The sequence below is a fragment of the Argopecten irradians genome, chromosome 13 (assembly GCF_041381155.1).
Source record: "Argopecten irradians isolate NY chromosome 13, Ai_NY, whole genome shotgun sequence".
In the NCBI taxonomy this organism is placed as follows: Eukaryota; Metazoa; Mollusca; class Bivalvia; order Pectinida; family Pectinidae; genus Argopecten; species Argopecten irradians.
Window position 1 is genome coordinate 10,664,527 of NC_091146.1, and position 114,164 is coordinate 10,778,690.

Below are 114,164 nucleotides of genomic sequence, written 5' to 3' on the forward strand. Positions count from 1 at the left end.
ATCAATACAGCCATCATTTCTGAGAACATCGGCAGGTATATATATATGTTGTCGAATCCGGGAGATTTTCTTAGTTTTGCCCTGTATATGGCCGTTTTTACTTCGTCCCGCGTTATAATGGCGTTGAGTGTGGAAATGTCAGGGGGCTGACCCGGGCCGACGTTTAAAACACATGTACAACACTCTACCCCTCTCCTTCCCCACTCCCCCTCTCGATTTACCTGCTGTCATTTATACCATTTGTTATTTGACAGCGGCATTTTTTGATTTTGTGTCAAATTGTATCACACCTGGTCAAGTGCAGTCACCCATGAACAAAGGCTCACTGATAACCTCAGACGCGCACGGCCCCTCACATGTTTGTTTAGGCTACGATACGCGTACGTGACCCCGTGCACGTACATGTACCAAAGCATACCACAAAAACAACAATGTTGTGTTATTCTAGTCATTACAGAAAACCAACTCGATGGTGATTTTATTCCTCATGTGTATTGTTACATCAACATACCAATAAAATACATGATCAATTATATCAATGGCGAATACGTGTAAATACAGATATACAGTTGAATGTATCAACTGTCAGTTCGTGTTGGACGATTATGTGTGTGTATATATATATAAGTCAATTATGATTTGATATCTATTGACTTCGGTACGTTCTTAATTTTACATAAAATATGTATTAAAAAAAGAATTCGTTTTAAATACTGTATTAAGCGATGGTTGAGATATTATTAATTGTGTGTATCACTAGAAAATGTGATCCAATGCTAACAGTGTTGAGTTGGATATCAACATACCAACAAAATGCATGATCAATTATATCAATGGCGAATACGTGTAAATACAGATATACAGTTGAATGTATCAACTGTCAGTTCGTGTTGGACGATTATGTATATATATATATATAAGTCAATTATGATTTGATATCTGTTGACTTCGGTACGTTCTTAATTTTACATAAATATGTAAAAAAAAGTATTCTTTTTAAATACTGTATTAAGCGTTGGTTGAGATATTATTAATTGTGTGTATCACTAGAAAATGTGATCCAATATTGTGTGTATCACTAGAAAATGTGATCCAATGCTAACAGTGATGAGTCGGATATTTTTTTATAATGTATGCACCAGTGAGTTATATATATATTATGACCAGCAGTACGGCGTCCTGTGGCATGAGTTCACACCTGTCTGTAATCCTTCAGTCCACTTTATCGAGCCTCGTGGGTGTTACAAGTGTATATTGTACCTGTCCCCCTGTAGCACATACACGTGTGTATATAGCTAGTACTATATAAGACCTTGCAGAAAGGTATACAAATGATCCTTACTATCAAACAATGTGTGTAGGTTACATGTATCAAATGTAATTAATGTCTAGATACAAAAGATTTTTTTTAAAATTTATTTGTGTATGTTTTCTACCTTATCTAGTTTCTGCTCCTGCTTAGCGTTCAGCATACAGGGAGTGGGACGACTGGTTCGCCTGTTGTCAGTATAATGTGACCGGGTGGGGTGTGTTGCTTGGTGTCTTCGGCGGCATGCTTCAGTGATATAGCACTATAAAATGGGCAACAGTTCCACTATACAAGAAGACACAACACGAACATACCGCAGTCTCCCAGTACACTCACCTCGCACAACATACACGCAACACACCGCATACATGGGAGGCCGTCCTTACATATATGTACATGACCATAGCTGTTAATAGGACGTTAATAAATCAAACAAACAAACAAAAAAGAAGTACAACACGTAAATTTATCGGCCTACACCGTCATTTGACTCCACTTTTATTTTAGCCAACACATGCGCAGTCAACCATTCCTAATCAAATATCAATGAATAACATCCGGTAAACGAATTGGAACGCAAACGCACGCAAACGAACGAAAGCCCAAACGAATCAAAACGCAAACGAACGCAAACAAAATCGAAACAAAACGCAAACGAATCTAAAACGCGTTTGAGGGAATGTTAGACGCATTACGTACTGTAGATATATATAGTAATCGGATATTCAAATATCTAAAGGCTCCCGAATTGTCAAATTCCAGTGATAAATATATGGCGTTTTAAGTGTTAAATGAGAACATTAAGGAACAATGTACTTCCAAAGCTTTATTTTAGTGTAGTATGTATGTCAGATACAATATGTACAGGATAGAAATGGTGTTAGAAAGGAAATTACAAATATAAATTGGAAACAATAAATGTCATGAAGAATGTCCTATAAGGCTATATCTAAAAACCATACTGAATATTTCATAATAGTAATGAAATAAACAAAATACTATATTGTTCACACAATTTGATTGAAGTACAGATCCTGATTAATGAGAGAATCTGAAACCTCCCATTAGGGGTCACGTCCAGATGACCTCTGGAAATAGCACTACCAGAATCTTAACTGGGGACGAAATAGTTTGAAAAAGCTGTCCGAATTATTTTCGTGTACGTAGTCATCTCGCAAAAAGCACAACAAAACTTGGTTATCAATTGACGTAGCAATGTGTAGAAAATGTATTTGATGTGAAGTTCACGTGGTCAAAGTTCACCCGAACATGACCTTTTATGGGATACTGTCAGATCCTCTTTTGGACGGAGTGGTTATAAGGATACGTATTTAATCTCATTGAAAGGTCTTCTTATTATAATCCAACTGGCAAAATTAGGAAAGTTTCTTTCACAGAATTATCTTGGTTCTGTAATATGCAATATATATCTTCAACTGCTGCGAAAGATAGCTATAGCTATTGAAATTGGCTATGTTACTAACTTCTAAATGGAGATGGAAGAATCGTGGAGCGTCTTTGGTTTGTGGTTCGGTACATTTCTTAAAGACAGAACACTGAGCGAATATTTCGAATGTTATCTATATCTTAATATTGTTCTAAATGGTATACTCCTATCAGGGAAGTTGTAATCTATCATTCAGTATAAGGTTTCAGTTCGTCAATGATTTCTGTAAGAGAGGAAACTACTATAAAGCGCTATATCATCATTACATCAGCTAGAACTACATATGACGCTACTTATTGTCGTGTAAGTAGCCACCTCGCTCGATGATCGCAACAACGCTAAAGTTTTTTTTGTGTCGAAATGTTGTAGTCAATCGTTGTAGCTAGGTCACGGAAGTAAGTTTGATCTTAAGTATAGGTGGTATAAAGGTTACTAGACTTGCCACCAGTCTCTAGAATATCAAAGAAACACTTAAATTTGGCTTGATTATTTATGTCTTTCCTACGGATCTGATTCTAAGTTTTAAACTAGTGCGAGATAATCTAGTAAAGAACTCTCTACTGAGAAAGTCTTATCAGCAACTAAGGGTCTGGTGGCCAGTCTAATAGTTTACTAGAAAGTAAAACTGTACGGGCTATACTCAGATCTGCCAAAAGACAATTATAACTTTAGTGTCAATGATTTATGTTACGAATGGGAAACCTTCCTAACTGACTTTATTCTTCCTAATGCCTCACTTGGCACCGCCTCACTTTTGGCCTTGAGTTGAGTGTTCGCCCCTGTGATGAAGGCTCTGGGTTCTGTCCCCTGGCCGAGACACACCAAAGTCTATAAAAGTGGTAGTTTCTGCTCCTGCTTAGCGCTCAGCATACAGGGAGTGGGACGACTGGTTCGCCCGTTGTCAGTATAATGTGACCGGGTGGGGTGTGTTGCTTGGTGTCTTCGGCAGCATGCTTCAGTGGTATAGCACTATAAAAAGGGCAACAGTTCCACTACATGAATATACCGCAGTTTCCCAAAACACGCACCTCGCACAACATACACGCAACACACAGCATACATGGGAGACCGTCCTTACATGACCCTGGCTGTTAATAGGACGTTAATTAATCAAACAAACAAACAAACGAATGGGAAATGGGAAAACACATCAATTTTCAACAGCGTTTTGTTCTTCACACTCCTATCAGAGAATAGCAGCATGACTTCATTCGATTATCAATAACGTCGACGTTGAAAATTTGTGATGTGATATTGAGAATAAAAGAAGTTCGTGACAAAGTTTGATGTATCAAGTACATATATACAACTGTCTTAGAGTGGACTAAATCGATATAATGTGGTAGAAAACCGTATAACCAATCATTTGTCCTACGATCCACCAAATAGATATAGGGTCCTAAATGAGTGTTTATTTCATATAAGGCTTTATGAGACGATTTTCATCGAATGAAATCTGACATGATATCACAACGCATTTCCAGCCAATAAAAAGTTATCTAGGTCACATTACATTTACACATATGCAAAAGTATTACACGGGCACAATCAATTAATATCAGGCGTATTATGTGATAATTACTGATCCATATCTCATATGTGACTCATAATCCACTATGTTATCTCCTAAGAATCCTTTATTCCACCGTGTCCATATATATTCGGTAATTCGATGTATACCTTGTCCCATTTACGGCCAGTGATCGGTGGACCTAGGAGAAAAAGCATAATTTTTAGACTGGTTGATAATGTGTTCTGTTCTATTAATAGCTAGATCACTAAAACCTCTAACGGATGTGGTATGTTTTGTATGGTGGTTGTGTTGGTAGGGGCACTACGATGTGTTCATAACGAATGTCCTTGTATTTTGTTTGGGTGTAACAACTGATAGTGAATTTAGGTTTTTTTGTCTACAAAACTAATTAACTCTGGACGAAACGCCTGTTTGGCAGCATATAACGATTTGGGTCACTTAAAAACGGAGATACGAGATAAATGCCATTAGGGATTGCCTCCCCTGTTTGTAATATTGGTGTGGATGTCTTTATGATATAGTACATTAGTTTTGTGTCTGTGTAATAGAGGCGCTATGTCAATGAAGGTTGCCGACAAAGACAGAACAGAAAGATCACAACTCATTAATTGATATTGACCACAGATCTATCAGTGATTAGCTTTATCATAAAAATCATACAATTTACCTTCATATGTTCATGTTTATATTTCATGCTTTTGTTAATTCCACGCGAAGCAGATCAAGTCTAAAATTATTGTTGATAATAAAAACATACAACTATGATCGATATGACATGAATGAGACAGGGAGAGTTAGTCTGACCGGAGAATGCGCGTACAAATCTTCTACCTCGATAAAACTTACCGCATTTGACATGCATAACCATTATTCTCAGTACAGTTGGCAGCAACATGATCTAAATAATCCCCTCTCAATAGTCGTTCCCTGGTATAATTTAAACCCATACAGGGTTCAGTATCGTTGTTCGCCGTCAGATCCAAGAATGGCACGAGTCGTTGGTCTATTTGTGTAAGATTCAATCCTGTCCAGACCTTCCCCTCAGGGTAGCGATAACCGGCTGTAACAACAAGCACTATAGTAGCATCATATTATAACGCCAACATGTTTCTGACTGCTTCATTGGTTGGTTTACTTTATTATATTAACGTTCTATTAACAGCCATTCATATGATTGAAAAAAATAATCCTTAATACAACTAGAATACCTTATAATTTTCACTATTCATAAATGTATCGATGAGTTACCCGATTTAGGATGTTGCAGTTACCATAACCACGGCAAAAATTGTCATTTTTAGTTACTCTCATCATACGCAATTTTACACGCTTGATTCCGAAGTCTGTGTATGACTTGCACTTCAAATATTGTTAGAAGACAACATCTACGGTTGTTATGTCCGTGAACAGACCGTACGATTTTCACGTATTTTTGTTTGTTTGTTTGATTAATTAAAGTCCTATTAACAGCTATGGTCATGTAAGGACGGCCTCCCATGCATGCGGTGTGTTGCGTGTATGTTGTGGGAGGTGCGTGTTTTGGGAGACTGCGGTATATTTATGTTGTGTCTTCTTGTATAGTGGAACTGTTGCCCTTTTTATAGTGCTATATCACTGAAGCATGCCGCCGAAGACACCAAGCAACACACTCCACCTGGTCACATTAACGTATTTTGTACCGTCGACATGTTGGATATGGGTAAATGCAGTTACCCTTATTCAGTTCCCCCTGTGAGGCAATCTGATTAAAATACAGATCCTTATAACCACTATAGGTTCAATAGAGGATCTGACAACATGCTATAAGGGGTCACGTTCGGATGACCTTTATACCACGTGTACTTCAGATCAAATGCATTTTCTACACATTGACAACTCCATTTCGTCCCAGTAATATATACATTTATTTTTGTTGTGATCTTTTGGCGAGATGACTTTATACACCAAAATAATTCTGAAAGTTTTTTTTCAAACTATTTAGTCCCCAGTCAAGATTCTGGCAGCTGCAATTTGATTGGCCATTTCCAAAAGTCTTCAGATCGTGATCCCTAATGGGATGTTGTCAGATCCTCTTATCAATGTGGTGATAATAAGGATCTGTAATTTAAGCAGATTTGTGTCAGCCTTGCCTGATATAGAGTGAACAGGTCAGGACTGGCGGCATGTGTTTGGAGAGACTGCGGTATTTTCGTTTTGTGTCGTCCTGCATAATGGAACTCTTGCCCTTTTTATAGTGCTATATCCCTGAAGTATAACGCCGAAAATAGCAAGCAAGATATCATTACCGGTCACATCATGCAAATATTTAATTACATCAGACGAACGGTCTGATAGATACTCAGCGAATATCGACAGTCGGCCATGATACCTACTATGTATAACGGAGCAAACTTACTTAATTCCAACAACCTGATATAGATGATATATGTGTGATCTGAGTAGTCGTATCTATTTGTAATCTGGATAAGGTCAGCACCAAGGTCTGCACATGCTTCCTACAAAAGAAATCGATATATACTGTTCACATTTACAGGCGTTCGTCAGGTATGTCTATCGACCTAAATTGGAGATACGTACAGTTCAATTTGTTTCGAAATTAGAAATGTCCTTAAAATGTTTTATTATTTAAACATCTTATAAACAGCCAAGGTCATGTAAGGATGACCTCCCATGTATGCAGTGTGAAACGTGTGTGAAGTGCGCGAGGTGCGTATTATAGGAGACAGCGGTATGTTCATGTTGTGTCTTGTATAGTGTAACTCTTACCCTTTTCATAAGCTATATCATTGAAGCATGCTAACACCAAGGAACACACCCCATCAGGTCACAGTATACTTAGAAAGAACTATTGAAATGGTATGTAAGGCATTAGCATAGTACATGCTGCCCCTATTGCATGATCGTGAAAGGCGACTAAATTTAGGATATTTTCTCTTCTTCCTAACTGACTTTATCTTTCCTAATGCCTCTCTTGGCAACGGCTCACTTTTGGCCTTGAGTTGAGCGTTCGTCCCCTATGAGAAAGGCTGTAGGTTCTGTCCCCTGGCCGAGACACACCAAAGTCTATAAAGTGGTAGGTAGGTTCAGCTCCTGCTTAGCGCTCCGCATATCGCAGTCCCCCAAAACACACACCAGATCACATACATGGTAGGCCGTCCTTACATGACCACATATCTGTTTATAGGACGTTAATTAATCAAACAAACAAAATCTTAGCGCTCAGCATACAGGGAGTGGGACGACTGGTTCGCCCGTTGTCAGCATAATGTGTCGGGATGGGGTGTGTTGCTTGGTGTCTTCGGTGGCATGCTTAAGTGTTATAGCACTATAAAAAGGGCAATAGTTCCACTATACAAGAAGACAAAACATGAACTGCCCCACTCCCTGTATGCTGAGCGCTAAGCAGGAGCAGAAACTACTTATGAAGCAGAAGTTTTACAAGATAATTCTGCCTATGTGACCTTGAATGAAGGTCAAGGTCATTTATGTAAACAAACTTCGTAGCCATTCATCCCAACATGTCAGATTCAATATCAGATCACTAGGCCTCTTGGTTATTAAGAATTCATCTAAATATTTTAGCCTTTTTTGCCCCAGTGACCTTGGGAAAAAAACCTTCAGACAGGTGAGCTAATGATTATCAAATACACAGTACCTTTGCTTCTTCCCAGGTCTTCTGGTCCAATGATACAGTAAAACAAATATCATTTATTCGTCCCCAATTTTGTGGGCATCTCGTGGTGAGGTAACCTACAATGAACAAATGTTCTTATGAAAATAACCTTACACAAGTCTCCTTGTTTCGATACAAATAATCATACCACAGTCTCATTGTTATCAAACAAGTTATCATACCACAGTTTCCTTTTTGCCATCCAAATAACCATACCAGTCTCCTTGTTACTCTACAAATAGCCATACCAGAGTCCCTTTGTTACCATGCAAATAACCATATAACAGTCTCCTTGTTACCATACATTGTCAAATAACCATGCCAGTTTTTTGTTACCCTACACATAACCATACCAGTCTCTTTGTTATCGTACAAATAATCATAACACAATCCCCTTGTTACCATTCAAATAACCATATCACATTCTCCTTGTTACCATACAAATAACCACACCATTGTCCTTGTTACCATAAAAATAACCGTGACATTCTCCTTGTTATTCAACAAATAACTCTACCACATTATTCTTGTTAACATACAAAAATAACCATACCAGTCTCCTTTTTACCATTCAAATAACCATATCACAGTCTCCTTGTTACCATACAAATATTCATACCACAGTCTCCCTGTTACCATACAAATACTGCCCTGCAGGTAGGGCGTTAGAATTGTACTTGCTGCCCCTATTGCATGATCGTAAAAGGCGACTAAATTTAGGATCTTATCTTTTCTATTCTTCCTAACCGACTTTATCCTTCCCAATGCCTCCCTTGGCACCGCCTCACTTTTGGCCTTTAGTTGAGCGTTCGCCCCTGTGAGGAAGGCTCTGGGTTCTGTCCCCTGGCCGAGACACACCAAAGTCTATAAAAGTGGTAGTTTCTGCTCCTGCTTAGCGCTCAGCAAAAAGGGAGTGGGACGACTGGTTCGCCCGTTGTCAGTATAATGTGACCGGGTGGGGTGTGTTGCTTGGTGTCTTCGGTGGCATGCTCCAGTGATATAGCACTATAAAAAGGGCAAAAGTTCCACTATACAAGAAGACACAACATGAATCCCGAAACACGCACCTCGCACAACATACACGCAACACATCGCGTACATGGGAGGCCGTCCTTACATGACCATAGCTGTTAATAGGTTTGTTTGTTTGTTTGTTTGTTTAATTAACGTCCTATTAACAGCTTTGGTCATGTAAGGACGGCCTCCCATGTATGCTGTGTTTTGCGTGTATGTTGTGCGAGGTGTGTGTTTTCGAAGACTGCGGTAAATTCTTGTTATATCTTGTATAGTGGAACTATTGCCCTTTTTATAGTGCTATATCACTGAAGTAGCCGCCGAAGAAACCAAGCAACACACCCCACCCGGCCACATTATACTGATAACGGACGAACCAGTCGTCCCACTCCCCGTTTGCTGAGCGCTAAGCAGGAGCAGACACTACCACTTTTATAGACTTTGGTGTGTCTCGGCCAGGGGACAGAACCCAGAGCCTTCCTCACAGGGGCGAACGCTCAACGCAAGGCCAAAAGTGAGGCGGTGCCAAGGAAGGCATTAGGAAAGATACAATCAGTTAAGAAGAAAAGATAAGATCCTAAATTTAGTTGCCTTTTACGATCATGCAATAGGGGCAGCAGGTACAATTCTAACGCCCTACCTGCAGGGACGTTAATTAATCAAACAAACAAACCATACAAGTAACCATATCACAGTCTCCTTGTTACCATACAAATTACCATACAAATAACCATACCGGTCTCCTCCTTTGTTTGTTTGTTTAAATAATTAAAGTTCTATTAACAGCTATGGTCATATAAGGACGGCCTCCCATTTATGCGGTGTGTTGCGTGTATGTTGTGCGAGGTGTGTGTTTTGGAAGACTGCGGTATATTCATGTTGTGTCTTCTTGTATAGTGGAACTGTTGCCCTTTTTATAGTGCTATATCACCGAAGCATGCCGCCGAAGACACCAAGCAACACACTCCACTCTGTCAAATTATACTGACAACGGGCGAACCAGTCGTCCCACTCCTTGTTTGCTGAGCACTAAGCAGGTTTGTTTGTTTGTTTGATTAATTAACGTCCTATTAACAGCTATGGTCATGTAAGGACGGCCTCCCATGAATGTGGTGTGTTGCGTGTATGATGTGTGCGAGGTGCGTGTCTTGGGAGACTGTGGTATATTCATGTTTTGTCTTTTTGTATAGTGGAACTATTGCCCTTTTTATAGTGCTATATCACTGAAGCATGCCGCCGAAGACACCAAGCAACACACCTCACCCGGTCACATTATACTGACAACGGGCGAACCAGTCGTCCCACTCCCTTTTTGCTGAGCGCTAAGCAGGAGCAGAAACTACCACTTTTATAGACTTTGGTGTGTCTCGGCCAGGGGACAGCCATACCACATTCTCCTTGTTACCTTACAAATAACCATATCACAGTTTCGTTGTCAACATACAAATAACCACACCAGTCTCCTTGTTACCATACAAATAACCATACCACATTCTCTTTTTTACCATACAAATAACCATATCACAGTTTCGTTGTAAACATACAAATAACCACACCAGTCTCCTTGTTACCTTACAAATAACCATACCACAGTATCCATGTTACCATCAAAATAAAACAAACAAAGAACATAAAAATAACCATACAGTCTCATTTTTACCATATAAATATGCTGCAGTCTACCTGTTACCGTAAAAATCCTAACTACAGATAACTCGATATGTAGGTAAGGAGTGAATACCCCTTAAGGCAGATACGTAATAACTAGATACTAAAACTTTAACGTCATATAACTCGATTGTTTGTAAGAAATGAAAATCCTTAACTCAGACGAGACGAGAGGAACATGGCGGATATCGGTAACACTCTATGCCCTGTAACCTAGTGATGGCAAGTGAAATGTTAATATTACCATGCTTAACACAATGGTACGTTGTTCCAGCCTGGATACACATCTCTTCTATACCACACGTGTGTCCTTGACATACACCGCCAATGCCCTACAAAAGAATTATAAAATCAATTATATTTTACATAATACTTCAAAATAAAATTTCTACTCTATTTTGTCTTTTAGATGATAAACAGGGCCATCAACACTTTTGGCGAGTAGGGAACTTCATTATCAAGCCGCAAACCAGCCGCCTTTCCCACCACCATATGTGTAGATTATTGTGTATCTCTGTCGGTATGCTTCCCTGACTATATCACGGAAAAAAAGTTCTAGAACAATTACAAGGAGACACAACACGAATATATCGCAGCCTCCAAAAAATAAAGAAATTAATTATAACACACCTCAACAGAATTAACACCTGGAGAAATCCTAAAATAACCCTCGCTGTTGATATCTAATAACCCAAACGAGAACCAAGAGTCTCTCCCCTGAAATTTTGTGATTGTTACTATCACTTGTTAGGTCACCTGAGTCGAAGTCTCTAGTGACCTATTCTAATCGCCTTTTGTCCGTCGTATGTCCGTAAACAATTTACAGTTTAGCTCGCCTATTCGAAGAATAGGGGGAAGGGGGAGCTAATGTTGTCACCCCGGCGTCGGCGTCAGCGTTGGCGTCCCATTTCACGTTAAAGTTTTTGAGCAAGTTTCTGTTTCGTCAATTGTTTAAGCTCAAGTCATCATAAATGTTTATGATTTTATTTTCCTAATGTGTATGGATGCTGAACGTGATAATACAACCAATTTGGGGCCCTTTAGGGGGTTTTGAGTCTGTTAATTTGTCATATTTCCATGTTAAAGTTTTTGAGCAAGTTTCTAATTTGTCGATTGTTTAAGCATAAGTCATCATAAATGTTTATGATTTTATTTTCCTAATGTGTATGGATGCTGAACGTGATAATACAACCAATTTGGGGCCTTTTAGGGTGTTTTTGAGTCTGTTAATTTGTCATATTTCCATGTTTAAATAGTAAATACTTGAACATCAACTTCTTCTGAATAGGCGAGCTTTGCTGTTCTCCAACAGCTCTTGTTGACTTCTTCTCCAAATCTGCTGAAGCAATTTCAATGAAATTTTGCACAAACCTTCTAAGGCATAAGGCCAATCAAAATTGTGAATTATATGGTCCCCACCCCTCAGGGGGCTGTGGGAGGGGGTAAAATTGAGTAAAATTTCAAAAATCTTCTCAACTCACAGATGTGGTAGAATCAAATACTCTTCATAGATAGAAAGGTCTTAAGGTCCTTTACAATAATTGAGAATTATATGACCCTGGGGTCTCTAGATTCCCCCTGGGGAGGGGGTTAAGTTTACTATAGTTTATAAAGGGAAAACACATTTTTGCGCATTATTTGGTCATTTGTAATAGGAAATGAGTCAAATGTTGTCAGAATTATCGGTACGAGATGGCAATTTAATCCTATTAACCAATTTTCTATGACTTACCCCCAGGGGCCTTAGGGGCGGGGTCAAAAGGGGTCAAATAGGCTAAAACTTCAAATATCTTTTTCTGAAATTCTGGAAATGGTAGAATCAAATACTTTTCATTAATAGAAAGGTCTTAGATCCTTTACAAAAATTGTGAATTATATGACCCTGGGGTCTCACGTTTCCCCCAGGGGAGGGGGTCAAGTTTACTATAGTTTATATAGGGAAAACACATTAATGAGCATGTTTTGCTCAATTTTCATTGGAAACGAGTCAAACTTGGTTAGAATTATTAGCCTGAGATAGCATTTTAATATCATATCCACATTGGTCCTGGCCGACCCCCTGGAAGCAGAGTGGCGGGGCTAAAAAAGGGGTCAAATAGCTAAAACTTCAAAAATCTTCTAAAATTCTGGATATAGTAAAATCAAATAATTAGCCCACCATCGTCAGATGGTGGGCTATTCAAATCGCCTTTCGTCTGTGGTCCGTCGTCCGTCCGTTAACAATTCTTGTTACCGCTATTTCTCAGAAAGTGCTAAAGGGATCTTTTTCGAATTTCATATGTAGATTCCTCTAGGACCCTAGTTGTGCATATTGCATTTTGGGACCGATAAGTCAACAAGATGGCCGACAGGCGGCGATCTTGGATTTTGGTAGTTAAAGTTTGTTACCGCTATTTCTCAAAAACTGCTGAAGGGATCTTTCTCAAATTTCGTATACAGGTTTCCCTAGGACCCTAGTGGTGCATATTGCATTTTGGGACCGATCGGTCAACAAGATTGCCGACAGGTGGCCATCTTGGATTTTGATAGTTAACGTTTGTTACCGCAATTACTCAAAAAGAACTGAAGGGATCTTTCTCAAATTTAATATATAGGGTCCCCTTGGGCCCTAGTTGTGCATATTGGATTTTGGGACCGATCGATCAAGAAGATGGCCGACAGGCGGTCATCTTGGATTTTGATAGTCAAAGTTTGTAACCGCTATTTCTCAAAAAGTACTGAAGGGATCTTTCTCAAATTTCATATGTAGATTCCCATAGGACCCCAGTTGTGCAAATTGCAATTTGGGACCGATTCGTTAACAAGATGGCCGACAGGCGGCCATCTTTGATTTTGATAGTTTAAGTTTATTACCGCTATTTCTGAGAAAGCACTGAAGGGATCTTTCTCAAATTTCATATGAAGGTTCCCCTAGAAACCTAGTTGTGCATATTGCATTCTGGGACGGATCGGTCAACAAGATGGTCGACAGGTGGCCATCTTTGATTTTGATAGTGAAAGTTTGTTACCGCTATTTCTGAGAAAGCACTGAAGGGATCCGTCTCAAATTTCGTAAGTAGGTCCCCCTAGGTCCCTGGTTGTGCATATTGCATTTTGGGACCAATCGGTCAACAAGATGGCCGCCTGGCAGCCATCTTGGATTTTGATAGTTAAAGTTTGTTATTGCTATTTCTAAAAAAAGTACTGAAGGGATCTCTTTCAAATTTTATATGTAGGTTCCCCTGGGGCCCTTGTTGTGCATATTGCATTTGGTAACTGATAAGTCAACAAGATGACTGCACGGCCGTTATCTTGGATTTCATTTTTGAAGGTTGTTACCACTATTTCTTAGAAAGTACTTTAGTGATTTGTCTCAAATTTTATATGTAGTTTGTTTGAAAAAGTTTGAAAAGCAGGGAAAAGATCCCTCTTTCCATTGTCAGACATAGATCATTCTTTGGTGGGCGCCAAGATCCCTCTGGGATCTCTTGTTATAGATGGAAAGGTATGACCCTGGGGTTTCACGTTACCCTCTGGGGAGGGGTCAAGTTTACTTTAGTTTATATAGGAAAAACATATTTGTGAACAATATTTGCCCAATTTTCGTAGGAAATTAGTCAAACTTGAATTATTAGCCTAATATATAGCATTTTTACATCCAAACGTCCTCGATGACGCCCTGGAGGACCAGAGGTTTAGGAGCAAACAGGGTCATAATGATTAAAATTTCAAAAAATACCTCTAAGTTCACAGGTTTCATGGAAGCAAATACTCTTCATAGTCTAAAAAGTCAAATTTATAAATCACTGACCAACTTCAAGGCCCAGCATATAGTGTTTATATGTCTTTAATTTGTTTCATTATATATTCTAACTCAGGTGACCGTTAAGGCCCATGGGCCTCTTGTTATTAAAGTAGTATATTTACCTCTGGTATAGCGCTTCTCCTGGTGGCTCTAAGATTTTCCCAATCTATGCTCCACACCCTCTGTCTTTCGTCATCGTCCGAGTTCATTTCACATTTATTATTGTTAATATCAAACTGGGCGTGTCGACATAATTTGAAGGTCACACAAATCTCTAGACATTGGTAGTACGTAGATGTTGGGATTATCAGAACTTCTTGTTTGATAAGCGGCTTGATGAAAGGGATGCGTAGTTCTACAACTGACTCCACGAACAAAATCAATGTCACAAACAATAGCAAAAAACACAATTTCACTTCAAACACCGATGACATCATGTTTGTATCGCTATCTGTGAGGTCAAATAATTCATAACATGTTTAGAATTCCTGCGGAATTTGGTTTTGAAAACGTAGGAATACATGCCTGATGCAGTAGGAACTGCAAGTCAATCGATATTTCTTACACATAATGGTAATATTGTAATGATAACGGCTTTTGTATTTGTTCAGATAACCAAAAATTTAAATTCACCAACAATTTACAATTACATGTTTTTGCAGCAGCGAAAAACAGAGATTGTGGTTAGTGATACATCCGAATCAAGTATAAAATACTACAAGTCGTCATAGAAACAGGTTGGAAACAAACATCAGTTGTATGTATTCGGTCGTGGTGCAAATGGCATTATTCAAATGGTATCTTAAATATTCAAGAAGGATGCTTTCTTTGTAAATCGGAACAATGCACAATATATGTACCCAATTAAAAGTTGTCATAGCAACAACATATAACAAAACAAAACTTGTGATTGTATGTGGTGTAAATGGCATTACGCAAGTGTTACCTTAATAAAAAGTTTCTTTGTAAAGCAGTATTTCAATACATAATATATTAAATCAATTTTCAAAAAGTATGATTAGTCTGTATACGTCATAGAGCACACACAAACGTCCAATTTGGCGATGAGTTCCATTAGATGGCTTTGCATTAAAGTGCTATTTTCAGTAAGTTAATTTAAACTATAATTGAAAATTTTCATTATTAATAATTACATTTTAACAATGATTTCCTTTTGATGGCGACTGGGGCCGATTTGGTAAAAATTTAAATACAATTAGAACTCATTAAATTAACATCACAACATTTAACGTGTAATAATTTCATGTACATTTGATGTGTATAAAGTTGTTTTAATTATCTATAGAATATACACTTTTAGTTGATATGTGTATCACCTCAATTTATTTGGTAACAATGTAAATACAATTAGAAATCATTAAATTGACAAGACGTCATTTTTCATGTACAATTTGTGTTAATAAAGTTACATTTATTATCCATAGAATATACACTTTCATTTGCTATATTTATCACCTCAATTGATCAATTAATAATTTAACATTATGTCAGTTACATATGCTATAATTAATGATTCTATTTCTGCATGCTTGCGATAGTATATCATAACATAATAAGCAATACTGTAACTGTGACCGTTTCAGATGTAAACAACAGTTGGGTAGTTGATCGGTTCGATATTCGATGGAGTGAACATTTGTAAAGTATGATAAGTATCTTTTGTTTCCCTAGTCGAATTACCGTAGTATTATGGTTCAAACAGAAATGTAGAATGTCTTTTTTAAGGTAGCTCCATACTTTTGGGAAAACCCATCCCATTTTTTTTCTAACAGGTCTTATTATCTTGCATTTTCATGTAGATTTCAAATCTGTAAAGAAAAACTACTTTTTTTTAGATATTTGAGCTTGAAATATGCTACCCGTGCAAATTTGTTGGCCGAAAAAAAAATATAAAAAAATATGTATTATTAAGGTGAATGTAGTCTCGATCCAGTTGATTTTTTATCCTATATTTCTAACGATAGAACAATATATATTTGTACAAAAGTCTTGTATTTTTACAAATGCTAACTAATTTTCGTTATTTCCCGAAACCGTTTCTATACGTAATTATCATGTTTTGCCTTATTTTTGCCACTTGAAAATCAATGAATAGCCCAAAAAGGAAAGGAAAACCGAAGTCAATTACACAACACAATATTTGCATATTATATGCCCAAGGTAATAAAACATGGGGTCCTCGATCAATTTTTCATAATTTGAGTAACTCCCAACCTAATCCCATTTCAACCAGTGCTAAGATAGGTCATAGTTGACTATTTTTTGAAAATCCGCAAAACAACATTCCAAATCAGTTCATATGTTTTAGGTCATCTGATTCGTAGGACCTATAGTCTTCATGTTTCGTCTGTCGTCGTCAGCCGTGCGCTCTGCGTTAACTTTTTCACATTTTAAATTTTTTTCGCAAGTTCTACCAGTGCGATTAAGCTTAAACTTACATGAAATAATCCTGACATAGTCCCGACCAGGTGTTGTTATTTTTAGCTCACGTAGCCCGAATGGCCAGTGAACTTATGTCATGGGGCGGCGGCGTCCGTCCGTCCGTCCGTCCGTCAACATTTCCTTTAAAACGCTACTAGTCCTAAGTTCTGCATGGATTATAATTAAATTTGGCCAGAAGCACCATTGGGGGAAGGGGAACAGAACTTTTAAAAATTTTGATTCTGACAACCAACCCCACCCCACCTCTCCAGGGGCAGGAGGGGCCGGGTCAAATAGGAGAAATAGAGGTAAATCCTTCAAATCGCTACTTTTCATAGATTTCTACATGAATTGTAACCAAATATGGCCAGAAACATCCTTTGGGGAATGGGAAGAGAGTTTGTATAAATTTTGGCTCTGATCCCATGGGGGCAGGAGGGGCGCGGCCCAATAGGGGAAATGAGAGGTAAATGATTTAAAATGCTACTAGTCTAAACGTTTTCATGTATTGTAAACAAATTTGGCCAGAAACATCCTTAGGGGAAAGGGAATAAAATTTGTATAAATATTGGCTCTGACCTCCTTGGAGAAGGAGAGGCGGGTCACAATAGGGGAAATAGAGGTAAATCTTTTAAATCGGTACTATTCATAGAGTTCTACATGAATTGTAACCAAATATGGCCAGAAAAATCCTTTGGGGAAGGAGAACAGATTTTTTTTAAATTTTTTGCTCTGACCCCCTGGGGGCATGAGAGGCGGGCCCAATAGGGGAAATAGAGGTAAATCCTATAAATCCCTGGTAGTCCTAGTGTTCTGCATAGATTGAAACCAAATTTGGTCAAAAACATTCTTTGGGGAAGGGGAACAGAGTTTGTATAAATTTTGGCTTTGACATCCTGGGGGGCAGGAGGGGCGTCGCCCAATAGGGGAATTAGAGGAATATTCTATAAATTGCTATTAGTCCTAAAGTTCTGCATGGATTAAATCCAAATTTTGCCAGAAACTTTCTTTGGGGAAGAGGGACAGACTTCGTATAAATATTGGCGCTGACCCCCGGGGGGCATGAGGGGCGTTGCCCGAAAGGAGAAATAGACGTTAATCTTTTAAATCACTACCAGCCATACATTTCTGTATGGAATGTAAACCAATTTTACCAGGAACATCCTTTAAATCACTGCCAGCCATACATTTCTGCATGGAATGTAAACCAATTTTACCAGGAACATCCTCGGGGGAAAGGGAACAGATATTGTATTAATTTTGGCTCTGACCCCACCAGGGGATAGGAGGGGCTTGACCCAATAGGGGAAATAGAGGTAAATCCTATAAATCACTACTTGTCATAGAGTTCCGCATAAATCGAACCCAAATTTGCCAAAAAACATCCTTAGGCGAACGGGAACAGAGTTTGTATAAATTTTGGCGCTAACACCCCGGGGGCAGGAGGGGTGGTGACCAATAGGGGAAGTAGAGGTAAATATTTAATTTTCTTTCAGGAAAGAACAATGAACCTGTATTCAGAACATTACTTGACATTACAAACCAGGTGAGCGATACATTGTATCATTGTAACGACAAGTGTCGAGATATCTGGGGGAAAATGGCGAGGTGAAAAATACCCCAAGTGCCGAAGTCTCGAACTATTGTTCAAGCCCTTTCTGCTCTTATTTAAGGCTCCAATTACTTCGTAAAGTTGATGTATTCTAAACTTATGTTTTTTTGATCGGGGTTTACTTTTACGCCTTATATATATGAAATGACGCACCGGAATTTTTTTTCTTCATGGCATATTATTTTTTATGATTTATTAATGATTTTATTTAAGGTCTGCTTCCACATTACACTGCCTCATAAATAGTTTCTTTGTAAAGCAGTATTACATTGCACAATAATATGAAATCAATTATTAAATGGTAAATTTGGCGTTAAAAGCACAGAAAACACGTGCAATTTGATGATGGGTTCTATCAATTCACTTTGTCTTTGAAGATCTATTTTCAGTAATGGAATATTAACTGTTATTGAAAATTTTCATTATTAATAACTACTTTTTGATTTCCGTTCAATGGAACCTTGCGACGATTTGCAATGATATCAAAGAAGTACTAAAGGGCCATTGATCCTGGCTGTTTAATACGACGTCACAATAATCAAACAAACAAATTTGGAAACAATGTAAATGCAATTAGAACTCATTAAATTAACATCACATCATTTCACGTGTAATGATTCATGTATACTTGATGTTTATAAAGTTGTATTAATTATCAATAGAATATACACTTTTAGTTGCTACATGTGTATGTATCACCTCAACTGATGAAATAAATTAAATAATGTAGTGTATTGTCACTCACACATTCTATGATTCTATTTCTACTGTGTCATGGTAGTATCTCGTAAAATATAAGCAATATTGTAATTATGACCATTTCAGATGTAAACAACAGTGAGAAAGTTAAATTGTTTTACTATTCGATGCAGTGAAACTTTTTGAAGTATGATCAGCATGGTTTTTTCTTATCGAATAGTCATATAATTATACAATTGTTTCAAACAAATATTATGTAGAATGTCCAGGGTTCTATATCATAGCAGTAATAGGGACAGCAAAAAAACTACTGTGTTAACAAAACCTTCAACTTTACAAATTTCAACTCAGACACACTTTCTCAGTAAGGAGAAGCAATTGGTTAATTAATTATTGAAATATTTCATTGCACCCTAGTGAAACTGTTTATACGTGTTTCTATAGACATATCTTTCAGAATTCTTTATCATCAAAGCACAGGTTTTTGAGAAATTTTTACCAGAACATTAGAGAAATTAACAAGAGTTTGCTTGGGTGAAATGTCTGTTACAGTGATATTGTTTGCAGACTACCATATGTTTCTGGATGAAATAATAACAGTATCACCCTATTTCATATCTTATTTGATAAATAAGGGTAACGATTATTTGCAGTCAAGTTCAATCTTTGAATTTATTTTCGAAAATGTGTATACTTTGAACCTAAAATTAACTCGAAATTGCAAATTATTAAAATTATATCATATGTTTCTAAAACATTGACGTGTTTCAATTTTCATAAAATGTGAAAAATTAAGTTGGAAATAAAATCAAACATACAAGCACTCAAGTTGAATGTTATGTTTTTAATGTAAAATTGAAAAATCAAAATTCAAGAAAACCGTTTACCTTAAGGAAACTGTTCAAAACTTTATTGAAAAAGTAACGAACATTTCATGTAAAGTCGATATGTTAAGGTCATAACAATGATGCAAATAATATCGCACGGGCGAAACGAAAATACAATGTACTAAAAATACTTCAGCCACATGTTGCCATCAAGTGTATCGAGTTCCATCACAGTTGAATTAACAAAATTGTATTCAGTATATTAACTTCATACTCGTTTGAATGTAACTTCGTATTGAAGTTGGTAGACCACTAAGGATATATATTGCATCTATTCTTAAGGCGATCTCAAAACGTAACGCAACCCAAGAACATGAACTAACTCAGAAAATAGAAGTTTATTACTCAGTAATATTTCCAACCTCATCTTTGTTTTCATAGAAATGTACGTTACTTCGGAAACTTACCTAACTAGAAGTACTTTTATATATCCCGGCGCCGTTCAATTTATATATTTGTAAGTAAAATCAACTATTGCAAGAAAAATAAACACAGTGTGTATGTTCCTGAATTATTTGACCGTTTTTATCGAGTCAAGGAATTTTCCTGTAACGAACATTTCTAAAACAAAATGATTTGCCTGACTTCATTAGAAACTATCAAGTTTTGCCAAGTCCCCATTAGATAGGACAAACAACCTCCCAGACTTGCCCGAGGGTTTAGGTACTTCTGTTTTGAAGCCAATATCACCTCTCCCGCACCAAAGGAGGTCGTCACGTTAAGGCCAGTGGAACATATCTTTTTTCCTCTCCATGAAAGAAAAATGATACGCAAATTGCTCATCCTCGGGGTCGTGATCAACAATTTGCCCGACATATAACTTTCCGTCATACAGAGTTGCCACAAAATCATCGGTGTTGATCTGGTCCTCGCCGTTGGTGGTTGTTCACGCGATTAATGGATGAATCAGTGGTATTGGCAGTTGCATCAATTTTCATACTAGTTTCCATCGGATTTCCATCAGGTTTGTCACATTTTCGCAATGTCGCATTCGCTGTTGATTCAATCCTCCACGAGGAGCAAAGATTCCACTCCAGGCATTCATCACAATATCAGCTTACATCTCTGATACATACGACATTAGAGCCGAGTCCTACTACGGTATGAACCTTCATAGTGCCTTTAATAGGTTTTGAACATGAATTCTTCAGCTCGTCGCCCGTTTGTTCACATGTACCCTTTGAGACGAATGAAAACTTAACATTATGCATTGTACAAGTTTCAGACTTTGTCCATGCATAAAAATCATTTGCATCCTGAATCACTGCTCTTCCCGACTTCATTGCTAGATCAGCCATTTTTTGGTAGTACCACTCAAGCCATCACATGGCCCTTTCCCATGGCCGGCCTCGAAGAAGTTCCACCTGGCCTTGATCCCGAAAATATCTTCATGATTTGCAATCATGTTGAATATTGTTTTATTTCGGTATTGGCTGGTTGGACTGTCTGTCCAATAATGGATCATTTTGACATCAGGGTCAATATCTTTTACTGTCTCCACAATATCTTTCACAAATGTAACAACGGTAGTTGCATTGTGAGAAATTTCGTCGGAGACCAGAACCAAACTTTGATGTTTGATGTCGTCCCTTCAGATTTCCTGGTATAAACCACTGTCGGATGGAGAATAACCGACGTCTGGTTCCAGTACGCTGACTGAATTTCCTCTACCGACTTACTTTTGTAGTTCTCTGCAAAATCCATGTATACAACAGCATGATTTACTGGGAGTTTATCTTTGAGTAACCGAATTTGTTCATACTGTGTTCTCATTCTTGACACGTGGTCATTGAAATCAGATGTCTGACGTCGAAGATGATTGACGAAATCAGTTTTGGAAGCAGTAACATGGACAACCCGCATTATCATTTTATATTCCCCTTTCCCTCTACTACACGCCTCCACTCTTCATATTTCATCTCTTGATCTATCATCTACTCGTCTATTCTGTCTGACTGGATCCTTTATGAACATCTCCGGATTGACAGGGACATCAGTATCTATACGTCGTATAGCTTTCAAGATTAGTGTCATATTATGATGCTTTGTTCAGAGGCAGCTACTGCGAGAAATAAAAGACGTTGGTAGAATGTACTTTGGCCTTATTCTGCAAAATGATGCCAAGGACAACTTTACCGCAGGGTTTTCACTGAGGAATTTGTAGTGAAGGTTTGAGAGGTAATCAGTTAGCGTTCTCTTTTGTGTTGTTGTCTCCGCTATTTTGATTTTGTCAGCTTTGCCTGGAAGGCTCCTGCTATTCCTGCTATAATCATCACGTTCAAGAAAAGCAATGACATCGTTTGTATACCGTCTGACTTCTCGTACTCTTTTCATCTTATCGATATCTATGGACTTTCCACTAACTTTCCCAATTCGGTTTCTGCACACACCGGTAGTTTTACTAACGATACTAGCACACCTTTATTTCTTGATAACTTTACCAGCTATGACCGTACGTAACATCCTTTGTTGAAACATATTTATACGTACTTATTGAAATGTACGTTACCAATGACTGAAACATACGTTACTTATTTTAAGAAGCTTATTACTTATATCAATAAAGCATTAGCATAGAAAAAGTAAATGAAATTAATTACACGAACTTGTCAGTATGGGAACATCTCGAAACCTCGGGATTTGTATTCATTCTATAACGTCAAAATTTGTGAGATATAAAAGTGGTATAGCATTAGAAAACAAATACGTTGGATGTCAAGTTCAAACAAACATATGTACATAGCAAACTGATAAATTCGATATATATATATACTAAATTTGTTTTTAAGTTTAATGATGAGAGAAATGTTCTACATCATACACAAACTTGTCTACATTTTAAAGAAATCACTTCTAAATCATCCCAATGAATAATAAAATGTTCGTTACCCAAAATCACGAACATTTCGCTTCAATGACACTAACATCAACGGGCGGTATGTTATAAGACATCACATATGTTTGTATATTATTATAAATTGGACAATTTTTAATCTTATTGACATACATATGTTAATAATATGAATAATGACAACCTTACATAAGTAAATTAAGATATACTTACAATGGTGATGAGGTTTATCCTTAGATAACTTCTGAACTTTGATATACTTCTAAACAAGGTACTTGAAAAAATGGCGGGTGGCAACTTAGACACGTGGTTTATCATCAAATGGAGTCAGCATCGCTTACCGCGTAGTGTCGTACGATATCCGAGATTTGGTAACGAACATTGCAGTAACGTACATGTCACTTTTTTAGATATATGGTTATTTGTAGAACTTTTACGTAGAAATTTTAATTGAATTTCTATTAAAGTTGAAGTGTGGAACACGCATGAACAAACAATCGTGACTAAATTTAAAGTACACAATGGAGTTGCGAGAAAAACGGTAACGAACATTTCAAGTCTTATCTCTACGCTCGATATATCCGATTTCGTCATATTCCTACAACATTATATTCTGTACTTTGAATATCAGTTTACATTTATCTCGCAGAATATATACTCTCAATGCATGATATACATATTTAGTGGTTTTAAATTGGTTTTGTATATCTTTTTATGGATATTTGTGTTTTTGTAACGTACATTTTTTATACTCTGGCGACACATGTCAAAAGCGTATAATAAATATGTACATAACTGATCTGTCACAAATATGACAAAATACGAAAGTCGTTTACCTCGTATCAACAAAAACAGAAATAAGAGTTTGTAATTTTATTCCTCATGAAATATACAGTACTCTACTTTTCACTGATGAAAAAAGCGACAGTATCGAACATTTCAAAATTGATTTATTAGATTGTGTTAAATATTCGTAAACGGCACCAAGGTTGGTCTCGCAAAGAAAACTGATTAATCTAAATGAGGACACATATTTTTTATCCTCGAAAGAGTTTTGAATCTGGCACATATTAATAAATTATGCGACGACATGGCATGCAGATGGCATTCTAAACGAAAGCAAGCAAGTTGCTTGTTGTTAACATGATTTCGCTAAAAACGAGACGCTTTTTAATGATCAATAAAAGATGCATTCACTAAACCGAATGAGTATGTACATGTACTCCTTTTCACTACCGTGGGGAATATATAAGCGACATCATTCTTGTGATTGTGACGTCACTATTTGGCAGGATTGACTGACGTTTCATTCACCCCTACAAAAAGTGACGTCACTAGAATGTTCGGGATCTAAGCATCAATTTAGAATTGGAAATCAAAATAAACCTATTAAACATGTATTTGCTGTAATCGTAGTATTTTCCCGTCGCAACTATTACAAGAAATTCTTATTATCTGGTATCGAGTTATATGCCTGATTTATGTCGATATTTGTGTTGAAAATTCATTGTTTATTGATATTGTTCCGCTTCTTTGGTTGAGTCGAAGGGCGTCAGCATGCTTGTTTTAACGGGAATAAACACGGTATTGATAAAAAAAAACTTCCAAGTGAATTTTTGCAACGGGGGAACAGGGACAAATTAGATTTTCTCCAAAAGTAAGTTTCAATATATTAATTTTGATTGAACACTAAAAACATCATTCTGTTTTCATAACTGTTGAAATCATAAAGATACCTCTAACAATATTTTTATTTTTAGGTCACCTGAGACGACCAGTAGTCGTTTCGTCTAGGTTATCTCAAGTTTTATTCGAAATGAACATTATTGATATATGATCAAGCTGAGAAAAAACATCTTTTAGAAATATTTGAAAGCTGTCATTGTTATAAGCTCACCTGGTCCGAAGGACCAAGGTGAGCTTATGCCATACCGTGGCGTCCGGCGTCCGTCGTCCGTCCGTCCGTCCGTCCGTCAACAATCGACTTCTTCTCCATAACCGCTGGTCGGATTTCAACAAAATTTGACTGGTAGCATCCTTATGGGCTACTAACTAAAAATTGTACAAATGATGGGGCTGACCCCCCAGGGGCCTGAGGGGCGGGGCCAAAAGGGGTCAATTTGGCTATTTCCATATAAACGACTTCTTCTCTGAAACCAAGCACGGTATAGCACCCATAATACAATGGTAGTATCCTTATAGTGTGGGGATTCAAAATTGTGCAAATGATAGGGCTGACCCCCCCCCCCCCCGGGGGCTTGAGGGGCGGGGTCAATAGTGGTCAATTTCAATATATAAACGACTTCTTCTCTGCAACTAAGAATGGAAGAGCACTTATATAGGGATTGGATTGCGATTTTATGTTAACCATGCTTGTATGGAGCAATTCCTCTAAGAATATATTCTATGGGGCGCGTTAGCGCCCCATATTGAATATATTCTTAGAGGAATTGCTCCATACAAGCATGGTTAACATAAAAGCGAAATCCAATCCCTATATTTACACTCACATGACTTTTTTCATTTATATTTTATGCAATAAAATCGTCATTTGAATGTGACGTAATTATTCAATAAAAGTCGGTCAAAAGTGGGAGGAGCTTACTCAATTGAACAGCGAATGATGACTCTTCACGTAAGGTAGAATTATTCATCCGCGACGACAAAAAGTTCAATATTTTATTGTAAAATAAACCAAAGAACAAAGACAAGAGGATATGTTTATAACTGACCTCTATCAGAGGATCTTACGCCCGTCCACCTCAAAGACTCGATCGTAGGACGAACATAGGCACAGAGGTAATGTTTTCATTTGACACTCATCATTTTTAACAAAAATGAAAGCACGTCGCCCCGGTCGGGATATTTTTTCCGTTTCTTTATAAAATTGTTAATTTAAAAATTGTTTGAATCATATATAAATATAAAACATGTATTATTTTGTTTACATTCTTCCAAATCCTATGAAAAAACAACAATATATACGTAAACCTGCTTGCAGGTCAAAAAGTGGTCAATTTCAATATATAAACGACTTCTTCTCTGCAACTAAGAATGGAAGAGCACTTATAATGCAATGGTAGCATCCTTATAGGGTTGGGATTTGAAATTGTACAAATGATAGGGCTGACCCCCGGGGCCTTAGACGGCAATAGATGCGAGGTCAAAAGGTCAATTAGGCTACTATTTTCATATAAATTACTTTGTCTCTGAACCTATGTATTGGATAGCATATTTGTATGGTATCAATAGCATCATTGTATGGTTGTGATTCAAAATTAAACTTTGGGAGTCAATTTTGCTTATTTTTCTAATTGTCAGAGTCTTGTGATAATTACTAACAAAAAACCAGGTGAGCGATACAGGCCCTCTGGGCCTCTTGTATTTCATAACAAACTGCAGCTATAACATTCAACAATCGGAACTTTATATACGACCATCCTGAATACCTCATTTACCCAGTTGTTGTTGGGTTTTTTTTCGTTTTTTTACTCAGATAAATGGCTCAACACTTAATATCGATAATTTACTTATTCATTTTTTAAATGCTAGATTTTGTTAATTCCTTTAATTTTACAGATATTCTAGAGTGAGAATGATAGTTTTTGTTATTGTACCTATTAGTAACTGAAAAAAATAGCTTGGTGGATTATTGAAAAGTACAAGAAAAAAACAATGTTTACTCTCGAAAACTTCATCAATGAATGAAGTTAAATGAATAAGAGTAAAACCAGCCATATCATCATCGTAATTTTAAAATTTATATTTTTTATTTTCATTGACACAAAAATAAATTCGTGTTCCTCCCGGAGTTACCTCTCTTTACTCACAGATTGCATCTCATAATGAAACCATACAATCAGGCTAAAGCAGTCTATTTTTTGTGTTTAAAAATATAGTGTCTTTTGATAACACGTGTTCGTGCAGACCGTATCGCAACTCGGGATATAAATATAATTAAATTATACCATCATACATGTACAAGAGCGTACACAACTGGTAATCCTGACTTTGGTGAGTATTTGCTATGTTTGATTTGTATTTCAATAAATAAAGGGAAGAACTTATTGAGATTAATTTTATAAGGACCTACTGTCATCATACATGGTAGGTCTATAGAAGAAAGAAAAATCGCTGAGGGGCCATCTCAAAAATAAACTTGTTTACATCCGCTCGATGCGCGTTTTGATTTGAGTCTAGTTCATCTTGAACATTAGAAAGTCTTTGCCATATATACCGAACATATATCTTAGAATAATTTTCCAGTTAGCCTCACTCTCATCAATAAGCCTTGTAACCAACATAATTCTCAATACATTACTATGCCACTCAATGTCACGCATTTTCAGACCTCCTTGGGTTAAATTCTTATTAAAACTGTTCTTTTAATTTTTTCTCTTTTCCTATCCCATATGAAATCATACAGAAGTGACTGAATACTTTTCCCTATTTGTTAATTTATATGAGATATAAGGAATGATTAGAGCTTTAATTATTTGTATTCTCCCAAATATGGTTAGTTTCCCTTTCTTCCAATTTAATCCTTCACAGAAGTTTTTTTTATTATTACCAAAATATATGCCCAAGCACTTTATGGGTTCACCTGAGAAATTAATCCCCTCATACATCTTCTCTCTATTGTTCCAGGTACCTAACCATAGACCTTAAGTTTCTTTTTATTAAGCATTAGTCCTGAATAACGTTTTTATATTCTGATATTAAAATTTAAGGCCGGATTTATTTAAGATTTGATTTTAGAAATAGTGTTGATTCGTCTGCGAACTGGGATATGAGCGTATGTTTCACATTATTTTTAAATTTTATTGGAATTTCTTTAATATTTTTGTTTGATCTTAATCTAGCTGCCATTATTTCTACCGCTATCACAAACATCAAAGCAGACTACGGATAACCTTGACGTATATCTCGACTAATTTTAGATTCATTTGATAACCACCTATTATTTAAAATCACACCGGATATGTTTTATGAAAGGAAAAAATTACCGAACTTTTCCGAAGCCTTTAGTATAAATGACCATTCGAGGGACTCAAATGCCTTTGAAAAATCAATAAATGAAAGTGTTCCGTTAGGATTTGCTCTATTTTGTATTCTGTGATATCCTGTATTTGCCTGATGTTAAAGCCTATATATGAATATATTTATTTGTAATGATCAGTATGAATAATATCTGGTAAAACAGATGTTAGTTTTTGGGCTAGTACTCCTGCAGAAATTTTATAATCACTATTTATAATTGTGATTGGTCTCCATTTTTTTAATAGTAATTATGTCATCGTTATCTTTAATTTGTGTACAAATTTGCTTTGTAATTGGTCATTTGGTTTCTAACCCCAGGAAGAATTTAGATTTGTTTCCCCTTTTTCTATCCAGTTTGCTTTTGACTGGGATTGTGCACCTTTAGCCTTATACTTATAGGCTGATTCTATACTATTTTGCAGATCAACTTGATTGGATTTTTATCTAAATCATCTTATAAAGCTTGTAGTTTCTGTGTCATTTTTACTACTTGTTTTTTGTAAGTTTTGCTTGGTTTTTTTTTACATAATTTCATGCAATCTGATTGAAATACAGATCCTTATAACCACTCTGTTCAATCTAACGTAGTGATAATAAGAATCTGTATTGAATGTGATGGTATGTTCCTGGATTTCAACTTTGCATGTGTCCCAACTAAGTCGTTTCTCTATGTTGTGTTGTTGACATTGGTGTTATGTTGTTTTATCTTATTCTGATAGTTTACATTGCTATGGACACCATTATTTATTTTTGCAAACCCCGCCGCCTTTTGAGGAATGGTTGTTCTTCATTTTTAAGGAAATCGCTTGATGTGATGTTGATTTTATTAATGCACGTCTAATATCACGACTAATAAAAGACTATTTGCAGATGATACCTCTCTTTGTAAGGTCACAGACATCTCTCCCTTAGATACAGCAAATAGTTTATCTGAGGACCTTGGAAATATAGATAAATGATCTAAAAAATGGGATATTAAATTCAACCCAGATAAAACAGAATCGCCTACTTTCAGTCGCAAAAGAAATATTATATGTCCAGATGTCTTCCAAAATGAGGTTATCAAAAATTTCAAAAACCACAAACATCTAGGCTTATTTCTTTATGGGGATGGTAAATGGCACCACCATATTCACTTCATCTATAAAAAAGCTTGTTTTTAAAAACTGTTAAATATAAATCGAGTCGAAAATATTTAACTAATATTTATGTTTCATATATTAGACCAATATTATAATATGGTGATATCTTGTTTGATACTTTTTACACAACAGGAAACATTACTTCTTGAATCTATTCAATTAAAGGCTGCCCGAATTAGCACCGGACTGCGTAAGGGAACATCTCATTATAAACTTTACTCAGAACTTGGCTGGGATACACTTGCCACAAGGCGAAAAAAACATGGACTTGTCCTTCTTTATAAAATTTTATCAGGAACTACTCCCTCCTATCTAAACGAATTAATTTAACAATACCTTAATAATGAAAACCGATATTTGTTAAGAAATGAAAGATTATTTGCAATTCCTTATAGTAGATCTACCTTTTATGCTAATAGTTTTATTCTAAAAAACTCTGAAAGAATATAATAACTTGCACTTGGATTTGATTTAACCAATATCACCTCTATTAACCTAAAAAAATTATAAACCAGAATATTAGTGATATCACACCCACAGATAATTCTAAATACAATTTTTTTTTTAATTCAGGCAAAAAGAAAGATAATATTCTGATATGTCAATTACGGAACTCCTGTAGTAATTTAAACTTTGATCTTTATAATGATCACTTAGCAGAGTCACCATTGTGCGAGTGTGGTAATGCATATGAAACCACTGAACATTACTTCTCCTGTAGTAAATACAATGAACAGCGCAGAACTCTCCAAAATAAGTTAAATAAATTTTACTCATAACCACTTTGACCTTCAAATACTTTTGTCTGGCTGTAATGATTGTAATAATGAAACAAACTTGAATATCTTTCAGTGTACACTAGATTTTGTAAGGGCTACTAATAGATTTCATAACATATAACCACCATCATAATTGTTTTACTTATTGATTCTTCCTTTTGTACTTCTAACTGTATGATTCATCAATTACTTTGAAGAATTGATTAGCTAATCGTGGTTAAAGATATCATACCTTAATCAAAAAATAGAGTTCTGAAAAACACTTCTATAATAGCATCTGTTCCGATGGGCATTTATCATTTATCATTTATTAGTTGTAAATTTTACGTATTATTATATAAATTGACATACTATTTAAAATATATGATTAATACATTTATCTTAGCTACATATCTGTTTAGGTAATTGTTAAAATTAATGCATGTGTCATGACAAGTATAAATTTAGACCAAACTTTATCTCAATATTCTGCAATATTTTATCTTTTAAATCATAAACATGAATACAGCAGCCATGGTAAAATTTCTGAATCCCATTGGTGGATGACCATTGACTTATTAGCCACATGGACTTTCTGGTCTGTATCTGGTGGGTGAAGGTAATTTCCTCATGACTGCTGCATTCTCATTTCTTCATTATTATACTTTTTGAAAAACAAAATATATTGTCATGACTTCTGAAACATATACTTTTAAATGCTTTCAAATACTCTTTCATGTCATTTGTATATATACATTTTGTTACCAGGGAGATAACTTACATAGGCACTGCCTGTTGTTCGATCCTATTTCAACTTGTTTGAAATAAAATTTTGTTGAAATTGAAATAGGTCTATGCGACTGGCTTCACTCTTGATTATTTCTGAGTCAGGTGTAGTGTTCTTTGCTTTGATTTTTAACCCTCCATATGCCTTTTAATTTATTTGCTTTTATGAGAGAATTTAAATTATTAACTTTATTTCTCTTTGTTTTTTTTTTAATTCTGCATTTTCTGTCGATCAGTTTGAGTGTATCGTTAAAATCTCCTAACACTATTAACATACCTTTCACATCGTTATTTACATAGTGTATAATTATTTTTAAAAAGGCGTTTTATGTTATTATTTGCAGCATAAATATTTCCTACGCCACAAGACTTTATTGATTTCTATATATATCTATAAGTCAAAATCCAATCTAATTAAAATACAGATCCTTATAACCATTCCGTCATATGAAGGATCTGGCAATATCCCATACTGGGTCACTTCCAGATGACCTTTATACCACATGGTCTTCATATAAGATACATTTTTTACACCTTGTCACATCAATTGAAAACTATATTTCGTCCAAGTATACATATACAATTAGCTTTATTGTGCTCTTTAGGCAAGTTGACTACGTAAACCAAAATAATTCTGACAGTTTTTTCAAACTATTTCGTCCCTGAAATTCATTGTCAAAATTTTGCAAGTAGCAATTGGCTATTTCCAAAGGTCACCTGAACATGACCCCTAATGGGATTTTCTCAGATCCTCTTATCAAACGTCGTGATAATATGGATCTGTATTTTAATCAGATTGAGTAACAAGAGGCCCATGGGCCTTAACGGTCATCTGACTCATGGCACAAAACAAAGTCACAGTATAAAGTATTGGTTAACAATTAATATAAACAATACAAGGAACTCCTTAGTTGAATATTTAAGTTTCTGAAATAGGTAAATGCCATTTGTTGAAAAAACTTGATAGCCCTTCATCCATATATGGTTGTAACCCATTCAAGGATTAATATAAGGAGGAGTCAGATTTTAAAGTCAAATTTCAACAAAGCTCCCATTTTAGACCTCCGCCTTACTATCCCAATGGATCTTAGCTCGGTCCTTTATAAAATATGATTGTCCTCACCTAAAGTCCCTCCTTCTGAATCAATTAAAACCCCTATAGACCAATTTTCATTGAAATCGAAGACCGAAACCTAAAACAGGAAATGGACCAGCTAAAATTAAGAAATTTTGCCCTTTTGGGGCCCCACCCCTCAGACCCTAGGGGTCGGACCAGGCTCATTTATATAAAATATAATTGTCCTTCCTCAATGATATCTTACCAAATATGGATGAAATCCATCCAAGGATTAAGGAGGAGTAGGATTTTAAAGCTAAAATTAAGCAAATTTGCCCTTTCGGGGCATCATCCTTCAGCCCCTAGGGGTCGCACCAGGCTCATTTATATAAAATATAATTGTCCTTCCTCAATGATATTTTACACCAAATATAAATGAAATAAATCCAAGGATAAAGGAGGAGTAGGATTTTAAAGCTAAAATTAACACTTTTGGGGGCCCATCCTTCGGGCCCATGCGGGTCGGTTTGTTTGTTTGTTTGTTTGATTTATTAACGTCCTATTAACAGCTATGGTCATGTAAGGACGGCCTCCCATGTATGCGGTGTGTTGCGTGTATGTTGTGCGAGGTGAGTGTACTGGGAGACTGCGGTATGTTCGTGTTGTGTCTTCTTGTATAGTGGAACTGTTGCCCTTTTTATAGTGCTATATCACTGAAGCATGCCGCCGAAGACACCAAGCAACACACCCCACCCGGTCACATTATACTGACAACGGGCGAACCAGTCGTCACACTCCCTGTATGCTGAACGCTAAGCAGGAGCAGGAACTACCACTTTTATAGACTTTGGAGTGTCTCGACCAGCGGACAGAACCCAGAGCCTTCCTCACAGGGGCGAACGCTCAACTCAAGGCCAAAAGTGAGGCGGTGCCAAGAGAGGCATTAGGAAAGATAAAGTCAGTTGGGAAGAAGAGAAAAGATAATATCCTAAATTTAGTCGCCTTTTACGATCATGCAATAGGGGCAGCAGGTACTATGCGGGTCTGACCATGCTCATTTTTAGCCCACCATCTAGCCCACTATCATCAGATGGTGGGCTTTGATGATGGTGGGCTTTTCATCATCAGATGGTGGGCTATTCAAATCGCCCTGCGTCCGTGGTCCGTCAACAATGCTTGTTATCACTATTTCTTAAAAACTGCTGCAAGGATTTTGTTCAAACTTCACATGGAGGGTCCCCTTGGTCCATATTTGTGCCATACAGATTTTGAGTTGAAGTTTGTTATCAATATTTCTTGAGAACTACTAAAGGGATTTTGTTCAAACTTCACATGGAGGTTACCCTTGGTCCCTTTTTGTGCCATACAGATTTTGAGGCTGATAGGAAAAACAAGATGGCCGCCAGGCGGCCATCTTGGATTTTGATAATTAAGGTTTGATATCCCTATTTCTCAAAAAGTGCTGAAGGGTTCTTTCTCAAATTTAATATGTAGGTTCCCCTAGGGCCCTTGTTGTGCATATTGCATTTTTGGACCAATCAGTGAACAAGATGGCCGCCAGGCAGCCATCTTGGATTTTGAAAGTTAAAGTTTGTTATAGATATTTCTCAGATAGTACTGAAGGGATCTGTCTCAAATTTCATATGTAGGTTCCCCTAGGGACCTAGTTGTGCATATTGCATTTTGGGACCGATCGGTCAACAAGATGGCCACCAGGAAGCCATCTTGGATTTTGTTATTCAAAGTTTGTTATCGCTATTTCTCAGAAAGTACTGAAGGGAATTGTCTCAAAATTCATATGTAGGTTCCCCTAGGGCCCTACTTGGGCATACTTTGATTTGGGACCGATCGGTCAACAAGATTGCTGCCAGGCAGCCATCTTGGATTTTTATATTCAAAGTTTGTTATCGCTATTTCTCAGAAAGTATTGAATGGATCTTTCTCAAATTTCACATGTAGGTTCCCCTAGGGTCCTAGTTGTGCATATTGTGATTTGGGACCGATTGATCAACAAGATGGCCGCCAAGGAGTCATCTTGGATTTTGATAGTTGAAGTTTGTTACCGCTATTTCTCAAAAGGAACTGAAGCGATCTGTCTCAAATTTTATATGTAGTATGTTTGAAAAAGTTTAAAAGTAGAGAAAAGATCCATCTTTCCTTTGTCAGATATAGATCATTCTTTGGTGGGCGCCAAGATCCCTCTGGGATCTCTTGTTATAAAATATGTTTGTCCTTCCCTAATGATGTTTCACACCAAATATGGATGAAATCAACCCAAGGATGAAGGAGGAGTAGGATATTAAAGCTTAAAATAAGAAAATTTGCCCTTTTGGGGCCCCATCCCTCAGCCTCTAGGGGTCGGCCAGGCTTATTTATATAAAATATGATTGTCCTTCCTAAATGATGTTTCACACCAAATATGGATGAAATCAACACAAGGATGAAGGAGGAGTACGTTTTTAAAGCTTAAAATAAGAAAATTTGCCCTTTTGGGGCCCCATCCCTCAGCCTCTAGGGGTCGGACCAGGCTCATTTATGTAAAATATGATTGTCCTTCCTAAATGATGTTTCACACCAAATATGGATGAAATCAACCCAAGGATGAAGGAGGAGTAGGATATTAAAGCTTAAAATAAGAAAATTTGCCCTTTTGGGGCCCCATCCCTCAGCCTCTAGGGGTCGGACCAGGCTCATTTATGTAAAATATGATTGTCCTTCCTAAATGATGTTTCACACCAAATATGGATGAAATCAACCCAAGGATGAAGGAGGAGTAGGATATTAAAGGTTAAAATAAGAGATTTTGCCCTTTTGGGGCCCCACCCTTCAGCCCCTAGGGGTCGAACCAAGCTCATTTATATAAAATATGATTGTCCTTCCCCAATGATGTTTCACACCAAATATGGATGAAATCTGCTTAGCGATTAAGGAGGAATAGCGTTTTAAAGGGAAAAGTTTACACACGGCGGACGACGACGGACGAATCACGATGACTACAGGTCATCCCATCTTGACCCTTTGGGTAATATGACCTAAAAAATCTACCCTCCTCTCTACTTTCTTTTGTTGTAATAATCCTATATCATTTTTGATAAATATTAATACCCTGCTGTTTTTAGTTCCGTACCCATGTAGTATTGTTCAAGCTCAATCTGCTCTATTTAAGGCTCCAATTATTTCGTTAAGTGGGTTTCTTGGGTTAATATGATGTCTGTTTTTTATCCATTGATAAGTTCTATATCTTATTTTTGCTTATCTCTCAGACCTTGATTGTTTGTTTGTTTGATTAATTAACGTCCTATTAACAGCTATGGTCATGTAAGGACGGCCTCCCATGTATGCAGTGTGTTGCGTGTATGTTGTGCGAGGTGCGTGTTTTGGGAGACTGCGGTATATTCATGTTGCGTCTTCTTGTATAGTGGAGCTGTTGCCCTTTTTATAGTGCTATATCACTGAAGCATGCCGCCGAAGACACCAAGCAACACACCCCACCCGGTCACATTATACTGACAACGGGTAAACCAGTCGTCCCACTCCCTGTATGTTGAGCCCAAAGCAGGAGCAGAAACTATCACTATTACAAACTTTGGAGTGTCTCGACCAGGGGACAAAACCCAGAGCCTTCCTCACAGAGGCGAACGCTCAACTCAAGGCCATGCAATATGTTATTTTTTTATCTTTTCTGTACGATGGCCGAAGGCGGCCAGGCACATTTGAATTATTTTTTACACCTTTCTGTACCACGGTTCACATTTGCCTGGTACACAAACGAAGCATTGTTTACACGTTTCTGTACCACGGTATGTTTTGTGTTACATATTTTTTTTCTTTTTTTGTCCCGTTAGCCGAAGGCGGCCAGGCACATTTGAATTATTTTTTACACCTTTCTGTACCACGGTACACTTTTGTCTGGTACACAAACGAAGCATTTTTTACCCGATTCTGTATAACGGTACACTTTCGTCTGGTACACGATTGAAGCTGTTTTTACACGTTTCTGTACCATGGTACACTTTTGTGTGGCCGAGAGCGGTCGCTGATTGCTAATGACCCCAAGGGTAAACAGAGCTATTAATTTTCGGATTAAACCCCAATAATTTGACGCCGAGGTATTTGGTAATCTGTTTATGAAAACCTCTCGGGATCATCCGATTCAAACCAATAAAAATCCAATATGATAAACAAACTACGAAAAAAACAAACAATTTAAATAACTTAAATAATATCAGTAGACTAATATCATCAGGTATTAACGTTACCCATCGGTATGCACAAATCAAAACAAAACCAGATACATATACTCCCAATGGTGTGTGTGACTTTTTCTATGAGAACTTCAGGACGTTGTCGTTGTTTAGCTCATATCATATTACGGTGATAATAACCTTCCGAATACTGTACATTCCATTCGTTTGGAATGTAACAAGGTAAATGCCCCTTTAAAAATGTACCATGGCCGCTTTTGACAGCAGCACAGAACAGAAACATACAAAGCATATGTAACGTAAAAGTGTACCACAAAAGTATACCGTGGTACATTTTGTTTGTTTGTTTGTTTGATTAATTAACGTCCTATTAACAGCTTTGGTCATGTAAGGACGGCCTCCCATGTATGTGGTGTGCTGCGTGTATGTTATGCGAGGTGCGTATTTTGGGAGACTGCGGTATATTCATGTTGTGTCTTCTTGTATAGTGGAACTGTTGCCCTTTTTATAGTGCTATATCACTGAAGCATGCCGCCGAAGACACCAAGCAACACACCCCACCCGGTCACATTATACTGACAACGGGCGAACCAGTCGTCCCACTCCCTGTATGCTGAGCGCTAAGCAGGAGCAGAAACTACCACTTTTATAGACTTCGGTGTGTCTCGGCCAGGGGACAGAACCCAGAGCCTTCCTCACGGGGCGAACGCTCAACTCAAGGCCAAATGTGAGGCGGTGCCAAGGGAGGCATTAGGAAAGATAAAGTCAGTTAGGAAGAAGAGAAAAGATAAGATCCTAAATTTAGTCGCCTTTTACGATCATGTAATAGGGGCAGCAGGTACAATTCTAACGCCCTACCTACAGAAACGTGTAAAAAATGTTTCGCTTGTGTACCAGACAAAAGTGTACCGTGGTACAGAAACATGTAAAAAATGCTTCGAATGTGCCTGGCCGCCTTCGGCCATCGTATTTCAGGCAAAGATGAAGAACAACTCTACCACTTACCAGGCAATCGGCCAAAAGAATTTACAGGTATTGGGCATCTTGTCGAAACTATGACCTCAAACATCTGTCATCCGAATCTGATCAGCTAACAAAAAACAAAATATTTATCTGGACAAATTGTTAGTATTCAAAACTAAAACCAAAGAGTACATGAGAACTGAAATGTCCAATCTACGGCAACAGCTTAGCAATGCAGAAAGTAAACAACAATGTATGAAATCTGATTTGGACAAACTTCAGCCAGAAGTTGACAAAGATTTTAATGATATGTAATTAATTTCAGTTTTGTAATACGTATATTAGGGGGTGTAGTGTATTTATATGTAAATACAGTCTTGTGTTTACATGTAAATATAGTTTGTATTTATATGTAAACATAGTCTTGTATAAAGACAGTCTTGTATTTATAAGTAAATACTGTCATGTATTTTCTGTTGTGTTTTACACATAAAATAATCATTTATGAATATTTTCGTATAGTATTAGGACATGTACATGTAAATACACAACACCCGACATGATCTTCTCAAAACCATGTTATAGCACTTTATAAAAAGGACAATAGTTCCACTATGCAAGAAGACACAACATGAATATACCGCAGTCTCCCAAAACACGCACCTCGCATAACATACACGTAACACACCGCACAGATCGGAGGCCGTCTTTACGTGACCATAGCTGTTAATAGGACGTTAATCAATAAAACAAACAAACAAATGTTACCAGTCACCATTGTCCTGACACTATCAGTGAAAGACCTATTTTGTGTTCGTTTTACTGTCTTTTTATTATTTGTTACTTTTTTCGTTGTTTTGTTTTTAATTTTATTAAATGTTTTGTTTGTTTTGTTTGATTTCGATCGTTACTTTAGTTTATTTTGTTTTTAATTTTATAAAATTCATTATTTTTGCACGACATTTTTGTTCAATTGGTTCTTTAATTTTGTTGTTTTTTAGGTGTGTTGATCTTTCATCATTATGGATAGGTTTCAACCAGTAAATCTTGCCTGGCAATTGAGGAGGTGCCATGATCTCAATGTTCAGTTAAAGTCTGCAATTGTATTTCCAACCACTTTTTCACTGGGACCACCTGCTCATATGATGAGAATGATTCCTGCTGAAAGTGAACATGTTCAATAACGACAGTTTGTTACTGATAAAATGTACTCTATACCAAATATTAACACTATTTAACCTCATGGTACCGATATTGTTAATTATTTAAAATCAGGTAAAATGAAAAGTGTAGGGTCATGGGCAACACAGGTTGAGATTTTTTCTATGGCGAATGTTTTAAAATTTTCCATATGCTTATACACAAAACACGGACATCAGTGGAAATGGCTTAAATATATACAGTCTTATATTGGTCCACTTCAGTACTGTGAACCTAATGCGATATACATAAATCATACAAAGGATCACTTTGGTGTTGTTTCTTCTGTTTCGAAACCACTAGACAGAACTGTGCCACACAAGTCACTGCAGAATGAGAAAGTGCTGTACGAATTACAAAGACAGTATAAGAATAAACAATCTAAATATCGGGCCAAAGAGTCTCCACATTTGATGTCTGATTGTGTAGAGCTCATTGTAATTACAAACAACAAGAGGCCCAAGGGCCTTCAATCTGATTAAAATACAGATCCTTAATATCGCTACGTGCCTTTATTGAACGGAGTGGTTATAAGGATCTGTATTTCAATCAGATTGAAGGGCATTAACGGTCATCTGACTACCTTGGCAATAATCATATAGGAAATCAATTAGATATAGTGTCATGGTAGCCATCTTCGATTTGGGATCAACCAGAGATGTAACAACAATTTTTCGGGACCATGTCAGAGTCATCTCATGCAAGTTTCAGCAAAATCGCACCGGTAGAACTTGAGAAGAAGTTCAAAATGTATTTTCAAGATGGCGGCTGTGGCAGCCATCTTGGATTTCGGATCAACCCGAAAAACAATAACACTTTGTCCGGACCTTGTCAGGATCATTTCATGCAAGTTTCAGCCAAATCGCACCAGTACATGTAGAACTTGAGAAGAAGTTCGAAATGTGTTTTCAAGATTGCGGCTGTGGCGGCAATCTCGGATTTCGGATCAACCCAAAAAATAACAACACTTTGTCCGGACCATATCAGGGTCATTTCATGCAAGTTTCAGCCAAATCGCACCAGTAGAACTTGAGAAGAAGTTCAAAATGTGTTTTTAAGATGGCGGCTGTGGCGGCCATCTTGGATTTCGGATCGACCCGAAAAATAAGAACACTTTGTCGGGACCATGTCAGGAGCATTTCAGGCAAGTTTCAGCCAAATCACACTCGTAGAACTTGTGAAGAAGTTCAAAATGTGAAAAGTTTACGCACGGCGCACGGCGGACGACGACGGACGAAACATGTCAGATGACCTAAGAATCGGATAACAGCAATACGACAAACCAGCGACTAGAAAAAGTTTGTAAAAACGTAAATTAATACAAAATGCAGAACAAAGGTCAAACAATCAAAATGTTTGTCCTCAAGCAGTCTTGAAGGCATTACAGTGGTTGAAAGAACATAATAAACATTACACACACATTGTAGAAAATTCAGGTTGGGAAGAAGAATGTTTAACAGAAGATACAAATAATTGGACACATTTGTCCAATGAAATCGTCGATGATAGAAATGATTCTGAATGTGTAGAAGATGCTAATAGTGAGGATAGTGATAAAGATACTAATGAAGACATTAATTCAACTGCGTGGTTAACTGCGTGGTTTACCATATCACACATGCATTCAGAGAACAGATCCCCTTTTTGATGCAGGGAATATTCTGAATCTTTCTCAGGGTGATGGGAAACTCCCCTTAAATATAATGATGGATAGTGAAATGGAAGTTTTAGCATTTCCACAGTTATTTCCAAAAAGATAACAAGGATTTCAGACAGACAGACAGACCAGTTAAGCTAACACCAAAACAATATTTCAATGCAAGAATATTACACAAGGATGGACAGTTTTCAAAAAATATTCAATATCTATTTTTCGCCCAGTCTATAACAGAATATAAACAAATTCTAGATAATATGTCTATTGCAGTTAGAAAAATGACTAGCAAATACCATGATCAGTGTTGACAGTTGGAATGATGAAAAATCAAGATAACTTGAAGAATCTTATTTTCCAGGATCAGGAATATTGGTATCTTCAAAACATTATGGGGAACTCAACCATGCTGGCAAAATGCAATGTATAAACTGTTGGCTGCTGTAAAGCGTTTGGCATTTTTACATTTGTTTGTTATATTTGTCTGATGCAGATTTAAAATGGACTGATACACTCAATACTATATTAAGGCAGCAAGAAAAGACCTATTCACATCTGAAATATATAGCTTATGAAGGGAAGACAGTGAAATATACTGATATCAAATCCAATTACAGTACCAAGACATTTTGATCACAGATTAAACTTTCTTTTAGCACCGGATGGGGTGTGTCGCATGGTGGTGTCTTCGGCGGCATGCTTCAGTGATATAGCACTATAAAAAGGGCAACAGTTCCACTACACAAGAAGACACAACACGCACCTAGCACTTCACACACGCTACACAATGCATACATGGGAGGCCGTCCTTACATGACCCTGACTGTTAATAGGACGTTAAAACAAACAAACAAACAAGGCATGTCAATAGAAATCAGATTCATGTATGTGATGGCTATAGATCAGAAAAGTCAACCACAAAAATGACTTTAGCCCTTGTGACTCCGTACAATGATGAAAGTAAACTGGTCTTGTAAGGTGGCCTATGATTCGTTACAGGACAATTGACATAAAAAATAAGGTGGACTCGAAAATAAGCCGCAGCTTTTTAAAAAGATTTTAGGGTACCCATTCTTACAGTAGCCAATGTTTATAGGGCGAGCGTACTCTCGCCCTATCGAGTACGCCCGCCCTATCGTTTTCCTTGTCGGGTATAGAGTCTGTGTACATCCGTTATACGCAGGTACCAACTGCGCACGTGATACAGAAAGTCACTGTCTTATACCGTTTAATAGATTTCGCCGTGAGTTAGCGACACCGACCTTTCAAAAATAAAAGATATCTGTCAGCGATGTTATTTTGTGAATTAACAATGTCAGTGACATTAAACAGTGATAAACACATTCGTTTTATGTAAACTTCAAGCGGCGTATCATACAAACTCTTGCATCGGTCACGATATTCTAAGCATCTGATCGACTTTTGAAACATCCGGAAAAATATAATGCGAATCAGGTTTATGTAGTCAATAAAAGAAAGTGACGAAATGGATAACTTTTAGTATCGGTCAAAGACATTTACAGTGTTACTAAGCAGGTCATATTTAATTTATTTCACATCATCCTAGGTCCTAGGTATACATATACCTTGTTAACGTCCTATTAACAGCTATGGTCATGTAAGGACGGCCTCCATTGTATGCGGAGTGTAACATTAATGTAGTGCAAGGTTCGTGTTTTTGGGCGACTGTGGTATGTTGATGTTGTGTCTTCTTGTATAGTGGAACTATTGCCCTTATAGTAATATATCGCTGAAGAATGTCGATGAAGACACCAAGCAACATACTCCTACTGGTCACATTATACAGATAACGGGCGAACCAGTCGTCCTATCCCGTTATGCTGAGCGCTAAGCAGGAGCAGAAACAACCACTTTTGTAGACTTTGGTGTGTCTCGGCCAGGGGACAGAACCCACAGCCTTCCTCACAGGGGCGAGCGCTAAACCAAAGGTCCAAAATTGAGGTGGTGTCACGGGAGGCATTAGGAAGAATAAAGTAATTTAGGAAGAAGAGAAAAGATAGGATCCTCAATTTAGTAGCCTCTTGCGATCATGCAATAGGGCCAGCAGGTACAATTCTAACGCCCTACCTGCAGGGCCATATCAGATTGGATGGGACTTGATAAATCAAAGTCTTCAAAACGAAGACTTGGAATCAATAATAGGTAAAAATAATTATATTGATGAAGTAAATGATTTGATCGTAAACAAAATTAAAGCACTTACTGATATCCATATCTCATCTAAAACCATTAGAATATGTCTAAATGATAAACCTTAGGAGAATCAGGTCAATGCTGAGGGTTAAAAACCGGTTACACAGAAAAGCTAAAAACACCAATAATGGAAATGATTGGTCTAAACGTAATGGAACTATTGATCTTATTAGGAATGCCAAATCCGACTATTTAAATAAAACCCCAGAATTCTTTAGTAGATAAATCGGTATCTCCAGGTAAATGGTGGCTAATAGCTAAATCTATAATTTTTACATGTAATTCCAACAATACTTCTCACCCCCTATTAATTAATAGTAACACTCTTACAATAATGGACAAAGCTGAAGCCCTTAACAATTTTTTTACTTCAATCTTTAACTCCGCAGACACTACAAATGATATCTACATCCCTTGAGCTTTCTAAATTCTATATTAATATTACAGAAGATGTTCATGATCAACTAGCAATTATAAACTTTAATTAACCAGCAGGACCGGACAATATATCACCTCTCATTGCAAAAAATCTAATGCCATTTTTTAAGACAGAAAATGTCATTTTTTGGTATTATTTTCGGTCATGTCAATTAATAGCAAAGAATATTCACACACTTCCAGTTTGAGTGCACCAAACATATTTTCCAAAAAGTCGGCTCATTACCTGGAGTAAGCATTGTGAAAATTGAGAAAAATCGTGGACCGGTAAATTTGCCGTTTAAAGTTGTTAGTGAGGCAAGGTCTATTTTTGAAAATATTACACCATGGTCATACCACGATCTTTTTCAATCATAAAGTTGAGAAAACCAAGAAATTGACTACCGTATCTTATTTAATACTCATTTGTTACATTGAATATAAAACCTTATCTGATTGTATTACCTATATTATGTAGAATTATCAAAATATTGAATAACAATTACAAAGTATTTCAGAATTTTAGGGCATCATCATTCACATTTAAAGTGAGCATTCGGGCAAGGATGGCTAAAGTCGGTAAAAATGGTGTGAATGTTTCCAGAATAATTTCTTATGGAATAGAAAAATAAACTTTCTCGTCAAAAAATAAACTTTCTCGTCAAAATCTATCTGCGCACGTAGAAAGTAATTTAAAGTATAGGAATCCTAAAACGTCCTCCCGGCTGAATATACCCGTGGTTACATTTCCACGCAGCCTCGCTTTCAATGTTTTCACCTTTTCTTTATTTCAATGGTCAGAACTTGGAAACGTAAGCAGACCTTGACCGTCGCATTAATATGCGAGAACTTTTGGAAGGCCAATGAACGCATTTAGACTGGTTTTCTTTGCCCGACTATTCACTTTAAAGCTAGATGATGATTGCAACTGAATTTTCAGAAATATTCATATTTACAGCCGAAAGACATATAAAGTAAGATAATGACAAAATAAAAAAACGGGTTGGAGAAGATTATATTGTATAAGGATAAAGTTATACCTATTTTCAAACATCCAGTATACTATATTATACATTATAATGTCTTTGTTTTCAAAATCATGTGCTGTCAAAGTGATGGCAATTGCATCAAATCACACCGTTTCATTTTTATTTATTTTTTTTGGAAAACAAACACAAATTTGAAAGATGATTTTTTTTCAAAATTGTAATAAATTTACCATATTTAATATTTCTCTACAGTTTCAGATTTAGATCGTTCAATTTAGGTCCTTTTTAGAAAAAAATGTGATTAAGTACGTCTTTTATCATTTTAGTAAACATCATATAATAAGTCAACACCTGTCAGGATTTCAGCAAGGAAACTCAAAAGTAAACGAGTTACTTTCTTTATATAAAATAATTATTGGTAAAACAGTAAAAGATATTACCGTGGTATTTTGTGATATAAGTAAAACATTCGATAAAGGTTGGCATAAAGGATTTTTATACAAACTTCAAAAATATGGAGTTAACTGGTTTGAGAGCTACTTGTCTGATAGGTAACAAAGAGTAATTTATGGAGGCTATTCTTCCAACTACAAATCCGTTACTGCAGGTGTACCTCAAGGTTCTATCCTGGGCCCATTTCTTTTGTTAGTCTTCATTAATGATATAGCTAATGATATTCATACTAATGTTAAACATTTTGCAGTGATACATCACTTTATGTAATTGAAGAAGATGATGTTGATGCCCAATGCCAGTATTTCAATAATGATTTAGATGCTATAAATAAATGGGCTAAACTCCTGGATAATTAAGTTTAATCATGATAAAACTGTCTCGGTAATAATTACATTGTACACGATAGAATAATAATCCACCCCCCATTTATATTACAATAAATAAGCTACTTGTCTGATAGGTAACAAAGAGTAATTTATGGAGGCTATTCTTCCAACTACAAATCCGTTACTGCAGGTGTACCTCACAAGGCTCTATCCTGGGCCCATTTCTTTTGTTAGTCTTCATTAATGATATAGCTAATGATATTCATACTAATGTTAAACATTTTGCAGTGATACATCACTTTATGTAATTGAAGAAGATGATGTTGATGCCCAATGCCAGTATTTCAATAATGATTTAGATGCTATAAATAAATGGGCTAACTCCTGGATAATTAAGTTTAATCATGATAAAACTGTCTCGGTAATAATTACATTGTACACGATAGAATATAATCCACCCCCATTTATATTTAATAACTAAATGAATTAAAAGGACCTCTTTCACGAACAATGGAAATTTGCCCACGAACCAATTTTATTGAAATTAAAATGTTATATGTAGCAACATAAATGCAAACCCTTGAAATACGTTCAAAAAATTCAAAAGGTCCCAGGGGCCTGTGCTGTGGCCAAATTAATGTTGCCCAGTAGAGGTGTATGACAGGGTTCCCTTTTCGATCCAAAAAGGTATCAAAATAATGTTTTATGTCATAAAACTGTATTATTTTCTGAAGAGTATCAATAATCACTTATTATGATCACAAATATGTTGGCAAAATATGACAAATAAAATTTTGGCTACATTTTAAAGACAGAAAATATCGAAATTTTGGGTGTTATTTTCGGCCATGTCAATTATTAACAATGGTGATTCACCCACTTCCAGTTTGAGTGGACCAAAAATATTTTCCAAAAAGTTGGCTCATAACCTGAAGTAAATATTGTGAAAATTTCAGAAAAATTGTTGACCGGTAAATTTGTCGTTTAAAGGTTATAATATAGCAAGATCTATTTTTAGTAACGTTACATAATGCTATGAATATGCTTATTTTGGATCATTAATCACGAATCTAACGGTGTCAACATTAATGTATCATCCAATACTCATCTGTAACGCTTGATATGATTTCAAATTGATTTATTTAGTGATACTTTGTAGAAACAATTAAGTTTTACATAATCAAAATTACAAAACATTTGGGTGTTTTATGACCACAATAAGCTGTTTTGCATTTGAAGTAGCTTCACTAATATGTCCTTTTCTAATGATTTATTTTGTAAATATAGAGCATATTTACAGTGAAGAGAGTGATTAAAATGGGATTCTGTAACTGTGTCGTTTGAGAGGGAAGAGTTACCAGGTTACACGGGTCATGTTACAAACCTACAGTAGTTCTTTTTTTTGCAGGGCTAACACTTCTGATTAACCATTATGTTGATTCATCCTAACAAATATAAATCTCATCACTTTTACATATCATATTGGTTTAGATTTTAAGTTTAATTTGGTTATGAAACTCATTTATGTATCATTTCAGATTTAGATACATTAATGGCAAAGACTTCTTTAATCTTGCAAAATAACTAACTGAATGTAACAGTTTTAATAATGAAAATAGACGTTATCTGTAAGTAGATCATCAAAACTTGATTTATCTTTATTGTCAATAATCTTATTTGAATTCATGTTAGTATTATTTTATAATTAGAAAATTAAACAGCTTTACTGAGTATTAGACACAAAAGAAAGGCTTCGATCACAGTACATGTACATAGTGTATATCCCCGTGGTAAAGAGTGTGTGGCGATGAAACCGTTTTATTCCATACTATATAAACTGACTTTGAGTTTAGAACTATATGAGTTTTATAAGTAATTCTGAAGTAATCCTTATGGACAAAAACATCTCTAAAAATGTTAATTGGCGGATATGGTATTAATTGTACAGAGATAATGTAGAAACAGTCAAACAGGAAATGAGAGTGTCTGATCAAACTGGAAATCATTTAAATGCAGTGTATTACATATACTGTATGTTACTTAGCTTTGTGTCACATATACATTAATTTATTTGGATGTCCCTGACATGTATAATTCATGTTGTGATAACCAAATTTCTTATAAAATCAAATTTTATTACCTGAAATGATAAACCTTATGCCATTTTGATTAATAGTATGATGTGTTTACGATACACAAACCTAATTATGAAAAAACTGTGGACCTCAAAAACTTTTGACTGTTTCAATAACCATAAAAGATGCTGTTATTTTATTAACTGAAAAAAAAAAATCTTTATTGAATTCATGGAAATTCTGAAGAAAATTCAAAAACTTCAGTTTATTGATCACAAAATGTTCTGAACAATCTAAATATTAAACTGCTAAGAAATACTTAATATAGTAAAATAAATACAATTTTGAACAAAAAAAAATCATATATCAATTTGTCTATGGTTTTTTTAAACAAAAACTTGTAATGGTGTGATTTGATGCCATTTCCAACACTTTGAAAGCACAATATTTTGAGAAACAACAACATTATACATATATGTACTAATATACTGGATGTGTGAAAATTGATAAAAACTTGATTCTCTTACATAATAATCTACTCCCACCCATTTTTTTTCTAGATTTTGTTATTATTTTACTTTATATGCCTTTCAGCTGTAGATAAAAAGAATATTTCTGAGAATGCAGTTGCAATCATCATCTAGCTTGAAAAGTGAATGATAATGCTCTAAAAATTCCAAAATGCTTTGTTATTGTGATTCAATATTTTGATTATTCTACAATATATAGGTTATGAAATCATATATTACTTAACATTTAATGTAACAAATGAGTATTAAATAAAATTAAGAAATTAGTTTCTTTGTTTTCTCAATTTTATGAATGAAAAGGACCGTGGTGCGACCGTGGTGTAATACTGCTAAAAATAGACCTTGCCTCACTAAGACTTTTAAACGACACATTTACCGGTCCACAATTTTTCTGAAATTTTCACAATATTTACTTTAGGTTATGAGCCAACTTTTTGGAAAATATTTTTGGTCCACTCAAACTGGAAGTGGGTGAATCACCATTGTTAATAATTGACATGGCCGAAAAAAAATTCGACATTTTCTGTCTTTAAAATGTAGCCAAAATTTTATTTGTCATATTTTGCCTACATATTTGTGATCATAATATGTAATTATTTATACTCTTCAGAAAATAATACAGTTTTATGACATAAAACATTATTTTGATACCTTTTTGGATCGAAAAGGAAACCCTGTCATACACCTCTACTGGGCAACATTAATTTGGCCACAGCACAGGCCCCTGGGACCTTTTGAATTTTTTGAACGTATTTCAAGGGTTTGCATTAATGTTGCTACATGTAACATTTATTTTTAATAAAATTGGTTCGTGGGCAAATTTCCATTGTTCGTGAAAGAGGTCCTTTCACGAGTATACGAGGTCCTTTCACGAGTATCTGAGTTTCTTATTTATCACTAAAGGTTCATGGAATAGTCACATTAAAAACAATTATGACAAACCATTTAAAAGATTAAATATGTCAAGAACTCTTAAACATAAGAAACACATTAATTATACTATATTATTCTTATGTAAGACCGACATACAGATATTGTCTGGAGTAACTGTACTATCAGTGAATCTAAACTACTTGAATCTGTTCAAATTGAAGCAATGAAATTAATTACAAAATTGTAAGGTGGAACATCACATCAAAACCTTTATTTTGAAACTGGTTTGGAACTTCTATCTCCAAGAAGATACAAACATAAACTCATTTTATTGTTCAAGATATTAAATCATGTGACACCGACATACTTATATGACATAGTCGCTCCATTGATTAATAATGACGTTCCACTTCATATCCGTGTGCTCGTTTTTAAGATTTTGTCACTCAAACATACCTAATAGACAACATCTCTGATTTTATGGGAATTTTGCCGTTTTGAATATATACATGAGAGATTAAAGCAATAATGTCCTAATGAGATATTTGATATGTATGGATGTTTGTTGAATTTATTTTCCAGTAGTCTTCTTTAAAATATTATTATTATTATGATTATGATTAATATGACTGATATATTTTTTTCAGATAAACAACATATGCTACCCCTACCCCTTAATTTTGATCTACAAAGTGTACCATTTTTAGCAAATTTCACCAAATATTTATAGAAAAAGTTCTGGTATTAAAGGGTTGTTCTTTCTAAGTCAGGCAGAAAATTGGGGGGTCGGTGTGCTTTCTTTTTAGCCCCATTTAAATTTTTGTTATTTTTCAATATTTTAGAGTAAAAAATAAAAGTTTTAAAAATACCATTAAATGTAAAAATAAAGTGACAAAAGTGTATCATTTCACACATCAATGCTCAATGTTTTGATAACCACGAACCTAGTAACGATTTACAGCACAAATAAGCTCGATACAGCTTAATTTGCTGGCATAGTGATGATTTAAGTAAAAAAACAATTTGAGTGAAAAATGGTAAAACTGTGGCTCTACTCAAATCCGATAAGAAAAAGACACCATTTCAAAATGGCCGCCAAATGGGCAATTCCTTAAAATCCCTGTATAAAAAATATACTAAGAATATAAACGTATTTTTTGACAAAATTTGCAACTTAGTCTAGCAAATTGCTACAGACATTGATCAATTGTTTTTGAAAGTTTCATAAGATTTTTAGCTCATCTGGCCCGAAGAACCGGTGAGCTATTGCCATGGCGCGGCGTCCGGTGTCCGTCGTCCGTCCGTCCGTCAACATCTCATTTAAATCGCTACTTGTCATAAAGTGCTGCATGGATTTTAACAAAATTTGGTCAGAAACTTCCTTAGGGGAAGGGGATCAGATTTTGCATAAATGGTGACCCTGACCCCCCTTGGGCAGGAGGGGCGGGGCCCAATAGGGGTAATACAGGTAAATCTTATAAATCGCTACTTTTCATAGAGTTCTGCATGGATTGCAACCAAATTTGGCCAGAAAAATTCTAAGGGGAAAGGGATCAGATTTTCCATAAATGGTGACTCTGACCCCCTGGGACAGGAGGGGCGGGGTTCAATAGGGGTAATAGAGGTAAATCTTATAAATCGCTACTTGTCCTAGATTTCTGCATGTATTGCAGCCAAATTTGGCCATAAACTTCTTTAGGGGAAGGGGATCAGATTTTGCATAAATGGTGACCCTGACCCCCCTGAGGCAGGAGGGGCGGGGCCCAATAGGGGTAATAGAGGTAAATCCTATAAATCGCTACTTGTCCTACAGTTCTGCATGGATTGCAACCAAATTTGGCCAGAAACTTCATTAGGGGAAGGGGATTAGATTTTGCTTAAATGGTGACCCTGACCCCCCTGGGGCAGGAGGGGCGGGGCCCAATAGGGGTAATAGAGGTAAATCCTATAAATTGCTAATTGTCCTAGAGTTCTGAATGGATTGTAACCAAATTTGGCCAGAAACATCCTTGGGGGAAAGGGAACAGAACTTGTATAAATTTTGACTCTGACACCACTGGGGGTAGGAAGGGCGGGGCCCAATGGGGGAAATAAAGGTAAATCCTATAAATCGCTACTTGTCCTAGAGTTCTGGATGGATTGTAACCAAATTTGGCCAGAAACATCCTTGGGAAAAGGGGAACAGAACATGTATAAATTTGGCTCTGACCACCCGGGGGCAGGAGGGGCGGGCCCAATAGGGGAAATAGAGGTAAATCCTATAAATCGCTACATGTCCTAGAGTTCTGCATTGATTGTAACCAAATTTGGCCACAAACATCCTTTGGGGAAGGGAAACAAAACTTGTATAAATTTTGATTCTGACCCCCCTGGAGGCAGGAGGGGCGGGGCCCAATAGGGGAAATAGAAGTAAATCCTAAAATCGCTACTTGTCCTAGAGTTCTGCATGGATTGCAGCCAAATTTGGCCAGAAACTTCTTTAGGGAAAGGGAAACAAACCTTGTATAAATTTTGGCTCTGACCCCCCAGGGGGCAGGAGGGGCGGGGCCCAATAGGGGAAATAGAGGTAAATCCTAATAATCGTTACTTGCCCTAGAGTTCTGCATGGATTGTAACCAAATTTGGCCAGAAACATCCTTGAGGTTAACAGAATTCGTATAAATTTTGGCTTTGACCCCCTGGAGCAGAAAGAGTGGGGCCCAATAGTGGAATTAGAGGTAAATATTCAAATTCCTTCAGAAAAGAAACAATGAACTTATATTCAGAACATTACTTGGCATTACAAACCAGGTGAGCGATACAGGCCCTCTGGGCCTCTTGTTTATCTATGTCGAAACGAGACTTCAACGGGACTGAAACCTCAAAATAATTAATCCTTAATATTCCTCGTTTTACATCAAATCTTTTCTGTATTTTTTTCCTGACGTCATGCGAATTTGGAACTCACTTGATACTTATATAGCTTTAACCCCATCATTAGGTATATTTAAAAGAAACTCGTATAATGCAAATCCTATCCCTCGTCTTATACAGGGAGTGGGGCGACTGGTTCGCCTGTTGTCAGTATAATGTGACCGGGTGGGGTGTGTTGCTTGGTGTCTTCGGCGGCATGCTTCAGTGATATAGCACTATAAAAAGGGCAACAGTTCCACTATACAAGAAGACACACCATGAATATACCGCAGTCTCCCAAAACACGCACCTCGCACAACATACATGCAACACACCGCATACATGGGAGGCCGTCCTTACATTACCTTAGCCTTAGCTGTTAGTAGGACGTTAATTAATCAAACAAAAATAACAAACATAAGTAATATTTTGCATGAGTATACGGTGGATCTGTCGTCGATCTCTACAATCTGATTAAAATACAGATCCTTATTATCACTACGTTTGGTAAGAGGATATGACAACCTCCAATTAGGGGTCACGTCCAGATGATCTTTGGAAATGGCCAATCAAATTGGCACTGCCAGAATCTTAACTGGGGACGAAATAGTTTGAAAAAGCTGTCCGAATTATTATTTTGTGTACGTAGTCTTCTCGCCCAAACAGCACAACACAGCTAAATGAATACTGGGACGAAATAGCGTGGAGCAATGTGTAGAAAATGTATGTGATCTGAAGTACACGTGGTAAAAGGTCATTCGAACATGACCCCTTATGGGATGTTGTCAAATCCTCTATTGAACGGAGTGGTTAAAAGAATCTGTATTTTAATCAGTTTGCGATCTCTACGTTTTGCTGCTGCCACAATGTCACATAAAAAATAATCAGTTCTCTGAAATCTCATATGTAGATTTATATAGATTGCAGTTACATTTTGTACATGAAAATGAAACAACACGAGTGATAAGCAGTCATCTTGTATTATGTCAATCAATGTCAAGCTCCCTCAAATTAAACTGGTAGGATCCGCTTGGTCCTGAGTTTGAAATATCTATTTTGGATGAAATCCAAGCATAATATGGCAGACAATGACCATGTTATTTAAATGGGTACAAACCTAAAATGTAGTTTCCATATGTGCATTTGAAAATTGGTGGGTCGCACCACGATCTCTTGTTTTTTTTCAGTTTCATTACTTGAATGTTCGATCTGATTGAAATACAAATACTTATTATCACTACGTTTGATAAGAGCCCTCTATTGAACGGAGTGGTTATAAGGATGTTTTGCCGTCTTCGTCAGTGTATTCCAGTTACCTCCCTTACAACAAATATTGTCCAATGTACGATATAAGAGCTTGTGTATTTAATTTGCACTATTGATTTTGGAGATAAAAAGATAAAATCTTTAAATAGTTGCATTTGAAGGGAAGTTAAAATCATAATAACGGTCAATAGTATAAAATATGATACATGATATAACTCACAAGGCACGGAGTGACATGTTTCTTTCATCGAGAAAAAAATGTTCATTTGCAAACAGTTGTCACGAGAGTATATACATGTGGATTGTTCTCTTTGTATAGAAACTATTCTGACAACTATAAACAGTTGATAGTTTTTATTATACAAAAAACGGAGACAGATAACCTGAAATGAAAATAACAATACCTGACAATACATAGGGACATATAAATGTACCGGCTATTATATTTTATAGATTTATACCGTAAAGTAATAAATATATATATAGGAATTTATTTATTATATAACTTTTAAGTTATAGTTCTATTTTACTTTCAGAGTTACATATATTTACACATTACATTTAATTTACAGTCACTTGACTCTATGCATTGCCCTAACCTAACTGACCACGTGCGGTCCTTTGTAATACATACACATATTATAAACGTTACGGAAAAGTTATTTAAAAAGTTATAATAGAAAACCAAAGCATTTTAATTATATTGCTGTTGAATTCAAAAGTTAAATACTTTATTTCAATAGTTCTTAATTAAATGAACTTACCTCTGCCAACAGGGTGGGCGTGCACGTGCAAGGGCAGGGTCAATGTGACATACTCAACCAATCCAATCACTCGCCACTCATACGTCATCATAACAACTTACATACACACATATTTACATGCACAGGACATTACATGACACAGGGACATGTAAATCCAGGCAATACATAGCGGATGTAGTTAAACACTATATATAATACATATTATATATGGTGAATTTAACCGATACACACCGGATCTCACGCCCTGCAGGTACACTGTATGGTAATGACATTAGAACTAGGTACCCCTTGAAGCGAAAGTGAGACATTTTGAACGGTGCTAAGTTTGTCGCTATTATCTGCATTTTGAGATGGTTTTGGATACTGATGTTTGGTACACGTGTTTCCGAATATACCTGCATCACATTGAAATATAAATGGTTTTCGAGAAGTGTCGCAAAACAAAAAACTGGATAGATGCCACCACACCAAAGGAAATACCGACGTAAATCGCCTGTCGTTAGAACAGATGCTGGTAAAGAACATTCCATAAATTAGTAATTTAGTACTAAATTACTCTATTATGATATATAAGGGTAGATTCACAAGAAAAATACTTCTCGGCCCCTTCTGTTTATGTTATGGGAGCAATGTAAAATCTCGTTCGTGTACGGTTCATTGCTGATATTTTGATTGACGGTTGTACAGCTCATAGCAAACGAGGTGTACGGCTTCAAGTGAGCTCGATATCGGTAATTATCATAAAGAGAATAAATTAGGTGTAACATGATGTAGATAATGTTTATTTGATGAATATACATATATTGTTCAATCAAATGACATATAACGTCAGCTAATCTAGAGCAAATTATGAATTTGGGGCCTACGGATAAGGTCAGTTTTAGCGGATTGATTTTAGATGAGGGGGGAAAAGATAATAATTTCCTACCTTTGGAATTTGACACCAAAATCCCACTCCTCTGGGATTATCTTTATCTTGATGTTCAACCGTCGGTAAAAACTTAGAAATTTATGCATTTTTCAGGTTGTGAATTCGTTATATCACCCTGAAGACAGGGGAAACCCCGACTAGTTATGATGTCATTATATATCTGTATTTTGCTATTATAGTAAAACCAAGGTAAATTTTGTTCTATTTATAACGTCAGGAAATTCTTAATACATAACGAAAATAGCGCACAGTTCCAGGTATCAACAAAAACTAAAAGTACATTACAAGCAACATACGTGTAGGCTTACAGTGAGATATATTTCTATATTCACTCTCTATAAACAGGACGTTAAATTAATCAAACAAACAAACTCTATAAACCTATTAACTAGGAACACACTGCTGGAATTGCTACTTCCTGGACTTAGCGTCTCCCAGCCAATAGATATGGTTGTACTATAGTGGAGATGAACCGTGAATTGAATATTCCAAGGACTTCATAGTGTTTAGTATTACTTCCTTGATGGGCCAATACGTCTCCTCAACTTTGCAATGAACGAACAGTGAATGGCACCACGGTAAGTATTTATAATATAACATCCGTACTGTATTCTTATCGAATGTATATTATGAATGACTACTTTTACAAAGAGTGAGTATATACAGATTATTTATATAAATAGACAGTGGGTAGACCAGGGGACATGTAGCGATATATATATATAGATATACAAACACAGTGGGTAGACCAGGGGACGCAATATATTACAACTCCATTGTATGTGTGACCTAGATTACCGGAGTTAGAACTGTCAAGTGTTTCATACTGGACGTACATATATACTGTATCCATAAAGTCAATGGATTTTATAAAAGATGAAATTGGCCTGTACCACAATCAATTGAATCTATATTTTTTTGGTTTCATATGACTGTATCTCTTTTATCGCATATTCGATTTCCCATATGCTTGTTATTTATTTTAACATATTGTTTTACCATTCACAATTTATGGTATAGAACGAACGTACCTATTGTTTACATTTAAAAAAATTATACCATTATCGTCTGCTGATATTTAGGTTAGACCCTAAATTTCCGAGGCTGTCGATGGGCCGTTTAGCATATAACAAACAAACAAATGAATTCAGTGACATAGCACTATAAAAAGGATTTATAACAGTTCCACTATACACGAAGACACAACACGAATGACCCTAGCTGTTAATTGGACGTAAATATAAATTCACGTTAGCATGTTTAGTATTATCACTTATAAACCCCGAGTTCCGGGGGTATGGTGGTAGTCGACCTGTTTTTATGTCAACAAATATTGTCGAGACGTACGGTGACATATCGATATATTTAGTTTTCACTGCAGTCCCACAATATAACCTTACCAAACGCAGTTGGCAGTCATATAGACAATGAACTTCAAGCGTTTATTGTGACTTCATTATCATTGTGACGTCACACATGTCGTGCCAGCGATTATGGAAGACGGCTGTTGAAATGGCCTTTCTATTCATGACGATAAAGAATGATTATTTCATTATAGATTCAAAATTCCTTGGGATTTCATCATAAAATTTTAACCAATTATAAATATAAGCATTGAACGTCTTTCAGTTGACATTTATAGCCAGTATTGAATGCAAACTGAACCGATGCAAATTCAACATGAAATGAGATTTACCTCTGTCCAGTTTGCATTCATATTGGCTATGAATGCCAACTGAAAGACGTTCAATGTTTAAATGAATGATATGGCTACATAGGGATACTACAAACACAGTATGGTATGATAAAGACCATGTGTTTCCTCTCTGGAAAATCAAAGTGCAAATCTACATAGAGTAAAAACTAAAATATTTTCAAAGTCATTGTCTATGACACAACACGGAAGTACCGCAGCCTCCCAAAACATACAGATATTCACACAAATACATTACATACAGGGGAAATCTCCTTCAGCCTCCCAATACAAACAGACATTCACACAAATACATTACATACAGACATTCACACAAATACATTACATACAGACATTCACACAAATACATTACATACAGGGGAGATCTCCTTCAGGGACCTGTGATCTTAATAGGACGTAAATACACCAACCAACCAACCGACTATTACAAATCAATTTTAATACTGTATAGTTTGATTCCTAGGAGAAAATTATTGCCTCCTTAATATTCAATCGCGAGGATAAATGTTCTGGCATTTGTCAATTTTAAGGACATATCTACATATAAACAATACTTTTAAGTAAAATGTAAATTCTTACCATCATACCGGTAGGTAGTGTCAACTGACTACTGTAACTTCGGTGAAATCAATATCATTTAGGCATTAAACTAAGTAATTGTGTCCTAAAATGTAACGTTTTGTAATCAGGCAAGAAGCCGTGATGCACCATTATATGTATTGACATTATTGTGTCACATATAATGTGTAGTTTGTAATTAAACAATGTCTAGTATATGTGTATTATATGACTATACACTAATATTGATTGTATACATTTAAATGGTTATTTTAAATACCCTACATAATTACAGTTGTGACATTAATTGTTCCGCATTAGGACCTACCTACATATACCGATTTAGTCTTGGTATATAGAGATCTACCATGTGCATTTGATTTTTTAACGGTAAAACTGATTCGACGTGTAAAATTAAATCTGCTGAGTCACTCGAGCTTATCTTAATTTACAACTAGGATCTTAGATCCGTGGATAACTCAGGAAGCGACACAAAAAAAGACTCACGGTTGTTTTCGAACTCATTTGAAAACGGGGGAATATCATAATTGTAAAACTGCAGTAAAATCGTAGAGGTATGACGAGAAAAAAATCTCTTTATTTGTGGATATACAGAAGATGTAAATTATAGGGATATTCTACCCTCGGGATCTCAAAGTGTTATTCAACCCTGCCTCTGCATATTCACGTATGAAAGAGCCTTATAGTATTTTGCTTATCCAGATCTTCGTTGAAACAAAATTGGTATGCACTGCTGGTGTATAGATCACAGCTTTAATTTTGCTGGCTTTTATTTACTTGTCAAGTAAGTTAGTGTGTGTCCTTTGTAAAAAGAATACATTCTGTCATGGAGTCAATCAAATTATTGCGTCAACCAAACTTCTTTATGTTGTTTGTTTACATAGGCTATATATAATATTTGTTTGCTTAGGTTATAATTTTAACATGAAAGATGACAACAAATATCAAAGGCATGTCTTTGTGTTGTACATTTGTATATGGATTTTCTTTCTATTTTAAGTGAAAATGTTCACATGCTAAATATAATCCAGATAACTATTAAGTTACAGTAGATCGCCAATTGTAGTTATTAGAAACTGAAAATTGGATGAAATTGAGGTCGTTTATTACAGTAGTATTTTATAAACGGATGATCATTGCGTACATTTATTTGTCTTGCCTCTAGTTTTAAATAACATTAAAGTCCATTTCACATCAGACCACAATGATACATATTTCTCCTTAAAGATGCTCCACCGCCGACATAGCTTAACGATACTCATCATTTGAATAATACTTGGTGTTTCATCGTGTATATATATGTCTAACTAACATAAAAATACATATGAAATAATTTATTTTGCTTTTGGTGCATGCGCAATCAGTACCTCATGCCATATAGGACATAGTGCCACGGAATTTTTTCGGATTGCAATTAATTATTTTCGATATTTTCATCTTGACGTCAAATTATAACCTCAAACTTTTCAATGATAGTAAAAGTGTAAAGTAAGTAACTTTTGTAAGCAAAGACAACTACTAAATCGACTGCTCCTGATTTGATAGAGAAAAAATACCATTTCTCCGCGGTGGAGCATCTTTAACAATAACCGTATATAAAGATAATAATAACATAACAAGAAGTAGCACATGTGTCGGCCTTGCAGGTAAGGCGTTAGAATTGTACCTGCTGCCCTTATTGCATGATCGTAAAAGGCGACTTAATTTAGGATCTTATCATTTCTCTTCTTCCTAACTGGAAGGCTGTGGGTTCTGTCCCCTGGCATAGATACAGCAAAGTATATAAAAGTGGTAGTTTCTTCTCCTGCTTGGCGCTCAGCATATAGGGTGTGGTACGACTGGTTCGCCCGTTGTCAGTATAATGTGACTGGGAGGGGATGTTGATTGGTGTCTTCGGCGGCATGCTTCAGTGATATAGCACTTTAAAAAGGGCAACATTTCCACTATACAAGAAGACACAACACAAACATACCGTAGTCTCCCAAAACACGCACTTCACACACGCAACACACTGCATACATGGACGGGCGTCCTTACATGACTCTGGCTGTTAATAGGACGTTAAAATAATCAAACGTAGAACATATTTCAGTTAAATACTAGGATTTAAAGTAGATTTGAAAATTTGATTCAGATCCTCCGAGCTCAAAAACATTAAAAAATAGTATTTGTCTCAATCTTTGCCCAAGTGTCCTTCTGAATTCAAAGAGTAACGTAACTTGACGAAATATACTTTGAATCGATAAACGCTAAATCCACCCCAATTCTGAAATTTTGAAACATTGTTGTTCGGGTCTTCTAGCAATAAGTTATTTGAAAAAAGAGATCACATGTTTGACAATGTCATTATCATGTTAGTAACAACGAACTATTTGACGGTTTCGGAACTGGATGATACAGACAAAGCTGGTGTTTTATTAGGCAATAAGCCGTACAACGACAATACCGACGATGTATAAAACATTAAAAGCGATAATTATATGATGAATAATTTATTACACTGATGTCATGTATACAGTTATTATGTAGTTATAATTCTAAAAGCTGAAATGTTTGTATTGTAAAAATTTTCATATTTTGGAGGAAATAAAAACTAGGTATGCATTTAATATGATACAACGATGATTTTTTTATTTCGTGTTACTCTTCAATATAAAGCATATAGTTACTTTTCTAAGATGGGAAGGAGTAAATCCTTTTGTTCTATTATCGGTAGGGGTAAAATTCTATTGTTCTAAAATGGGTAGGACCAACTCTTTGTTCTAAGATGGGTAGGGGTAAATTCTATATTTCTAAGATAGGTGAGGTAACCCCTATTGTTCTAAGTTGGGTAGTGGTAACTCATTGTTCTAAGATGGATAGGGGTAACCCCTATTGTTCTAAATTGGGTAGGACTACCTCATTGTTCTAAGATGGATAGTGGTAAATTATATTGTTCTAAGATGGGAAGGGGTAACTCATAGTTCTAAGATAGGTAGGGTTAACTCATAGTTCTAAGATAGGTAGGGGTAACTCATAGTTCTAAAATGGGAAGGGGAAACTCATTGTTCTAAGATGGGTAGGGTTGACTCATTATTTTAAGATGGGTATGGCTAACTGCTATTGTTCTAAGATGGGTAGGGGTAACTCATAGTTCTAAGATAGGTAGGGTAACTCATAGTTCTAAGATAGGTAGGGTAACTCATAGTTCTAAGATGGGAGGGGAAACTCATTGTTCTAAGATGGGTAGGGTATGAACTCATTGTTCTAAGATGGGTAGGGTATCATGTTCTAATAGGTAGGGTAACTCATTGTTCTAAGATGGGTAGGGAACCTCTAGGAGTAACTCATGTTCTAAGATGGTAGGGGTAACTCATTGTTCTAAGATGGGTAGGGGTAACTCATAGTTCAAAGATGGGTAGGGGTAACTCATTGTTCTAAGATGAGTAGGGGTAACTCATTGTTCTAAGATGGGTAGGGGTAACTCATAGTTCTAAGATAGGTAGGGGTAACTCATTGTTCTAAGATGGGTAGGGGTAACTCATTGTTCTAAGATGGGTAGGGGTAACTCATAGTTCTAAGATGAGGTAGGGGTAACACATTGTTCTAAGATGGGTAGGGGTAACTCTTGTTCTAAGATGGTAGGGTAACTCATTGTTCTAAGATGGGTAGGGGTAACTCATAGTTCTAGATATAGGGTAATCAGATGGGTAGGGGTAACTCATAGTTCAAGATGGTAGGGTAACTCAATTTCTAAGATGAGTAGGGGTAACACATTGTTCTAAGATGGGTAGGGGTAACTCATTGTTCTAAGATGGGTAGGGGTAACTCATAGTTCTAAGATGGGTAGGGGTAACTCATAGTTCTAAGATAGGTAGGGGTAACTCATAGTTCTAAGATGAGTAGGGGTAACTCATTGTCTTAAGATGGTAGGGATGATTCATTGTTCTAAGATGGGTAGGGGTATATCCTATTGTTCTAAGATGGGTAGGGCTAATTCCTGTTTAAGGTCTCTTTTAAGATATGTCTGCAGATGGGTACGAGGTAAATTCTTTTGTTCAAATATTGGTATGGCTAACATCTATTGTTCTAAGATGAGTATAGGCAAATGCTATTGTTCTAAGATGAGTAGGGGTAACTCCTTTTTTTAAGATGGGAAGGGCTAGCCCATAGTTCTAAGATGGGTAAGGATAAATCATAGTTCTAAGATGGGTAGGGGTAACTCATTGTCTTAAGATGGTAGGGATGATTCATTGTTCTAAGATGTGTAGGGGCATATCCTATTGTTCTAAGATGGGTAGGGCTAATTCCTATTTAAGATCTCTTTTGAGATATGTCTGCAGTACTACGAGGTACAATATTCAGCATACCGTCTGTATGTGTGACCATGAAGGATGTGCGGTTCGGTGTGTTCTGCAATGAATAACATGGGCATAACACAGCCTCTAAAAGCAGGTGTACTCTCCTCACATCACTTACAGGGGAAATATACGCAAATTACTAAGGACATCTTATAATATCAACATGATAACATCTAATGTAATGATTATAAAAAATGTGTCGTACATTTAATGATGGAATGAAATATTTCTAACTAAACGTTTGATATTTCAGGTAAAATATGGACGAATATCCACTATTATCCCATGTTTGCGGCGAAAACATCCGTCTTTCAGAAGGGAAGTCTGAGGCAATATGGGACTCGAAGTACTCTGGGGGCATTGTGTTCTCTGCACAGGCGCTTCGCTACCAAGAGCAAATCAGAATCGTGTTGCTAGGAAGCAGTCACGTAGACATAGGGGTCACACAAATTGACCCCGAGTCATTAAGGGGTCCAGGTAGCGTGCGACGTATGTACCTCAGCGAAAAATGTTCCATCATTAATAACATCAGAGTCCATAAACAGAAATGTGAAGTGTTTCTTAAAAACCTCAAGGATAAGGTTATCTCCCCTGCCGGAAACAACACCTACGGAGTTTCTGTTGACCCAAAGATGAACGTCTGGCTTGTCGTTTGTATAAAATTTGGGAGTGCGTCTGTGACTATAGGTAGGTATATCCTTCACACATTTTTTGTTTGTTGCAGGGTAGCTTCTTCCGGTGTGTTGCTATGGAGAACCGAATAAACAGTAGCAGAAGATCGATAAACTGTATATACAAAGACAAATACAACACTTCAATCAATTTCAAATGTTTTATTTATATATTTTAATGTATTTTCATATTGACCAATTTTAAGAATACTTTTATATTGAATTATCACGCTGAAGTACATGTAAACAAAGTATTTTCATGACCTCTTGATTTTATGATAAAGATATAATTATGTTAGTATTGGAAATTATCTTACATTTGGTTCGGTAGCAACATACAGATACTTGCAGTTGCAATGTAGATATAACAAAGTAACCATTTCATTTCTGTTCTTGTCTAGACTCTCCAGACATGTTCCATGACGTCACCGGTGAAAACATTGAGTTCGAGGGAACTCAGAAGCAAACGGCTAAACTGAAGGTTGTCAATCCGGCTTCTGTTTGTATTATAGACAGACATTTAACGACAGCAGGATTTGACCCTGTCCGGATTGGCATTGATCCACTCCCAGGCATTGGTGGGACTCCGCCACATATCTACTACGTTAAACTTGGGCTGACGAGTGTCCAACCAGGCAAAATGGCTGAGTTAGACCCACAATCATTAGTCATTAGTAAACCAACGAAGACGACGCTTCAGAACAGATGGATACCGGTCCAAACATTTGAGAGGAGAAATCAAAACGATTGTACAAATCCACCTGTGGACAAATGTAAGGGTGAACTTACCATCAAAGTAAATACAGACGGCGAAATGTTATACGAACACAGTAGTGGTATACACGGCAAATGGCCGATCACTGACCAGCGACTTTTTATCGTACTTGAACTGTTTCGAGTTTCAGTTAAAATGCTGTCACCTTTGCAAAGGAAGGATTCTACATATGAACATAATCGAATGGGCAAAAACGCACATTCAATGGAAAATCTTCAACAGGAGGCAGATGATGAAGGTGGATACCTCAGGCCGCTTCCGAACACTGACCCCGAATCAGAACCTTCGCGGCCCGTATCCTCCCCATGCGAGTCCTCCTGGCATGATTGGTCAAATTCATGGCTTCTGCTAGAGCGCATATCATCATTGGAGTTTGATGCGAAGGAAAAACCGGCCGTCACCTTAGAGCAAAAAATGAACGACACCATCAAAGAAATGAGTTCGATGAAGATGCCAGATGACAACTATATGAAAATGTATCAATTATCGGACAAAAAACCATACTCACTTCCAACGAATGCTCCCTCGCCTCATCCCGAAGATATGTTGAGGCAAATATACGCCAAAATGGATAATATAGAGGCAATTATTTCTCAATTGCAGTATATCGGAGAAGAGCGTCATAACCAAATGTTCGCTAGTTATAAAAGGCTGAAGGAGGTCGTTGAAGGGATAGCAAAGGCAAATGCAAACCCCGACATGGTGCCGATAGGAGAAACTATCCGTGAGAACTATATGACTCTGCTGGAGGAACTTAAACCTAGTGATCTCGTCTTTACATTATACCAAAAGAAAATTATTGATATAGTGGAGAAACAAAGAATTCAGGAGATGTGCAGCAAGGGATTGGGTAGAAAGGAAATCAATGACAAACTGTTGGATTTGATAAGTCAACGATTGGTTAGTCGCACGGCAATGATGGAAGCATTACAACTCTCCAATCAGGCTCATTTAAAGGACAAAATGCTGCCGTGAGAGTCCAATTAGGATAATAACAATATGCTGCTTTAATCAAAAGTTTGTTAATATTTCAAGTGTAGTCAAAGTTAATTACAAAATCAAATCACTGACAGTTTTGAAGAAAAGCTCATTAATATTTATATTTACTGCAGTTGTTTTAAAAACACTGGTTCTCGTAATTTCTTGTGACATCTATTATTTATCGTTTTCACTTGTAGTATTATTAGAAGTAAAACAAATGAATACAGCTATGTAATGAAACTTCCATAACAATATTTTTGGTATAGTTTGTTTTCTTGAAGAAAATGCAACAGGAAATAAGCATTTTTATAAGGATTCAAAATCCGCCAGAATTTTTTTAAAGTTTGCAGTGTTAAAAGTTTGGCTGCATTTATATTTATGTGTGTTTTTGTCTTTGTTTTACTTTTTCATAAAGGCACAAAGGGCCTGAAATTTTGTTATCTAACGATGCTTTCGAAAGGTCCCCTTGGGTCCACCTTTTGAACAAATTTTTGACTAATACTATTCTTTGTTTTATATCGATTTATAATAGTATTTACAGATTAATCTGACTACAAATTGATTTTAATCAAAGAATTTCAAATTTGTGACAGGACAATGATTAAGGTTTTGGGGTTTTCTCTAAATATTAGGTAAGTAATCGATTGTGTTCACAATTGCAAACCATTTTTGAAAAAACATGCCATAGGTATAATCTTTTGGCAGATATCTTTTTTTGTGAAATCCTTGATAAAAGCTTTGCAAACGCTGAAATTTAGCCAGTGGATTTTTTCTAAAAAAAATGGCCACAGGCACCCTCTTTGTAAGCTTATATTGTAAGATTAGTGCATTCTCTATTGCAGTTCCCCTGACATTACAAAAAAACCTCAATAAATGGATGCATATGGTCTTGGTTGAAACAATTCTTTGTTTATCTGAAATTAAACAATAACAAGAAAGAAATGTATTTCCATCAGTAACTCCAACTCAAATGATACAAATTAGATTATGTCGCCCTATCCTTAGATAAACTAATTGAGTAGAAATTGATTTTTTTAAAGATGTAAGCGAAACAGAATCACAACACCAAAAAAGCTACAATCTCAATTTTGATCATCAAGGGGTCTTAATTTCGTTACCATGGTAACAAAGTATTTCAAAACTATTACTACCTTATTCAGCATACTCAGAACCCCTATGTACCAATGTTCACCAATTTTCACTTATATAAATATGCCCAGTACAGTTTTGGACCATGTCTATTTTAATGTTTGTCATGTGGAGTTTCCTCTTACTCAATTTATAGACGAAAATATTTTCTTTTATCTTTATGCCAACTTACGATATCATTCAAAACTAGTATGTCGTACATACTTGTTCAGCTAATTATACACATTAAGAACAAATATCTTGCTTACTAAATGAATATATATATTAAAAACATAAATCTTATACGAAAAAGGTTGAGAATAAAGAGAGTCAAAAAATGTTGTAAAACTAGAGACTAAATTAAGCGTTTGCCCCTGTCTCCAGTCTACAGTCTGTCCGTCATTATTTTGAGATTCATCTTCCAAAGAAATCATTAGTTTTTTCGCCGGATGTGTAATTTAATTTTTGTACCATCCACTCCACTAGTACTCGCTAGTATATCTGTGTTTATGTTGGCTGTTGCTTTTGCCGCAATTTAGCATTGATTTGTCATAACTGTTTCTTTCCTGTATTGTTCAATGTTCGAAATTATTTGTTTAAAGTTATAACAGTCTGATACAAAATATTGTTTGAGCTTGTTTTAACTGTGGTGTATTATTCCTATACACATGATTATAACACAGATACTGTGTCATAGAGGATCTGACAACATCCCATTAGGGGTCAAGTTCTGGTAACCTCTATACTATAGAGGATCTGACAACATCCCAATAGGGGTCAAGTTCTGATGACCTTTATACTCACTGTTCTTTATTCACTTCAAATGCATTTTCTTCACATAGCTACATGCATTTATGAAGTGTTGATAGATCCTCCATGAAATGGAGCGATTATAATATAAGACTCTTTCATATGTGGATATGAAGGATAGGGATATTCTACCCGATGGTCACAAAATGTAGTAAAAACCGAGGCTTGACGATGGTTTTGCAACATTTTGTGATCCCGAGGGTGGAATATCCCTATCCTTCATATTCACTTATGAAAGAGTATTTTTCTTTCAAACCTCGACGTTTTATTGCAATTTTACAACTATAATATACCGCCATTTTGAAATGAACTCGAAAATACCCACGGCTAGAGGTCAATTTTTCATACATGAAAAATAACGTGATATTTTCAACAAGAATTCCGTTGTTTCGTCTTTTATAATAGAACTAGTCAAATTTGTGAAGAAAAAAAACTGTTAAAATTTTAGCGAGGAAATAGAAATTTTGTTGACGTCACGAGGCTTTATTGCATGGGTAGCCATACAATACAGCCTCAGGCGGCATGAGTTTATGGCCCTAGACCAGCCAGTATTACACACGTAGGTATGAAAGAAAAAACAATCTATAATGTGCATATTAATTACAAGAAAAGCATTAGTCAAAGCACGCCATCCTGAACAATGCATCATAAGGGCAATGACTTTCGCAATGGAATATTGACTTCGTCCTTCTGAAAATCGAAAACCCGAGTCAATATGCTATATATTGAACGTCACGTGACCATGTATTAGTCAGTGAAAATATTGGAAAATCACAGTATAAACTGTATGTGATTATTAATAAATAGTAAAGAGATATTAAAACTACTTTAATCACGATACAATCTTTATTTACATAACATTCCATCCGTTCCTGAATTCAGACGCATCATATTCACTCAATTACACTGTATTTAACATCATGTAAAAAGAAAAGTTCAACCTTCTGACTATAGCGTTATTAATTTCCGGTTCTACTTGATTCCTCCCCACTGCACGAATGCCAGGAGTCTTCGCGCGGTTCTTTGCGATTGTTTACTTTCGGTTTCGAGTCAACTTCAACATCATCTCCTGGACTCATCACAGCATAACCGCCACTACTGTTGTCCTCTGTTATCAATACAGACGCTCGGAACAGTTCAAAGAACAGATAAACAGGGGTATTGATCGAGCGTTCCTTGTCACTTTCGCTTTGTCTCGAATGTTTGTAATGTATGATAGATTCGGAACTCCTCGTCACCGTCAGCGATCCGTCACAGCCGTCCTCAGATCGTCCTGACTTCCGGTAATGATCTATCCGACCTAGATGGCTTCTTGACTCTTGTGACTTCATGGACGTAACATTGTTACTCACCGAGAAGATCTCAGGGGCGGTAACTCTTAATGCCTGCGGACTAAGACTACTCACTCCAAATGTCACGTGATAGTAGTGCGGCGGATCAGAACGTGAACCGGAAGTGTTCGGTTTTAATTCAAATTTTATTTTATCTCCAACCAGAAGTGGCTTCTCCAATATACACACTGCAGACGGGTGTTCATTAGATAACTTTGCTTTGCATTTGTTGTCTTCCATTACGATGTTTTCGCCATATATGTCGTGAAACGATATCTTCCTGGAATTAGTTGCCTCTGAAATTAGAATAATCATCAGTTTATAAGACTCATCACATTATAGCGGCGTATGATATAATAATACTATGGTAAGAAGGTTTTAATACATGAAAATGTGAAGAAACTACAATGATTCTATATTTCAAGTTCCTTTACAGATTCGATCCAGCTGTACTGGCATGAATTTGCTGTATCGTGAATAGTACATATATATATGCCAGTCCGACCGACATCTAGAATTGCAGGATGAGTTATTTGCCATCGAAAAGTTTTTTTCGGCAAGAAATATTCGAAAAAATGGTATAAATTTAGTCTTTCAATGTATGCCGAAACATGTTAGATTCTACATACTTCGTTTTTATATTCGAAACGTATTTTTATATCGGTTCCGCCATCGAAAAAAAAAACCAATGGGTTTCACAAGATCGTGTCGTTCCGATTTAGTAAAATTTGGGCTGGCTAAAACTTTATTAACTATTGAAACAAGATACAGTACAACTGTTAGGTTCCAATAAAAATGTGATTAAAAAGGAATGGGACGAGTTATTACATTTTCAGAGCGAAATATAAGGTTTGCTGGCGGAAATATGTTGTTTCATTATTTTAACGTCCTATTAACAGCCGGGGTCATGCAAGGACGGCCTTCCATGTATGCAGTGGGTAGCATGTGTGAAGTGCGAGGTGCGTGTATTCGGGAGACTGCGGTATGTTCATGTCGAGTGGAACTGTTGACCCTTTTATAGTGCTATATCACTGAAGCGGAAATGTAATTGGTAATAAAAATTTAAAAAAAAAAATCGTTTGGTGCTTTAATAAAAAAAAACATATTTACCAAGGCGAACATTGGCTTTCCCAAACTTGATGTTGACATATATCCAGACAGGCCCAGGGTCGATAGGACAGGGTATCGTATCATTCGTCTTGCAGGAGAACTTGTCCTGACTACATGATACAGTAACCTCGAGTTCCGTCCTGTGTAACCTGATTTTTCCCACTGTCCTGAAATGGTGTTGTGAATATGCTATACGTAAATTTTGACACGTGAACGGATCCTTCTGTGTGAATCCTACATCTATATGGCTACTTCCGTCAGACAACCGGATGCGATATTGTTGGTTACGGTCAATAGGTGTCGCACTAAACAGACATCCGCCCGAATAATCGTGGTGCCATTCTGCTTCCAGGCCATCTTTTCTCACACGAATATTCTCCCCACAGATCTGTGAAATCATCGCTCCACTACCTACGCCCGTTCCGTCTGCCATGTTGTCTGCATTCAAATATTCGATATCCCTGTTAATTCTGAAAAAAAAAACATTATGTGCAATGCATATTTGTTTGATAGTGAAACTGTATGAGACACATTGATATTCAACTCTATACTACATTTCTTGTGGAACATTGTGAGTGTAACATTGTGGCTAGAACGAATATATAAAATGTACATAAGCAGCCTTCTTCACTTTCCAACAGAAGACAACATTACCTGCCGAGCAGCCGTTAGAGCTACAATATTGTATGCATATTGACGTCTCCAACGAAATATTGATTCGGTTATCACAACATAGTGCATGTTGTATGATCGACTTATTTTTGAACAAATAAATATATATGACTATGGTTGATAACTATTTAATTAAGCTTCACATGGCCATACTAGATCGAAAGGTAAAAAAATAGGGCGTGTCTAATATATGATGAGGTGACAATTACATGACGTCATGATTGCATGCGGCGTAACCTTGGTGTGCATTGTCGATAACGTCTTTAATATTGACGTACAGTTGACGGAACCATGTTCATGTCGCAGTGGAAATGCTGCAGTTAGGACTAATATCTCTCCTTTTTCTTTTGTATACGAGAAAAAGAATTATTCCCTACCTATAAGGGTGTGGCAAGCCTCGGGTTGGACGTTCATGAATTACCTTTTGGGTTGTGATTTCGTTGTCACATCCTGTCGGTAGGAAAAGACTACATTAATTTAGAGGTCAATACACTAACAAACTGAAATATATTGCGGTATTCAGAGACGGACAGAAATTCGCTGCTTCACACTATCACAGAAAACAAACTCACACAATGTGGATGACATTATAATGATATAGTGTTTCCAGTGGCACCACGATGTGCTTTCATATGACAATTGTACGCAATGGAAAGGATTTATATTATAACATCCAGTAAAAGTATACCGAGGACAATCAAATTACACAAGCACTGCATTTGATCTTCATAAGTCATCATATACGTTAGAGTGGGGTGCAGAACTCAAAGGTAAACGTTAATAGTTCCAACTATTGAACTCTTGTCCTGTTTACAGTGCTACGTAATGAAGCATACATTTAACGACAAAGAACAGGACAACACACACGTAGGGAAGTGGTGATGATAAGTACATACTTCTACAAAGTGTGAAAGCATGTTATGTTTTCATTTAATATTAATGATAAAAAATAAAAAGATGGTGATAAAGATAACGAATGATTTGTTTGTTTGATTTATTAACGTCCTATTAACAGCTATGGTCATGTAAGGACGGCCTCCCATGTATGCGGTGTGTTGCGTGTATGTTGTGCGAGGTGAGTGTACTGGGAGACTGCGGTATGTTTGTGTTGTGTCTTCTTGTATAGTGGAACTGTTGCCCTTTTTATAGTGCTATATCACTGAAGCATGCCGCCGAAGACACCAAGCAACACACCCCACCCGGTCACATTATACTGACAACGGGCGAACCAGTCGTCCCACTCCCTGTATGCTGAACGCTAAACAGGAGCAGAAACGAATGAAATGATGATAGTGGGTTTATGTAATTATTACTAATGTGAATATAAAAGTGAGAGCTCATCATCTTTTATTTGTGTTAAAAAAATTAGAATTAAACTTTTCATTTGTGCATTCAAACACTAAATAACACTCATACAATCATGATAAGGACGCTATTGTAACAAACCAAACCAAATACTGATATATAGGACCTAGGTATACTGTGTACACATGTGTTTACCTTGGTACACCAATACAACTAGTAGTGTATTCGACAAAGACAGTGACATGGCATGTACAGTCGACTGAGCACATAGAACCGACCCGATAAGATTTATACCCAGGTATGACGTGAACGGTCTCCTAGCCAATCAAATCATGTCACTGCAACCAGGAAGTACCTTTTTTTCATTTATATGTTATTGTGGGTTAAACAATGTCTGTTGTGTTTGTAAACTGTGTACAAGGGTGTCAGACAACATACTAATGCTGTTTTAACGCAATAGAAATACTAGTAAATTTATATGTTGGTTTGGCCTAGTTACTGCCCGTTAAACACTAGAATATTTAGTAAATAAAGTCAATTACTCGATTAATTAATATAATTGAGTCTTATGCACAATGTAATATATATGTTTGCCCGAAATAGCATGTCAATTATTTCGACCGTTTCCATGATTCAAATTAGGCATAATAAATGAAAAGTGAGAATGAATATACATGCAAATATGCAAATTGTTGAATACAAATTACTTTTTTGTTATAATGTATTTAAAATACAAATACGAAATAATGGATACAAAAGTTAATATATATAGACATCATAACCAATACAACTAAAAATAAAATGTTTTAATATAGATGAAATGTATCGAATAAAAATAAAGAATAAAGCGATGTTTGACCTGTCAAACGAAATTATCATAAGCTTCACTGTTTGTTACACTACATTTATATATGATTCGGTCTATCGACGATGATCATGACTATTTGACAACACGTGTCCTGCCAGACAACAACCATGTAAATAATCATTGGGTTCAACAGACCAGTATTTATCTGGGTAAAACGATCAATACACTTATCTATAGCTGCAAACATACCCGATATGTTAGTTTTAACCGTAACAATGATAGCACGTAGGCCTGTCTAGTGATAAATCAAATTCAGGTAGGATCAGACGGTACACGAAATACGAACAAAATATACCTACACACATGTGCACAAATGGTACCTATTAATGGAATAATCATTAGTATAGACTTTGTATCGCGTAAACATCCAAAGTTTCCATGCACAATGCAGGGAGGTGATTGGAAAGGTCAATACATACATATGAGCCCAAACCGTGTACATATAATATTGAAGTTGTTAAGTATATACTAAATCCTCCATTTGGTACGACATCATATTGCACATGAAATAGTCAAAATGTCATAGTATATAATGACAGACTCAACAGTAAAAACGTAATTACGAACGACGAGATATCACAACCGTGTAGTTAACGTAAGCAGAATGTACACACGAGTTATTTACATATCACTCGTAATGGAGTTACAAACAAATAGTTCCGGTATTTCAAGCAAGACATATCTCACTATCACGGTCCATTTAATACATGTACATAACATACAACACGTGAAATGCTGATTTACTTCTCTGTTGTTATATGTACGTAAAATAAACTTTAAAAAATGAAATGAAAATTCGGTGTGACTTAATATACCTACTGCTTGTACCTTGACCAAAATTGTTAACCACTTCATATAAATAAATATCTTATCCATGTTTGACAGACACAATAGATGATACCATTTGATCATCAAGAACACGTTTGTATAGGATAATGATAAATATAATTAATGACATACATTACCGAGCAGATCTCTGTCCCCACTATGTACGGCCGCCAGGTCTTAACATTGGTCTATACCTATAAAATTACCGAAATAGCATTATGGGTACATCGATAAAGCTTGACAAGAATAACAGAATTCTTAAGGTGCAGTTCAGGTGATCGGAATTATGTATCGACCTAATAGTTTGTTTTTCAGAGGAGTATGCCTAATGTTACATCTGTACATTAAAATGTAGTATATGGTGCAGTTTAGGCAACCGGAATTATGTATCGACCTAATAGTTTGTTTTCCAGAGGAGTATGCCTAATGTTACATCTGTACATTAAAATGTAGTATATGGTGCAGTTTAGGCAACCGGAATTATGTATCGACCTAATAGTTTGTTTTCCAGAGAAGTATGCCTAATGTTACATCTGTACATTAAAATGTAGTATATGGTGCAGTTCAGGCGATCAGAATTATGTAGCGACCTAGTAGTCAGTTTTCCAAAGGAGTATGCCTAATATTACATTAAAATGTATTCAATCTGATTAAAATACAGATCCTTATTATCACTACGTTTGATATGAGGATCTGACAATATTGAACGGGGGATAAGGATCTGTATTTCAATCCGATTGAAATGTGTTATATACAGGTACTATGCTCTCACGTATAGTTTAGTACATTCTTTATACTGTCAGCTCTGTCGTTATAAGTATTCGGTGACATACGTATGCCATAAATCCTCCCAACGCGTCAATGTATGTATGGTAAACTTTACACAATACCTTCAGTTAGAAACACAAACTTACTTATTGATGTAAATGTTATTTTATATATCATATAAACATACTGCTGATGTTTGTATGATCAGTTTAGCAAACTTCAGTTCATATAGCATATGAAAAAATATAAAATACAAAACAAACATATAGGCAAAAGTGAAACGTCGTGGTAGAACATATATTTTGTTAAGATAATTAAATCTTGGCTAGCATGACCAGTTGCATGAAACTACTTTGAGAACTTGCCGATTCATCCTTAAAACTTACAACTCTGCAATCATCGGCTTCGAATTCATATTCACAAATTAACTAGGTCATAGTGAAAGTGAAGGCTCTGTGTGCGATAACATATAAGGTATTTAGTTTTGATGCACAACACATACCAGGAGAATGTCGCCATCTTCGCGATGATGAGATGTTGAGTAAAATGAGACATTAAAGTACAAAGTTGTTTGTTGACTATTTCATGTAGTTTTCCGGTTTTCTGGCTGTATTAATACTCAGCTATCTACAGTATAAAATAATTTACGATGTAACCAATGGAAGTCAATCCTTATTTACATACTATTTCATTATAAGATTAATATAAATGGAAATCTCATTTATCTTCTAAATTGCACTAGAACATCAAAGATAGCATGACATCACCTATTCACTAGATGAAAACAATGTTATATCGATAACTATAATTGGTAGATGATTCGTTAAACATACTGATTTAAACGATCTCCAACGCTATAATTTTGCATTTTACCCTCACTGGTGGTATAACCACTCCTACATAATCTACTGCAGCCTTTGGATAAGAGGGAATAAATTAATTAGCATCCTATTAACAGCAACTTTCAATGTAAGGACGGCCTCCTATGTAATTTACGAGGTGTGTGTTGTGGGAGACTACGGTATGTTCGTGTTGTGTCTTGTTGTACAGTGGAACTACTGAAGCATACCAGCGAAGACACCAAGCAACACACCCCGCCCGATCCCAATATACTGACAACGGGCGAGTCAGTCGTCTCATTCCCTTTATGCTGAGTACTAAACAGGAGTAGAATCTGTACTGTTTTAATGGTGTCGTCGTTAACCTTTTGTTCGGATTACTAAAGAATGGTAGTAATGAGCAAATCGTACATAACGTGAATGAATGTGATGTTTATACCTGATCTTACCAAGAGTCAGACAGGCCTACAGCTATCAGAGGGATACTTTTCTGCTGTTTTAACTACGATTCTATAACTACTCCGGTGTATCACTTATCGGGGGTACACCGGACTGTAATCCCCCAAACGTCCACCCGACACTCTTCAGCACGGAGGGGGTTTATTTACATGGGATTAAGAAATATTTACTTTTACCACGACAGGCGTTTACTGACACTGATAAGCTGTTTGACCATCGCCTTACCGGACTACCAGCAAATTATTTATATAGCTACATGTACATAGTTTGAACTATCCATAAGCACATCCTTTTAATTTTACTACATTAAATATGCATGAGTTACATAATCTTTACAATAATATTTAAAACCCGCAATGTTCGTACCTATTAACCATGCGGATTTAAATGTAACTTGCACTTGATTTTTTTGTTTTGTATCGTTCAGATATTAATTTTTAATGATATGATTATTACTTATTTCTATACTTGTGTAGAAGTAGATATAGAGTTAGAAATAATAAACGCTGTATATATAATACGCAAGGCGAAATTCCGTATGTACTCTTCTGTCCAAAATACTCGATAGATCTTTATCGAATAGTAATTCTGCCATATAAGCCGTTGTATGTTCATAAGTGAACAAAAATATTGACATATTATTTTTTTCTTTAGTAAACCATTGAAACCTATCAGGTTTGATGAAGAAAACTGGGGAATCATCCACAGCGTTGCATAACTTATAAAATATTAGTTACAACTCAGAATTTTGGTGCTGTATAAAGTCTTTGTGCTTGATGTATGGATGTTGAGGTGGAAACATATCGGAAGAAATCATTTTACAATTACTACACTATATGTAAATGAGTGTGTATTGTAGACAATTACTTGTGTTCTGATGTGATCATATGTACTAAGTTCACTAGTAGGCAAAAATATAATGTTTTTGTTGGAGAACTGCAAATTCAGTGTAATTTCAAGCTATTATTTGACAGTGTAGATTTGAAGATTTACATTACAGGTTTTATAGGTCTCATAATGTCGGTACTGTTTGGTAGTGAATACAATGAAATACTCTACTTGATTCAACAAAATGAAAGGTAAGGCGAACATAACTTTAAAGTGTTAGAGTTATAAGATTTGAATAAGAGAACTTTTACTCGTTGTTGCCTGTGCAAATCACCTTAGTGATGTTTAATTCTATATATCAAACTAATGCTAAAATGTTTGATACAATAATAATAATCATTTTTAAATGATCTTTACATGTGTAATATCAACTTTTTGTACCGACCTGTATATTTTGTGAAATGTGACATTTAATAAGGTTATATGTTACTACCTGTTTAGAAACTTACATCACTATCCGAAAAAACATATCTTCTAATGACATTAAAATTGATTCTTTATACTTCTCTCAAATACGTTAAATACACAATGTCCAAGAGACGAGTCTATCGTTTTGGTGTTATGTGAAATATGTCTAGATAAACGGTTTTTAAAGAATTTTGAAATATCCGCCGTAACCGTTCGAAGTAACATGCTCCAATATTTGGGGTTTCAAGTGTTAATGAAATGAATATTTTTGCTGTGATGAACAAGAATACACTTTTTAGATATTTTTTGTTAAATGTTTCCGCGGTCTATTCCAAATATCGATACCCTTCTCTCAACTATATACCTCCGTCAACGCGCGTTTTAATCAATATGTCTCCAATTCTGGTTAGGAGAATTTTAGAAACCATAAATCCCCTAAGAAGGCAGTTTAATGCTTAATAACCAGTCATAATACACGTCATACAGATCTACTAAAAACGACCAATTCTGGTAACTACGTTTACCAAAAGGCATCTCGATGTCTAATGCAAACGCTGTTGAACATGGCCCAAGTCAATATCTCAATATCTAAACAGAGAATTGACCACTGCACAATAATCGAATGGGTTATCAATGTATACTGTACAGACCTGACTTCATTTTGCAACACGATGCCGTACATACCTGCCAAACCATTATTATCGTTAACCTTCCCACGGACATATCCAACGTACAAAACTTTTGTCGATGTACATCAATGTTATTTTTTTCCACATAATATTTTTTCTTGTATTTTTGTTTTATTTTGTCTGTTTTCATTTTTATAATTGTTGTTTTGCCACTATCATTTAATACTTGTATGAAGTAACGTAGTATACATGCATATCTGAAAAGTTCAACGTAGTGATAGAAAACAAGAACTTAGTGCTATTGTAAAAACAATTTATTGAGTAAAATAAAAACAGAAATGTTCCACAACCCTGATGAAGGAAGACATTATAGTAAACATCATTTCTAGTATATAGAACATGTAGAAGTGGTTTGTAGACTTTAATACTTCCACTGTCGTGTAGTCCAACCTTGCTTGTAATAACCATTTTCATTGGTTTAGAAAAAATCCTAAATAAAAGACAATTTTTTTACTCGAAGACAAAGCGGCGCAATTGATCGTTATACCATATATAGCTAGCAACCAAAGCGGATTTCCCATTGGATACCAATACCTGGTATATTTACTTTGAATATTTAGCAAAATAGCAATGCTAATGTAAAAAATATTGTACAATGGCATACATCTTAAAATGTTCAATGTAAAATGTTCAATGTACATTAGCATAAACCAAGAAATGTTCAATAATTGTCGTTTACTTGATATTTTCTTGTTCATAAAAAATTGAAAGCTATTTGACTGTTAAGAAATAATGCCAGAGACGTTATTATTCGTAAAACAAATTAAGGTTCAATTGCGGGTACAAATATTTACTAGGGAACTAAATGAAAAGAAACAGTTGTTTTAATCACCAGGCACTAATTGGATCAATCTGATTAAAATACAGATCCTTATTATCACTACGTTTGATATTGAACGGAGTGGTTATAAGGATCTGTATTTCAATCAGATTGTAATTGGATTACTTTATAATGAATTCCGTGTATTTTACATTCTCACTGAAAGTGAATTCATACACTCTAACTAAACAAAATGTAAATCCCTGTAAAAAGACCGTTATATATATGTATTTGTTGATAAAAAAGCATTGCATTTATTTTTTGTTTGTTTGTTTGATTAATTAACGTCCTATTAACAGCTATGGTCATGTAAGGACGGCCTTCCATGTATGCGGTGTGTTGCGTGTATGTTGTGCGAGGTGCGTGTTTTGGGAGACTGCGGTAAATTCATGTTTTGCCTTCTTGTATAGTGGAACTATTGCCCTTTTTATAGTGCTATATCACTGAAGCATGCCGCCGAAGACACCAAGCAACACACCCCACCCGGTCACATTATACTGACAACGGGCGAACCAGTCGTCCCACTCCCTGTATTGCGTTTATATCACTGCCTATAATATTAGTATATGATAACGACATAACAAATTTATCACCTTATAAAATGTTTTGGTGACAAAATTTTGCCAATTATCCAACAAATATCTTCGGACAAAACATATCACTAGTGACTAAACTTAACAGAAAAACCAATCAATTGTGATTATCTTGAATACAAATCTTCGTCCATAGATAAAGTCATTGTACTGAATTAATATCCCAACATAAGTAACACTTTTATGCATCTTAAATATTTCCTGGGTTGTAGAACAACATCTGATTGCAATGACATGTTACATAATTTTGGCTTTAAAGCTATGTTCATTATACGTATGACTAAGCATATTGACCCATTCCCTTTAAAATGTCTCTGACATCGATTTTGGTAAATAGGTTAAAATGAGATAACCCTACAATACTCTATCGCTGTGTGACTCGTAAGTGTCAGACGATATAACACTGAATGGTAACAATACGTCTAATATCGATAAAACAATTAAAAGGCATCGTGTGAATAAGGCATTAATCTCATAAATAACAATAATTATGACACTTTTGTTAAGGCAATATCATTGAATTCGGATCTCTGTACCTTTGTAGCTCCCTTGCGTCACCTAAAGATACAAGTCATGAACATAAATTTTTATTTCATTAATTCCAAGGTCACGCACACGATTTACATAAACTACAATTTTGTAAACAAAATAAATAATGCGTATTGCTGGCGTATTTGTATCAATATCAAAATGTATTCTCAATGAATACCATATTAACAAAATTATCTTTATTGGAAATAATAATAAAGTTTAGGCTTAAATCTAGGAATACAGTCAGGTACGGCGTGATCGACCATATTATATATGTACCAATCCAGCTGTATGGTAAAAAACAAAAATATATTTAAAACGTACAGCTTCAATAGATGAAAAATATCTTGTGATAGAAAATATTGTTTTGCTAACAAAATATATCTAAATCAAGCCAAAAATTATGTATTTTACAGTCTACATTCACTTTTGTGAAATATTAGTAACACCACCATCTATCAATGAAGTATAAATATTATTCAACCAATAAAGTCACACGTGAGAATATCACAGGTTGTATAATGGAATTCAAATTAAATGGGACGGTTTTTAAAACCACATACCGGGTATTGACCGAAAACTAAGAACTATTTATTCATTTTAATAGCATTTCGTAGTTACACCACAAAATAACAATATAAACATGTTTGTAAACATTAGTTTTAATTCTAATTTGTTAATATACACTTAAGCATTTGGGATCATAGTTTGGCTGTGATAATACCCCATGTCAACCGTCAATCGATTACAAACCCAGATCAACATCAAAGCTTAAAGTGATACTTGCGCTATGTAAACTTAACAATTCAAATAAAAATGATGATAAAATATAATGATTACAATGTAACGTTCACTTTCAAACCATTCCAGAACATCGATTAGCATTGTAAATATCGGGTTTACTATCTAGTGTATTGTAAACTATCTTATCTGCAATCTAATAAGTTTAGCTCTTATTAAGATCGTTTTGGGCTAAAATTTGATCGTGAAAAAACAAGTTCGCTTACTGCATTAGCTTCTGCCTTAAATATCACAAAATATCAAAACTACTAATATACAAAAAAAGCAATAATTGTATATACAGCATTCTTCAAGATGGGTTCACACGTGTTTATGATCGATTTTTTTTTATTCTGCGAGCATATTCTTGTAGTATTGTTGATTGTGTTATTTTTGTTTTAAGTTTACCAAGTTCGTAAAATAGCTTTCAGCGTGAGTAATTAACTATTATTTAGATTTTTATAGAACGTATGATAAAGAAAACACTGATAATTTGTATTACTTGAAAAATCATTATCAACGCTGACCTAATTAATATCTACACATGTACAGTGAAGGAATTTTTTGTGGAGAAAGGAAATTGAGCGTACATTTGTGGGAACCTATATTTCAAAATAACACCTCTCAAGGTTACACAACCATATATACTATACTATCACATGTCAATAACCACTCTATGTAAAGGAATGGTTTGTACAGCAGCTTTGTATTGTATCGAGATTCGTAAATGTTTGTGTTTGATACATGTCACCATTTTGCGCTTCTAAAGATGATAACATTTATCGGTTATATGTAGCGGATTCTCCCAGAGGTTTGCAAACAAAAATGAAGTTACAAAATAGTTACATCAATGTTTATAATAAGTTTTTCAGACTACTTGATAACATAAAGTACGTTTAAACGTAATATTATTTTGATTTTCAAATGGATTATTTTTTCTAAATCAATACGCAACGTCGACGTCTCTATTGTGACGTCATGATTACGCGCCATTCTCAAATTTTTTCTTCATATATGAAGAAAAAGAATCTGCCAATCAAAGAGTTGGATTTAGTATGAAAAGAAATAAAAATTAATCACATTTATATAAACGAATTCACAAACATAATAAAGAAACATGAAATTCTGAATTGCAGACAAAATGGGCCCATGCAGTTTCATTAAACATTGAATTTGCGGAAAATCCGTAATTAACAGAAACAGATGGTCCCATACAACAAATGGAAAGACCCATAGCACTTAAAATTAACTATTGTTCATGTATTAATAGATAAAATATAAAACGTCTAACAAACTTAAACAATAATATATTTAAATCATTGAATTCCTCTTAGTGAATGTAAAGAATGATAAATCTTAAACCATTATTATTTAATGGTTGATTAGTTGATTATTCTATTTCACTAATCACATTTACAGTTTCACTGATCACTTTTACAGTATTAAATGTACATAAATGTAAACGAAATGGATTTCTATTACAGTGCCATTCTTTATAGTATATATTGTTATAAGTTAATGGATAATTAATGGATTTCTGCCATCCAACTATAAATTTAAAATCACCAACACTGTTATTTTGTATTTTAGTCTATAAATATTGTCCCTTACACTTAAAATGGATTTCTGACTTAGCTAATTGATAAAATAGTGCAAAATTTATTAGATATAGTAACGTGCACAATGAAGAAACAGCTGACATAAAAGTATTTCCTCATATCATTCCTCACCAACCACCAATTTTCACACTGATATGATGTCCTTGTACTTGCACATAATGGTAATCCTCAGTCCATATTTCAATCAATCTGATTAAAATACAGATCCTTATTATCACTACGTTAGATAAGAGGATCTGAGAAAATCCCATTAGGGGTCATGTCCAGGTGACCTTTGTAAATGGCCAATCAAATTGCTGCTGGCAGAATTTTGACAGTGAATTTCATGGGAACGAAATAGTTTGTAAAACTGTCAGAATTATTTCCGTGTATGTAGTCATATCAACAATCGTATTTGTATGTTGGGGCGAAATGGCGTTGTTAATTGACAGAACAACGTGCAGAAAATGCATTTGATCTGAAGTACACGTGGTATAAAGGTCATCCGAACATGACCCTTAATCGGATTTTCTCAGATCCTCTATTGAACGGAGTGGTTATAAGGATCTGTATTTCAATCAGATTGTATTTCAATTTGCATGCAAACAAAATAAACACTAGAATACCATTTGAATTACATTGTATATAATTATAACGTTTTAATGTATTCAAAAGTGATTGCAAAGATTCAAATAGTATTCAGACTTCAATATATTTGTCTTCATCCTATTTAAAATGAGATTCGGATACAAAAAAACCCAACAGAAGCAAACAATAACAAACTCATAACAAGGTAGATAACACAACACCAGAATAATGCATTCACCCATGTAATTTTAGAATGAATTGATCCAGTCTTAAGCAAACAGAAGAGTTCATTTTGTCTGCAGGGGTGAATGAATTACATGATCAATAAAATATGTCATTTTCTTCTAAAAGTTCTTTCAAAATAGTTTTCAAAACTTAATTTGTGTCAAAATTAGTTAACATACAGTGCAAAGTACCCCCAAAGAGATGAGTGAGCATTTATCAATTGCAGTCAAAAGAAGTTTAATTGCATAATGAATACCATTTGGCTATTTCTAATAGATCGCTTATAAAAATATAAATGGCACAAGTAAAAATTGATAATACGTTTTTACACTGGCTCTTTTTGACACTGTAATAATATTTTAAAGGCCTCAACAGTCTAGGTACCTGCCAAACAAATACAAGTGAGTTAACCACAAAACCTTTAACAACGATTTTACATCCACATATAATCTTTTATGAAAATAAAAACTTCAGGACATAAAATGCCATTCTGATGAGAGGTAATTCTTTCTATTTCAATGCGTCATTTAATATATCAGTAGTTTATTCTATTGTAATAGACTCAAGGGACGAGAATGGAGAGAATGAATACTATGTAACAGAACCAGTCACTTTAAGGGCAAGAATGAAGAGAATGAATAATTTGAAAAGGAACCAGACACTTTTGGGGTGAGAACGGAGATAATGAATAAATCTATAAGGGAACCAGAGAATTAAGACTGTATGGTGGATAAGGTTAACAGAAACTTGTGTTGGAGGCCTATCTCTGTCTTCATTACCACACCACACATTTATGGTCCGGGTTCATCGGTGTATTTGCTGGACAATGGAACGCTCTGGCAAAGGCATCTGAGTTAGACAGGGCGCCAATTACCCTACAACAAACAAACACGTTATATAGTACACTAAAACCATGTCAACATAGTATAGAGTTATCTCCCTTAGTTTGATATAGCGGGTAACAAACAACGGGCTGTGGGGTTACATATTTGTTTACATGATATTAGACAAAATAAACAAATAATCCTTGTCTTTGGTTCATTCTTTAATACAGACCCTATTGTAAAACTACAATAGCATATCCTGTTATGGAGGATCAATCAGGCATGATGCATGCATAAAAAATAAGTTTGAATGGTTTTATTCTTGTGCATGTTATTGTTTAAATTTCTCAGTGTCATAATTGCATGATAATAGGAGTTGAGCAATAAAGAAAAAGGGTATCTATACATAATTTTCTTTTTATGAACTACACTTAAATATTATTATACTATAATATTTCTTTTAACCTGTCAATTTTATTTATCAATAATTTATCCAGTTTAAAACTTCAATTGCGTCTAATCTGCTTGATTTTTATCTCACCAGGCCCAAAAAGGCCGGTGAGCTAATGTCATGGTGCCAAGTCTGTTGTCTATCTGTCAGTCATCCGTCCGTCAACATTTCCTTTAAATTGCTACCTGTCATAGAGTTCTGCATGGAATGTAACTAAATTTGGCCAGGAACATCCTTGGAGGAAAGGGAACAGAATTTGTATAAATTTTGGCTCTGTCCCCGGGGGGCATTAGGGGTGGGGCCCAATTGGGGGAAAAGAGGTCAATTCTTTAAATCACTACTAGTCATAGAGTTCTGCATGGAATATTACCAAATTTGGCCAGAAACATCCATGAAGGAAGGGAAACAGATCAAAGTTTGTATAAATTTTGGCACTGACCCCCTGGGGCAGGAGGGACAGGACCCACTAGGAGAAATAGAGGTTAATCCTTGAAATTGATTCTTGTCATAGAATTTAGCATGGAATACAGCCAAATTTGGCCAGGAACATTCTTGGATTAAGGGGAACAGAGTTTGTATAAATTTTGGCTCTGACTCCCCTGGGGGTAGAAGACGCAGGGCTCAAAAGGGGAAATAGAGGAAAATCCTTTAAATTGTTACTATATAGTTCTCCAAGGATTGGATTAACCCAAATTTAGCCAGAAATATCATCTGGGGAAGGGGAACAAATTTTTTGCACAGAATCCCTGGAGGAGAAAGAGTGGAGCCCAATAGGGATGTTTGAATTATATATTTAGATTCCTTCAAAAAAGAAATAATGGTCCTGTATTCAGACCATTACTTGGCATTACAAACCCTCCGGGCCTCCTGTTTTGTATCTAATTGCTGTGTTTCTCACCTGTATCTGGCGTAGGTATGTTCATCTGTGATAATAGACTGCTTAGCATAGGCAGGCGTGTAATAGGAGCACCAAAGCTGGAACACAGGCAAATAAACAAATCTTATTATTTCTGATACGTTTTTGTAATTGATGTAATTATGTGTATATTTCTGTCTTCATCATTTTTCACAACCACTGATGACAAAATTATACAAAGAAAAAAGGAAAAAAAGTATTTTACTTCAACCAAACTTTTTTTAGAAATTCTGATACTGTATAATCATTTACTCAGTTTCTGAATTTTTTTGTGGATTGAGTTTTGAAACTATTATAGCAATTTTCTGCAACATCATCAAAAAAAATTGGCAATATTGCACAGATATGCACTTCTCGTTGTTGTAAATGTCCAGTATCAATTAAATATCATTGTATCAAACATTTCATTCCATGAAACAGATTTATGCTTAGAATTTAAGATTTTCTTTTTTATCTTTCTACAAGTGTCATTAACTTCAGCAATATTACCTGAGAGAATCCAACAAAGAAGAGTTGATCATCATCGAGATCGAGACCAGGAAGATTCTGTAGTTCAGATGAGTGGCTGTTCCTCCATTGTCTGTAGGCCTGGTACGCGGTCTTTATCCCTCCATTGTCAGCGATATTTTCTCCTAGAGTTGTGTCCCCTCGTATCTGAAAACATATTGATTTTGTCATCATGAATAATAAAATATGTTTCATCAGTCTCAACTGTGTGGTTAAGATCCTAAACTCTGGATCACAAATTCAAATCATATGTGGGGCAGTTGCCGGGAACTGACCATTGATCAGTTGTTTTTCTCTGGGTACTCAGCATTCCTGGCATGTCCTTACATGACCCTGACTGTTAATAGGAGATTAAGATTATAAAACTAAACCAAATAAATTTCATCTGTAATACATGTAGATAGATTGACTGACACCACCATTATCTGTGTAGCACAGTGAGTGATCTTTAGTAACCTTAGCAACTCAGGTTCTAGAAATCTATCTATCAAATAATAATTAATTCACTTTCTAAAACTGGCTTTAAAAGGATGATAAAAGTAGAAAATATTGAAAACTACATGTTGCCATGGAAACACTGTACTTACATGGATATCGATGCCTTCCACTACATAGCTAGAGTATTGTTTGACCATACATCCAGCATGCCGTTTAAACCCGTCTATAGAGGCGTTTGTCCACCAGTTATGTAGATTGCCATGTAAATCAAATTTTCTTCCTGGAAATTAACAATACCTGATGATGTATGGCATCATAAGACGATTTGTTACAGGTAGTCCTTCGATAAACAAAAAACAAAGGTAGTCCTTCGATAAACAAAAAACAACATTGTCTTCAAAATGACTTTCAAATTGATATTGAAAAAGGGATACATTTGTATATATTTACAGTATTCATATATGCCCTGTAGGAAGGGAATTCTGGTGACTGAATCTCAGTCAATAAAGATTTGTTAATACATTATTATAATTATGTACCAGCATTTCAAAGCAATGCAGTGATTGGCTGATGTTTGATCAATGATGATCTGCATAAATTGTTTTCACATTAGATAAACAATAGTGAAGTTTATTTCTGTGCTATATACGGTGCATACACAAAAGGGGAGGTAACTGAAATAGCTGCTGAAATGTAACTGTGGTTCAAATATTGATGACCAACAAAATATTCAGAAATTAAAATGTAATAGTGTGGACTGATTCATTGAAAGCTAGGCATAAAAAGTCACCTGCACATAATATGTATGTACGTACCCGAATTGTCAAATCCATGAGTTAGTTCATGACCAATGATCATTCCGACTGTACCAAAGTTAAATGGACTGTAATCAACAGAAACTCAGATATAATATATATCAAAGACTGAATAGTTCTTTTCCATATACAGTGTATATAGGTACTTTTATACTTCATGAAAGTAATTCAATTATTTCAGGAATGAAAGCAAAACAATAATCTTGGGTATAATGATCGTTTGCATACTAAGAAATACTCACACGGGGAAATCTGGATCAAAGAAAGGCTTCTGTAAAATTCCAGCAGGGAAAGCAATACTGTTGTAGGTTGGGGAGTAGTAGGCATTTACTTCTGTCGGTATCATAGCCCACCTGGCATAGGTAAATACAGGTAAATGTTAAAATAACAGTTAAATACAGGTAAATGTTAACAGGTATAACAATACTGTTGTAGGTAGGGGAGTAGTAGGCATTTACTTCTGTTGGTATCATAGCCCACCTGGCACAGGTAAATACAGATAAATGTTAAAATAACAGTTAAATATAGGTAAATGTTAACAGGTATATCAATACTGTTGTAGGTCTGGAGTAGTAGGCATTTACTTCTGTCGGTATCATAGCCCACCTGGCACAGGTAAATACAGATAAATGTTAAAATAACAGTTAAATATAGGTAAATGTTAACAGGTATATCAATACTGTTGTAGGTCTGGAGTAGTAGGCATTTACTTCTGTCGGTATCATAGCCCACCTGGCACAGGTAAATACAGATAAATGTTAAAATAACAGTTAAATATAGGTAAATGTTAACAGGTATATCAATACTGTTGTAGGTCTGGAGTAGTAGGCATTTACTTCTGTCGGTATCATAGCCCACCTGGCACAGGTAATTACAGGTAAATGTTAAAATAACAGTTAAATATAGGTAAATGTTAAATAATAGGTATAATAATACTGTTGTAGGTCTGGAGTAGTAGGCATTTACTTCTGTCGGTATCATAGCCCACCTGGCACAGGTAATTACAGGTAAATGTTAAAATAACAGTTAAATACAGGTAAATGTTAAAGGGACAATTCACTCAGCCTAATTCTTTTACATAACTAAGGAGCAAAATATGGCATTAATGTATTTCTTATGAAACATTTAACTCAATTTATTGAAAAATTCCACGGTATCATTAAGTATTTTTATTGATACCGTTTGTAACTACAAATCGTTGATCAATACGATTAAGCAGGTACAGTATGTACTCTGTACCCATTCCGAGCCAAAGTCACGCACGTTAAACAAATGAACTACATAACCAATGAGGAGGTAATAAAATGATTCTTAGGCAAGAAAATTCATCTAATAAGGTAAACCATTACTGTCAGAGCGATTTGAGCAGTTCTAGACAAAAGTTGCATTACTCTATGAGCAAGGGACAGGGTTCGGCATACAAGATGTTCGACCACAATGTGTAATGGCGGACAGCAAGCGAGTTTGAAAGTTTCACACACATTTTACCACCATGGGCTTTTCGAGCATATCACGGTAAAACCGACTGATCTAATTTCCATTAGAACCGGTTTTTTCCCCCCCGATATATGTACCAATTTTTATGTTGTCTTAGATTAAATTGTCCCTTTAAATAATAGGTATAATAATACTGTTGTAGGGGAGTAGGCATTTACTTCTGTCGGTATCATAGCCCATCTGGTACAGTTAAATGTTAAAATAACAGGTAAATACAGGTAAATGTTAAATAATAGGTATAATAATACTGTTGTAGGGGAGTAGGCATTTACCTCTGTCCGTATCATAGCCCATCTGGTACAGTTAAATACAGGTAAAATGTTAAAATAACAGGTAAATACAGGTAAATGTTAAATAATAGGTAAAAACAATACTGTTGTAGGTAGGGGAGTAGTAGGCATTTACTTCTGTTGGTATTACAGCCCATCTGGCACAGGTAAATACAGGTAAATGTTAAAATAACAGGTAAATACAGGTAAATGTTAAATAATAGGTAAAACAATACTGTTGTAGGAAGGGGAGTAATAGGCATTTACTACTGTTGGTATCATAGCCCATCTGGCACAAGTAAATAAGGTAAATGTTAAAATAACAGGTAAATACAGGTAAATGTGAAATAATAGGTACAACGGTACTGTTGTAGGTAGGGGAGTAGTAGGCATTTACTTTTGTCAGTATCACAGCCCACCTGGCACAGGTAAATACAGGAAAATGTTAAAATAACAGTTAAATACAATACTTCTGTTGGTATCAAAGGTATCAATCTATCAATAGCCATGGTAATTTATATGGACATTCCTTGTCAGTTTACATGGTGTAGATGCTGGTTCAATAGTAATAGTAACCCTGGAGTATCGAGGATGAATGTAGTGTACAGATTACATAACTGGCTCAGAAGTGATAGTAACCCCTGGAGTATCGGGGATGAATGTAGTGTACAGATTACATAGCTGGTTCAGTAGTGATAGTAACCCTGGAGTATAAAGGATGAATGTAGTGTACAGATAACTACATAGCTGGTTCGTAGTGATAGTTACCCTGGAGTATCAAGGATGAATGTATGTACAGATTATCTGGTTAGTAGTAATGTAACCCCTGAGTATCAGGAAGAATGTATGACAGATACATATGGTTCAGTAGTGATAGTAACCCCTGGAGTATCAAGGATGAATGTAGTGTACAGATTACATAGGCTGGTTCAGTAGTAATAGTAACCCCTGGAGTATCGAGGATGAATGTAGTGTACAGATTACATAGGCTGGTTCAGTAGTGATAGTTACCCCTGGAGTATCGAGGATGAATGTAGTGTACAGATTACATAGCTGGTTCAGTAGTGATAGTAACCCATGGAGTATCGAGGATGAAATGTAGAGATTACATACAGTAACCCCTGGAGTATTGAGGATGAATGTAGTGTACAGAATACATAGCTGTATTCGGTAATGATAGTAACCCTGGAGTATCATGGATAAATGTAGTATACAGAATACATAGCTGGTTCAGTAGTGAATATTAACCCCTGGAGTATCGAGGATGAATGTAGCGTACAAATTATATACCCTGGTTCAGTAGTGATAGTTACACCTGGAGTATCAGGGATGAATGTAGTGTACAGATTATATAGCTGGTTCAGTAGTGAAAGTACCCCTGGAGTATCGAGGTAGTATCGAGGATGGGATTAGATTAAGTGATCAGTTAACCCCTGGAGTATCGAGGATGGGATGAATAATCGTAAGTGATAGTACCCCTGGAGTATCGAGGATTGGGATAAGTGATCAACCTGGAGTATCGAGTGATAGTAACCCCTGGAGTATCGAGGATGGGATGTAGATCGTAAGTGATAGAACCCCTAGTATCTGGTTAGAGTAGTGATAGAACCCCTGGAGTATCGAGGATGGGATAGTAGATCGTAGTATCAGTAGTGTCATACCCCTGGAGTATCGAGGATGATGGGATTAGATCGTAAGTGATAGTAACCCCTGTAGTATCGAGGATGGGATTAGATCGTAAGTGATCAGAACCCCTGTAGTATCGAGGATGGGATTAGATCGTAAGTGATCAGAACCCCTGGAGTATCGAGGATGGGATTAGATTATATCAGTATAGTAACCCATGGAGTATCGAAGTTAGATAAGTGTAACCCTGGAGTATCGAGGATGGGATTATATCATGATAGAACCCTGGAGATCGAGTTAGATGTAGTGATAGAACCCCTGGAGTATCGAGGATATAGGATAGATCGTAAGTGATAGAACCCTGGAGTATCGAGGATGGGATAGATTAGATATATACCCCCTGGAGTATCGTATCGACCCCTGGAGTATCGAGGATGTGAGTTAGATCGTTACATCTGATCAGGCTAGTGGAACCCCTGGAGTATCGAGGATGATTAGATCGTAAGTGATTAGATTAGTAAGTGATCAGAACCCCCTGGAGTATCGAGGATGAATCGAGTGATACATAAATCGAGGATGGGATTAGATCGTATAGTGATAGGAACCCCTGGAGTATCGAGGATGGGATTAGATCGTAAGTGATCAGAACCCCTGGAGTATCGAGGATGGGATAGTAAGTGAACCCCCTGGAGTATCGAGGATGGGTTTAGATCATCGTAACATGTAGTGATCAAGTGATAGTAACCCCTGGAGTATCGAGGATGGGGATTAGATCGTAAGTGATCAGACCCCTGGAGTATCGAGGATGGGATTAGTCGTATAGTGATCAGTAACCCCTGGAGTATCGAGGATGTGATCGTAGTCTAGGAACCATATCGAGGAGTGATAGTAACCCCTGGAGTATCGAGGATGGGATTAGATCGTAGTGATCAGAACCCCTGTAGTATCGTGATAGTAACACAACCCTGGAGTATCGAGGATGGGATTAGATATAATGATCAGAACCCCTGGAGTATCAGGGGATATAGATCGTAGTGATCCCCCTGGAGTATCGAGGATGGGATCATATGATAGTAAACCCCTGTCGTGTATCGAGGATGTGATAGTAATCCCTGGAGTATTGAGGATGGGGTACAGATCGTAAGTGATCCTGACCGTCACAGATTGTCTCCTCTTGACTTATATCACTTACCATAGAGTATGACAGTCACAGATTGTATCCTCTTGACTCTTATATCACATTACCATAGTATATGTCCTTCACTATTGTCTACCTCTAACTTTTATCACTGTACCAATTGAGTCTAACCGTCTCCGATTGTTCCTCTTGACTTATATCACTTACCATTAGAGTCTAACGTCACTGATGGTCTACTCGTCGACTTATATCACTTACCATAGTGTCTGACCATCATGATTGTCTCTTCTACTTAATATCACTTACCATAGAGTCTGACCGTCACAGATTGTCTCTCTTGACTATATCACTTTTCCAAGAGGTCTGGTCCGTCACAGATGTCTCCTCATCCACTTCATATCACTTAAAAAACCATTAAAATCTTGTATATGACCCCCCGAACACAGATTTGTCTCCTTCTCGACTTATATCACTTTCCATAGGAGTTCTGACCGTCACATGGATTGTATCCCTCCTCTTGACTTATATCACTTACCATAGACTCTGTAACCGTCACAGATTTGTCTCCTCTTGACTTATATCACTTACCCATAGGAGTCTAACTGTCACAGATTGGTCTCCTCTTGACTTATTTCACTTACACATAGGGTCTGACCGAACAACAGATTGTCTCCTCTCGACTTATATCAGCTTACCTTAGAGTCTGAAACTGGTCACAGATTGTCTCCTCATTGACTTATATTACTTACCATAGAGTCCTGACTGTCCACAGATTGTCTCTCCTCTTGACATTATATCACTTTCCATCAGGGTCACTAACCGTCACAGATTGTCTCCTCTCTGACTTATATCACTTTTACCATTAGTAGTCACTGACCCCGTCACAGATTGTCTCCTCTCGACTTATATCACTTTCCATAGGAGTCTGACCGTCTCTGATTGTTCCTCTTGACTTATATTACTTACCATAAGGTGTCTGACTAGTCACAGATTGTCATCCTCTTGTCTGTATATCACTTACCATACGAGTCTGACCGTCACAGATTGTCTCCTCTTGACTTATATCACTTTCCATAGGGTCTGACCGTCACAGATTGTCTCCTCTCGACTTATATCACTTACCATTGAGAGTCTGACTGTCACTGATTATCTCATCTCCTCTATATATCACTTTACCATAGGGTATTCTGACTGTCACAGATTATCTCCTCAGGACTTTATATCATCTTACCATAGAGTCTGAACTGTCCATCCATTGACTGACCGTCTCCTCAGTTTGTGTCTATTATCCACTTACCATAGAGTTCTGACTGGTCTGTCACAGATTGTATCTCTTCCTCTTAGAGGGGGGGCTTCACAGATTGTTATCCTCTCCACATTATATGTTCTTACCTCAGGGGTCTGACTCAGTCACAGATTATCTCCTCTCTTGACTTATATCACTTACCATAGAGTCTGACTGTCACAGATTGTCTCCTCTTGACTTATATCACTTACCATAGAGTCTGACTGTCACAGATTGTCTCCTCTTGACTTATATCACTTACCATAGAGTCTGACTGTCACAGATTGTCTCCTCTTGACTTATATCACTTACCATAGAGTCTGCTGTCACAGATTTATTCTCCTCTTTGACTTATATCACTTACCATAGGTCCTGACTGTAAGACCAGATTTATCTCCTCTTGACTTTTATCACTTTCCATAGGGTCTGACGCCTGTACTCGAGATTGTCTCCTCTTGACTTATATCAACTTACCATAGGGTTCTGACCGTCACAGATTGTCTCCTCTTGACTTATATCACTTACCATAGAGTCTGACCGTCACAGATTGTCTCCTCTCGACTTATATCACTTACCACCAATTCAGTATGTACCATCACAGATTAGTTATCTCCTTCTTGAACTTATATCACTTTACCCATGGAGTTTCTGACCGTACACGAGATTGTGCTCCTGATCTGACTTATATCACTTCTTACCATTAGTGTATGAGTCAAGATTGTCTCCTCTCCCACTTATATCACTTTCCTTTGAGTCGTCCGTTCACAGATTGTTCCTCTTGACTTTATCATCACTTTCCAATAGGGTAATCATGACTGTCTCAGATTGTCTCTCCTCTCTCACTTATATCACTTCCATAGGGTCTGACCGGTGTCACTAGATGCGCGCTCCTCTTGATTATATCACTTACCATAGTGTCTGACTGTCTAAGATTGTCTCACTCACGAATTATACACTTACCATTAGAAGTTCTGACTGTCAAGATTGTCTCCTCTTGACTTATATCACTTACCGATTATAGAGTCTGACCGTCCCCCCCAAAAGGGAATTTTCTGTTTCCTCTTGACTTTATCATCACTTACCAATAGAGTCCTGACTGTCACTGATTGTCTAGACTTATCATTCACTTACCTTTCTGACTTATCTTCAACTGTCTCCACTACATGTATATCAACTACCTTAGGTATGACTGTACATAATTGTCTCACTCTTGACCTTATATCACTTACCATAGTGGTCTGACTGTCACTACCTCTTCGACTTATAACACCTACCATATGAGTCTGACCATCAGCAGTTATGTCTCCTCTCGACTTTAGTATCACTTTACCATTGAGTGCTGACCGTCGAAGATTGTCCTCATCTAATCTTTTATCACTTACTCCTCTGACCGTCCAGACTTACTTATATCACTTACCATTGGTTCTGACTGTCACGTGATTGTTCTCCTCTTGACTTTATATACTTCCACTTCAGTATGACCGTCACAGATTGGCTTACTCATCTATGACTTCACTGATGAGTCTGACGTCTCCGACTTATCTTCGACTTACCGGTACCATTGGACTTACCGTTCACAGATTGTCTCCTCTTGCACTTATATCCAACTTACCATAGAGTCTGACGTGTCACAGATCTGTCTCCTCTTGACTTATAAATCACTTACCATAGAGTCTAACTGTTCAGCACTGATTGCTCTCCTATCGAACTTATATCCCAATTACCATAGTAGTGTCTGGATCACTCGGTCACTGGAATTGTCTCCTATCTCTGACTTATATCACTTATCCATTGAGTCTGACCGTACAGCATTGTCTCCAATACCACCGTCAACCAACCCACCCTCACACCCTCATTGACTTATATCCACTTACCATAGTGTCTGACTGTCTCAGATGTCTCGTTCTCCACTTTATCCCTTACCATTGAGTTCTGACCCCGTCACAGAATTATGTCTCACTCTTGACACTTATATCACTTATCCATAGAGTCTGACTGTAACAAGACTTGGGGGTCTCCTCTTGACTTATATCACTTACCATAGAGTCTGACTGTCACAGATTGTCTCCTCTTGACTTATATCACTTACCATAGAGTCTGACCGTCACAGATTGTCTCCTCTTGACTTATATCACTTACCATAGAGTCTGACCGTCACAGATTGTCTCCTCTTGACTTATATCACTTACCATAGAGTCTGACCGTCACAGATTGTCTCCTCTTGACTTATATCACTTACCATAGAGTCTGACTACCGTCACCAGATTGTTGTCTAATCTTTGACATATATCACTTTACCATATAGTATGTAACTGTTCACAGATTGTCTACTCTTGAACTGTTTTCACTTACCATCGATGTCTAACGGTCGTCTGATTGTCTCACTCTTCAACTGTATATATACACTACCATTGAGTGACTGACCTGTCACAAGATTGTCTCCTCTATGTCTTATATAACTTTCCATAGAGTCTACTGCACAGATTCTTTGTCAGTCACCTCTCCACTTATATAACTTACCTATTGAGTACCCTGACCGTCAAGATTCTGTCTCCTCTTGACTTATTTCACTTTCCTTAGAATGTTCTCCACAGATACTGGACTGTCCAGGAGCTTTTGTTCTCTCTCTTGACTATAATTCTCACTCTACCATAGAGTTCACCTCCTTCCCCTCCGCTGACTGTTTTCAAAGTATTGTCTCCTCATTGACTTATATATTACTTACACAGATGACCTCCAGGGATTAGATCACTTACCATGCTGGATCTAAAAACCGTCAGATTATCTCCCCTTAACAGTAATACATCTCACATGACCCCAGGGTCACACCGATCTGTCTCCTCTAAAAACTTAAGAGTATCCTCCCCTTAACAGTAATACATCTCACAATTGTCCCCCAGGGTCATACCACTTGCTAGAGTCTGATCTGGAGTTATCCCTTAACTTATATCACTTACCATAGAGTCAACTGACCATGTCATTCCTCTGACTGGATATCACTTACAATGAGTTACCCCCAGTTTTAACAGTAATGTCTCCTCTCACTTATACACTTACCAGGTCAGGCACTCTGCTGGATCTAAAAACAAGAGTTACCCCCCTTTAACAGTAATACATCTCACAAGACCCCAGGGTAGTCTAACCGTCACAGATTGTCTCTTGGATTAAAAACAAGAGTTATCATCCCCTTAACAGTACAGTAATACATCTCACAAGACCCCAGGGTCAGGGCCGCTCTGCTGGATCTAAAAAAAAAAAAGAGTTACCTCCCCTTAACAGTAATACATCTCACAAGACCCCAGGGTCAGGCCGCTCTGCTGGATCTAAAAACAAGTTACCTCCCCTTAACAGTAATATCATCTCACAAGACCCCAGGGTCAGGCCGCTCTGCTGGATCTAAAAACAAGAGTTATCCCCCTTAACAGTAATACATCTCACACATTGACCCCAGAGTCAGACACTTACCATGCTGGATCTAAAAACAAGAGTTATCTCCCCTTAACAGTATATACATTCATTGAGTCCAGTCACAGATTGTCAGGCCTCTCTGCTTATATCTAAAAACAAGTCAGTTATCCTGGATCTTAACAGTAATACAGTAATCTCACCGACTCCAGAGTCTTCTATATATCTGAACATAGAAATCACAGAAGATTATCTCCTCTTAACAGTAATACATCCATCACAAGATTCCACAGGGTCAGGCCGCTCTGCTGGATCTAAAAAACAAGAGTTACATTAACAGTAAACCTCACAAGACCCCAGGTCAGGCCTCTCTGCTGGATCTCAAAAAACCATAGTTTATGCCCTTAACAGTATTACATCTCATGAAGACCCCAGGGTCAGGCCGTCTGATCTAAAAACAAGATTATCTCCTTTTAACAGTAATACATCTTACAATTGACCCCAGGTTAATGTCCGTCTCAGATTGATCATCTACAAGACCTTATATCCCTTAACATAATACATCTCACAAGACCCCAGATCAGTCTTATCTGCTGATCTAAAAACAATAAGAGTTAACCCCTTAAACATTGTCTCCTTAACAGTAATCACTTACAAGATTGACCAGGGTCAGACCATGCTTCTGACTGGATCTAAAAACAAGAGTTATCCCCCATTAACAGTTAAACAGTAATAATCTCACAAGACCCTCATTTGATCTTCCACCCTTCTGCTGGAAAAATCTAAAAACAAGAGTTATCCCCCTTAACAGTTATAATACATATCACAAGACCACAGGGTCAGGCCGCTATGCTGAGATCTAAAAACAAGAGTCTTCCCCCCTTACAGTAATTATCTCACACGACCCAAGAGTCTGGGACCACTCTGGTTTATGTAATTTTTTCTAAGGGTTTCTGGTGGTTGATCTAAGATAGGTTCTTACTGGGCTTGATCATTATTACAAGTACATTTTGTATGAAACCTCTGGGACACTCTAGGTTATACTAATGCTAACTTTATCACAGTTGTAATGACATACTGATTTTACAGGGAATCTTACTTACTAAAGCTAGCTGCTGTTCAAAGTTATAAATTGCCTCCATTTTGGCCTTGGCTATGGTTTCCTCGGCCCCCAAGTATACTGTCCACTTAGTACCATAGTCAATGTAGGCATCCTTCAGGGGGCCTGGGTACTTGGAGTTGTTGGTATAATACATCTCGCACGACCCAAGGGTCAGGCCGCTCTGCTGGATCTAAAAACAAGTTACCTCCCCTTAACAGTAATACATCTCACACGACCCCAGAGTCAGACCGCTCTGCTGGATCTAAAAACAAGAGTTATCCCCCCTTAACAGTAATACATCTCACAAGACCCCAGGGTCAGGCCGCTCTGCTGGATCTAAAAACAAGAGTTATCCCCCCTTAACAGTAATACATCTCACAAGACCCCAGGGTCAGGCCGCTCTGCTGGATCTAAAAACAAGAGTTATCCCCCCTTAACAGTAATACATCTCACAAGACCCCAGGGTCAGGCCGCTCTGCTGGATCTAAAAACAAGAGTTACCTCCCCTTAACAGTAATACATCTCACAAGACCCCAGGGTCAGGCCGCTCTGCTGGATCTAAAAACAAGTTACCTCCCCTTAACAGTAATACATCTCACAAGACCCCAGGGTCAGGCCGCTCTGCTGGATCTAAAAACAAGAGTTATCTCCCCTTAACAGTAATACATCTCACAATACCCCAGAGTCAGGCCGCTCCGCTGGATCTAAAAACAAGACCAGTAATACTCCACATCACACGACCCCAGAGTCAAACCGCTCTGCTGGATCTAAAAAACAAGAGTTATCCCCCCTTAACAGTAATACATCTCACAAGACCCCAGGTCAGGCCGCTATGCTGGGATCTAAAACAAGAGTTATCCCCCCTTAACAGTAATACATCTCACAATACCCCAGGGTCAGGCCGCTCTGCTGGATCTAAAAACAGAGTTACCTCCCCTTAACAGTAATACATCTCACAAGACCCCAGGGTCAGGCCGCTCTGCTGGATCTAAAACACAAGTTACCTCCCCTTAACAGTAATACATCTCACAATACCTCAGGGTCAGGCCGCTCTGCTGGATCTAAAAACAAGAGTTACTTCCCCCTTAACAGTAATAACATCTCACAAGACCCCAGGGTCAGGCCGCTCCGCTGGATCTAAAAACAAGAGTTATCCCCCATTAACAGTAATACATCTCACAAGACTCCAGGGTCAGGCTGCTCTGCTGGATCTAAAAAACAAGAGTTATTCCCCCCCTTAACAGTAGTACATCTCACACGACCCCAGGGTCAGGCCATTTTGTTGGATCTTAAAACAAGAGTTATCCCCCCCTTAACAGAAGTACATCTCACACGATCCCAGGGTCAGGCCGCTCTGCTGAATCTAAAAATAAGAGTTATTCCCCCTTATCAGTAGTACATCTCACACGACCCCAGGATCAGACCACTGTGTTTGATCATAAGATAAGAGTTACCTCTCCTTAACAGTAATACATCTCCCTTGACCCCAGGGTCAGACCACTCTGTTTGATCATAAGATAAGAGTTACCTCTCCTTAACAGTAATACATCTCCCTTGACCCCAGGGTCAGACCACTCTGTTTGATCATAAGATAAGAGTTACCTCTCCTTAACAGTAATACATCTCCCTTGACCCCAGGGTCAGACCACTCTGTTTGATCATAAGATAAGAGTTACCTCTCCTTAACAGTAATACATCTCCCTTGACCCCAGGGTCAGACCACTCTGTTTGATCATAAGATAAGAGTTACCTCTCCTTAACAGTAATACATCTCCCTTGACCCCAGGGTCAGACCACTCTGTTTGATCTAAAATCAAGAGTTACCCCCCTTAATCTAATTCAATAGAATAAATCCTTATAAACACAATAAAGTGTTGTTTATAACATACATTGATGATGTTGACTGTGTTGTTTCTGTCGTCGTTTCCAACCCCCATGGCCAGGAATGGGTCGTGTAGTCCAGAACTGGCTATCTTCACCAGAGTGTCCATAAAGTCCCAGGTATTGTTATTCCAGGGCTGGGAGGTATTACTAAAGGTCCACGACCCAAATCTATTGATTACCTGGGGAAAACAATTCATCATTAAACCAAAATATACAGACAACATATACATATGTAGCTTACATTTTGTAATGATAATTTTTTACCTCGAGCCATCATTTAAAAAAATAAAGAATGACCAGTTCAATTACAATATAACTATACATCTTTCCCCTCTGATTCGACTCCTGATAGCTTACATCTGACCTCTGGGTGAATACAATATCTTTGTTGATTAAATTTTTTGCCTGTGGCATTTTATGCTAAAAACAAATTACAGATTAGATGTTGATCAGTCTGTAAATTGATAGATGACCTCTACCTTTGACCTATGACCTACTAACGTACAAGTTGAACATGAAATCAAAACCTTTATAACCTTCAACATTTATTATGATGATTTGGACTTAAACCTATGTAACTCATGTCCATATAATAATAGATTGGATATCCATTCCATGTATAATTCTGTCTTTAAAAATAGCCCATGGGACAAATAAAGGTCGTTATAGACAAGTGTCTAAGATACACAAGTTTTATAATATAGATACTCTATATAACAAGTCAGTTATACAGATTGGAGTAGTCTTGACATGTCTTACATATTTTATAACATGACATTAAGCACAAGTGTTGATCTATGACCTCTATGCCCCCATGACATTCTTAATGTATAAACAGTTGAATCATTCATTAAAGTTACCATGACTATGCTTGACACACTTTGCCTTGGTTGAATGTCTTACATATATAAAGTTGAATGCTGACCTTGACAACTTGCATATATAACATTGAATGTCCATTACATAGACAAAGTTAACCTATGACCTCTATGCTGACCTTGACAACTTACATATTGTCCATTACATAGACAAAGTTGAATGTCCTTGATTACATAGATAAAGGTTAACCTAACCTCTATGCTGGACAACTTACATATACATAACACAGGTTGAATGTCCATTACATAGACAAAGTTAACCTATGACCTCTATGCTGACCTTGACAACTTACATATATAACAGGTTGAATGTCCATTACATAGACAAAGTTAACCTTTGACCCCTATGTTGACCTTGATAACTTACATATATAACAGGTTGAATGTCCATTACATAGACAAAGTTAACCTATGACCTCTATGCTGACCTTGACAACTTACATATATAACAGGTTGAATGTCCATTACATAGACAAAGTTAACCTATGACCCCTATGTTGACCTTGACAACTTACATATATAACAGGTTGAATGTCCATTACATAGACAAAGTTAACCTTTGACCCCTATGTTGACCTTGATAACTTACATATATAACAGGTTGAATGTCCATTACATAGACAAAGTTTAACCTTTGACCCCTATGTTGACCTTTATAACTTACATCTATAACAGGTTGAATGTCCATTTACATAGACAAAGGCTAAGCTATGACCCCTATGGTTGACCTTAGATAACTTACTATACAGGTAGAATGTCTATGACATAGGACAAAATTTAAGCTATGTGACCCCCTATGTGGAACCTTGATAATTACATCTATAACATTAGTGTATCTATGACATAAGATTTAAGCTAAGTTTTCTATGACCTGCCAGTAGGAGTTAAATGTAACATGATGCTGTGATTTAAACATCTGTAAATAAAATAAATCATAACTATAACAAAATTATAAATTATAAAATATAACATATAACAAAGTTGAACATATGATCCCATCATAACTTTACACTCTACATATATGAATTCTCAACATGTTTAAAAATAACAAAGATTGATATGGTGTATCTGACCTTAATGAATTCACCTAACCTGTTTTATGACTCTCCCTGTTAATGTAATGATCTGTAATGAATTCCCTACCTGTTTTAGATCGTTAGTGATCTGTAATGAATTCCCTACCTATTTTAGATCGTTAGAGATCTGTAATGAACTCCCTCCCTACCTATTTTAGATTGTTAGTGATCTGTAATGAATTCCCTACCTATTTTGTAATGAATTACTCCCTACCTATATTAGATCGTTAGAGATCTGTAATGAATTCCCTACCTATTTTTATATCGTTAGTGATCTGTAATGAACTCCCTACCTATTTTAGATCGTTAGTGATCTGTAATGAATTCCCTACCTATTTTAGATCGTTAGTGATCTGTAATGAACTCCCTACCTATTTTAGATTGTTAGTGATCTGTAATGAACTCCCTACCTGTTTTAGATTGTTAGTGATCTGTAATGAATTCCCTACCTATTTTAGATTGTTAGTGATCTGTAATGAATTCCCTACCTATTTTAGATTGTTAGTGATCTGTAATGAACTCCCTACCTATTTTAGATCGTTAGTGATCTGTAATGAACTCCCTACCTATTTTAGATCGTTAGAGATCTGTAATGAATTCCCTACCTATTTTAGATCGCTAGTGATCTGTAATGAACTCCCTACCTATTTTAGATCGTTAGAGATCTGTAATGAATTCCCTACCTATTTTTAGATTGTTTAGTGATCAGTAATGAATTCCCTACCTATTTTAGATTGTTAGTGATCTGTAATGAACTCCCTACCTATTTTAGATCGTTAGTGATCTGTAATGAATTCCCTACCTATTTTAGATCGTTAGAGATCTGTAATGAACTCCCTACCTGTTTTAGATCTTTAGTGATCTGTAATGAACTCCCTACCTGTTTTAGATTGTTAGTGATCTGTAATGAACTCCCTACCTATTTTAGATTGTTAGAGATCTGTAATGAACTCCCTACCTATTTTAGATTGTTAGTGATCTGTAATGAATTCCCTACCTATTTTAGATTGTTAGTGATCTGTAATGAACTCCCTACCTATTTTAGATCGTTAGTGATCTGTAATGAATTCCCTACCTATTTTAGATTGTTAGTGATCTGTAATGAATTCCCTACCTATTTTAGATTGTTAGTGATCTGTAATGAATTCCCTACCTATTTTAGATTGTTAGTGATCTGTAATGAATTCCCTACCTATTTTAGATTGTTAGTGATCTGTAATGAATTCCTTACCTATTTTAGATTGTTAGTGATATGTAATGAATTCCCTACCTATTTTAGATTGTTAGTGATCTGTAATGAACTCCCTACCTATTTTAGATTGTTAGTGATCTGTAATGAATTCCCTACCTATTTTAGATTGTTAGTGATCTGTAATGAATTCCCTACCTATTTTAGATTGTTAGTGATCTGTAATGAATTCCCTACCTATTTTAGATCGTTAGTGATCTGTAATGAATTCCCTACCTATTTTAGATTGTTAGTGATCTGTAATGAACTCCCTACCTATTTTAGATTGTTAGTGATCTGTAATGAATTCCCTACCTATTTTAGATTGTTAGTGATCTGTAATGAATTCCCTACCTATTTTAGATTGTTAGTGATCTGTAATGAATTCCCTACCTATTTTAGATTGTTAGAGATCTGTAATGAATTCCCTACCTATTTTAGATTGTTAGTGATCTGTAATGAACTCCCTACCTATTTTAGATCGTTAGAGATCTGTAATGAATTCCCTACCTATTTTAGATTGTTAGTGATCTGTAATGAATTCCCTACCTATTTTAGATTGTTAGTGATCTGTAATGAATTCCCTACCTATTTTAGATTGTTAGTGATCTGTAATGAATTCCCTACCTATTTTAGATTGTTAGTGATCTGTAATGAATTCCCTACCTATTTTAGATTGTTAGTGAATCTGTAATGAACTCCCTACCTGTTTTAGATCGTTAGAGATCTGTAATGAATTCCCTACCTATTTTATATAGTTGGTGATCTGTAATGAATTCCCTACCTATTTTAGATTGTTAGTGATCTGTAATGAACTCCCTACCTATTTTAGATTGTTAGAGATCTGTAATGAACTCCCTACCTATTTTAGATGTTAGTGATCTGTAATGAATTCCCTACCTATTTTAGATTGTTAGTGATCTGTAATGAACTCCCTACCTATTTTAGATTGTTAGTGATCTGTAATGAATTCCCTACCTATTTTAGATTGTTAGTGATCTGTAATGAATTCCCTACCTGTTTTAGATTGTTAGTGATCTGTAATGAATTCCCTACCTATTTTAGATTGTTAGTGATCTGTAATGAACTCCCTACCTGTTTTAGATCGTTAGTGATCTGTAATGAATTCCCTACCTATTTTAGATTGTTAGTGATCTGTAATGAATTCCCTACCTATTTTAGATCGTTAGTGATCTGTAATGAATTCCCTACCTGTTTTAGATTGTTAGTGATCTGTAATGAATTCCCTACCTATTTTAGATTGTTAGTGATCTATAATGAATTCCCTACCTATTTTAGATTGTCAGTGATCCGTAATGAACTCCCTACCTGTTTTAGATTGTTAGTGATCTGTAATGAATTCCCTACCTATTTTAGATTGTTAGTGATCTGTAATGAATTCCCTACCTATTTTAGATTGTTAGTGATCCGTAATGAATTCCCTACCATTTTAGATTGTTAGAGATCTGTAATGAATTCCCTACCTGTTTTAGATTGTTAGAGATTCTGTAATGAATTCCCTACCTATTTTAGAGTCAGTGTTAGAGATCTGTAATGAATTCCCTACCTATTTTAGATCGTTAGTGATTCTGTAATGAATTCCCTACCTATTTTAGATCGTTAGTGATCTGTAATGAACTCCCTACCTATTTTAGATCGTTAGAGATCTGTAATGAATTCTCTACCTATTTTAGATTGTTAGTGATCTGTAATGAATTCCCTACCTATTTTAGATTGTTAGTGATCTGTAATGAATTCCCTACCTATTTTAGATTGTTAGTGATCTGTAATGAACTCCCTACCTATTTTAGATCGTTAGTGATCTGTAATGAACTCCCTACCTATTTTAGATTGTTAGAGATCTGTAATGAACTCCCTACCTGTTTTAGATTGTTAGAGATCTGTAATGAACTCCCTACCTGTTTTAGATTGTTAGTGATCTGTAATGAATTCCCTACCTATTTTAGATTGTTAGTGATCTGTAATGAATTCCCTACCTATTTTAGATTGTTAGTGATCTGTAATGAACTCCCTACCTGTTTTAGATTGTTAGAGATCTGTAATGAATTCCCTACCTATTTTAGATTGTTAGTGATCTGTAATGAATTCCCTACCTATTTTAGATTGTTAGTGATCTGTAATGAATTCCCTACCTATTTTAGATTAGTTAGTGATCTGTAATGAATTCCCTACCTATTTTAGATGTTTAGTGATCTGTAATGAATTCCCTACCTGTTTTAGATTGTTAGTGATCTGTAATGAATTCCCTACCTATTTTAGATTGTTAGTGATCTGTAATGAATTCCCTACCTATTTTAGATCGTTAGTGATCTGTAATGAACTCCCTACCTATTTTAGATCGTTAGAGATCTGTAATGAATTCCCTACCTGTTTTAGATTGTTAGTGATCTGTAATGAATTCCCTACCTATTTTATATAGTTAGTGATCTGTAATGAATTCCCTACCTACTTAAGATCGTTAGTGATCTGTAATGAATTCCCTACCTGTTTTAGATTGTTAGTGATCTGTAATGAATTCCCTACCTATTTTAGATTGTTAGTGATCTGTAATGAATTCCCTACCTATTTTAGATTGTTAGTGATCTGTAATGAATTCCCTACCTATTTTAGATTGTTAGTGATCTGTAATGAACTCCCTACCTATTTTAGATTGTTAGTGATCTGTAATGAATTCCCTACCTATTTTAGATTGTTAGTGATCTGTAATGAATTCCCTACCTATTTTAGATGTTAGTGATCTGTAATGAATTCCCTACCTATTTTAGATTGTTAGTGATCTGTAATGAATTCCCTACCTATGTTTTAGATGTTAGTGATCTGTAATGAACTCCCTACCTATTTTAGATTGTTAGTGATCTGTAATGAATTCCCTACCTATTTTAGATCGTTAGTGATCTGTAATGAATTCCCTACCTATTTTAGATTGTTAGTGATCTGTAATGAATTCCCTACCTGTTTTAGATTGTTAGTGATCTGTAATGAATTCCCTACCTGTTTTAGATTGTTAGTGATCTGTAATGAATTCCCTACCTATTTTAGATTGTTAGAGATCTGTAATGAATTCCCTACCTATTTAGATCGTTAGAGATCTGTAATGAATTCCCTACCTATTTTAGATCGTTAGAGATCTGTAATGAATTCCCTACCTATTTTAGATTGTTAGTGATCTGTAATGAATTCCCTACCTATTTTAGATTGTTAGTGATCTGTAATGAATTCCCTACCTATTTTAGATTGTTAGTGATCTGTAATGAACTCCCTACCTTTTTAGATTGTTAGTGATCTGTAATGAATTCCCTACCTATTTTTATATTAGTTAGTGATCTGTAATGAATTCCCTACCTATTTTAGATTGTTAGAGATCTGTAATGAATTTCCTACCTGTTTTAGATTGTCAGTGATCCGTAATGAACTCCCTACCTGTTTTAGATTGTTAGAGATCTGTAATGAATTCCCTACCTGTTTTAGATTGTTAGTGATCTGTAATGAATTCCCTACCTATTTTAGATTGTTAGTGATCTGTAATGAATTCCCTACCTGTTTTAGATTGTTAGTGATCTGTAATGAATTCCCTACCTATTTTAGATTGTTAGTGATCTGTAATGAACTCCCTACCTATTTTAGATTGTTAGTGATCTGTAATGAATTCCTTACCTGTTTTAGATTGTTAGTGATCTGTAATAAATTCCCTACCTATTTTAGATCGTTAGTGATCTGTAATAAATTCCCTACCTATTTTAGATTTTTTAGATAGATTGTTAGTGATCTGTAATGAATTCCCTACCTATTTTAGATTGTTAGTGATCTGTAATGAATTCCCTACCTGTTTTAGATTGTTAGTGATCTGTAATGAATTCCCCTACCTGTTTTAGATTGTTAGGATCTGTAATGAATTCCCTACCTATTTTAGATGTTGTTAGTCTTATTGAGTTACCACACTGTAATGAACTCACAGGGCTCGACTGATGTGTCCCTACCTTTTTAGATTGTTAGTGATCTGTAATGAATTCACTACCTATTTTTAATCGTTAGTGATCTGTAATGAATTCCCTACCTATTTTAGATTGTTACTGAGAGTTCACTGTTCACTACCTGTGTACCTGTACTCTCACTCACTGTCCTATCTCACTGTTCACACCTGTTCACACCTGTGTACCTGTACTCATCACTGTATTACCTGCTCATAACTCACTGTTCAGCACCTACCTTGTACTGTACTCACCTCACTGTTACACATCACCTGTGTACCTGTACTCATCTCACTGTTCACACCTGTGTACCTGTACTTCAACTCACTCACTGTTCACACCTGTGTACTCACCTCACTGTTCACACCTGTGTACCTGTACTTCACTGTGTACCTGTACTCACCACACCTGTGTACCTGTACTCACCTCACAGTTCACGGAACCTGTGTACCTGTACTCACACTCACCCATTACACCTGTGTACCTGTACTCAACTCACTGTTCACACCTGTGTACCTAGTACTCACCGTTCACACTGTTCCCACCTGTGTACCTGTACTCACCTGTGTTACCTGTGTACTCACCTCACTGTTCACACCTGTGTACCTGTACTCCACCACACCATTACCACCTGTGTACCTGTACTCACCTCACTGTTCACAACCTGTGTACCTGTACTCACCACCCTACCACATGTTACCACCTGTGTACCTGTACTCACCTCACTGTTCACACCTGTGTACCTGTACTCACCTCACTATTCACACCTGTGTACCTGTACTCACCTCACTGTTCACACCTGTGTACCTGTACTCACCTCACTGTTCACACCTGTGTACCTGTACTCACCTCACTATTCACACCTGTGTACCTGTACTCACCTCACTGTTCACACCTGTGTACCTGTACTCACCTCACTGTTCACACCTGTGTACCTGTACTCACCTCACTGTTCACACCTGTGTACCTGTACTCACCTCACTATTCACACCTGTGTACCTGTACTCACCTCATGTTCACACCTGTGTACCTGTACTCACCACACCATTACCACCTGTGTACCTGTACTCACCTCACTGTTCACACCTGTGTACCTGTACTCACTCACTGTTCACACCTGTGTACCTGTACTCACCTCATTTCACACCTGTGTACCTGTACTCACCTCACTGTTCACACCTGTGTACCTGTACTCACCTCACTGTTCACACCTGTGTACCTGTACTCACCTCACTGTTCACACCTGTGTACCTGTACTCATCTCACTGTTCACACCTGTGTACCTGTACTCACCTCACTGTTCACACCTGTGTACCTGTACTCACCTCACTGTTCACACCTGTGTACCTGTACTCACCTCACTGTTCACACCTGTGTACCTGTACTCACCTCACTGTTCACACCTGTGTACCTGTACTCACCTCACTGTTCACACCTGTGTACCTGTACTCACCTCACTGTACACACTGTACCTGTGTACCTGTACTCACCTCACTGTTCACACCTGTGTACCTGTACTCACCTCACTGTTCACACCTGTGTACCTGTACTCACCTCACTGTTCACACCTGTGTACCTGTACTCACCTCACTGTTCACACCTGTGTACCTGTACTCACCTCACTGTTCACACCTGTGTACCTGTACTCACCTCACTGTTCACACCTGTGTACCTGTACTCACCTCACTGTTCACACCTGTGTACCTGTACTCACCTCACTGTTCACACCTGTGTACCTGTACTCACCTCACTGTTCACACCTGTGTACCTGTACTCACCTCACTGTTCACACCTGTGTACCTGTACTCACCTCACTGTTCACACCTGTGTACCTGTACTCACCTCACTGTTCACACCTGTGTACCTGTACTCACCTCACCATTCACACCTGTGTACCTGTACTCACCTCACTGTTCACACCTGTGTACCTGTACTCACCTCACCATTCACACCTGTGTACCTGTACTCACCTCACTGTTCACACCTGTGTACCTGTACTCACCTCACTGTTCACACCTGTGTACCTGTACTCACCCCACCACTCACTTTCACACCTGTGTACCTGTACTCACCACACACATTACCACCTGTGTACCTGTACTCACCTCACTGTTCACACCTGTGTACCTGTACTCACCACACCATTACACACCTGTGTACCTGTACTCACCTCACTGTTCACACCTGTGTACCTGTACTCACCACACCATTACCACCTGTGTACCTGTACTCACCTCACTGTTCACACCTGTGTACCTGTACTGTACTCACCTCACTGTTCACACCTGTGTACCTGTACTCACCTCACTATTCACACCTGTACTCACCTCACTGTTCACACCTTGTACCTGTACCACTCACTGTTCACACTGTGTACCTGTACTCACCTCAATTCACACCTGTGTACCTATACTCACCTCACTGTTCACACCTGTGTACCTGTACTCACCTCACTATTCCACTGTGTACCTGTACTCACCTCACTGTTACACTGTGTACCTGTACTCACCTCACTGTTCACACCTGTGTACCTGTACTCACCTCACTGTTCACACCTGTGTACCTGTACTCACCTCACTATTCACACCTGTGTACCTGTACTCACCTCACTGTTCACACCTGTGTACCTGTACTCACCTCACTGTTACCACCTGTGTACCTGTACTCACCTCACTGTTCACACCTGTGTACCTGTACTCACCACACCACTACCACCTGTGTACCACTCACCTCACTGTTCACACCTGTGTACCTGTACTCACCACACCATTACCACCTGTGACATGTACTCACCTCACTGTTCACACCTGTGTACCTGTACTCACCTCACCATTACACCTGTGACCTGTACTCACCTCACTGTTCACACCTGTGTACCTGTACTCACCTCACTGTTCACACCTGTGTACCTGTACTCACCTCACTGTTCCCTCTTGTGTACCTGTACTCACCTCACTGTTTACACATGTGTACCTGTACTCACCTCACTATTCACACCTGTGTACCTGTACTCACCTCACTATTCACACCTGTGTACCTGTACTCACCTCCTCACACCTGTGTGTACCACACCTGTGTACCTGTACTCACCTCAATATTCACACCTGTGTACCTGTACTCACCTCACTGTTCACACCTGTGTACCTGTACTCACCTCACTGTTCCCCCTTGTGTACCTGTACTCACCTCACTGTTTACACATGTGTACCTGTACTCACCTCACTATTCACACCTGTGAACCTGTACTCACCTCAATGTTCACACCTGTGTACCTGTACTCACCACACCATTACCACCTGTGTACTGTACTCACCTCACTGTTCCCCCTTGTGTACCTATACTCACCTCAATGTTCACACCTGTGTACCTGTATTCACACCTGTGAACCTGTACTCACCTCACAGTTCACACCTGTGTACCTGTACTCACCTCACTGTTCACACCTGTGTACCTGTACTAACCTCACTGTTCACACATGTGTACCTGTACTCATCTCACCATTACCATTGTGTACCTGTACTCATCCCAATGTTCCCACCTGTGTACCTGTACTCACCACACCATTTACACCTGTGTACCTGTACTCACCTCAATGTTCCCACCTGTGTACCTGTACTCACCTCACTGTTCACACCTGTGTAGCGATTCTGGTACTGCCATATCACCACTATAGCCAGTATAGCGATGAGACAAACAGAGAATACCAGGAAACAGATAAACTGTTGGTTTCTCCTCTTCCATTCTCCAGGGCTCTTCTTCATCGAGTCTTAAGGTGTAAAAGGGTGGAAACAGTCATAAGTGATTATTTTTTTAAAATGAAAATTATTTTTGGATTAGAAGATTTAAAGTATTTAAAAGTGCCATTCACACCCTAACCTTGTATGAGGTTATGGGGTTCCCCAGAAAGGATACTATGATGATCTCAGGGATGGTGTGTGATTCATCAGCTTATAGACATGGATGTCAGAAAATCAATATCAATCTGTTGCTTAGTGATTCAGTTGCTTAGTGATTCAGTGGCTTAGTGATTCAGTTGCTTAGTGATTCCATTGTTTAGTGATTCAGTGGCTTAGTGATTCTGTTGCTTTTAAGTGGTTCCAGTTGCTTGTAGTGATTCAGTTGCCTCAAGAGATCAGATTGCTCAATGCTCTGTATGTGTTGTGGTTTTGGTTATTGTTTTTGTATATGTAACAATGAATCTACTAACAGAGTTGCAGGATATTATATATTAAGGGAATCTGGAGAACCAGGTGAAAATACTGTGGCTTGTTTGTGTTATTTACCAGTCATAAGGCATTGACAATTGTATCACCTTTAAATCCCAAACTGTAAATAAATTGTCTTCTAAAGGAAAAAAAAAAACTATACATGTATGAGCTAAACCTGTCTATAAAGAACACCACCAGGACATACTGGAAACTTTCTTTCATGTGCAATTTATTTTCGTGAATTTCGCGATCAAGGTAAATTCATGAATGTTTAGCTTCGCCAAATAATATCTTAGACCATTCTTGCACAATTATATTCAAAGATGTCTCAGTTCAATTTTAGATCCGCAAAACTAAATCTCCGTTTTGTAACGGAATTCGCAAAATTTAGCCCCCAAAAGAAATTGGTTTACAATAGCAAAATGTCATTTATAGGCAGGTGTCCTTATATAGAAGTCAATTTAAAACTGCACCAAATTAGGTTGAAGAGTCTGTCCTTTATATACAGGTGTCCTTAGCAGAATTGACTGTCGTATATTTTCTATCCCTCGACCTGTGACAGTCTTATTTATAACTTAAATGACAACAAAATGTGAGATAGAAAAGGTACATGCAATTAATACAATTTTGCTAAGTTTACTCAAAAGGATGTAAATGTTTTATGTCAACCTGGTAACAAACCTTTCATCTTGTCTATCGATGGATTTGTACTATAATAGAATGAGACATACTTCTCTCTCATTTCAACTATTCTTGCATCCAAGCATTTAAACAAATTATGAATTTCATCCCAAACAAAATTATTATAAAATGTATACAATTTAAAAAGTTATCCTATCTTGGCAATTCAAATTGTTTTGAAACACATGTGTATCATTAGGGTCACTATCTCATAAGACAAATTAAAAAAACTAAGTTATAATAACCAGCACATATAGATTGCCCTCCTAATTACACTCCCAGTGGAGACAGCCCGACACGTTTCATCAGATGTACTGGCCACTACAGTGTATTATACACCGTACCAGTCTTACCATTACAAGATTCCGAATCCGACCCCGACAAACTCCCGTCCAAGGCGTGATATTTGTATCCCTCGGCGACCATCCTATTCCGAGCTTTTTCTAAGTTTGGAATTTCTTTTTCAACTCCATTCTTGCCTGGTATTAAGTTAACATTTTCCTTGGTTGTTTCACTCATATCAGAGCAGTTTGATGTGTTTTTATCGTCAACCCTCCTGGTCACACACTTTATGGCTATTCCATTGGCTATTCCATTCCAGGCATATCACTGTTGAAAAGTATCAATAAATTCACTGTTTCTGTCGAAGAACTTTAAACTTCAGAAGATACAGAGATGTCCCTGAGCACTCAAACAGCTGTTACTGTGGCGATAACACAGGAATACTAATTTACCTAGTATATATATATGTATTACCGTGTATTCTATTGACTACAGGTGGTTCTGGTCCAATACATATATGTACAGGTGTGAAAAAGTGTCAATTTTTATATTCATATACAGGTACATAACCATCAGGATAGGTATGTACATAGGATACAGTTACAATGAGTTCAAGGTATGGAGGGTGATGGGGGTGGGCGACTGGGGGGATAGGGTGGTTGGAGGTCAGATGGAAAGGGGAAGGGCAAATGAGGAGAGGGATCTTAGGAGGGAAGGCGGCTGGGTGAGGAGGGAGATGGGGAGAGGGGGCTGAAGAAGGGCTTGGGTAAGAGGGGGCTGGGAGAAAAGTTGATAAAGATTATTTTCAGAATATAGCTTTATAAAATAAGATGAATATTTTGTATGTACAATTTTTTTAATAAGACAGATACATATAACATCAATGTCTTTTCATTACGGGGATGTAACAAAATTTTATAAAATGCAGCATTCTGCAGTCACAAGCAACAGAACTTTAATCATTGGATGATTACCACAACAAATAAATGATACAATATTTGTCCTCACTGTCTTTATGCTTGTAACTAATTAAGACTTCCCCCACATCAGTCGGACAGTAACAGGTGTTAGATAAGTACCTGTATACATATACTAACGAGAGTCTAATGATATATACCTGTGAATGGCTGTGTAAGGCTAGGTGGATGATAGTAAAACTTTGTGAAGACAAATCAATAAGAATGTCCCGGATCATCACCCCAAGTATGTCCAAAGTTGTAACAGATGCATGAACTGTTAAGCATCAAGAGCCTTTTCATATTGATGAGGTTGAGATACAGTATTCTTGTTCACAAAGAGGAAGTCACCATTTTATACAATAAAAATTACAGTTTGACACCATTCATACATGAAAATGGGGACATGAATTTGAATTCATGTTTGATATCAGTGAATTGGAAGCGACATTAACTCATTTGACATCCCTCTTAACCCTGTAGGGTACATAATCTATATAATGGAATGGAAAATTTACACTTTTTCAATATTATCGTTTATTTATTGCGTGTCCAGCTGGGCCAAATATAGTAACACCAATATGGTCTTCTAAAGTTAGCTATTAGAAAAATTACTTATAAAGGTTCTTGATTGATGATATGGTAATTTACAGTTTTAATGTACACTAATATTGATTTTATACAGTAAATTACACAAGTCATTACATGGATATACCACATAACTGGTATATAAACCTCTATATATACATTGTAGAGTAATATATCAGATCTGTAAGTTCATCGTCATGGTAATACATGTACCGTATTCGGCCCGATAAGTGCCCCCATCACTATAAGTGCCCCTCCCCAGGATTCAATTTCACTTAATACTTCCAATTAAATGCAGACAGAAAATAATAAAACTATGTTGGCTGTCTTTCTGATGAAATCTATTTTGCAAATTTATTTATGGGTTTACTTTGTAGAATAATTTTATGAAACGCTAGTCCAGATTTGTTATAAGTTGTTCCTATGACATTCCGTTTAGAACAGTTATACTGACTGTAATGAAATAATAAAGGTCATATGTTCATCAGTTGTTGTAGATTCCAATTGGAAGTGATCTTATTATGTTGGTACAAGACATGGTAAAACTCAATTGTGTAAACCAGTAGAAAAAACTTATCATTGATTACACACTGTACCTGTCTGGTCAAATCTGCATGGTGTAAACAGCTAGATATAGTCTGTGTCTAGCTATAATGCAGCCTTCCACACATCATAATTAGTCAATTAATGTAAATGACATGACATTTGGACTGACTATTGCAAAAATTACTAAATCATAATTGTACAGCTATTACAGTTTCTTTGTGAGGGAAGGAAATGTGGGATGTAGAGTGGGTCAAATGTCAGGGAGGTCAAAGGGGGGAAGGGAAGATAAATGGGGTGTTGTAATGGTATTCAGGGGATGGGGAGATTGTAGGGACCAATGAGAGATAACTAGGGTGTGAATGTGATATTCAGGGGAAGAGGGTGTTATAGTGGCCAAGGGGAGATAACTAGGGTGAGGATGTAATATTCAGGGGAAGAGGAGGTTATACACTGTAGGGTGTAAGGGGAGATAACTATGGTGTGGCTATGGTATTCAGTGGAAGGGGAGGTTATAGGAGGCAAGATGAGATAACTAGGGTGTGGTTGTGGTATTCAGGGGAAGAGGGTGTTTTAGGGGCCAAGGGGAGATAACTAGGGTGTGGTTATTGTATTCAGGGGAGGAGATGTTATAGGAGACAAGAGGAGATAACTAGGGTGAGGATGTAATATTCAGGGGAAGAGGGTGTTATAGGGGCCAAGGGGAGATAACTAGGGTGTGGAGGTGATATTCAGGGGAAGAGGGTGTTATAGAGGCCGAGGGGAGAAAACTAGGGTGTGGTTACGGTATTCAGAGGAAGAGGGTGTTATAGGGGCCAAGGGGAGATAACTAGGGTGTGGATGTGATATTCAGGGGAAGAGGGTGTTATAGGGGCCAAGGGGAGATTACTAGGGTGTGGTTACTGTATTCAGGGGAAGAGGGTGTTATAGGGGCCAAGGGGAGATAACTAGGGTGCAGATGTGATATTCAGGGGAAGAGGGTGTTATAGGGGCCAAGGGGAGATAACTAGGGTGTGGTTACGGTATTCAGGGGAAGAGGGTGTTATAGGGGCCAAGGGGAGATAACTAGGGTGTGGTTACGGTATTCAGGGGAGAGGGTGTTATAGGGGCCAAGGGGAGGTAACTAGGGTGTGGTTACGGTATTCAGGGGAGGAGATGTTATAGGAGACAAGAGGAGATAACTAGGGTGAGGATGTAATATTCAGGGGAAGAGGGTGTTATAGGGGCCAAGGGGAGATAACTAGGGTGTGGTTACGGTATTCAGGGGAGGAGATGTTATAGGAGACAAGAGGAGATAACTAGGGTGAGGATGTAATATTCAGGGGAAGAGGGTGTTATAGGGGCCAAGGGGAGATAACTAGGGTGTGGTTACGGTATTCAGGGGAGGAGATGTTATAGGAGACAAGAGGAGATAACTAGGGTGAGGATGTAATATTCAGGGGAAGAGGGTGTTATAGGGGCCAAGGGGAGATAACTAGGGTGTGGTTACGGTATTCAGGGGAGGAGATGTTATAGAAGACAAGAGGAGATAACTAGGGTGAGGATGTAATATTCAGGGGAAGAGGGTGTTATAGGGGCCAAGGGGAGATAACTAGGGTGTGGATGTGATATTCAGGGGAAGAGGGTGTTATAGGGGCCAAGGGGAGATAACTAGGGTGTGGATGTGATATTCAGGGGAAGAGGGTGTTATAGGGGCCAAGGGGAGATAACTAGGGTGTGGATGTGATATTCAGGGGAAGAGGGTGTTATAGGGGCCAAGGGGAGATAACTAGGGTGTGGTTGTGGTATTCAGGGGAAGAGGGTGTTATAGGGGCCAAGGGGAGATAACTAGGGTGTGGTTACGGTATTCAGGGGAGGAGATGTTATAGGAGACAAGAGGAGATAACTAGGGTGAGGATGTAATATTCAGGGGAAGAGGGTGTTATAGGGGCCAAGGGGAGATAACTAGGGTGTGGTTACGGTATTCAGGGGAGGAGATGTTATAGGAGACAAGAGGAGATAACTAGGGTGAGGATGTAATATTCAGGAGAAGAGGGTGTTATAGGGGCCAAGGGGAGATAACTAGGGTGTGGTTATGGTATTCAGGGGAGGAGGGTGTTTTAGGGGCCAAGGGGAGATAACTAGGGTGTGTTTATGGTATTCAGGAGAGGAGATGTTATAGGAGACAAGAGGAGATAACTAGGGTGAGGATGTAATATTCAGGGGAAGAGGGTGTTATAGGGGCCAAGGGGAGATAACTAGGGTGTGGTTGTGTTATTCAGGGGAAGAGGGTGTTATAAGGGCCAAGGGGAGGTAACTAGGGTGTGGTTATGGTATTCAGGGGAGGAGATGTTATAGGAGACAAGAGGAGATAACTAGGGTGAGGATGTAATATTCAGGGGAAGAGGGTGTTATAGGGGCCAAGGGGAGATAACTAGGGTGTGGTTGTGGTATTCAGGGGAAGAGGGTGTTATAGGGGCCAAGGGGAGGTAACTAGGGTGTGGTTATGGCATTCAGGGGGAGGGGATGTTAAAGTGGCCAGCCAAGGGGAGATACAAGAAACTAAGGTGTGGTTATGGTATTTAGGGGAGGGGGATTTTCAGATGGTGGAGAAAAAATGGTTATGGGGGGCAAAGGGAGATAAATGGATGTGATTGAGATGTTAACATTGTTTTGATAATGTGAAAGTTTCCTGGTCAGTGAGGAGGAGAATCCATTTGCCTGAGGGATTATAAAGGAGGGGGATGTTTTATAAAAAGTGACAAGAAGAAAAATTGTCATGGAGATAAAAAGGAGGGAAAGAATACTTCAATATCAAATTAGAAATCTCATAACGGAAATACCCCCCAAAAAATGAAACATGTATATGTACCTATGTATACATTAGAGAAATATTTGATGAACATATACTGACCAGCCTGCTGACATTGATTTACTTATTATTTATTACTATAATAAGATATCAAGAAGATATATCAGATTACACCGATGTGTTAATGGTAAACATATAATTACATGTATAAACGGTCAATCATTAGATTTATATAGTAATGGACATAATACTACACATATGTTACAATATGGTGAAAGTTTAAGTTCCTATAAGGAAGATGCTGTTCCAAAGAAGTACATTTTGAAGAGAGGAATAAAGTTACAAGAACAATCAGAACTTTTTTAACTTCCAAAACCTGAATGATTAACATCGCCTAAGGATAAAATACCAAATAAAGACCAAAGTGACACGTAAGTATATAAACTTACCCAGTGTCGGCCATGACAGTTGCACAGACAGGGTATAATTGTATACAGTAGTTGTGCCTGTTTACCCTTTCAGTGTAGAATACACCTCTGCTTTTGGAGGCCAGCCATGCAGAACATCATACCCCAACTTAACGTTTAGCCAACTTTTCCCCACAAAAAAATGTGAGTTAATAAATATTTAGTAAATGATCCTATATCAAGTTATTGCCTAAAACTGTTTTAAATAGACTGTTCAGTAATGGAAAGATTCATATTAATCTGAAATTATCATTAGAGCATGTATTGTAGGCTGATTTCTGATGTCTTTTAAAGTTCTGCAAGCTGACAATGCTTCCATCAGAATATTCAGCAGGCAGTCCATGGTTCATTTAATCTACCCTTTTAAAGTAGACTGATAAGATGTGTATTTAAGAACATGATTAGAGTATTCTGTATTTGTTTGTCAGTTAACTTACATCAGAAAAAAACGTAACTAATAATTACAGAGATATATTGTATATACATTTGTATATGATCATCTCGGTTTGAAGTGACTATACAGAGGTGTATATAGATACCTGGTATATGTACATTTGTATGTGT

General features: G+C 36.7%; 4 protein-coding genes across 10 annotated transcripts; 1 reads left to right on the top strand and 3 right to left on the bottom strand.

Moving 5' to 3' along the window:
• Positions 1 to 2,134: 2,134 nt before the first annotated feature.
• Positions 2,135 to 53,566, bottom strand: LOC138306423 (C-type lectin domain family 1 member B-like). The gene is made up of 6 exons (XM_069246870.1): positions 53,456 to 53,566; positions 10,890 to 10,977; positions 7,946 to 8,040; positions 6,686 to 6,785; positions 5,137 to 5,350; positions 2,135 to 4,468 (listed from the first exon to the last, which is right to left on the bottom strand). Exons 2-6 carry the CDS (start codon positions 10,930 to 10,932, stop codon positions 4,447 to 4,449), a joined length of 474 nt encoding a protein of 157 aa, XP_069102971.1. The 5' UTR covers positions 10,933 to 10,977; positions 53,456 to 53,566; the 3' UTR covers positions 2,135 to 4,446.
• Positions 53,567 to 53,717: 151 nt separating this feature from the next.
• Positions 53,718 to 63,406, top strand: LOC138306424 (uncharacterized). Its single transcript, XM_069246872.1, has 3 exons — positions 53,718 to 54,036; positions 60,345 to 60,778; positions 61,164 to 63,406. Exons 2-3 carry the CDS (start codon positions 60,352 to 60,354, stop codon positions 62,510 to 62,512), a joined length of 1,776 nt encoding a protein of 591 aa, XP_069102973.1. The 5' UTR covers positions 53,718 to 54,036; positions 60,345 to 60,351; the 3' UTR covers positions 62,513 to 63,406.
• Positions 63,407 to 65,269: 1,863 nt separating this feature from the next.
• On the bottom strand, positions 65,270 to 70,839 carry LOC138306425 (uncharacterized). 7 transcript variants are annotated; one of them, XM_069246877.1, is made up of 4 exons: positions 70,703 to 70,824; positions 67,947 to 68,019; positions 66,898 to 67,367; positions 65,270 to 66,083 (listed from the first exon to the last, which is right to left on the bottom strand). In XM_069246877.1, exons 3-4 carry the CDS (start codon positions 67,328 to 67,330, stop codon positions 65,416 to 65,418), a joined length of 1,101 nt encoding a protein of 366 aa, XP_069102978.1. In that variant the 5' UTR covers positions 67,331 to 67,367; positions 67,947 to 68,019; positions 70,703 to 70,824; the 3' UTR covers positions 65,270 to 65,415. The 7 variants fall into 7 exon arrangements, with proteins under 7 accessions (XP_069102978.1, XP_069102981.1, XP_069102980.1 ...); XM_069246880.1 differs by having other exon boundaries at positions 67,991 to 68,019; positions 70,703 to 70,791; XM_069246879.1 differs by lacking the exon at positions 70,703 to 70,824 and adding an exon at positions 70,162 to 70,454.
• Positions 70,840 to 77,207: 6,368 nt separating this feature from the next.
• LOC138305591 (uncharacterized) lies at positions 77,208 to 113,723 on the bottom strand. Its single transcript, XM_069245894.1, has 15 exons — positions 113,583 to 113,723; positions 108,327 to 108,582; positions 106,705 to 106,850; positions 97,456 to 97,479; positions 95,919 to 96,092; positions 94,031 to 94,219; positions 93,583 to 93,619; positions 93,200 to 93,241; positions 92,580 to 92,601; positions 83,950 to 84,060; positions 83,708 to 83,775; positions 83,042 to 83,172; positions 82,437 to 82,601; positions 81,930 to 82,006; positions 77,208 to 80,631 (listed from the first exon to the last, which is right to left on the bottom strand). Exons 2-15 carry the CDS (start codon positions 108,490 to 108,492, stop codon positions 80,532 to 80,534), a joined length of 1,452 nt encoding a protein of 483 aa, XP_069101995.1. The 5' UTR covers positions 108,493 to 108,582; positions 113,583 to 113,723; the 3' UTR covers positions 77,208 to 80,531.
• Between the last annotated feature and the right edge of the window lie 441 nt (positions 113,724 to 114,164).

Excerpts from the sequence above, each read along its gene's own strand:
- LOC138306423 (XM_069246870.1), bottom strand. The coding sequence starts at position 10,932 with ATGTGTATCCAGGCTGGAACAACGTACCATTGTGTTAAGCATG. Across the intron at positions 8,041-10,889 it reads GTACCATTGTGTTAAGCATG|GTTACCTCACCACGAGATGC; the intron begins GTAATATTAACA and ends TGTTCATTGTAG. Across the intron at positions 5,351-6,685 it reads TATCAGGTTGTTGGAATTAA|CCGGTTATCGCTACCCTGAG; the intron begins GTAAGTTTGCTC and ends TTGTTGTTACAG.
- LOC138306424 (XM_069246872.1), top strand. The coding sequence starts at position 60,352 with ATGGACGAATATCCACTATTATCCCATGTTTGCGGCGAAAACATCCGT. Across the intron at positions 60,779-61,163 it reads GAGTGCGTCTGTGACTATAG|ACTCTCCAGACATGTTCCAT; the intron begins GTAGGTATATCC and ends GTTCTTGTCTAG.
- LOC138306425 (XM_069246873.1), bottom strand. The coding sequence starts at position 70,184 with ATGTACACGGTTTGGGCTCATATGTATGTATTGACCTTTCCAATCACC. Across the intron at positions 67,368-70,041 it reads TACCATTTGTGCACATGTGT|AATTAACAGGGATATCGAAT; the intron begins GTAGGTATATTT and ends TTTTTTTTTCAG. Across the intron at positions 66,084-66,897 it reads GAAAGCCAATGTTCGCCTTG|AGGCAACTAATTCCAGGAAG; the intron begins GTAAATATGTTT and ends TTCTAATTTCAG.
- LOC138305591 (XM_069245894.1), bottom strand. The coding sequence starts at position 108,492 with ATGAGTGAAACAACCAAGGAAAATGTTAACTTAATACCAGGCAAGAAT. Across the intron at positions 106,851-108,326 it reads GGATTCGGAATCTTGTAATG|ACTCGATGAAGAAGAGCCCT; the intron begins GTAAGACTGGTA and ends TTACACCTTAAG. Across the intron at positions 94,220-95,918 it reads ACACAGTCAACATCATCAAT|ATCCAGCAGAGCGGCCTGAC; the intron begins GTATGTTATAAA and ends ACTTGTTTTTAG.